This window comes from Erinaceus europaeus, chromosome 7 (genome assembly GCF_950295315.1).
Source record: "Erinaceus europaeus chromosome 7, mEriEur2.1, whole genome shotgun sequence".
In the NCBI taxonomy this organism is placed as follows: Eukaryota; Metazoa; Chordata; class Mammalia; order Eulipotyphla; family Erinaceidae; genus Erinaceus; species Erinaceus europaeus.
This window is the reverse complement of record NC_080168.1, coordinates 58,273,755-58,417,933: the sequence shown is the minus strand read 5'-3', so window position 1 is coordinate 58,417,933 and position 144,179 is coordinate 58,273,755. Positions and strand designations below refer to the sequence as shown.

Below are 144,179 nucleotides of genomic sequence, written 5' to 3'. Positions count from 1 at the left end.
TTTTTAAAATATTTATTTATTTATTTATTTATTCCCTTTTGTTGCCCTTGTTGTTTTATTGTTGTAGTTATTGTTGTTTTTGTCGTTGCTGGATAAAGAAATGACGAGAGGAGGTTAAGACAGAGGGAAGAGAGAAAAATAGATACATGCAGACCTGCTTCACTTTCTTGGATTTTTTTTTCCTTTTTCTCCCCCTACAGCTCTGCTCAGCTCTGGCTGAAAGTGTAGGGGGTTGAACCTCAGACCTTGCAGACATGAGTCTTTTTGCATAACCGTTATACTATTCCCCAACCCCCAAAAAATTTAAGATAATAATCTGAAGAAAAGAAAGTTTGAACTTCAAGTGGAGAAAACACTGGCTATCCCCGATAATCATCGAATAATTATCTAGACTGAACTGGCATCATATATTAATACTGACAATATTCACAGTCAGTCGTATTAAAAACACAGAATCAGATTTCAGCTTTACTTTTTCATATCTTGTTTGACATACAGAGTTAGATAATACATTATGAAAAGTAATAGGGTAGGTGTTTTTACTGTTGATTTGATAATAAATTTTTGTTTGTTTTGACTGCATTCTTTGCTTAGCAAGATAAAAATCATATATATTATATATGAGACATATAGATAATATATTCCTGTCATCCCTTCTGAAAACAGAAAGTAAACTAATACCTGTGTTTGTAAAACTTGTTTACAAACTACAACATATCATTGATTTCTGATGAACATGAACCAAAAGAAGTACTTTGATACATATCATAGAACAAGTCAGTGTTGAATATATGGATGTTTCATTGACACTTAGATACTTGCTTTGTTACTGGTTGAAATATTTCAGCTGGACACTACTCCAAAGGCTTTTCTCTTCTTGCAGCAGTAGGAACCAGTTGAAGAATCTGCAAATAAACAGCTTTCATAAGATTTTTTGCTGGTGTGACCCTTTCTTGTTTCCCAGGAGAAGGATGTTCTCCTAAGTCTTCTTCATGTATGTACTATTAGTTTTGCTGTGATAAAGTAAAACCTTTATTTTATTAATCTAATAGTATACAGTTTAGTGCATGTATTCCTTAAGATGATTTATAGCAATAAAAATCATGTGTATGCATTTAACACTTAGTAAAATAGCACAAACAAGATGATTTAATTGTTTTGTCAAGAAACAAAAACAGGGCTGGGTGGTAGCGCAGTGGGTTAAGCACATGGCGCAAAGTGCAAGGACAGGCTTAAGGATCCTGGTTCCAGCCCCTGGCTCCTCACCTGCGGGGGGGGGGGGGGGTCGCTTCACAAGAGGTGAAGCAGGTCTGCAGGTATGTATCTTTCTCTCCCTCTCTCTGTCTTCCCCTCCTCTCTCAATTTCTCTGTCCTATCCAACACCAACAACACCAATGGCAACAATAATAACAAGAGCAACAAAACGGGGGAAAAAATCTTCCTGTGACTGAGAAAGGTTGGTAAGGCCCTTGTAACCTAAGGGTGTGAAGAACTCCCATTGTATCTCTTCAGTGGTGCAGAATTTCAATTGTGCAAGATACAAACTATCTAGAGTCCTCAAGATAATAACTCCCTGCTGTCCGAAATGTGCATATAGTCAACAGTTTTGCAATGTGCTTTCACCACAAGTAAAAGCAAGCAAACACCACCCCTCCTACCATACATTTTTAGTAGACATGGAAAAACTCAACTATATTTCTGTGAGAAAGCTTACTGAAGAACAAACAACCTGTTCTTATCTGAATGCTGAGATGGAGTTAGAGGAATAATAATGAGAGTTGCCACTTAATTAAATGACAGCAGGTTGTTTCCATTAACAGTGTTGACTGATGGGGATTTGTCCTGATGCTCTAGTCCCAGGAGCAGAAGTCACCGTGTAAACAATACCGTGCTAATAAAAAGGGACTCTGTTCACAGGGTTGGGACACAAGGCAGATAGGAGATGAAGAAACCACATGCCCTTGCCTTGATTTGAGCCCAAAGTGCTCAACAGTGATTGGGACATTACTGAATTTTGTAATTTATTTATTTAATATAATAGGCTTGATTTATTTATTTCCCTCCATCAAAAATTTAAAAATATATCTGAAAAGCTAAACTGTTTCCTACACTTTTAACTGGTAAAGTAAGGGATGGTTAGTGTTAATTTAATCCTGTTTAATTCTTTCCAAGCTTCAAATGCTATCTCTTACCTTAGTCAGCACAATTGTTTCTAAAAAGTCCCAGGAACCAGCAGATGCATTTTGAAACAGATCTTTGAGTCATGGTGATAAGACCTGCTCTAGATGGTTACAGTGTCCCAATGCTGAGAAGCATCTACAGAATTCTTGCAGATGTGGTGGTCTTCCCCTTCCTTCATCAAACTGCCCAAAGACACATATATTTTTAATTTTTTATTATCTTTATTTATTGGATAGAGACAGCCAGAAATCGAGAGGGGAGGGAGAGAGAAAGAGCACTGCTTCACCACTTGCAAAGCCTTCTCCCTGCAGGTGGGGCCTGGGGACTTGAACCTGGGTCCTTGAGCATTGTAACATGTGGGTTCAGCCTGGTGCCCTACCAACCTGGCCCCGACAAAGACACATATTTAGGATAGTTATGTTTGTAGCCACTAGAAATAGTGAGAATACTTTGACATGGAGGAAGGATATTCTTTCTCCCTTGTTTACATTGAGCTCAGAGATTAGCAAGGAGAGACAGAAGGAAAACAGAAATGTCCAGTGGCCAGAGAAATAAACTCACTGGGTAGAGCACGTGCCTTGCTAGGTGTTCAGTCCATGCTTGCGAAAGCACTGGTCTTGTGGTGTCTCTTCCTTCTCTCTCTTTTTCTCTCTGAATGAAAAAGTGGCCCAGGAGAGGAACTGCACAGGCACAGAACCCCAGCCCTGGAAACAGAGAGGAAAAAAGTTGGTTTCTATATGTATGAGAAAAAAGAGGACAGTTGAGAGATTTATCATCCCCTACCCCCAACAAAACTATTATCATGTATTTTTACTATAGTTAATGTGATCTGGAACTCTATTGGTGGAGGAAGTTCCGACATATATTCATTTGTATGGCCATCTAGAATCCACAAGAGTGTCTCTAATAACTTTTTCAGCACCTACATAGTACTTTGTACTTGATGATGCAAATTCTAGACCTATTCCACTTTTTTTTTGTAAGAGTGTTACAAAAAGAGTGTTACTCAGAGTGATCTGAGTCTAAGTATTTTCCACAAAAAGCCTCTGTAAATAGCACAAACTGTCTTTAAGGCAATTGTGTTCTTTGTTTATGGGCTTAACACAATGACTTTATATGTGTCTGTCTATAGTGAGTAAAGAGAACTTAGTACAAATACACAATTGCCCAGTATCCACTGCCCTCATGTATGTTGGGGAGTAGGACTCAACAAATTTATAAGGTAAAACAGTTAGGTTTATTAAAAAATTGGGAATTATGTAGAGTTGTACCCCTCTTATCCTATGGTTTTGTCAATGCTTCCTTTTTACAAAAAAAAAAATTAGTGCCATTCAGGGTACTTGTTAAATGGATATTGTTCAGAGGATTCTAATAAATTAACACTGGGGACATGGCTAAGATACTATTTTGGCAACTTGAAATGTAGCACTAGCATAAATGATGTCAGAATGAAATACTTTGGTGTAAAATATTATTATCTTAGTTTCAAGACACACACAGTCTTTCTAAAAATTTTAAAAATATATTTATTTATTTGATAGAGACAGCCAGAAATTGAGAGGAAGGGGGAGACAGAGACACCTGCAGCACTGCTTCACCACTTGTGAAGCTTTCCCCCTGCAGGTGGGGACCAGGGGCTTGAACCCAGGTCCTTGTGCACTGTAACATGTGTACTCAACCAGGTGCGCCACCATCCGGCTCCCATACACAGTCTTCATAAGGGGTGAATATGATGTAATGGTTTTTACGTATAAAAGTGGGTGTCTATATAGCATATAAAAGTGGGTGTCTGGGAATCCAGCTGTAGCCCAGTGGGTTAAGCGCACTGGTGTGAAGCGCAAGGACCAGCTTAAGGATCCCGGTTAGGGCCCTGGCTCCCCACCTGCAGGGGGGTTGCTTCACAAGCAGGTCTACAGGTGTCTATCTTTCTCTCCCCTTCTCTGTCTTGTCCTCCTCTCTCCATTTCTCTCTGTCCTAACAACAACAACATCAATAACAACAACAACAACAATAATAACTACAACAACAATAAAAAACAAGGGCAACAAAAGGGGAAAAAATGTGGGTGTCTATATAGCTTATAAGCACCCAACAGTATCTACAACATATGAAGATGCATGTAGGTATGTCTTAACTGTTTGGTCTTCTCCTAAGCCTTACATCTTAAGTTGCAATTGTAGGTTTTTTTCCTGATCATAGATTTATTTATTTTTGCTGAGGCTAGTTCCCTGATTAAAATTCCATGTCTCCCCAGGTTTCCTTGAATCAGCGGTGTCCCAGAAAGCGGTTCCCTTCCTGAGACTCCAGGGAAGTCTTGGAACGCCAAGAACTTGAAGAGGGAGCCTGGCCAAATAGAGATTTCTGAGCTTTGGTAGGCTTGTGGAAGCAGATTTTTAGCACAAACACAAATCAAAGTCTGTGTGTTCTTAAAAGCAGCATTTTCATGTAAGTCCAAGGAGCTCCTTTTGTTTCTGTTTGTTTTGGCTAAAGAAATGAAAAGCTTTGGTTTTGCCACGTGGTCATTATTTCGCAAAGGAACTATAACAAATTAAACTAATATCTTTAATCTCACTAAAGAGTTACTAAAGTTATTCCATGTAACTTTTAAAATAGACAGTTTACAACTTGATATTCTCTAACTATGTTTTTTAGATCTGAATCAAACATCTTCCAGTTATTTGTGCAATGCAATTCTGGCTGGATATTCAGACTGGGTTTTTAATTTTCTTTCCCTTCCCCCTTACAAAGAATGACAATTTATGACTTTACCAGCAATTGATTTTGTTGTCTTCTTAAAAGGACAGGACTGAGAAATAATCAAGATTTGAAACATATATACCTTGGAACACTGAGAACAGCAACATGGGAGAAACTGAGAAAAGAATTGAAACCCACAGACTAAGATGTCTTTCCAAGCTGAAGGTATGGAATTTGTGTGTGTAGATAAATGTATGTGTCTGCATTTCATCTAAACTTTGTACAGTCACTTGTATCTTCATGGACTGATATAGTATTAATGTTATTTTATCAGATAGATTGATAATTTTTGCCTTCGTGAAAAGCATTTGTAACAGGATATATCTACATAGGATTAATGATTCATTCAGTCCATTTAATTGCAAATGTCTTTAAGGAACTTAAGTGGAAGTCAAGGTTTTAAAAGTTTTTCAGATGGTCCATTGAAATGCTCACCTTTCTGGAACTTCTAGATTAAAGGAGTGTGGGGTCTCTTCTAGAAAACGGCTCAATGAACAGAAAGTCTTTGTAATGACTTCACAATGACCCAGTAAAGCAAATGTTTACTTCAATCTTTATAGCTAAACAATTATTCTCAGTAAGAAAGAGGCTCATTTAGTTTGCTTCTGGTATATATAATTTTTACTATCTTAAAGAAAATTCTTTTTGCATAGTTCTGAAACTATTTTCCCTTCAAACAAAATTCTGCTTTACTTAAAACAAAGGGATTTAGATATTTGTCTTGATTCTACCTGCAAGTAGTTTCCAACTTCAAGCGCTGTCACCAGTTTTCTTCTTACAAAAGTTTGTTTTCCATATGTGTATAGAAAAACTCTATGTATATGTGAATTACAGTGGAGAATTACAGTATAGATTGAGAAAACTACTTTTTCCTGTAATGCCATTTTTCATTATGAAAAATAAGTTACATTGTTATCTCTCAATATTTGCCTGTCTTCTAAAATTGTTAAAACTAAGGGTCAAGAACCAGGATCCTTGGATTTGTAGCTGAGTTTAGTTTTTCACTTGTTATATGACTTTGGACAGCTGCTTAATTTTATCATCTATAAAGGGTAACAGAAGGAGTCTAACAAAATTCTTTTCTTTTTATATGCTCGTAAGAATCACTAGAATATCATGGAAATTCAACAAATATTAGCTGTTATAGCATTTGTGGTTAAAAAAGTGTGGTATTATTTTACAAACAAGTGGCTTCTAAATTTTGATTATTTTGGAGATTAGATATTGGTGTGAATGTTACAGTGAACTTTGCAAGTGTGGATTTATCACCTAGTAGAGAGGCAGTTGCTTAATAATCAGGTTATTTTGCTTCTCTGAGCTTAGTAATACACTAAGCAAAATGCTTTAAAAAGCATCAGAGTAAGTTCTTAACCAACTTACTTCAAACTCTGGGTCATTATTGTTATAAGATAATAGATTTAACTCTATAGAGGATATTTTTGCACCAGACATAACTTAAAGTAGGCACGGGTGGTTCCCATTCTTTGATTAGGACTAGTTTAGGAAACTATCTAGGTGTTTTAGGAAAGGGGCATATTGAAACCATGACTCATCTTGTGTCTCTGTTCTTAAAAAAATTAATTAGGGTGCTGGGTGGTAGCACACCTGGTTAAGTGCACATATTACTGTACACAAGGAGCAGGGTTCTCATCCCCACTCCCCACCTGCAGGGAGAGGAAGCTTCATAAGCAGTGAAGCAGGTCTACAGGTGTCTATCTTTCTCTTTCCCTCTCTACCTCCCTCTCCTTTCTCAACTTCTCTCTGTCCTGTCAAATAAAAATAGAAAGGAAATAATAATAATAACAAAACATTAGATTAAATATTTACCTAACTATGACTTATACTTTATATTATTTTTAAAGTAGAAACTCTGGATTATATAAATAAGCAGAGATTGTTTGCTTTCAATGATGTGCTTTATAAAGCTTTATAGTGTGCTTAGAACAAGAGTTTCTGGGAGTAGCACAGCGGGTTAAGCGCAGGTGGTACAAAGCGCAAGGACCAGTGTAAGGTTCCTGGTTTGGGCCCCCGGCTCCCCACCTGCAGGAGGTCGCTTCACAAGCAGTGAAGCAGGTCTGCAGGTGTCTATCTTTCTCTCCCCCTCTCTGTCTTCTCCTCCTCTCTCCATCTCTGTCCTATCCAACAATGATGACATCAATAACAACAACAACAATAATAACTACAACGATGAAACATCAAGGGCAACAAAAGGTAATAAATAAATAAAATAAATATTTTTTAAAAAAAGAACCAGAGTTTCTATAAATATTATTTAGTATAAATCATTTATTAGAGATGTAACTCATGGACACAGGGGAGTCTTCATTGCTACTGAACTTGAAATGAATATTTCTCAGGCCTCTTCCACAAACATTTCTGTTCAAATTTGCCCAAATGAATGGGGAGAGATAACTGTTAGCTTAGGTGTAGTAAATCTCACTATATTTAGTTTTACTTCCAGCTCTGACTGCTTCTTCAAGATACTTTTGAATACTTATAATGCTGCTAATTTAATAAACTTGTATCAGGTGTCAGTTAATAATGAGACATTTACCAAACCCCAAAACATATATGCCTGTCCCATCTGTGAATTGCTCACGGGACAGGGAGGGAGGCAAGAGCTTATAGGCAGTCAAACTCTGAAGTGTACTGTGACAAGGACTGAGATAGAGACAGGCAATCAGTAGAGTGGGTAGAAGAGTGATCGAGTGGCCAGAGCTACATGGAAACAAAAAGACAAGGAAGGCTCTGTAATACAAATGATGATAGATTTGAGTCTTAAACTCAAGAGGTGGGGGCCAGGCAGTATCACATGGGATTAAGCACACATAGTGAAAAGTGAACTGATCCTAGAACCCTGATTCCATCCCCCGGCTCCCCACCTGCAGGGAGGTTGCCACAAGAGATAAAGCAGGTCTTCAGGTGTCTTTCTCCCCCTCTCTATCTTCCCCTCCTCTCTCAGTTTCTTTCTGTCCTATCCAACAACAACAACAACAATAATAATGATGACGATGATAAACAACAAGGGCAACAAAGGGGAAAAATAGCTGCTGGGAATAGTGGATTTGTAGTGCAGGTACCGAGCCCCAGCAATAACCCCAGAGGTAGAAAAAAAAAAAGAAAAGAAATAACAACCCATATAATGACATTGGGAGAATAAAGTTTCCAGTGGAGGAAATGGGGACACAAAACTGGTGGTGAGAAAGGTGTGGAATTGTACCCCTGTTATTATGTAATTTTGTAAATCAATTATTAAATCATTAATAAAAATTTAAAAATCATATTGAAGGGCCTGAGTGGTGGAGCACCTGGTTAAGTGCATACATTACCATGCTCAAGGACAGGGGTTCAATCCTTGGCTCGCCACCTGCAGGGGGAGGCTTCATGGGCAGTGAAACTGGTTCACAGGTGTCTTTCTCTCTCCCATCCCCTCTCAATTTCTCTCTGTCCTATCAAATAAAGTAGAAAGATAAAAGGGAGGTGGGCATAGATATAATCATATGCAAAGAGACTCTCATGCCCTCTCAAAGTCCCAGGTTCAATCCTCCATACCACCATAAACCAGAGCTGAGCGGTGCACTTGTTTAAAAAGAAAAAAAAAAAAAAGAGCAAAATGGCTAGAAGGAGTGGTAGATTCATAGTGCCAGCACTGAGCCCCACCAATAAAGTTGGTGGCAAAAAAGAAAAGTAAAATTTAAAACACAATGAAGGATTGGATAGCGAGATGACTCAACAGTTGAGCACATGCTGATACTTAAAGAGTTCAGTCTTCATTACTACAGTGTAGTATAGCAAATGGTTCTAGACTATTATTTCAAACAGTTTGATGCTAGTTGGAATAAGTACCATGGGCCAAGAAGGAACTGTGAAGTTGAAAATAGGGGAGGGGGCAATAACACAGGTCACCTGGCTGGTGATTTTCCTTGCTATGTAAATGATCCAGATTTGGGCCCTCAGTACACCACATGTGAGTACTAAGGCATTATAGGAAGCCACAGTACTATGGGATCTCTCTCCCCCTACCTAATCCATACATTTTGGTTTGGAGTGGTAACAATGTTCATGCATGAGGCCTGGAAACTCAAATTCGCACGTGTGTGCACACACACGAAGGTTATGGAGGAGGAGGGTGTAGGAGAGGCAATACATTGTGGGTCAGGATCTCAAAGATGGGGTTATGAGTTCAGGAATATAGGTACATAGGTATATTAACTTTTGTATACAGGAAAAGTCACATGTTCCAAGTAAGATGACAGAGACATCAAAGGGGCAGGGACAGAGGTAAGTTTGAAGGGGACAATGCTGAGATTGTATGCTGGTCATAAAGAGTATGGAGCTGGGCTGGAGAATGAGAACATGTTACATGTTTCTTGAAGGCTCAAGGGTTACTTAAGTTGGAGACAATAAGATATTTTGTCAACAGGTGGCCAACTTGTGACTTCAAAACACAATTTTTCATGTTTTCTTTTATTCTTTTCTCCCTAGATGTTTTTGTTGGCGATAACATGTGCATATGTATCCAAAACACTGTCTGGATCTTATATGAATTCCATGCTTACTCAAATAGAGAGACAATTCAATATCCCGACATATCTTGTTGGATTTATTAATGGAAGCTTTGAGATTGGTAACCAATTATTTTCACCTTACTTCCTCTTACATTTTATTTATGTAGCTGATCTGAATTTTAGTCTTCTTATTTACTGTTTTAGGTCATTTAACTAAATAAATAATGTGTTTTCAAAATGTACTCAAATGGCAGTGCACCTAGTTGAGTGCACACATGTGAAGGGACCTGGGCTTGAGCCTCCACTTCCCATATGCAAGGGGGATACTTCATAATTGGTGAAGTAGGTACTGCAGGTGTCTCTCTGTCTTTCTCTTTCCCACCCTTTCTCAATTCCTCTCTGTCCTATCAAAGGGAGGAAAGGAAAGAAAAATTGGTTGCTAGGAGTGGTGGATTCATAGTGCTGGCACCTAGTCTCAGCGATAACCCTGGTGGCAAAAAGAAAAAAAGTACTAAAGAATCTAGCTAACTTGGCAATATGCTTAGAAACAACTAATTTAAACATTAACTCCAAGTAGAAACAGATTAAGTATTGCTACATATCTACCACTGAGTTTAAGAATGTTTCTTTTACTTGATTTTTTTCTCTTTGTTAGAGAATATAAAGCATTGCTCTTCTGCATGTGGTGTTTGGGAATCTAACCCAGGGCCTTATGCATGTAAGGCATGTGCTCTACCTGCTGAACCCTCATCTCAGTTCCATGGACTTATTATTATTATTGACCATCTAGCATAGGCAGCAGAATATTTAGAGTATTTTGTGAGTCATATGATAGGCCTTAAAGGCTCTCTTAACATATCTAGATGGCATCATGGAAAATGAATGTTTTCCAAAGAGAAAGTCCTTTTTTTCTCCTCATGTTATGTATGGAAGGGCAATTATATTTTCAAAATGCAGAGAGAAGAAGCAACTGTTTTGACATAGTCCTGATTTTATTTCAGAAACATTCTCTATGGAAGAAAATAGTCTGATTATGGACTGTGATTCTTTTTGGATGACTAGGAAGATGTAAGGACCGAGTAAAAAGGAGGGAAAGATTCTTCTTGCAAATAAAATTGCATAGAAATTTGAATGTGATGCCTTTGTAGTTTTCTCTTGCATTCAAGGTGAAGGTTACTTTTAATACAGTTAATCAGCTCTGAAAGACAAGTCAGAATTGAGGCAAAAATGAAATAGGTGATACTTCCTTTTGTCTCCTAGTGTTTATAATTTTCTGAGAGCTGTGCTATGCATGTGCTAGATGCTGGTGATGGCAATCTGAAATAAGTCCTTACATACTGCCTGTGGAGATTCAATATGGAATCAGTTCACAGTCTTGTGGAGGGCAGAAGTGCAAAATAATGAATTGTTGACTACAGTGAGCTTAGTGACTTGAGTTTTGCTAGGTCCTATAGGAACAGAAAGGAAGGGGCATAACATCACATTGGGAAGACAGACTACTGATGGGTGAATAAAAGCTTTTCAGGTGAAGCTACTGGATTGCATACATGTGAAAGTTAATCCAATAGGAGAAAACGAAGAAAGATAAGGCAGCACAATAGCTTGTTGCCAACAGTTTTTGGCCATATTCAGCCAACTACTATTGGCCAGCCAAACTGAAGGTGGAAATCATTAGGACAGGAACATAAATTTGATGAGGGAGAATCACTGGAAGATGAGCAAGGGTTACTGGCATTTCTGTGTTAATGACCTCTTTGGCAATATGATTTCATATTCTTTTATTATATATTAATAATGATTTTATTAGATAAAATTAAAACCGTAAAAGTACAATGGAAGTAAATTATAGCAAAACAGAATTACCAAAATATTAAACAACCCATCATGCCTTTTTTTTTAAACCAATATATTAAATTATACCTTTCCTAATTGTGAAATAATTATTGGCATCAAAAAATATCTACAATGATGCCAATTTCCGGAACTTATATTGATGATAAAAATCCTAATTACTGGGGGTTGAGCGGTAGTTCGGTGGGCTAAGTGCACATAGTGCAAAGTGCACGGGCCAGCTCAAGAATCCTGGTTTGAGTCCCTGGCTCCCCACCTGCAGGGAAGTTGCTTCACAAGCAGTGAAGCAGGTCTGCAGGTGTCTATCTTTCTCTCCCCCTGTCTTCCCCTCCTTTCTCCATTTCTCTCTGTCCTATCCAACAACTACAACAGCAATAACAATAACAACAAGGACAACAAAAGTGAGAAAAAAGAATGGCCTCCAGGATTTGTGGATTCGTAGTGCAAGCCTTGAGCCCCAGCAATAACCCTGGAGGCTAAATATATATATATAAATATAAATAAATTCTAATGACTGGGACCGGGCAGTAATGCACCAGGTTAAGCACACATGGTGCAAAGTGGCACAAGGATCCCGTTTCCAGCACTTGGCTCCCCACCTGCAGGGGGGTTGCTTCACAAGTGGTAAAGCAGGTCTGCGGGTATCTATCTCTCTTTCCCCATCTCTATCTCCCCCTCCTCTCTCAATTTATCTCTGTCCTATCCAATAAAATAGAAAAATAGCCACCAGAAGCAGTGGATTTGTGACGTAGGCACCAAGCCCCAATGATAACTCTGGAGGCAGGAAAAACAACAACAACAACCAATTACTAGCCATACTATTACTGTTTGTGTCTTATTTCACTGATAAAGAAAATAACAAAATGTAGTCAGAATTTGGAGAAAATACGGATGCACTATTTTTCTCAAATTCACAGAAGTCCAGATTTCCATCTTTGGAATTCCTGGGATTCTATCAGCTTCATGTTTAGAACTCCTGTTTAAAGGATCAGATTTGCTTTCCAGAAGGTCCAAGCTTATGGCTATGTAGAGGAGAGTTTTGAAGGTCACAGAGCAGACTGGAGCAGAGGATCCCAGGAGGTGGGTAGTGCAAAGGCATCGGGAAGAGCTCATTGAGTCTGAGCCAAGATCATATGGGTAGGAAAAGAACGTGAACTAGGATATACTTAGGAGTCAAATCCCAGAGAGTTTATAGTCACAGACTAGATGTGGAAGATGAGGACTGAAGGTGTCTCCAGGTTTACAGTTTGGGCAATAGAGTGCAGAGTGGTGCTGAGACAGAGATTAGGGGAAGAAGGACAAGATGGTAGTGGTGACTGTGACAAGCTTAGTCTTAGTAAGCTGTTTGTGGCAGTGCCTGCGAGACTTGGACAACAATTTCCATGTAGTTATTTGAACCTGAAGCACTGGACCATAGTTTCGGCAGGAGCTGTTGATTAGTGAGTTAATACGTACTTGTTAAAGATGGAAAAGAGATGAGATTATTTGGGGGACATGGATATCTGATACAAAGAACCAAGACTGAATCTCTGAGGTGAGTCAATGTTGAAGGGACTGGTGAAAGAGAGGAGTCCCTGAAAACGTTAAGTAAAGGAATAGATAGTTCAGAGGCAGGGGGAACAGGAAAACAATGGTGTTACAGGTGCCAAGAGAGTAATAATTTCCAAAAGAAAAACATTACTAACAGTAAGAAAATAAATATATATTTAGATAAGGTTAGGAAACTATTCCAGATGGTTTTTTTGGTCTGTTTGTTTGTTAGCACATTTTCTACTAAAAATTCAGACACTAGAGAGTAGGCCATGAACAATACTTTTTAGAGATGAAGAAGTTGAATTTGTGAATACAGGTGAATGTTTTCAGTTTAGAGACAAACTAATGGGCATATATAACCAAACTACAGTAGAGAGGTAGAAGTTTAAAACAGATCAAAGACTTGGCCCAATGGATAAGAAATTGGACTACCTAGTCTGAGATCCCAAGTTCGATACCTGGTATCACAGCATGTGTCAGAATGATGTATTGGTGTCTTACCACACCCCATCTCCGTCTACTCTTTACAAATAAATAAATAAATAAACAAATCTTAAAAAACAAAAAATAGGGGGCTGGGTGGTAGTGCACCAGGTTAAGCACACATGGTGCAAAGCACAAGAAAGGGCTCAAGGATCCCAGTTTGAGCCCCCGTATCTCCACCTGCAGGGGGTTGCCTCACAAGCAGTGAAGCAGGTCTGTAGGTATCTTTAACTCCCCTCCTCTGTCTTCCCTCCTCTCTTGATTTCTCTCTGTCCTATCCAACAACAGCAATACTAATTATAAGAAAAGCAATAACAGTAAGAAACAAAAATGAAAAAAAAAAGGCTCTAGGAGCAATAGATTTGTAGCACAGGCACTGAGCTCCAGCGACAACTCTGGAAGCAAAAAAAAAAAAAAAAATTGAGAAAGGGGACTGGGAGAGCAATCACATGGTTACTCAAATGCCTTGCCAAATATGAAGCCCTGGGTTCCAGCCCAGGTAGTATGTGGGAGCACCATGACACCAGCATTGGGGGAAACTCGCAATGGTGTAGCCGTGCTGTGATCTCTCTCTCTCTCTCCCATCCTCTCACACAGAGAGAAGGAAGGAAATAAAGGTAGGGAGGAAGGATATAAGGTAGAAAGGAAGGAAGGAAAGAAGGAAAAAGGGAGGAAGGAAGGAAGAAAGGAAGGGTGGGAGGGAGGAAAGTTGGCTTAGGAGTACTAGAACTATATACATGTCAGGGCCTAGCAAAGAAAGAGAGAGAGAAAAGTATAAAGATATATGAGAGATTTACATTATTGGAATACATTTTTTAGAAGGAAGGAATGCCAATGTCTAGGTGGTATCTTTAACCTTGGATAGTCAGCAGAGCACCACAACCTCTGAAATTAGAAAGACAGTAAAGTCACCTGGTAGGGAGCTCAGCTCGGACACTGTCACATTTAATTTGTCCCAAAAGTCTTCCCGAATTAGAACTTGTTAACTACAGAAAGTAAGTGGTGATAGGAGGTTGAGAGAAATGATGAATATCTGAATAACTCTTGAGGTGGGAAAGAAGTCACCCACAGACATCAAGTCCAGGTATTATTTTGCTTTCCTTTGCTCAGCTGTTTCACTGGCAGTTCTTCACATCTGTGACAAAAACTTATAGTCCTTTCCCATCCTTTATCATGGGATTATTTTAATGAGCAAGTAAGGCCATTTGAACAAATGAACTCACGGGACCAGGCGGTGGTGCGCCTAGTTAAGCACACACATTACTGTGCACAAGGACCCAGGTTCAAACCCCTGGTTGCCACCTGCAGGGGGAAAGCTTCACAAGTGGTGAAGCAGGGCTGCAGGTGTCTATCTCTTTCCCTCTCTTCCTCCTCATCCCCTTTCAAATTCTCTCTGTCTCTACCAATAATAAATAAAATTTAAAAAATGAAAAAATAAATTTAAAAAAGAAAAGGAAAGAATGAACTCATTATTAACATGAAGAGGGAAAACTCTTCCTCATTCCTTCTCCTTTCAAAAATCAACATGGTTTTTAAATAGGGGTCCTCTAGAGATGCCGTCTTTAACATGGATGGCTTTGCAAAGAGGGTTTTCAGAAATCTAGGGAGGTCAATGTGGGTGTCATGTCTGTACAGGTGAGGAAATTTCTACATAGGATAAGGTAGCAACTGAAATCTTCTACTTACAAGGCAATCTATAGAGAAGTAAATGGAATGAAAACCCTTCAAATGCAAACCACTTAAAAATTTACTAGGACTTAGGGGTTGGATGGTGGCATACCAGATTACGTGCACATGGTATGAAGCCCAAGGACCAGCACAAGGATCCTGGTACCAACCCCAACCCCACTGCAGTGGGGTTGCTTCACAAGCAGGTCTGCAGGTATCTATCTTTCTCTCCCCTCTCTGTCTTCCCCTTTTCTCTCTATTTCTGTCTGTCCTATCCAACAACAATAGCAATAGCAATAGCAATAACAACAACAACAAAATGGAAACAAAATGGCCACCAGAGGATTCGTAGTGCAGGCACCAAGCTCCAGCAATAACCTTAGTGGCAACTAAAAAATAAATAAAATAAAATATATCTACAAAAAAATTTTTTTAAAATTACTAGGACTTTAAGTTAGAAAGGGGGTTAAGGAGGTCCCAGATTCAACACTTGGCATTGCTAATGCTACTCTGGTCTTGGTCGCCCCCCCTTTACTAAAAAAAAATTAATAAATCTCTTGGGGAGTCGGGTGGTAGCACAGCGGGTTAGGCGCACATGGCGCGAAGAGCACGAAGCAGTTTAAGGATCCCGGTTCGAGCCCCTGGCTCCCCACCTGGAGGGGAGTCACTTCACAGGAGGTGAAGCAGGTCTGCAGGTGTCTACTTTTCTCTCCTTCTCTCTATCCTCCCCTCCTCTCTCCATTTCTCTCTGTCCTATCCAACAATGATGACAACAAGAATAACTACAACAATAAAACAAGGGCAACAAAAGGGAATAAATATTTTAAAAAGAAAATTGGTAAATCTATTAAAAGAGCAACTCTTTTACAACATAATATGTATAATATGTATCATTATAATATAACATCTATAATATGTATCATTTGTATACTGTTTGGTGAACTCATCTTAATGGTTTTACCAGGGATCAAAGTAAAAATATTAATTATTTAATTAAAAATGAATGATTTTAGGTTTTGGTTTTATGTCTGACATTATCAGTCCTTCTCTTCAAATTCTTTTTTTTAATATTTATTTTATTTATTTATTCCCTTTTGTTGCCCTTGTTGTTTTATTGTAGTTATTATTGTTGTTGTTGTTGTTGGATAGGACAGAGAGAAATGGAGAGAGGATGGGAAGACAGAGAGGAGGAGAGAAAGATAGACACCTGCAGACTTGCTTCACCACCTGTGAAGTGACTCCCCTGCAGGTGGGAAGCCGGGGTTCGAACCAGGATCCTTATGCAGGTCCTTGTGCTTTGCGCCACCTGCGCTTAACCTGCTACGCTACAGCCCGACTCCCTCTCTTCAAATTCTTTAAGGGCAATTCATCAGAATGGAGCTTCTGCAATTAGGTTTGTTTAGCTTAAGATGTGGGGATATATTTTTCATTGAGTTATTTATCTCTCAATTTCAAAAGACCTGGATAGAGAAATGGGGATTCACTATTTTCAGTTTTAGATAAAAAAAAAAAAATCTTCGGATGGCTATTCTGACCAACCCCAAGTGAAATTTGAATGAGTGGCAAATTTCTATCTATTTGGACTTGATTCTTCTCTTTTCAAGCAAATGAAATAATATTTCAATTATCTATAGAATAACTGTTGAGGAGGAAGTCATATTTATTAACAACACCAACTTTCATATCCTTCCCTAAGGAAAATAATCCTTCACAATTTCTCAGAATGCACAAGGACCTGGGTATAAACCCCAACTCCGTACCTCCAGGGTACATTACACTCACAGTGAATCAGGTCTGCAGGTTTCTTTCTCTCTCCTTATCTCCCTTTCCTCTCTCATATTTTTTCTGTCTTATCAATAAAGTCAGAAGGAAGAAAGGAAGGAAGGAAGGGAGGGAGGGAGGGAGGAAGGAAGGAAGGAAGGAAGGAAGGAAGGGAAGGAGGAAGGAAGGATGAGAGGGAGGGAGGGAGGGAGAAAGGAAGGGAAAAAATAGCTATCAAGAGTGGTGGATTCATAGTGCTGCTGGCACTGAGCCTCAGCAATAACCCTGGTGGGAAAAAAAAATTCTCAGAACTCTTTTTCAGTCCCTTGCAGTGACCTTTCTTCCTCTGTCATTTTAAAATGCTAAATCCCTTATTAAAAATTAAATCTCTGGAGAGATCTGTTCATGTATCTGCTGACAATGTTCTTCTGGGTAAGATATTAAATTTGTTCATGCATTTCATGTGTCCCTGGCACCTATACCAGCAAGTGAGATAAACATTATGCAACATATATGGGCAGTGAATGATTGAATGGGGATATTGAATCTTGTTAAGTTGTTGACATATTTGTATTTTAACTTCTAGGAAATCTTTTGTTGATTATTTTTGTGAGTTATTTTGGAACCAAGCTGCATAGACCTATAATGATTGGTGTTGGATGTGTGGTTATGGGCCTAGGGTGTTTCTTACAAGCACTACCTCATTTCCTTATGGACCGGTAAGTATTCCAACCTTTAATGACTTCTTTTAGGTTCAAATTTCAGATTCAGGAGACGAAACTGGTTAGTCCTGTTGTTATCATGACTTTCTTACATCACTTTTATTTTTCTTGGATTTAAGTAACTGCCCCATTTTTATTTGATTTGTTTTCTTTGTACCTTCTTTGTTTTCTTTATTGTCAAACTCTCTGCTGGTAGAGTGTTGTCCTCTCAGTATATGTAAACAACTCACCTACCACAAATGACACCTCCTTCTACCTTAGGGCGTTAGCACCTCATCTCTTTTTAATTCTCCCTTCTCTCTTTACTAATCTCAGAGCTGAAGGTACAGATTAAATCACAGGTTTGCTTCACCTGTGAAAATTTTTCTTTGTTTTGTTCCTTAAATCCACCTGTAAGTAGGACTGTTCAGTATTTCTTCTTCTTCTGGTTTATCTCACTTAGCAGGGCTTCCTCCAGTTCCATACATGCTGTCGTAAAACACAACATCTAGTCTTAACTTGAGGAGAATGCCACTGTGTGCATCTTCACTGTGTATATTTAAGGCATTGAAATGATTTGATTTATTTATATCGCAGAATGATTCCTACAGCAGGTTGAATGGACATCAATTATTTCTTCTTCTAGATTTAGTAAAAATAAGTTAAAAAGAAATACTCCTGTGGTATTAATTCTTAGGATTTACTTTGAAAACAACTTTCCTGTGTGTCACAGAGCAACATGAACTATTGATAATGTTATGAAATACACGCACATTTCTTATTCATCACAATTGTAACTGGAAGCTTATGCCGTTGGCTCATCTTCCTCTGATTCTTTTTAATCCCACTTTTTGCCACTGGTGACCACAAGTCTGATCTATGATATCAGTGCTGCCTGGTCAATTTTTTTTCATTCTTTTTAATTTTGATAAGGCTGAAGAGAAACAGGGGAAAGAGGGCTGTATGGGAGAAGAAAAGAGAGCACAGTGACATTTCACCATTTATGAAGTGTGTCCCAGTGCCATGGTGTTCCCATGTGATAATAAGACTCAAGTCTAGTGTCTTGACTGACTGACCTAACTCTTACCTTCTCAATGGTCATTTTTAATTGGAATAGCAGAAGATATCCAAGAAATACTGACTCCTGTATACACACTTTTGGCTAATCCTCTTGGTTTTGAGTACTTTCTTTCTTTTAATTATAATAGAGACAGGGAGAGAGGAAAGAGAAAGAAAGACTCCTGCAGCACCACTCCACTGCTCATGAAGCTTCCCCCTCTACAAATAGGGACCGGGGGCTTGAACACAAATCCTTGAGCTTGGTAACTTGTATGCTTTACTGATTGTGCTACCACCCAAACCCTGGTCCTTTTGGTTTTGAGACCATATGCACTACTATATTGTATCTTGTCTGAAACTTCCCAGTTAAATGAGTCAGGCATTGGATTGCTCCCCTGCAGGTACTTAATTCAGTTATGTTCTATTATTTAAAGTTCCTTTCTTTCTTTCTTTCTTTCTTTCTTTCTTTCTTTCTTTCTTTCTTTCTTTCTTTCTTTCTTTCTTTTTTTCCTCCAGGGTATCTCTGGGGCTTGATACCTGCACTAAAAATCCACTTCTCCTGGTGGCCATCTCCACCCCCCCCCCATTTTTCTTGTTGGTGTTGTTGCTGCTATTGTTGGATAGGACAGAGAGAAATTAAGAGAGGAGGGGAAGACAGAGAGGAGGGAGAGAAAGATAGACACCTGTAGACTTGCTTCACTACTTGTGAGGCAACCTCCCTGCAGGTGGGGAGCCTCCCTGCAGGGGCTCAACCTGGGATCCTTGTGCCAGTCCTTGTGCTTTGCGTCATGTGCACTTAACCAGGTGCCTTACTATCCAGCCCTTCCAAATTACCATTTCTAAAAGTTCAATACACTCTTCCTTCTTGTCAGATCTTTCATATTTTTTGTCCTTGTGATATTATAAATTTCCCATTTTATTTCAAAATACATTTAATGTCATTTTGCTGGTGTTTGGGAAATGACCAGACACCCAAAGAGCTGCTGCGTGTTACCAGAAGTTCCCAGGAGAACAGTTCTTATTGACCTTTTCTTCCTTATCTCATTCAAGACAGTGTTAAGCATAACAGCTCTTTGTCCAAGACATTATTTCTTTGAAATTGGCCTGTTTCATAGATCATGGGTATGGAGAGACAGAAGCCTTTATTCATACTTCATAGCCAAACCCTGTGTGTAACTGAGGAGTTGTTCTAAAGGCGGTATTTTGATCCTTTTTAAAAATGTGTTTTATTGCCTGAAAAATTGGACTACTGGCAATATCTAAGCATAACAGTGCCTCATTGAGAACTCAGAAAAACAAGTTTTCTTTGGACCTCTCTTATCTAACTGCAATATAGAAACAATCCCAGCATACTTGGTAACACATAGAGATTTGACAACACACTTTGCTTCCTTGCTGGACCATGTAATCAATTTTCTTAAAGAAGAACATGTGGCTTTTTTGGTAATTTGACTGAGAAATGTTATGCATGTACAAACTATTGTATTTACTGTCAACTGTAAAACATTAATCCCCTAATAAAGGAAAAATAGTTTAAAATAGAAAAAAATTAATTTGCTACAGAAGAAAAAATAAGGACATGCAGCTTTTATGGTAATTTGTATAAGGCCAGTGATTACAGTTTTTTGTTCTCTTGAGAAGAGAAAGTCATTGCATTGTGCTGTCACAGTATCTGAGATCTTCTTAAGACCTCTCATTATGGTGGGCTAGTATTTTCTTTTGGGGGTTAATGAACACGTGGAGGATTTATTGTTTGGATTCTCAGAAAGTGTGGGTAAGTTCTTCCAAGCAAACCTCATAAAATCTATAGTTATGTTCAGGTCTTGTGTTGCTTTGTCCCCCAAAGCCTTTATCTTCTTAATTATGCTCTGCTTAGTTTTTTGTTTCTTATCCCACAGTAATTATTTCCAGGAAAAGATCATCTAAAAACCACACAGGTTGATGTGAGATAATCCCCCCCAAAAAAGATAGACCAACCACATGTACATACTTCAAAGCTAGTTGTAAAGGGATTGTGCATTTCTAGTAAGTAACAGGTTCTGAATATATGACGATCAGGATGTAAAGATGAAGCTTGACATTGTCTTCTTTGGCTCCTAAACATACACATTTTCCTTGTGTTCATCCAGATATGAATATGAGTCTACAGTTTCAGTTTCAGGAAATTTATCCTCAAATAGTTTCTTGTGTATGGAAAATGGAAGCCAGATTTCCAGACCAACAGACCATCCATCAGGTTGTCTACTTCATTTTACTGCTTTGTAAAGTTCAGTGAATTTATAACTGAATGCTTTGTGCTGAGGGGCTCTGGATTAATTATTGGGTATGGCTGATAAAGGTAAAAGATTTTTCAGGGTTAGTGAAGGGATCACAGAGGGGAATAAAAATAGCTTATCTAGAGGATGTGCCCCTTCTTATAGTTGAATATATTTAAGATTGCCATATATATTCTCTAAAATGGCTTTGTCAGTATTAGTCAAAGAATTCACTCAATGACTATTATAGAGTTAATTCCACAAAGGAAACATCTTTGGAAAAATGGATTCACATTGGTTTGTTTTAAATAATTATGTAGACAAAAAAAAAAAAGAAAAAAGAAATGGTAGCAAAGTTCAAAAAATTTTTTGTTGCAGCACTGATCTACAGGAGAGAAAACAGGCTAGTTCTGAATTATTCTCTTTCTACTGACCTAGGAACTTTGGCTGATACTTTGTTCCCCTTCTTCCTTTTTCCACAAGAGATATGGTTTCACAGCACAACATATGAGTGCTACTTCTTCCAACTTGCCATTGTCCCAGACACCAACATGCTGGCCTCTGCTCCTTTACATGTTAAACTTCAAAGATCTGATGATATTTAATCTGAAGGTGACTCTACTGACTTACCTTATATAAGAACTTCTCTTCCTGCGGTGGGGACACTTTTATGCTGAATTCAATGGATGTTACAATGATCTCCAAGGTCGGGAATTTCACTGTCAGCACAGAATCAGTGGGAAGAAAAATAGTTCTAAAAGAATGTAAGAACAGCAGTTTTAGAAACTCTGGGCCTAAGGAGCCCCAGCCCCCCCATGGAAACAAAAGAAAACAATGATATCAACAATTAAGTATTAATTTGTTCCTAATTCTTTAAAAAAAATAAATAAACTGCATTGTAGGGTAGGGGAGAAATCCCAATGGTTATGCAAGACTCTCATGCCTGAGGACCCCAGCACCATACTAAGCCAGAGTTGAGCAGTGCTCTTATCTCTTTTTCTCTCATTAAGATGAAGTATTTAAAAATATATATTGTAGTAAAAAAAGAAACAAAAAAGCCTTTTTTCAGCCTGATTCTTTGATCACCTGGTATTTTCAGTTTTGTTTTCACTTTCTGGGAACCTACAGTGTCCTCTTGGCTTAACAACTATTTTGTCTTAGAAGCAAAGTGGCAATGAGGTAAATGTAAGTATTTAGAAATCTGCCTGTTTTCCTTTTTTTCAGTTCCCTTTATTGAAAGATATTTGGTGCTTATAGTATATGGTAATACTATAGGAAAAATATGATCTAGTTAAATGTGTTCAATTCCTATAAAGTAGCTAAAGTTATAGGGAACTAAAACGTCACAAGAGACTTATCATATTCTCGTGGGCAAAATAAATAGAGCTGGAGGTGATTATACTTAATGAAGTAAGGAAATGAAAGACAAGGACTGGATGATCTCACTCATTTGTGGAGAGAACTACAACATGCGAATTTGCATAGGGCTGAGAAGAGAGTGCTGAATTGTCTTTAAGACTGAGAGAACTAAAAAGGTTATTAGCAGTGTGATGAACCATACCCCTCTAATCTTATAATTTTGTAAACCATTGTTATTATTACTAGTAGTAGTAGTAGCAGAAGTAGCACTACTATTACTATTATGAGGGTTATTGCTAGGACTTTGTGCCAGCACTACCAATCCATATTTCCCAGTGGCCATATTTTTCCTTTTATTACTTTTTCTTTCCATTTTATTTGATAGGACAGAGAGGAATTGAAAGGGGAGGAGCATATAGTGAGAGAGAAAGACATCTGCAGACTTGCTTCACCACTCATAAATTGTCCACCTTGTAGGTGGGGAGCAGGCTTGAACTCAGGCCCTTGAGGGTAACATGTGTGTTCAACTGGGTGCACTACCACCAGGCTCTACAAATTATTATTAAATTATTAATAAAAACAAGTAAATAAATCATACATATATGTGTGTATAAATCTACAGTATAGAATGCTTATTTATTACCAGTTGTATAAGTCCAGGGAAAGATATTTATCAGTTGCTTTTCTCCACTTCTCTGCAAAGTTTAGTGTGGACATGAGATAGTAGATGATTGTTGGTAAACATATTCTATAAAAGGGGAAAAAAAGAATTGATATTTCTAGCCCTTTGTTATCATAGCACTCATGCATTATCTCTCTTCTTTTTAATGCAGACTGTGTGAAGGAAGTTAAATCATTAATGTGGATATATGTACTAGTAGGAAATATTATACGTGGAATTGGAGAAACTCCCATCATGCCTTTGGGTCTTTCCTATGTAGAAGATTTTGCCAAATCCGAAAACTCTCCTCTATATATTGGTAAGTTTGAAATGTTGCTGTATTTTCTATCAATACAGTACTTTTCTTCTGAGTACATATTACTTATTTCAACTCTGATTTCCAGAATAATAAGTCCGTGATTTGATCTGATATCTGATATTGATAATCAACTTTTTTTTGTGTGTTGAGAAATCACATTAATTAGGAATAAGTCACTATGCTAAATCTACTTTTTACTTTTTTTAGTGACCACCTGTAAGTCACCATTCTTGGCTAAGTACTTTCTTTTAGAGAGTAAGAGAGGCAAAAGGCAGAGAAAGACATGACAGTACCAAAGCTTCCTTCAGTGTCCTACTACTTACACCTGGGTGGTATACTGGTGGCTCAAACTTGAGTGCTATGCATGACGAGCAAATACCCTTTCAGATGAGCTGTCTGCCCCCTGATTTCTTCCCCTGGCTATTAAAACTATTACGAGTCTAGTGCTCCCAGAGTTCTCTGTCCTTTCTCTCTTTTAAAAAATATTTATTTATTTATTTTTATAAAATCAAATAAATACTACTACATAATTAAAATCAACAAGTCTTCATAAATATATGCATATAATTAAATAATTACCAATCATCCAGATACAAAAGAAATTCTTCCATATCTGCCTATTTGAAATAAAACATATTAGCAAGGCACAAAGTTTGAGAATTATTTATACAGAGACATTAAATCAAGAGGGAACAATAAGATTTCCTTGGGAGGTCAAATACACAGTGAGAGGTCTCTATTCACTACCTAGTGAATAGAGTAGATGTAAGAAACAGTAGGATTGGGGGCCGGGTGGTAGCGCAGCACAGCTGGTTAAGCGCACATGGCTCGATGTGCAAGGACCACATAGAATCCTGCTTCAAGCCCCCAGCTCCACACCTCCTGGGGGGGGGGGTTGCTTCGCAAGCAGTGAAGCAGGTCTACAGGTGTTTATCTTTCTCTCCTCCTCTCTGTCTTCCCCTCCTCTCTCAATTTCTCTCTGTCCTATCCAACAATAACATCAATGGCAACAATGACAACCACAACAAGGGCAATAAAAATGGGGAAAATGGCCTCCAGGAACAGTGGATTCATAGTTCAGGCACCAAGCCCCCGTGATAACCCCTGAGGGGGAAAAAGAAAAAAGAAAGAAAGAAAGAAAGAAAGAAAGAAAGAAAGAAAGAAAGAAAGAAAAGAAAACAGTAGGGTTAGAGTTAGGGAGAATATTCAGCCCTTGGAGTGGAGCATATTGGTATATGTGACACCCAAAATTGAACCCTGATAGCATGTGGGAATACCACAACACCAGGGACACTTCAGGGGTGTGGTTTCTCTTTGTTTCTGTCTGAAATAAGAAAATAATGGTGTGGGAGCACTGAAATCATGTACCTGAAGACCCTGACGCTGGAAATAAAAGAAAGGAAAAAGAAAAGAAGGGATAATTATAAGACTGTTACAAATAGAAGATTTGGGGGCCAGGTGGTGGCACACCTGGTTAAGCGCACATATTACAAATAGATGATTTAGTGGTGAAGCTTTCTGGGAAATATGCCTGATCACCACATTGCATGATACTGTTTTAGAAGTCTTCTAAGACTCTGAGTATGGGTTACATAAAACAAAACAAACAAATAAAAAACTGTGCACTCAAATGTGACTTTGTCAATATCAGTTTCCAGCTTTGCAGCTACATCAAGGTTTTGCCTTTGACTTGGTATGCAAAGAGGCCTAGACAAAGTGACTTTAAATTATGAAACATAATACTTACAGGGGGAAAAAGTTTTACTTTATATGTACAGCAAGCTTAATTTTTGTTACACAGTGAATACCTAGGACATAATATCTAAAGTTATAACAATACCATCTTCAGATCCCCCTAAGATTAGAACTCTTTGTGTGGATATGTATATGTATATGTATATTATAATGAATATTTTCCTTTATTTTTAGGGGTTATAGAAACAGGAGCTATCATTGGTCCTCTGATTGGGCTTCTGTTAGCCTCATTTTGTGCCAATGTTTATGTTGATACGGGATCTGTGAGCACAGGTAATTCAAGAAATTCTATTTATACAGTGCATAAAGTACACAGGCTCTGTAGGTATGTTTTCATAGTGAACTGTCGCCTTGTTTGGACTTCAGTTAGATTATCTTTACTTTCAAAGTTGAGATGGAGTAGTTCAAACAATTTTTCAAATATTTCAAACCAGTGTCTGAGAGAACAAGGTAAAATGTCTATTTTCTGATTCAAAATTCAGTACTCTTCACACTATATTGCTAACATATTTCTTGTTTTCAGAAAATTTAAAAACATATATTTGAATTTCTTTGTACTGATTATTCCCAAATATTAAAATAAACTTTGCTGTTATCTGATGAACACTTATTCATACATTTTTTTACATGACAGGAGAGATAAACAAGCTATTTTATTGCTATAGTATTCTAGCACTATCTGTTGGTCAAGTTACGTGCATGTCTAAATTAAATAAAAATTGTGTGCTTGGATAGGGATTGATGATTTTGATTATAATATATATCTATAGTTAACAAGGAAATAAATGACTTAAGATAATATAAATGTATATATATTTCTTTACAGATGATCTGACCATAACTCCCACTGATAGTCGCTGGGTTGGTGCATGGTGGTTTGGCTTTTTGATTTGTGCAGGAGTGAATGTGCTCACGGCCATCCCTTTTTTCTTTTTGCCCAAAACGCTTCCAAAGGAAGGACTAAAGGTTAATGATGAGATAATTAAAAATGACAAAGAAGAGAAACAAAGAGAGGTCAAGAAGGAAAAGGATGGAATCACTAAAGGCAAATATTATAAACATTTTAAGTACTATATGATGTACTTTTGATTTTGTAAAGGTGTATCTATGTTCTGGTCTAATGCTAAGCTGTACTAAAACATTTTTTATCATTAACATCAGCAACCTATAATGTTTTCTAGTCTGAGCCTATGTTACTACCTAGAAATGAATGATGTAATTTTAAAGCTGATTTATCTCAGATTAGCATTTATATATAATTTTATATCAGTTGGGACACTTGAATTTTTTACTTATTTTCTTATTTCTTTGGTCCAATGTGGTTATATAATCTATTTTATAGAGAACATAGTTATAATTAAAAAACAGAGATTCACCGGTTCGAGCCCCCGGCTCCCCACCTGGAGGGGAGTTGCTTCCCAGGCGGTGAAGCAGGTCTGCAGGTATCTCTCTTTCTCTCCCTCTCTCTGCCTTCCCCTCCTCTCTCCATTTCTCTCTGTTCTATCTAACAATGACGACAACAACAGCAGCAGCAACAACAACAATAAAAATCAACAAGGGCAACAAAGGGGAAAAATAAATAAATAAATATTTTAAAAGAATTAAAAAAACAGAGATTCATACTAGGGGTAGAAAGAGGAAAATATGGATTAATCAAAACAAGAGTGTAGTTTTGAAACAAAAAATATGAGTTTAGCTTTGAGCTTTCTGGAAGTTAAAAGAGAGACAAATAATACATGAAAAATCATGAAATTCTGCATACTTTATAGAAGAAAGAATGATGTTTTTCAAAGATATTGTTTCTTTCCTTTCTTTCTTTTTTCTTTTCTTTTTTTTTTTCTTAGCTCTAGCTTATGGTAGTATGGGGGACTGAACCTGGGACTTTGGAGCCTATGGTATAAGGGTCTCTTTGCATAACCACTATGCTATCTACCCCCACCACAAGGAAACTGTTTCTAAAGGACAAACAGTAAGAAACCATCCCTGTGATTTTTGACATAGGTACTACTAAACTACATAGTTCTTCTCCAGTAAATACTGAGGCATATTTATGTAACTTTTTTCTTTAGTGTAGTCCTCAATAAAATTTCAAAGCATAATTTATAAAAGATGTGTCTGTGAGAAACCAAAGAAAGGCAATCTAAATATCTGGTACTAAAGAACAGCTATTCTCAAACTTGACCACATATTTAAATCAAGCTACTTTAAAATTAGTTGTACCTAGAAAGTTTGTGGTGTTTCTAGAAGGTCTTTTCAGTCTGTATAAGGGATGCAGTCCAAGCCTTAGAACCTTTAAGAAGTGTTCAATTTTGAAGCATGGAGGGCTCAGTTTCCTCATGTGTAAAATGGGAGTAGCAATTGTATGCATTAATAGTTGTGAGGATAGAAATGAATTCTGCACCTATTACTACAATTACTGATAATGTTAGCATTATTATTAATGTACTAATTTAACCATTATAAATTTTAATGCCATTCTGCACAGAATTTTGATGAACAATTGACTATTCACCTAAAACACAATTGAGGGCTGGCAAAATTGGTCACCAGGATAATATCTACTTTGCCATGTGTATGATGCTTGTGTAAACCTGGCCCATGTAGCACTGAAGGAAGCTTCGGTGCTTGGCTCTTTTCAGTTCCTCTCTCTCTCTCTGAATAAGTCACCCTGATGTGGTGAAGCCTCAGTGATGAGAAAAGCACAATTGAAAATGATTTAATACTTCTTGATCCCTAGAGTCAATTCAGAATCTAGCGAGTTCTCAGAATTGGCATGGCTATATCATATTCCTTTAAAAAGGCTGATAGATGATTGCAAAACCATTTCTGAAAGTAGGAAAGATCTTTGTGAAGGACAAGTAGAAAATATTTAGAACTTCTGAGACTCATCTGCTAGGACAGTACTTAATGTCAACAAACAAGGGTGACCTGAATGTTTCTAAGGGCCAGGCAGTTAGTCTCACCAGGTAGAGTGCACATACTACCATGTGTAAAGACCTGGGTTCAAAGCCATTGGTTTCCACATGAAGGTGAGGCAGTGTCTCTCTTTCTCCTTCCCTCTCTCTCCTCCTCCCCTCTAAATTTCTTTCTGTCCTATCAAACAAAAAGAAAGAGAGAGGAAGAGAGAAAGAGAGAGAGAGAGAGAGAGAGAGAGAGAGAGAGAGAGAGAGGCTATTGGATCAGTGGATTTGTTGTAGAGACCCTAAACCCCAGCAATAATTCCACTGGGAATAAATTTTAAAAAATTTAAAGTTCCTAAGAACTTTGACCATAACACTCTCTCCTGTCAAATAGTTAATCATAAACTTGAGTTCTAGAACTAGAATCCATTTATTTGCATTAAGTTATGCTTCCCCTCTTTCAATGTCTTTATTCATTGATACTTTATTCCAGAATAGATTTTAAGCTCATTAAGCAAACTAGGATAATGCATGCATAGTATGTAAGGAAATAAGGAAAGAGTTCATGAATATTTTTTAAAAAAGTAGAAGAAGGGGCTGGGTAGTGGCTTGCTCAAATAGAGCACAGCTGCTCCATACTAGAGCACTCATGTTCAAGTCTCAGTCCCTATCTGCAGGAGGCCGGCTTCACAAGTAATGAAGCAATGCAGCAGGTGTCTCTTTCCTTTCACCTCCGTATCTCTCTCTCACCGTCTATCAAAAAAAAAAAAAATTGTCACTGGAAGGCTGTGCTGGAGTCATGCAGACATGGAGTCCTAGTGATAATCCTGGTGGTAAAGGAAGGAAGGAAGAAGGATGAAGGAAGGAAGGAAGCAAAGGAGGTGGGGCAGATGAGAAGAAACTGTATGTAACTTCAAATAGAAGCAACAATCTCAAATATTTGTAAAAGTGGGACACAAGTCTTACTCTGAGCTTTGCCAATTCATGTTTTTGAGATATTTTTTGGTTAAATCAATTACATGCTCCTTAGCATATAAATAAATTAGAGTGTGGCTGGGATCAGTATTTCTTGAATAATAATAATGATTATTATTATTATTTTGCCAACAGGGTTATTGCTGGGACTCAGTGCTGGCACTATGAATCTACCACTTCCTGCAGACCTCCTTCTTCTCCTTCTCCTCCTCCTCTTTCTTTTTCTTCTACACTTTTATTCGATAGGAGAGAAAATGAGAGGGGGAGGGGAAGACAGAGAGGGAGAAAGTTAGATACCTGCAGACCTACTTCACTGCTTCTGAAGTGCGCCCCCTGGAGGTGGGGATCAGGGTCTTGAACCTGGTCCTTGCACATGGTGTGTGCTCAACTAGACATGCCACTTTCCAGCCCCTGCTGGGGTGAATATTTTAAAAGGTTCTCAGGTACTTAATGTACATTTGGCTCTGAATAGTTCACCAAGACTGCCCTGAGTATGCAGAAATACCTGGTACATGAGAAAACTTAATATCCTATGAATTTTCACTTTCATCTTCATTTTCAATGTTAAAGAGTGATGATATCAACATTTAAAAAAATATTTATTTATTTATTCCCTTTTGTTGCCCTTGTTGCTTTATTGTTGTAGTTATTGTTGTTGTTAATGATGTTGTTGATTAGAACAGAGAAAAATGGAGATAGGAGAGGAAGACAGAGAAAGGGAGAAAAAGACACCTGCAGACCTGCTTTATTGCCTGTAAAGCGACTCCCCTGCAGGTGGAGAGCAAAGGATCCTTATGCCGGTCCTTGAGCTTTGCACCACGTGCACTTAACCCACTGCCCTACTGCCCGACTCCTGATATAAACATTTAAGTGTGAAATTCTGTATCAAATTGATTTCCATTTAGACTTTAGAGACCAGAGGAAGCCTTTTTTCATTCAGATGATCTGTAGAGAAAAGAAGTTATTAATAGAAAAGAAAGATGAGGATAAAAAAGAAAATGCTGGAAATAGAAAATATTTTGACCATAAAACAAAGCTTTTCTTTCAGACATAATAGCAACTGATGAAAACAAAACCAATCATGTTTTAATCCTTCTCTTTCTATTGCATCACTTGCTTGCAGAAGCTACCCAAAAGGAAGTTTAGCTTTCAAGGGGTAAAAAGAATTAACACAGTATATTTCAAAACAGAGCACCTTAATGTGGAGGGGAAGTTGATTTTCCTGAAAAGTTAACTGACCAGTACAAAGCAAGTTAAATTGAAAAACTGTCATTCATTCATTCATTCATTCATTCATTCATTCATTTCAGACTTTTTACCATTCATGAAAAGCCTTTTATGCAATCCGATTTACATGCTCTTCATACTGATAAGTGTGCTACAGTTCAACGCATTTGTTAATATGATCTCCTTCATGCCTAAATATTTGGAACAACAATATGGGAAATCTGCCTCAGATGCCATTTTTCTAATTGGTGAGTTTGTTTATCTTCATGTTAGTGGTCAACGTTTTTTCTTCTGTGAAATGGGGAACAGTGTGGTGATGGATCTAGGAACATACTACATTAAAACCTATTAGAGTATTTCTGACTTTGATACAGCATTGAGAGACCCAGAAAGATAGGGAAGGGAGGCCAGCAGCAAATTATGACTTTCTTCTGGCTTCTTTTTTCTTTCTCCAGTCAGAAGACACATTTAAACTATTTGTGTAAGTCTCAGAGAAATACACAAATTAAATCTAATTTTCAGATAGGCAGAGCATTAAGTAAAAAGTAGAGTCAATTCACTGGGAGTACACATTTATTCCCACATTTCACTCTGTGAAACATAAATTCTACATTCCTCTTAGTTTAGTCCCCTCGTCTCCTTGGTGGTCTGATATACTTCTGCAGGCCATTATTATAATTTCCCTGGAACCCCACTAAATCTTGGGGGTGTTACATCCAACAGCGATCTTTGCACTGTTTGGAGAAGTGAATTTCTAACACTATTTACACCCTCATTACTTAGTGTTTGCAAAACTTTCAGAAACTTGGGATCTACCTCAGACACTAAATCAGAATCCCCACTATGGGACACTGGGATGGACTTTTAAAAAGTGCTCTCAAGAATGTGATACAGTAAGCAGATGATAGCAATGTAATAATGCACCAGAGGCTGTCTTTTCCTTTCCTTTCTTCTCCTTCTTCCCTTCCTCTTCCCTTCTTCTTTTTCCTGGGGTCAGGAGAAGAAGACTTAAGAAATGGTATGGGGGTGCTGGACAGTGGTGTACCAGGTTAAGTGCACACAGTACGAAGTGTAAGGACCCATGCAAGGCTCACAGTTCGAGCCCCCAGCTCCCCACCTGCAGGGAGAGGTTGCTTCACAAGCAGTGAAGTAGGTCTGCAGGTGTCTCTCTCCACCTCCCTATCTACTCTCCTCTCTCAATTTATCTCTCAATTTATCTCTGTCCTATCCAATAAAAAATGGAAAAAATGACCTCCAGGAGCAGTGGATTCTTAGTGCCAGTCCCACCAATAACCAAACCTTAGTGCCAGCCCCTGGAGGCAACATAAAATAAAATAAAATAAAATAAAAGGTATTGGTCCATGGCAATGAGACTTGAAATGTAAACACACACATGACATCCTAAGGCTCAGCAAGTGATTTTCTAAATAGTTCCTTATCTGGATCAAACCATTAACAATTAGAGTGGAAATAAACAATTGCAAAAAATACATAAACTGTAAATAATATAAATGTAATCCTGCTCCTAAAATGGAAAGCAATAAATTACCAGTCAACTCAGATTTATCATTCCTACCTAGACCTTAAGAGACAAAGCCTATACATAAACTTTGACTTTAAGAAATTTATAATCTAAAGGACAAAAATAAGGGGGGGGGGGTTGGAGGGGAAGCTTGGACTGGTGTGGTGTATCAGTATAGGTATCAGTATACCTCACCTTCTATAAATCATAAAGCAAAAGACTGTGCGAAAGAAGGAAAAGGGACAGGATGAAGGGAGACTGGGGTCCTAGTGTGTCTCCTAGATGTAATCAAACAACAGATGAGAGGCTGTTCCTTTGTGTTAAACACTATATTGAAAACTGTTAACACTCCAGTAAAAAAAATTTTAAGTCTTAGAATATTGTAAGTCAATACAAATTGCCAACACAGAAACAAACCCAAAAGAAAAACGTGTAGAAAGTAGTTATTTCTTGGGATTAATTACAAAGTGGCTATATGACACATTAAGTTTTCTAAGAAAAAAATATATTCTGTTCTAATAAAAGCAAAAGTCACAATCTACTGTGATTAACTACATAAACAATATGGTATCTGTCTTTACAACATACTTCCTTGTGAGGCACTTAAACTATCTCTCCATGTACTATGGAATTGGGGACAAAATTAAATTAGCCCCCTCCTTTTTTTTTTTTTCCTTTTACTGTGAGTTAGACCTACATGATTTCTTTTTATTATTTATTAGGTCCTTCTATTGAGGAAATGTTGATTTATTTATTTTTTTTTTATTGCTACCAGGGCTATCACTGGTGCTTGATGCCTGTTTTATGAATCCACTGCTCCCAGTGGCCATATATTTTTCTATTTTATTTCATAGGAGAGAGGAATTAAGAATACAGGGCAAGATAAAGAGGGAGAAGCACAGATACTTGCAGATCTGTTTCACTACTCCTGAAGCATTATGCCTGTAGGTGGGTTCTGGGGGCTCAAACCTGGGTCCTTGCCTATGATAACGTGTGCACTGAATTGGGTACGCATCGACTGGCCCCCAGGAAATGGTTATTTACAGCACTGTTGTCAGAGTGGTACAGTTCCTCATTTCCCCAAGATAGGTATCAGTATACCTCACCTTCTATAAATCATCACCCTCCTCTTTTATAGATCAGCAGGTCCCTAACTCCTCCTTCACTCTTGTCCCCATCTGTTCTTGGCCTGCTTTGAGTCCCCAGAATTGCTGCTATAGGACACAGTAAACTAGTTCTTCACCCTGTATTATCCTTTGATTTGTTTCATGGATAAGATCACTCAATATTTGTTGTTCTCCTTGCTACATGGTTTCTTATGTTAAACATATTAGGTAAGAGTGATGCCATATTTGTCCCTTTGCTAAATCACTTTATAAATACTATTTCATTTGTATTTGTAGGTATTTATAACTTACCACCAATATGCATTGGATATGTGGTTGGTGGCTTGATTATGAAGAAGTTCAAGATAACTGTCAAACAAGCTGCCCATATAGGATGCTGGCTATCTTTAATTGAATATCTTCTCTACTTTTTAAGTTTTCTCATGATCTGTGAGAATTCTTCAGTTGCTGGCTTAACTACTTCTTATGAGGGGTATGCTGTTTTCTAATGAATCTTTTGTACTCTCAACAACTAACATCTTATTTTCTCCAGTGATTATCCAAGATCAGAGCATTTGCTAATATAGTTAATAACAGTAACCCATGGTGTCTCTTCATCTCTCAATGATAACTCAATTCATCCAGACTCTAGGGGTATCCACCACCAGCATATTTACTAATTGTAGTTAATAGCAGTAACCCATGGTCTTCTTCCACTTCTCTTCATCTCTCAGTCTTAACCTAATCTAACAGCCCAGACTCTAGGGCTATTAGAGGTTGGTGATATATGCTAGAGTTAGTGAGCTTATGAATGTGTATTAGTTATATCATACTAAATATTAAGGTGAGTAGCAAAAGACTACCAGTAGTTTGAGGATATGCTATTTTATGCTCCAATAAATGGGTAATATTAAGTTGACTATAAAGTCTCACTCATCTTTATATGGTTTCACAGTGAGTTTAAATATAGCATGACTTATTCCTAGTGCATGAAGCATTATCATTTATTTTATTTATATAAATATATAACCAGATGCTTCTGGATTTATATTTTGAGAGTTCAATGTGTGTCAATTAAATCGCAAAACCTTGCAAAAAATGGTAAACCAGTTAAAATGTTTCTCAGAATTTGTGTGAGCTATAGTGATTATGGGAAGAAGAATGGGGAGGCAAAAAGCTTTGGTGGTGGGTTGCATGTGAAACTGTGAGTAGTGAAATCATGCAAGTGTGGAGCCTCAGTGATAACACCTGTGGCAAAAGGAAGGACAGAAAGGAGTGGGGGGTTGGGTGGTAGCACAGTGGGTTCAGCGCAGTGGGTTGATCCCGGTTCTAGCCCCAGGCTCCCCACCTGCAGGGTGGTCATCTCACAAATAGTGAAGCAGGTCTGCAGGTGTCTATCTTTCTCCCCCCCCCACCCCCGTTTCCCCTCCTCTCTCAAATTCTCTCTGTCCTATTCAACAACAACATCAATGGCAACAGTAACAATGACAACAAGGGCAACAACAAGGGGAAAAATATGGCCTCCAGGAGTAGTGGATTCATGGTGCAGGCACCGAGCCCCAGTGATTACCCTGGAGGCAAAAAAACAAAAAAAAAGGTGGGGGAAGGGAGGGAGGAAGGGAGGAAAGAAGAGAGGGAGGCAGACTAAGTAAGCACTCTTATCAAAATGACTTTTTCAACCATGCGGATTTTGAAATGTATTGAAGTGAAATTATTGGGTTGTTGGAAAAATAGTGATCTATTTCTCTGTTTTTCTATACAAAAATGTGTCATGACTTTTCAAGCAACTCAGTAACTGTGTAAAGACATAAACTGCTAGTACTTAAATGTAATAAGATATTTAGGAACTACTCAGAATATATACATGAGTTCAATATAAAAGGTTTTGAATAACCTGGTTAAGTGTACAAATTACCATGTGCAAGGACCCAGGTTCTAGCCCCTGGCTCCCCATCTGCAGGGGGGTCACTTCATAAGCAGTGAAGCAGATCTTCAGGTGTCTTTCTCTCCACCTCTGTCTTCCCCTCCTCTCTCCATTTTTCTCTGTCCTATCTAACAACAACAATGATAAATAACAAGGGCAACAAAAAGGGAGAAAAATGGCCTCTAGGAGCAGTGGTTCGTAGTGCAGGCACTGAGCCTCAGCAATAACCTTGGAGGCAAAAAAAAAAAAAAAAAAGAACAATGGCTTCTAGGAGTGGTGGATTTGTGCTGGCACTGGGCCCCAGTGATAACCCTGATGTGGCAATTAAAAAAAAAAAAAGGTTCTGAATAGTTTTATGAGTTTTTGAAATTCACTGTAGAACATGTTTATTTAAAATGAAATAAAGTGCATTCTAAAATACTTTTAAAATGATCCAAAGAAATGTCAGAATTAAGGGACAGTCATATTCACCTATGAGGGTGGCTGCTTTGTCATGCATGTCACTGAGGTTTGAGAGCAGCACCTCACTGAGCTGGGGCACTGTTGGAGGTGGGGGAGCTTCAGTGCTGTGATGTCTTTCCCTGCTTCTTCTCTATCTGAGAAAGTTCACCCAGGGGGAGAAGCCCTGAGAACAACAACAACAACAGCAAAAAAAAGGAGGACAAGTAAGAAATATGAGATTTACATGATTATATATATACTGATTTGAGTATTGCACTCCATTAAGGTTAGGTCATCTTCACTTTTTGAGTTCTGATGCCAGAAAATGCTTTCCAGATGACAAGCACTCAAAGCATTTAATAGCTATCTGCTTATCTGAAATTAAGTCACAGAAAAAGTGGGCTCTGTAAGGTACTGAAGCAGGTATCTTCCACCAGCGCCACTGTACCCACGCCATGTACTTGTTTGAAGGATTTCACTTCTGATTTTTGGGAGGGCAGTTAGTGATTGAAATGAAAACAAAAAGAAAATGCTCTAGTAGCACTTTAATATCTATGGAATTATTTGTTTGAATTTCAGAATACAACAAGATTTGTATGTGGGAAATACGATTCTTGCTGACTGCAACAAGGATTGTAACTGTCCATCTAAAACATGGGACCCTGTGTGTGGAGACAATGGCTTATCATATATGTCAGCTTGTCTTGCTGGTTGCGAGACATCCACTGGAACAGGAATTAATATGGTAAGATATCCTGTTGGTCTTTTACACACAACTTTTGTTTTATATACCACATTTACATTGTCTAGTTTTGATCTGGACACACATTTAACAAAAGTGAAACTAAAGCCTTTCCTCAAAGCAGAATTATTTTGTTAAGAAATAATTTACTCACTTGACTCACTTTTTATTTTCTAGATTTTATTTAAAAAAACATTCACACTGTCTCAGCACTGATTTCTTTTTTATTTCTTTATTGGGAGATTAATAGTGTACAGTTGACAGTAAAATACAATAATTTGTACATGTATAACATTTCCACATAACTATACAACCCCCACCAGGTCCTCCTCTGCCATCCTGTTCCAGGACCTGAACCCTACCCCCTACCCCAGAGTCTTTTGGTGTAGTACACCAACTCTAGTCTAAATTCCAGCACTGATTTTTAAATCTCCCAGCAGTTGAAGATAGATTGTCTGATTACTATTCTGAACTAAAATATTTTGATCATAGGGAGAAAGTTAACCTCTAATCATTCCACTGTTTTATTCAATTCTCTTTGCCACTGTGCTTATGCACTTTGTGTGTTTTCTCATTCAAGTATTTTTTAAGAAGAAGGAATTAGGCACAATAGCATGACTAAAAATGCCACAATACTCATGATACTCCTTGGTGATCAAAGCAAAATGTAAATATTATTATTAAAACTAGGAAACAACAATTTCAAATGGATTGGCTTGCACTCTGTTTTTGAAATAAACTATACATTTTGAAACAAAGATTTGGTTTTCTGTAAGCATCAAAATTCAACAGAGCTTTCTTTTTAATATTTATTTATTAATTTACCTTTCTGTTGCCCTTGTTGTTTTTATCATTGTAGTTATTATTATTATTATCATCATTGTTGTTGTCGATGTCATTGTTGTCAGGACAGAGAGAAATAGAGAGAGAAGGGGAAGACAAAGAGGGGGAGAGAAAGATAGACACATGAAGTTCGGCTTCACTGCTTGTGAAGTGAGCCCCTGGCAGGTGGGGAGCTGGGGGCTCGAACCGGGATCCTTGCGTTTTGAGCCATGTGGGCTTAACCTATTGCACTAACACTCAACTCTCCAACAGGGCTTTCTGAAACAGAATTCATTATAGTGGATATTGTGGTAAGATAGTATGTTTTTTAAAAAGTCTGTCTTTAGAGTAGTTGAAGAATAGACAGTTTACTCCAGATATCTAGAAAGAAATGCCTCCTATGGTTCCACACTATAGTTCCAAAAGACATTGCAAATGAATAAAAGTAAAGGGAATAAAGTTCATTTTGATCCAACTATCACAGAAAGCAATTGATACTTGTGTTGAAGATTGTTTTTCCTTACAGAACAATGTTATTTTTTGATAGATCTTTCAAAACTGCAGCTGTATTCGAACATCAGGAAATTCATCTGCAGTTCTTGGACTGTGTGACAAAGGATATGAGTGTTCCATGATGCTCCAGTATTTTTTAATTTTGTCAGTGGTCAGCAGTTTCATTTACTCTTTATCTGCCATACCTGGATATATGGTTCTTCTCAGGTATTAGAGTTATTCTCTCTCTCTGTGTGTATAATATTTCCTTTTGGTCATTTATTCTTTTTTTCCTGGTTATTTATTCTCTATGTAAAATATTTTGTGGTCTTTGACTAAGGTCACCTTTTTCTAAGAAAGCTACTTGGAATCCATGGTATCTAAGAACTCAGTGTTTGAATATATCATTATTAATGCTTCCTTATTAAGCACTGTTGAATTTTGAAAACATTTCAAACCTATCCATATAAAAATCCACCTGTTGGGATAGATATTCCTATTTTCCATTATTTCTTAGTGGAAGTTAGTGGACCTGTAATTGCTTAATAGAAGCATAGATATATTTATATTTTAGGCTAAACCATATGATTTGGTTGTTTTTTTTTAAAACTAATCAGAAATGTCTTATTTCAAATTTTTGCTTGAAATACTACTTCAAAATATTCACAATTACATTCAATAATGCTTTTTAAAGTGTGTAATTTTGAGTAAGAAATGGCAGTAAATCAAATTATAACTGATTAAAAAATCAATTAGGACACAATAAATAGCTTACTTGGTAGGGGATGTGTCTTGCTAACCATGTGGCCCAGGCTGGGGTCCTGACATGAGCTGAGAGTGTGCCATGACACTGGGGGAAGCTCTGACGCTTTGGTGTCTGTCTGTCTGTCTGAGCAGTGACTCAAGAGTGATGAAATAGTGCTTGTGCAAGGACCTGCAAGAAAATAAAAATAATGCTATTAACATTACTTTCCAAGGAAGTTTATGACATTAAACTTTGTTAGTAAATATATATTCTGGGGCCAGGTGGTGGCACACCTGGTTAAGTGCTCATGTTACAATGCACAAGGACCAAGGCTTGAGCCCCTGGTCCCCACCTGTAGGGGGGAAGCTTTGCAAGTGGTAAGGCAGTGTTTCAGGAGTCTCTCTGTTTCTTTCCCTTTATATCACCCCCTTCCCTCTCGATTTCTGGCTGTCTCTATCTAATAAACAGGAGATAACACAATTTTAAAAAGAAAATATATATTCCAAGGAGTTCCTAAATATTTCATCCCATTTGAATATTAGCCGAGTATATTTCGACACAGTATCACTTAAATACATTTCAAATTGTGAATTTCCAAACTGTAGAAATTGTAATTTTTGATAATCTGACTACTTAGCTTGCCCTTCCTTCCTTCCTTCCTTCCTTCCTTCCTTCCTTCCTTCCTTCCTTCCTTCCTTCCTTCCTTTCTTCCTTCTTTCCCCCTCCTTCCCTCTCCCTTCCTTCCTTCAGTGCTATCACTGGGGATCTGCTCACTTGAATGATTTCACTGCTCCCAGAAGACATTGTTTTAAGAAAGAGACTGAGAGACAGAGACAGAAGGAGATAGAGAGAGAAGAGAGAAAGCTCCCCTCATGATGGTTATCCCATGACCCTGTATGGTGAATAATCTGCCCTGCTCCATCCTCCCCTATTCTCATCCAAGCTATGAAAACTGTCAGGAATTGTCAGAAGCCATAGTTTACTAATTCCTATCTATAGGGCATAGACAGGTCACTTGATCATTACATGTTCTTTTTTTTTTTTTTTTTTTTTTTACTATAAAATGGGCTATTACAAGACTATTTTGAGACACAAATGATGAATTACTCCCCCCCCCCAGTTTTTATTTGTGATTAATAGTTGGTTACAAGATTGTAAGATTGCATTATATAGTTCCACACCACACCCATCACCAGCGTTTGTATCCTCCTCCCTCTCATCTGCCAAAGATAACCACCATGGTCCTTATAAAGTCTTTGGAAGAGTTTTCTTGTTCTTGAGGTTTTTCTTTTCTTTTCTTTTTTTTTTGCTAGTTTATGTGTATTAGTTCTCTATACATGAATGAAACCATCAGGTCTTTTATCTCTTTTATGCCTTTATTTATTTTGTTAAGCATAATCACTTTCAGTTCCATCCATTTTGTCTCAAATGATGCAATATCATTTTTGATTGCAGAGTAGTATTCCATGGAGTAAAAAAATGCCATAAATTTCTTTAGTCAGTTATCTGTCAGTGGACATTTAGGCTGCTTTCACTCCTAAGCTATTGTGAATGATGTAGCTATGAGCAGAAGGGTGCACATATCCCTTCGATTTAGTGTTTTAGTGTCCCTTAGTGATCTGGCTGGATTAAAATGGAATTCCATTTTTATTTGTTTAAGGACTCTCTATATACAATTTTCCAAAAGGGCTGAACCAGTTTGCATTCCCACTAGTACTATAGCAGAGTTCTTTTTCTTTTCTTTCCCCCCAACTTTTATTTGTAATTAATAGTAGGTTACTAGAAAGTTGTGATACAGACAACTCTTTTAAGAAGCCATGGCAGTTGTAAAAATATTTATCTTTTAAATTTATTTATTTTTAGATGTATCAAGCCTGAAGAGAAGTCTCTTGGTGTGGGATTACATGCATTTTCCACAAGAGTGTTTGGTAAAAATTATTTTCTTCAACATGGTGTTAAAATATAATGAAATATTAATAGTCTCCTTTGGTACTGGTCTAGCAAATTATTTCTGCTTATAAACAGAACTTTGTAATTAGTAAAAGTACAATAAGATATCTTCTCTTTATTTGAAAAGTGTCTATCTAATCTTAAATCTACTTTTCAAGCATTAGATGATTTTAAAAAATGGTTAAATAAACAAAATTCACCATTAAAGTAATATGTCAATTGGCTCAAAACATTGCAGAAAAAAAATAAAAAGAATCATTAGTTAGAAGTATTTCTCTATTTGCAGTTCTTCTGTTGTATTTGTAACAAGGTTATTTATCCTTTATATTTAAATATTGTTACAATAAAAGTAACTTCTATTTTCTAAAAATAAAATAGAAATAAATTTAAAACACCAGACTTATGTTCTATTATACTTTGTTCTTCAAATATAGAAAATTCTAGTGTTTCTAAACAGAACAATGCATTTTTACTCTTACTTTGCTGATGGATTTTTTTCTTCTTCTCTTTTGATTGTAGCTGGAATCCCTGCACCCATATACTTTGGAGCTTTAGTGGATTCTACATGTTTACATTGGGGAACATTGAAATGTGGTGAAGTGGGGGCCTGTAGAATATATAATTCTATCAACTTCAGGTAAAGATACGATATAAGAATTGCTTACCTTGGAGGATTTGGACATTGCCATGCATGAAGCCCCATGTTTAAGTGTCAGTACTGCATGGGTGTACCATAAGGCTTAGGGAAGAAAGGTGCTGAGGTATCTCTTCCTTCCTTGTTCCTCTACTTTCTCTTTCTTTTTCCACTCCATCAAATGAAAAGAAAGGAAAAAATGGGTTCAGGTGGTTGGTTATATAGCCAAGGCTACAAGTTCATCTCTTGGTGAAGTATTTGATAAAATAAAAATTAAGATAACAAACAAATAAAAAAAATGTCACAGACAGGCCATCTGTTAAGGTACGTGCCTGGTCTGCACATTATCTGGGTTGAAGTCCCAGTAAGAAAGAGTGTGGTGGCAGATGAAACCTTATGCCATGGCATTTCTCTCTCTCTCTCTCTCTTCCTTCTCCCCCTCCCTCCCCCCCTCAATGTGTGTGTGTGTATTAAAATATAAAGAACTTGATCCAAAAGCTGTAAAATTGCACATGAGCCCCAGGCACTGCAGAAAAAGAACAAAATAAATAAAATATTCATCAAATTACAGGCATACACACACACACTTATGATTTGTGTACTTTCCTATATGTGCACTATACTTGAACAATAGGCTATGTTTAATATATTATAAAATAAACATTCAAATGATTCTTAATATCAAAATTATATAAAGTCAAAGAAAATACAAAGGAGAATCCTGGATAGTATAAAAAGCCTGTCAGGATCAGAAAATAGAAACTGTTTGGTGTATTGCACAAAAGTCAAAGACTCTGGGGTGGGTGGGAGGGAGGGTTCAGGTCCTGAAGAATAAAGGCAGAGGACCTAGCAGGGGTTGTAATGTTATGTGGAAAACTGGGAAATGTTATGCATGTACAAACTATTATATTTTACTGTAAACCATTAATCCCCCAATAAAGAAATTAAAAACAGAGAGAAGAAGAGATGAACTCCCTTAACCAGATTAAGATAATCTAAAAAACAAAATAAGAACAAAAACAACCCACAGTTGTAAATGGCATAGCTAATACTTTTTGACATCCTTTTGTTAAATATTACAACAAAACTGCTACCACTGTCAGATCTAAATGTTAGTTGGAAATCCTGGTTAGTGTTTTTTTAAAAGGAATATTAAAAAAGAAGAAAATAAGTTCGGATTTTCTCCATCGAAAAACTCCTCCAACAGATTTCAATAAACATTAGAATAAGAGCTAACAAAAACAAACAGAAACAACTCACTGGGGAAGCATGCCACTTTGCAGTGCCTGTGACCTAAGTTAGAGACTGATTTTCCTAGTGCACTGGAGGGGGCTCCATGTTATATGCTCTTTCTGTCTCTCTTTCAATCAGAAAAAGTCAGTTTAGCACAGTGAATTCCTAGAGAAGGCAATAAACAAACATTAGAGTAAGTGAGGTTAATCTACTTACAGTAAGACTAACATGCAGTACACTGCTGTCCTTATGAGAATATAAAATCAATAAAGACATATAAAATTAATTGGTATTCAACACATCATCTATGCAAGATTTAATAAAGTTCAACATTTTGTTTTTGAATAGGTATATCTACCTTGGCTTGCCAGCAGCACTAAGAGGATCGAGCTATATTCCAGCTTTTTTGGTTCTTATCATTTTGAGGAAGCACTGTCTGCCTGGTGAAAACATTCCTCTGGGAACTATATTTGAAGAGACAAAGTCCACAGGGAAGGAAAATGAGTGTAAAGATACCCTCCAAAATTCCAAAGAGTTGAATGATGAAGAACTGAAAACAAAACTATAATAACCAATCATATCATTCTTCCCAGAGTTGGAGAACATACTGCAGTTAAATTGTTTTTAAAATCAATAGAGGCACTGCAGACAACTTCCCCATGTCTTTCAAAACCTCATTTTCTCGTTTCTTTTGTTTTTGTTTTTTACTCACATTAAAAAAAATAACTGATGGTATTTCTGAGACATTGCTGGAACTTGAGATTTTCCTCAGATGGGGCATTTGTGATAACCCTTCAGACAGGGCATTAGTCAGCTTAGTTTTTATGTTAAAAACATTTTTTTCTTTTAGCTCATATAAAATAAGGGCATTCCCCCCACAGACCCTCCTCCAAATGACTTTTGTTTTTTTAAATCCTGTTTTAGAAATATTAAGTCCTATTGGATTTCTGCTTTGATAGCCGAGCTATTTTTAAGAGTGAAACTGTCATCCTTCTTGTATGAATACTAAAGATTTATCATATCCATGTGAAAGAAGCCTATAGGTTTTCTGTCTCATTTTATTTCAAAATTGTTCTTTATTCATTCCAGACATGACTCCCATAAAGCTTTCTTACACATTAATATGTCACCACTTGCTTTCCGTTTGTTCTCTAATTTATTACTTTTACCATACATTTTCTCATTTTGTTCACAGTACAGAGAAACCTTATTGGGTTATTAAAAATCGTGTAATAGACTGTTGGAATGTTCCCTCCCCCACCCCCAGCAATTCAATTCTTATGACTAAAAGCTCTTAAAATGAAGTGTCTAAGTCAGAAGAAAGGTAATAGCAGGAAACTACTAGCCTATAAAGACCATATGTAGTGTCAGATATTATCAAAAAGAACACTTTTTCAGATTTATGGGGCCTGCCACCCATGCCCTTTTTAAGAACACAAACATTAACTATTCATAAATTATCTTCAAGAATGAAGTTTGCAAAAAAAAAGTTTCTGTTACAAAATTGAGGTTATAAAATTCAAGATGCAGATTTAAAATAAAATATATACAGACTTTTGCAAGTTATGGATACAATAAAGAGTGAAAGGATTTTAGATTAACAAGAGTCTTGAGGATGTATGGGGTTTCTGGTTCAAACTAGTAAAATAAGTTGTGTTAAACTTACTCTCCCTCCTCCTGATTCTCTATCTGACAATAATGGCAGTCATAATAAAATGAATTGCAAAAAATTTCTAATGGTGAGAGAAATGTGGGAATAGATGGTAGGCAAAGTGGGTGTCAATATACCATGGTTATTTATATGTGTTAAAAAGGCAATGGGTGTGTATCTCTGGGGGAAGAAAGAGGAATGAAGCTCTAATCCAGCTGCAGTCTGGAGCCAGGGCTGTAGGTAGAAACTTCTGATCAGCAGGCTCAAGAGCACACGTTGGTAGGAGACACAATGGAAGACAGTTAATTAAAGGGATTTCCACAAATATACAGAAAAAAAGGGCAAATATGTATACATGTAAATAGTTGTAGAAATAACAGTCAACCCATATTTGTGAGCTTGGGAGAATCACTGCAGTTTCCGATGGAGGGAGTGGGGACACAGAACTTTGGTGGTGGGAACTGTGTGGAATTATAAATCAATATTAAATCACTAAAAAAAAATGATTTCTTTATTAATTTGGTTATGTGAGATGAAAGGAAAACAAATGTGTGATACAGGTTTTGTGGGGAACATTAGGACTCATGAAGTCTAAGTATTAGCTTTAACTGTATTAAAAACGACTGTGATAATGTGCTGCAACAGGAGAGAAAAGATGAAAAAAAAAACCTGCTGGAAATGGGACTTGAGCTAGGAATGATGGCAATACTGAAGTACAGTGATATGATAACATAACATTTGGAGCTACTTTCTTGGGGGCAGATGCTAGGGAGAATGACCTAGAAGCTAAATGAAAAAACAAGGACTTACTTAATTCCAGAGATCTGTGAAGAAAAGATAACAGTGACAACATAATTATTTTTTTGAGGAGAGGGGCATCTCCCTCAGAAGAAACCCAGATTTTTGATTAGGGTTTGACTCATGCATCTAATTTTTTAAATGTAAATTTAACAAACAATAGTTGGATTACACTTGCTTTATGTTTCTCAACAATGTTGAGAAATTTAAAATCCTTTAAATTTTGTTACGGCTTTATTAATATATTCTAATATATACATATCTTGGTAAGACATGCTTTTTATATCTTAGGGAGATCTCTCCTTCAGTTAAAAAGAGTGCACACCACACTCTAAAAAAAACTGGGTAAAATGATATCACAAATCTTTTACTCATTTATTTTTTTGTTAATTCACTAGCAAGAATACTTGTACCATATACATTATCAAAGAGATTCGAATAGAACTGTTCAATTAACTTGTATATATTTAATGTAGAGCAGGATATATTTTGGAGAACCGCAGGTAACAGATTGCTTTGGGGTAACAGGAGAAAACATAAGAATAAAAAACACACAGAGTAAACTCTAAAGAAAGTTTCCTGAAGTAGGGCTGCAGGTCTCTCTCTTTCTCCCCCTCCCCTCTCAATATCTCTCTATTCTATCAAGTAAAATAAGTAAAGTTTAAAAAAAAAAGAGAGAGTAAACCCTAAACACAGGTTTCTCTAGAGAAATCTGAACTCAGGATAACCACAGCATCAAGACATTTTAATTTCTACCCTATTCCTGATACAAACCATATCACATAGATCTAGCCAAATAAAATGCTCACTCACCTCCATGTATAACTAATATTTACTTTGGTGTCTGATGTCACATGCTATGCTTAGAGTCTTCAGAAAAATGTTACAAGATAGGAAAAGATAGTAAAAACAATGTGAATAGAGCAACTGCCAGAATCAAATTCTGATATGAAACATACATTAAAACTATCAAATAAGAGGAAGACCTAGTGTGGGTTGAATTGTTATGTGTAAAACTGGGAAATATTATGCATGTACAAACTATTGCATTTTGCTGTCAACTGTAAACCATTAATCACTCAGTAGAGGAACATAAAAATAAAACTTATCAAATAAAGATTCTTTTTAAAATGAATGTGATCATAGGGGAATTTTTTGCTGAGGGGTTTAGAGGGTTTAAAGGTATAAAACAGTTACTGGTAAGACTAATCATAAACACATTAGTAAAAAGACACAATATTTTTCATTTTACAGTCTTGGTTTTGATGATTTTTTTCTCTTGCTTTCTGAATATCCCCATGTCCTTCATTTCCACTTCTATCAAGTACTTGATTTTTTGTTTTCAGTAATGAGGCATTTTACTTTTATTATTTTTTAAATTTTTTATTGGGAAATTAATGTTTTACATTCGACAGTAAATACAAATAGTTTGTACATGCATAACATTTCTCCATTTTCCATATAACAACACAACCCCCACTAGGTCCTCTGTTATCCATTTTGGACATGTATTCTGCCCCCCCCCCCCGAGTCTTTTACTTTGGCACAATACGCCAACTCCAGTTCAGGTTCTACTTGTGTTTTCTCTTCTGAACTTGTTTTTCAACTTCTGCCTGAGAGTGAGATCATCCCATATTCATCCTTCTTTTTCTGATTTATTTCATTTAACATGAATTTTTCAAGGTCCATCCAAGATTGGCTGAAAACAGTGAAGTCACCATTTTTTTTATATCTGAGTAGTATTCCATTGTTTATATATACCACAACTTGCTCAGCCACTCATCTATTGTTGGACACCTGGGTTGCTTCTAGGTTTTGGCTATTACAAATTGTGCTGCTAGGAACATAGGTGTATACAGATCTTTTTGGATGAGTGTGTGGGGTTCCTTAGGATATATCCCCAGGAGAAGAATTGCAGGATCATAAGTAGGTCCATTTCTAGCCTTCTGAGAGTTCTCCAGATTGTTCTCCACAGAGGTTGGACCAATTTACATTCCCACCAGCAATGTAGGAGGGTTCCTTTGACCCCACAACCTCTCCAGCATTTGCTGCTGTTACCTTTTCTGTTGTATGACATTCTCACAGGAGTTAAGTAGTATCTCCTTATTATTTTGATTTGCATTTCTCTGACAATCAAAGACTTGGAGCATTTTTTCACATGTTTTTCAGCCTTTTGGATCTCTTCTGTGGTGAATATTCTGTCCATGTCATTTCCCCATTTTTGGATGGGGTTATTTGTTTTCTTGTTGTTGAGTTTGGCAAGCTCTTTATATATTCTGGTTATTAGCCTCTTGTCTGATATATTGCCGGATTAGCTTCACAGGCAGGAGACAGAGATGACCAGGGACTCATGGCTGAGCTGAGAATGCAGTTCAATCTTTATTCACGAGTGGGAATGCAGTCCAACAACCTAATCACAACACAATTCTGTCCTGCATCTCTCTCCTACCTCCCTCCTCAGGTGGAAGAGTCAAGAACAAAGGAAATATGTATGATAGGGGGCAGGGAAAAGGAAAAAGTATGAACCAGCGAGGACTAAACCAAATGTCCCGGAGGCGGGGGTGGGGGAAGACCAAACCAATGTCCCAGAGGCAGGGAGTTGCCCAGCCAACAGTGGACATGCAAACAGAACACATCACAAGCAACACAAGTGAACCCAATGTGATGATAAAAACAGAAGGTCTCACAAGCAGAATCCAGAAGCATACCAACAATATATGGCATGTAATGATCTTCTCCCATTCTGTGAGGGGTCTCTTGGTTTGGGTAGTGGTTTCTTTTGCTGTGCAGAAGCTTTTTAATTTGATATAGTCCCATAGGTTTATGCTTGCCTTAGTCTTTGTAACTGGATTCGTTTAATTGAAGATGTCTTTAAAATTTGTGGTTAAAAGAGTTCTGCCAATATTTCCTGTAAGTATCTGATAGTTTGTGGTCTAACATCCAAGTCCTTGATCTACTTGAAATTTACTTTTGTGTTTGGTGAAATATAGTGGTACAGTTTCATTCTTGTGCATGTTTTAACCCATTTTTTCCAACACCATTTGTTGAAGAGACACTGCTTTCCCCATTTAATAGTCTGGGAAACTTTGTCAAAGATTAGATGTCCATAGGTGTGGGGGCATTCTTCTGGGTTCTCAATTCTACTCCACTGGTCAGTGTGTCTATTCATGTTCCAGTACCAAGCAGTTTTGATGACAACGGCCCTATAATACAATTTGAGACCTGGGAGAGTGATGCCTCCAGTTCTGTTCTTTCTTCTCAAGATTGTTTTGGCAATTCTAGGTCTTTTCTGGTTCCAGATAAACATTTGTAGCATTTGTTCTATTCTCCTAAAGAAGTGGTTGGGATCTTGATGGGGATAGCATTAAATTTGCTCTGGGTAGTATATTCATTTTGATGATGTTAATTCTTACAACCCATGAACAAGGAATACCTTTTGACTTCTTTGTGTTTTTCTCAATTTCCTTGAGTAAATTTTCAGTATACAAGTCTTTCATTCCTTTGGTTAGGTTTATTCCTAGATATTTTACTGTTTTTGTTGCTATAGTAAAAGGAATTAATTACTGGATTTCAAATTCTTCTTAGTGTTTGCATAGAGGAATGCCACTGACTTTTGAGTGTTAATTTTGTAGCCTGACACTTTACTGTATTGCCTGATGATTTCCAAAAGCTTTTAGCTGGATTTCTTAGGTTTTCCTATGTATACTAATATGTCATCTTAAAATAGGGAGAGTTTGACTTCTTCTTTTCAAATCTCTATCCCTTTAATTCCTTGCTCTTGCCTGATTGCTATGAAAAGAAGTTCCAACACTATTTTGAATAGTAATGGTAATAGTGGGCAGCCCTGATTAGTACCTGATCTGAGGGGAAATACTTCCAGTTTTTCACCACTGAGTATGATGTTGGCTGCAGGTTTTCTATATATAGACTCCATTATCTTCAAGAATTTTCCATCTATTCCCATTTTTTGTAGTGTTTTGAACATAAAGGGATGTTGTATTTTGTCAAAGGCTTTCTCTGCATCTATTGATATGACCATGTGGTTTTTGGTCTTGCTTTTATTGATGTGGTGGATAATGCTTTTTGATTTACATACATTAAACCAACCTTGCATCCCTGGAGTAAACCCCACTTGGTCATGATGAACAATCTTTTTATATACTGCTATGTCCGGTTGGCTAGAATTTTGTTCAATATTTAGCATCTACATTCATCAGAGATATTGGACTACAGTTTTCTTTTTTGGTTGTTTCCCTGTTTTTGGTTTCAGAGTGATGTTGGCTTCATAGAAGCTGGAAGGGACAGTGTGCTAGTGTCTTCAATCTTCTGGAAGACTTTTAAAAGTAGAGGTATTTGTTCTTCTTTGAAGGTTTTGTAGAATTCATTTGTAAAACCATCTGGTCCAGGACTTTTATTATTGGGAAGGTTTTTGATAACTATTTCAATTTCATTAGTTGTGATGGGCCTGTTCATGTTATCTAGTTCCTCTTTACTTAATTTTGGAAGTTGGTAGGTATCTAGGAAATCATCCATTTCTTCCAGGTTCTCTAGCTTGGTGGCATAGAGTTGTTCATAGAAGCCTTGATATGTTGAATTTCTGTCCTGTCTGTTGTGATATCTTCTCTTTCATTTATGATCAGATTTATTTGAGTCTTCTCCCTTTTTTGTTTTGTGAGTCTGGCTAAAGTTTTGCCGATTTTGTTCACTCTTTCAAAGAACCAACATTCACCTTCATTGATCTTTTGTATGGTTTTCTTATTTTCAATGTTATTGATTCAATGTTATTGATTTCAATGTTATTGAGAGTGGGGTGCTGAAGTCCCCTACTATGACTGTGTTGCTGTTAATATATTGCTGTAGCTCTTTCAGTAGATGTTTTATGTATTTAGATGGCTTCTCCTTGGGTGCATAGATGTTAATAATTGTTAAGTTCTCTTGATTGACTGATCCACTGAACATGAAGTAATATCCATCCCTATCTTTTTAAATTTTATTTATTTTGAAGTCTATCATATCATATATGAGAATAGCTGTCCCTGCCCCTTTTTGAGGGCCATTGGCTTGTATGATAGTTTTCCATCCTTTCACTTTGAGTCTATGTTTGTCTTGTTGAGTTAGCTGGGTTTCCTGTAGACAGCATATTGTTGGGTTGTGTTTTCTGATCCATCTTCCTACTCTGTGCCTTTTAATAGGTGTATTCAGGCCATTGACATTTATTGTTATCAAAGATTGAAAATGTTTTAAAGCCATTCCTGTAATGTTTTAGAGTGTTTTGATAGATGGTGGTCTGTTTATAGGTCAGAACTCTTTCAGGGAAGGCTTGGTGATAGTTGATTCTTTCAACTTTTGCTGATCTGAGAAGGTTTTTATGCCTCCTAGTCTGAATGACAGTCTAGCAGGACACAGTGAAATACTTTCTCATTGAGCACTTGATAGATAATTTGATATTCTCTTCTTGCCTATAGTGTTTGTGTGGAGAAGTCTGCTGCTAATCTTAAATGTTTTCCTCTGTAGGTGACTCTTTGTTTTTGTCTTGCAGCCTTCAGGATCCTTTCTTTATCCTTATTCCTTTCCATTCTACATATGATGTGTCTTGGTGTCTTTAAGTCTGGGCGAACTGTTTGGAATCCTCTGAGCTTCTTGAACCTTTATGTCTTTTATGTTGTCTAGACTAGAGAAATTTTCAGCTATTATGTCCTGAAGAATGCTTTCTTCCCCTCACTCTCTTTCTTCCTCTAGTAAGCCAATAATGTGTATATTGTTTCTTTTGAAGTCATTTCATAGGTCTCTGTTGTTTTCAGTATCTCTTAATCTCTTTTTGAGATCTCTTTTTTAGTTGTCTCTAATTCGTCCTTGATCTTGCTAATTCTGTCTTCAGCCTCATTCATTCTATTCTCTCTCCCCTCTACTGTTTTCTGGAGTTCATCTATTTTGTTTCCGTGTTCTGATACTATTTTACCTTGTTCAACTAGTTGTGTTCTTACCTCAGCTATTTCAGCTTTCAGCTCTCTAATAACCTTGAGATAATTAGTGTTTTCTTCCAGGGTCTCATTTGTTGTTTCTGCATTTCTGATGACAATTCTTTCAAACTCTTTACTCACTCCTGTGATTATTTCCTTAACTAGTGTTTGGATGTTGACCTCATTATTTTGTGCTTCAACCTTTGGGGACCTTTTAGCTGGACTCTTGTCCTGGTTCATTTCTCCACTATTTCTTCTTGTTGGTTTACCGATTTCATATAGTATGCTATGAGGTCCCTCTCTCAGTACTTTTCAAATTACTGATCACTCTTGCCTGGACTGACTTGTGTCTAACTAAGGTACTTAAAGGGTTCACAGTTGTGGAAATTGACAGTTGTTTCAATATTATTTTAATCTCTGAGTTGGAGCTCAGTGGCTTAAAAGCCTTTTGAGCCTGAGGGATTTTAATCTTGTAAATTGGCTTCTTAGCTTAATAACTGACTCCTGATCAAGAGATAAAGCAGGATGGGGCAGAGATAATCCAGTGGTTATGCAAAGAGACTTTCACAGCCCCACCGCTAGGCCGTCGAGGTATAGATCTTCTCCTGAGTTTCCTGGTTAGTTCTCTGTCTCCTGGTGTCAGCACAGGGCCTCCCCACTACTACTTCAGATTTTGAGGGCAGTAGCAATGGAGACTCACAGTTGCAGTTGGTGAGTCTTAGGGGAGTCCTCTCCTCCGTTGTTCAGCCATCTGGTGAAACAGACTGGAGGTGGTGTCTCAACTGGTAAACTGCTGGACTGTTACCAGCCAATTAATCTCTCCCTAGGTTCCTCTCTGTCCACAAGCCACACGTGTTTACACTCACTGGTGATTTGGTGGCTTCCTGAAGTTGTTCTAGTCCTGTCTTGCTGCGGTCCCAGGTGGTGTCCTTTAGTATTTCTAGATGACCCGGGAGAGAAGAGGAGAGAAACACAGCTGCTACTGCTCCATAGCCCTGCCTCCCTAAGTCCAGGCATTTGACGTTTATTTTTTTAAGGAGAGTAAGAGACAGACAGAGAGAAACAGAGACACCTGCAGCACTGCTCCACTCTTTCTGAAGCTCCCACTCCTGTAGGTGGATGGACCGGTGTATGAATCTGTGTCCTTACACATGGTAATATGTGTGCTCTACCAGGTAAGCTATTGATCTGTCCCTTTAGTCACTTTTTTTTAATATTGAGGTAAAACTGTTTTATAACACAATATGTTTTAGAAGTAAAATGTTTCACTTTTACATGGAATGGTAACATATCATACCCATTACCAAGGGTTTAATAATCCTTCAGCACAATCCATCATTCCTTCTTTCTCTTGCTCCTGCACCTCATTCCTTCCCCTCTGAAGAGCAGTTATGCTGTCAGATTCCAAGTTTCACTTCATTTGTAGGATTTCTTTCATTACATTGCAACTGTGTTTGATATATTCTGGTATCTGTCTTCCTCCTTCTGGCTCTTTTCAAAAACCTTGACTTTATTCCACCCATGTTGTTGTGAATAAAGATTTCATCCTTTCTGATGGCTGAGGAATATTCACTGAGTACATATCTACCACATCTTTATCTGATCATCTCTCCAAGACATTTAGGTTGTTCCTAGGATACTATAAACTATGCTGCAATGAACATAGTAGACTCTTTTTGAAGTAGTGTTTTCTGACTGGAATCTCACATTATGACAAATAATATATAATTTACTCTGACTTCAATGGCAACAAAGTTTTAGTTCAAAAAGAAATGTGTAATGATGGAGTTGGGGTGAGCACAGTCTAACCATTGGGATTGGTTGGGAATAAGAAGTGTTTCTGTAGGTTGGTAACTGGGAATGTTCTATGATGTTGCCAAAAGTGCTTGTGTAGTCTTCTTCTCATCTGGCTGGTTTTTGGTTATCAGATGGCAATTAATGTATCAATGAAGGATACAAGGTACCCAGAAGGAAACTGATAATGGTCATAACCAATCTGTTATAACTGATTCTCAGTAATTTATTGAGGTCAGATTCTCAGAAATACATGTTGAGACCGAAACAAAGAAATCATCTTGGTCCCTGAGAATGAGAGACATGAGCAATTGCAACAGTGTTATTGCTACACATGCTTACAAACATATTTCTCCACCTAATTTGAGGACTTCCAAAGAACCAAGATTTTATTTCATAAATGTTATCTCTTGTGTTTAGCACATACATGACAAAAAGATACTTTTTGATATTCAAAAATTTATTTTCCATGTTAAATATTAATATATTCAAAACATCTTCTGATCCAATTATCTTAAACAGCTGTTTCCAGTTCTGCATGTTGTTTCCAGTTCATTTTTAAAACATACAAGATAATAGAATGGATATTTTAGGAGCTCATTTATTTATTTAAAAAGTGATTGACAAAGCAGCTATGTAATACACTTAAGCTTGATACTGGACCTAAGTTGATGAGTTCAATTCTTGTTTCTGGAGGTAGACTATTGATAGAGACTGATTAAAATTATCCTAAAGAAATGTAAAATTAACAATCTTAAAAACTTTATGTTCCTACCAATACAACTTAAAGACTTTTAACTAGTGAAGTAAGAGACACTAATGGAATGGTGACTGAGCTTAGATCTGAATGCTCTGAAGCAGTGAATGGAGGGGGGAAAAGAACTTCAGGAGCAAGAAACACCATGACCAAAGGTTCCATTGCATGAAAATCAATGACAGCACGAAGAGGATGTGCCTTTCAAAGAGATTCATTCTGTATGCTCAGGTTGCAGACACATGGATACAGTTTCTTATCCTCTTGTGATAATAAACACACTCACCCCCAACTTAGGCCCTTTAGCATTATTTATTTGTTTGTTTATTTAATTGCCATCAGGGTTATCCCTGGGGCTCAGCACTGATGCTAGGAATCCACTGCTCCCAACGCCCACTTTTCCCTTTGTGTACCAACCCTCCATCCCTTAGCTTTTTTCTAATATATACTTTAAATGCATGCACACATTGTTATTTTTCTTCTTTGAAAACTTCACCTATTTATATCTCACTTGAATTTTCTTTTCCTTCTAGCCCCATAGGATTTTCTCTTGTATGAATAAATGCCACTGAATTAAGAATTATTATATTTTCTGAATTCTTGGATTCTGAAGAATAACCTGTGATGTTTAAAATTCACTGTTTAAGTCATATCTGTAGAAGAAAACTTATATCATTTAAATTTTATAACATTTCTCAATCTCTACCACCATAAGCCATAGCTGGACAGTACTCTGGTAAAAATAAAAATGCAAATTAAAAAAAAAGTTAAAAGTTTTATAACATTTTTACAGTTATTTTTTTAATGCTCTCCTTTAAAATATCACCCTTGGGTAATATCTTTTTTGCTTGCATGCATTCTCTTTCAATTTGGTGTACATTTAGCATGTAATGATTGTTAAAGCAATAAAAATGTTTTTTTTGTTTAATTTTAGAAAAAATCAAATCTCAATTACATTTCTAAAAAAAATTATCAATCAGATTTGTTTAGTAGTAACAGTATTTTTTGTCAGTGTGTTTTTTTTAACCAGAGAAATGTTTAGTTCTGGCTTATGGTGGTGCTGGGTATTGAACTTGGGACCTCTCGTACCTCAGACATGAAAGCCTTTTTACAGAACCATTATGCTGGCTCCCCAGCCCTTGAATTTTGTTCTTTTTCCAAAAATCCCACTGAATGATTTTAAAAAACCTTTTCTAAGGTCTGTAGTTTGAGAATAGGTTAATATATATCACTTACAGGACAGCTCCAAATTCTAGCAAGCATTAATATTATATGTCTTTGGTGTAGTCAGGAATAGCTTCTATATAGTGACTTGATTCTTTTAATTAAAATGTGTACTATGTGAATTTTATCTTTTAAAGGTGAACTGACTATATCATAAGTGGCTGAAACAATCCCTGGGCCTATGTATGACTGATTTATTTTTTAAAAGTTTCAGTGTCACAGGTGACTCTGGTACCAATAAATAATACTTGTTTTGTTATTGTGAATATGAACTGTAATGTCCTGAGTACTGGAGTACCCCATAGAGTGCATTTTGCCATAAACAATAATTGGGCTTCAATTCCCAAATCTCCACCTGCAACAGGGGAGTTTCACGAGTGGTTGAGCAGTGCTGCAGTTCTTTCTAGTTCTATTTCTGTTTCTCTAAGAAAGAAAAAAAAATATGGCCACTGGGAATAGTGGAGTTGTTCCGCAGGCACTGAGCCCCAGCAATAACTCAATTACTCTGGGGGGGGAGTTAACAAATGAAACAAAAAATATTTATATTAAATGAAATGTAATTTATAATATTCACTATAGTAAAACTACTATCACTGGTAAAAAACAATTTCACATTTTTGTTCCCTTTTATTCTTCTTGCTCTACTTGTGGAGAATATGGAAAATGTTTCTGTATACCAAAGCCAAGTAAACATGTACAAAGCATACACAAGAGAATCAGCTGACAAATAATTAATCAAAGCTTCTATTTCTCCCAGAGAACAGACAGGTGGAATGAAAATACATCTTTTAAATGGGCTTTGCTTTCTTAAGTTATATTCAGCTTTTTCCTTAATTCATTTCCACAAGTCCCCAATCAGTAACACATTATGTTACTATGTGGTCTGATAATCATATCTTGCAAATTTCCCATTATTTTCATTTCTCACAGCATTTTAAAGGAAATGGTAATAGATGCATCAAGGGTTGCTGTCAAGCAAAACTGCAAATTATCAATTGCTAAATTCTGTGACACATGATAAAACATGCTAGATGTTATGACAGCATAAATTCCCCATCAGGTTAGATTCCAGGTTTTGGTAATATGGTCAAGTCATCTTAAATAAAGTATCAAGCTAAGCTGGCAGGTGGTGCAGTGGTGAAGTCTGGGTTCACAAGCACAGGAAGGTATCAGATATTTCTCCATGATTAGGTGTTTAATTTTTCTTCTTGTTTTTTAGCTACTGGTTTTATTAAGATAGCAAATATTTATTCTATTGCACACTAACCATACCTCTCATTTCAATTTTTTTAATGAATCACTATATCCAACCTTAACTATAAATATTTAGTGATAAATTACTAACTGATACTTTAATTCCTTTCCATTTACAATCATATTATTATAAATTCATTGGTGAGTCATTTGTCCATCCTGAGTAAAGAGTGGGAGAGTTTTAAATAAAAGGGGCTAAAGGATTCTCTAAAAAATAACACCCTACTCTCCAACATTTGTTGCTGCTTTCGTTTTTGATGTATGCCATTCTCACAGGAGTGAGGTGGTATCGCAATGTTGTCTTTATTTGCATCTCTCGGACAATCAGCGACCTGGAACAGTTTTTCATATGTTTGTTAGCCTTTTGGATCTCCTCTGAAGTGAATGTCTTGTTCATATCCTCTGCCCATTTTTGGATGGGGTCATTTGTTTTTTTGGTGCTAAGTTTGCTGAGTTCTCTGAATATTTTGGTTATTAGTCTCTTGTCTGATGTTTGGCATGTGAAGATCTTCTCCCATTCTGTGAGGGGTCTCTTTGTTTGTGTGATAGTTTCTTTGGCTGTGCAGAAGCTTTTCAATTTGATGTAGTCCCATTGATTTGTTTCTGCTTTAGTCTTCCTTGCAATTAGGTTTGTTTTATCAAAGATGTCCTTGAGGTTTAGGTGGGAAAGTGTTTCACCAATGTTTACCTCTAAGTATTTGATAGTTTCCGGTCTGACACCCAGGTCTTTGATCCATTTGGAGTTGATTTTTGTTTCTGGTTAGATAAAGTGGTCCAATTTCATTCTTCTGCATGTTACAACCCAGTTTTCCCAGCACCATTTATTGAAGAGAGCCTCTTTCTTCCATTTAATACTTTGGGCCCCTTATCAAAGATTAGATGTCCATAGGTGTGGGGGTTTAGATCTGGGCTTTCAATTCTATTCCACTGGTCTGTGTGCCTATTTTTGTCCCAGTACCAGGCTGTTTTGATGATGATGGCCTTATAATATAGTTTGAGATCTGGGAGTGTGATGCCTCCGTTTCTGTTTCTTTTCCTCAAGATGGTTTCGGCAATTCTAGGTGTTTTCGTGTTCCAGATAAATGAATGTAGTTTTTGTTCTATTTTCTTAAAGAAGTTTGGTGGAACTTTGATGGGTATCACATTAAATTTGTATATAACTCTGGGAAGAATATTCATTTTGATGATATTTATTCTTCCAATCCATAAGCATGGGATGTCTTTCCATTTCTTGGTATCAGTTTCTATTTCCTTGAAGAGTTTTCAAGTATACAAGTCTTTCACTTCTTTGGTCAGCTTTACTCCTAGGTATTTTATTGATTTTGTTGCAACAGTGAATGGGAGTGATTTCTGGATGTCTTCTTCAGTTTTAGTGTTTGCATAGAGAAATGTCACTGATTTTTGTACATTGATTTTGTAGCCTGATACCTTGCTATATTGCCTAATAACTCCCAGTAGTTTTCTACTGGATTCTTTAGGTTTTTCTTTGTATACTATCATGTCATCTGCAAATAGTGAGAGTTTGACTTCTTCCCTTCCAATCTGTATTCCTTTGATTTCTTTCTCTTGCCTGAATGCTATGGCAAGAACTTCCAATACTATGCTGAAGAGTAATGGTGATAGTGGGCATCCCTGTCTAGTCCCTGATCTGAGGAGAAATGCCTTCAACTTCTGTCCATTGAGTATGATGTTGGCTGTTGGTTTGCTATATATGGATGGTCCACTATCTTTAGGAATTTCCCATCTATTCCCATTTTTTGTAGAGTTTTGAGCATGAATGGGTGTTGGATTCTGTCAAAGGCTTTCTCTGCATCTATTGAGATAATCATTTGGTTTTTGAACCCTTCTACACTGCTGGTGGGAATGTAAATTGGTCCAGCCTCTCTGGACAGCAGTCTGGAGAACTCTTACAAGGCTAGACATAGACCTTCCATATGACCCAGTAATTCCTCTCCTGGGGATATACCCCAAGGATTCCATAATGCCCAACCAAAAAGATGTGTGTACATCTATGTTCATAGCAGCACAATTCATAATAGCTAAAACCTGTAAGGTACCCAGGTGCCCAACAGCAGATGAGTGGCTGAGAAAGCTGTGGTACATATACACAATGGAATACTATGCAGCTATTAAGAACAATGAGCCCACCTTATCTGACCCATCTTGGACAGAGCTAGAAGGAATTCTTAAGTCAGCTAAGTCAGAAAGATAAAGATGAGTATGGGTTGTCCCCACTCATCAACAGAAGTTCAGAAAGAAGAACAGAAAGGGAAACTAAAAGCTGGATCTGATTAAATCGAGAGCAGGGCACCAATGTAATAACCCTGTGGTGAAGGGGAGGGTGGCCATTGGGCTTCCTAGCACGGTGGAGGGTGGGGGGGACGGGACACAGTGTTTTGGTGGTGGGAGTGGTGTTTATGTACAATCCTATTAAAGTGTAAACATTATATAAACCACTGCTTAATTAATCTGAGAGGTGAAAACTGATGATATGTCTAGAACTTCTTAAAACACAGACTTAGTCTTTTTAATACATAGGCTGTCTTTGATATGTTCTCTCCCAAAAGCCTAAAACAGAAGCAACTGACAGCACAGCTATATAAAAGGGAGAACAGAAGCAACTGACAGCAGAGCTGTATACAAGATGCTGGGTACTATACCCCAAACCCTATCAAAGGGACTTTCCAAAGTTAACCCTATCACCAAATAATGTGATCATAACAATAACTATCCATTGTCTTCTTGAACCCTAAGACAACAGGAACCTCACATTTCCACTATAGAGCCTATATTTCCCCCAGTCCTGGAACCTTAGAGTGGGGCCCACTTTTCTGCATGCTGCTCTCAATTCAAATAAAATAATATTGCATCTGCGGATCGCAACCTAATCAATGCAATGAGTGCCACCCCAACATGCTTCACTTCAGACTGTGACCAGAGACGTCAGGTGTGGAATGACAACCCTTCAGCTTCATCACTCGGGTGAGACCTTTCCTTTCATAATATTCCCTAATTCCACTCCAGGTGTTCCACTCCCCAATAAAGTCCCCAAACCTAGATATAGTCCAGGTCCCCTGAGATAGAGCATAGGTTCACCCGTGCCCATAAACTAGGGGAAAATATATATACCTGAAAGCAGAAGTACACAGGAGCATGCAGGGAATAACCCCAACACTTCATCTACACTATTCCAGTCTTTAGGTCCATGATTGTTCAACAATTTATTTGGCTTTGTATGTTAACTCTCTTTTCAGCCACCAGGTTCCAGATGCCAGCAAGATGCTGACCAGACTTCCCTGGACAGACAACCCCATCAATGTGTACTAGAGCTCCACTTCCTCAGAGCCCCACCCTAATAGGGAAAGAGAGAGGCAGACTGGGAGTATGGATCGACCAGTCAATGCCCATGTTCAGTGGGGAAGCAATTACAGAAGCCAGACCTTCCACCCTCTGCAACCCACAAGGACCCTAGATCCATACTCCCAGAGGGATAGAGAATGGGAAGGCTATCAGGGGCGGGGGTGGGATGTGGAGATTGGGTTATGGGAATTGTGCGGAATTGTACCCCTCTTATTCTATGGTTTTGTTAATGTCTCCTTTCTTAAATAAAAAAAATAAAATAACAGGAGTCAAGCCGTGGCGCAGTGGGTTAAGCGCACGTGGCGCAAAGCGCAGGGACCGGCTTAAGGGTCCCGGTTCCAGCCCCCGGCTCCCCACCTGCAGGGGAGTCGCTTCACTGGTGGTGAAGCAGGTCTGCAGGTGTCTATCTTTCTCTCCCCTCTCTCTCTGTCTTCCCCTCCTCTCTCCATTTCTCTCTGTCCTATCCAACAACAATGCAACGTCAACAATGGCAATAATAACCGCAACAGGCTGCAACAACTAGGGCAACAAAAAGGGGGAAAAATGGCCTCCAGGAGCGGTGGATTCATGGTGCAGGCACCGAGCCCAGCAATAACCCTGGAGGAAAAAAATAAAATAAAATAAAATAAAATAAAATAAAATAAAATAAAACCCTGCTGAACTAATACAACATTGGTTGAATAAAACAAAATTTTTTTTTTGTTACTTTAAAACCGTGTTTCAGCATCTGTTTTGGCAGAAGACAGCAACTGTTCAGTCTTATGTAAGGATTCTAAGTTTGCTTCATTCATGACTTTTTCCCCAGTTTTTGGTGCCTCATTATCTTTTCCTTGATATTTTTTCATCATAGGGACAATTAATACAACAAATAAAATAAGTGCTGAAAATTTTAAGATCCCCATGAAGCCCAAGTACATATATCTGTCAAAAGAGAAATAATTTTGTATTTAAAAATTTGTGGAGTAATTGACAATGTACCTTGTACATAAAACTTAAAGGAAAATAAGATGTTTTAAATTAGACATTAAATAGTAACACAGCAATTATAATGATTCTTTTTAATGGAGCATAAGAATTTTACATTATTTTAGAGAGATTATTAAAAAATGAAAACAAGTGTGGCTAACAATTTATTCAAGTTTTCTTCATAATAATGTGTATTTGAAAATGTGATGTTTCTCAAGACAACAGATTAGGTCATGTGTTTCTTAAATTCCGCCTATGAATGAAACCATTCCGTATTTATCTTTCTCTTTCTGGCTTATTTGACTTAATCTGATTCTTTCAATCTCACATAGGTCTACTTTAGCACATGCACAACCTAAGTTTGAGCCTTGCCCCTGCTACACTGGGGAATTCTTATTGCCCTGCTGTCTCTCCATATCTCCTTCTGTCTCTATCTCTGTCTCTATCTCTACCTATTTCTATCTGAGTTAGTCCCCAGACAGTGAAACCTATATGAAGACAAAGAAACTGTCTGCCTATTTTCAAAAGTAGTTTTACCATTTTGCATTCTTACAACACTGAGTTTCTGTTGTTCCATCATTTAACACTGTTTTTTTTTTTTAGTATCTCTTTATATCTTTAGGAGGCTGGTTTTTATGTTTTGACTTAGAAATTCTTTTCTGCAATTTAACTTCTAATTTTGAAACTTAAACAAGTTTTGTGATATAAAATTAATAATATTTTGCCAATTTCTCTATTATATTTATGGGGGTTATACTTCAAAGTATTAATTCTTCCTAAATAATTTAGAAAATTCTGTACTATCTCTTTCAATACTTGTGGTTTCATATTTTATTTATATACTTAATGTAGAATTAACATTTAAAGTGTAAAAATATTATTTCAACATTTTTCTAGATTTAGTTTTTCCCCTATGAATAAAAAAAGCACGAGAACATTTTGAACTATTGATCTATAACTAGTACTTAAGCTAGTCATTCTTGGTTTTCCTTGAGAAGCCAGAGGTTCTTTAACATAGTTGTTTCTAGTATTGAAGATTGAGGAATTTTTAGAAAAATAATATATTTGAATGTAAGGATTAGATTTTTTTAAGTAGCTGTGATTTCCAAACAAACTGCTCATTCTCTTTAATTCCTAATGTGTAAATCATTAGTTTTCTGAATACTTCGTTTCTTCACATTTGTGAAAAAGGAGAAATATATTTATCTCCTATAGCTTTTATAAATAATCAAAAGATACAAGGTGGCTTGATACAACATAGTTCACTAATAGTGACTAAAATTATTATTAATTTCACTATGACGCTTCATCTTTTAAAGACTTAACATGGTCAAAAAAAGAACTGCAGAACAATTTTATGACTTACCCAAATAATATGTAATCATATATCCTGCATGTTCCTTGCTTTGCAGAACTACTCACTGACCACTTCAAACAAGTTCTGTCAATCAGAGCCCCAACTTTTTCAGATAGAAAGATACAGAGGGAGAGAGGGAAAGATATCACACAGCTTCCTCCAGTGCACTGGAAGCAAGACATGACAAAGCAAGCACACTATCAAGGTAAGTTATCTTTCTGGCCCTATTTCATCGTGCTCTAGATCACTTCATTAGGGGGATGCTGATATTCAAGATTGTTGGTGTCCTAGGTGTAGAGTTTCACATATCTCTATGGTAGGTATCAGCAGGCTCCATGCTTCACCAAATTATCCTCTTCCTCCACTATAGGACACTGCAATTGTGGTTGACTTTTGTTAAGTAAGTAAAAATACTTACTATAGACTTGAAGGCTTGCATCCTGCCAGACAAGGTGAAATATAAGTAATTCCATTGTCCCAACAGATCGGTTTCCACTGACTTTCATCACAATTACAGTCTGAGTTGCAATAAGAACGTGGTACATTTACATGAGATGCCACTAGATTTTTCCTGAAAATAATGTAACAGAGACATATCAAAAGAGAGAGAGAGAACAGGAGGAGAGGTAAAAAAGAGATAGAAGGAGGAGGAAAAATAGAAGGGAGATCAGTGAAGGGGAATGTAGGGAGAGGAGAACAGAAGAGAGGAGAAAAGGGGATGGCAAGGGAAGGAAGAGAAGAGGTCAGGTGGTGGCACACCTGGTTGAATGCACGTGTTGCAGTGCACAAGGACCCATGTTCGAGCACCGGGTCCCCACCTGCAGGGGGAAAGCTTTGTAAGTGGTGAAACAGTGTTGCAGGTGTCTGTCTCTTTCCCTGTCTTACCCTCCTCTCTTGATTTCTGACTATCTCTATCCAATAAATCAATATAATAAAATATTTTTTAAAATAGAGGAGAGGTTGATAGTGGGTTGCAGACAGGAAAGAAGAGGGGGAACTCAGACAATACTTTTAGCCCACCTGCATGTTAGCTGTCGGGCTCAGGCAACAATTAGTAAACTCATGGGCCCCTTGGGATAAACCTAAAATAGACTTCCTAGCTTCTTCCCACATGAAGACCCCAAATCTCATTTGATATATTCTTACCTCTAGGTTCCTGATTATTAAACAATTTGTTCTGCTTTATATCTAGTCATCAGATTAAAAATATCACATCTCTTATAACCTGAGAAAGTAACATTATACCTTCATGATAAAATGAGAATGACAAAGCATCTTGCTGTTTCTACCAAGTTATAGTGTAGAATTTGTTGATCTTCTGATCAGTTCTAGGAACCCCTTAACTATCTAGTTTTGAGAAACTGCTTATTTGTGCATTACAGACTTATCCTACTGATTATAATTTCACAAATCCTGAATATACTGACTGAGATGTAAGATGCTATCAGTAAAGTATGAATTTCACAAGGGAGGTTATCTACTCTATACATGCTCTTCACATAGACTTCTACCTATTCTCTTCTGATTCAATGCTACAGTTCTTTATTATAGTTCTCAGGGAACTGCCTTAATCTGTCCTGCCTATAAGTCAAAACTACTGGGGTAGGGATGGGGGTCTAGAACTAATGATTTGGTACCTTATCAATGTGGTATTTTAAAAGTTTTAGTTTGGGGAGTCAGGCGGGTTAAGCGCATGTGGCATGAAGTGCAAGGACCAGCATAAGGATCCCAGTTCAAACCCCCAGCTCCCGACCTGCATGGGAGTCAGTTCACAGGTCTACAGGTGTCTTTCTTTCCCCCTCTGTCTTCCCCTCCTGTCTCCATTTCTCTCTGTCCTAACAATGACAATAACATCAATAACAACAACAATAATAATTACAAGAACAATAAAAATAACAAGCGCAACAAAATGGAAAATAAATAAATATTAAAAAAAAAAGAACAAAGATGGGCATTCCAGGAGATGGCGGAATGAGAAGCTGCTAGTGGCTTGAGCTCTGACTACATCTACTAGAAATGGTAGGATTTTTGCCTTTAGTAGGACAGTCAATAAGGGGTCCTAGCGGTGACACCAAGGAGGTGACTATAACTCAATTTGGGTTAGAAAATAGAGTAAAAAGAAAGGAAAAAAAAATTTTTTAATTATTATTCCTGAAGTGCACCCTATCCCCCCAATAACCAGTCCCTGGGGGCCAGAGATCTGCTCCTAGCAGGCTCCCCTGCTGAGCTTCTTTCATTACCAAGATTCCTGTCCCACCAGGGGATGTCATTCATTCTAATTCTATTCCTTTCTGAAACCTTTGGCCTTTTCTCTTTCTAAGTAGCCAATTCCAGATACAGACATTCCACCAAGCAGAGTCTTACTCAGACAGGGAAATACCATCAGAGATTTTTTTGTTTGTTTGTTTGTTTTGCTTTATTTTCTCAATAATCAGCTGCCTCTGCTCAGTGGGCCTGAGGCAATCTGGAGCCATCCAAGCTGAAGACAGGACAGATTTTTTACTCTGTTCTATTTTATTATCAATACAAGATAAACGTGTATACCTTTCCCCATCTCCTACAGGTTGACCAGAATTAACTCTTAGTGTATTTTCCATTGCTAGGGGACTGGGTGTCTTATTCACTGCTAAAGTATCATATTTTACTCTCCCTACCGCCCCTACCCATCCTCTCCCTCCCCCCCACATAGCTAATTAAATAATAATAAAAATAAATAAATAAATAAATAAAAACTCTTTCCTTCCACTGCTCTTTTACTACTGTCCTTTTTCTTATCTTTTTCTTTTCTCTCTCTCTATTTTTTTCTTCTTTTTCTCATTCTTGTCATCCTTTCTTCCTTCCTCCTTCAGCTTTCTGAATTCACTGTTACATGTTTGGGAATTATTTTGGAGAATAAATCTGACTCAGAGTGGACTCTGCATGTATCTCTGCTCTACTACCCTTTCTCCTCTAGCTACCCCTAGAATATACAGTGGATAGTAGATTTGCATAACTACTCTTGTCTAGTCCTGAGGGTTTTTTTGTTCTGTTTTTTTGTTTGTTAGCTTTACTTTCTTAACAATCAGCTGCCTGTGCTCAGGAGGCTTGAGGCAATCTGGGACAGGTTTTTTACCCTGCTCTATTTTATTATTAATATTGTATAAAGGTGTATCTCTCCCCCCCCTTTAGGTTGACCAGAATTAACTCTTAGGGTATCTTTCATTGCTAGGGGATTGGATGTCTTATCCATTGCAAGAGTAACTAGTTTCACTACTCCTTCCTCCTCTACAAACTCTCCCCTTCTAGCTAATTAATAAAATAAAATATAAATAAACTAATCAATTAAAAAAACTTTACTTTCACTGCTCTTTTATTACAGCTTTTTCTTATCTTTTTTCTTTTCTCTCTCTTGTTTCTCTTTTTTATCTTGTCTTCCTTTCTTCCTTCTTCTTTGGCTTTCTGAATTCACTGATATTCATTTGTGAATTATTTTGGGGAAGAAATCTGACTCAGAGTGTACTCTCTATGTGTGTATCTCTGCTCTATCTCCTATCCCTATCTCCTCTTGCTACCCTAAAATATACAGTGGATAGTAGATTTGCATAATTGTCTATTCTTGCTATCCCTTATTTCCTTTCTCTTTCTTCTTCACTTGGACTTGGTTGCTATTTTTTCATGGACTGGAGACATTGGCTTTCTGGTAGTGATTAAACTGCTTCAATCCTTGCTTCAGTTGCTATTGTAATTTCGGAGGTTGGTGATTGCATTTGTCATAATGGTATTTAGTATAGTGTTGCTTGTACTCAAAACACAACAACTGAGGAACAACAGAACATAAAAATAAGAAACACATAAATCTAAAATGGGTAGATAAAAAAGAAATAAAACTGCTACTACAATAAATGAAGACAAGAGCCCAGAAGAAACTACAAATCAGCCAGAAGGAACTATAGATAAGAAAAGTATGCAAGCAATAATAAACTTATTAATCACAGAAATGAAAAAACATTGGAGGAAAGGAATAGCAGTATTAGGGAAAGAACAGTTGAGACCCTGAAGGAAAATACTGATTATCTTGAGGCAATTAGAGAACTGAAAGCGGAAATAGCTGAACTGAGGAAAGAAGCCGAGGGAAGGGAAGCAGACTAACAGAAGCAGAAAACAGAATTAGTCAGACAGAGGATGAGTTAGAGAAAGCTAATAAAGAGGAGAAAGCTTAAAAAGAGATTGAGAGACACTGAAAACAACAACAGAGACATATGGGATGATCTCAAAAGAAGTAACATTTGTATAATTGGCCACCCAGAGGAAGAAAGAGAGGAAGGGGAAGGAAACATACTAGAGGAAATTATAGAAGAAAACTTCTAAGACCTGAATAACAGAAAGGACATCAAGATTCAAGAGGCCCAGAGAGTCCCAAACAGAATCAACACAGACCTGAAGACACCGAGACACATCATAGTCACAATGAGAAGAAGTAAGGATAAAGAAAGGATCCTAAAGGCTGCAAGAGAAAAACAAAAAGTCACATACAGGGGAAAACCCATAAGACTATCAGCAGACTTCTCCACTCAAACTCTAAAAGCCAGAAGAGAATGGCAAGGTATCTATCAAGCTCTGAATGAAAAAGGGTTTCAACCAAGGATAATATATCCGGCTAAACTTTCATTCAAACTAGATGGAGGGATCAAAACCTTCTTAGACAAACAACAGTTAAAGGAGGCAACCATCACCAAACCTGCCCTGAAAGAGGTTCTAAAAGACCTCTTATAAACAAGAACATCACTATAATACTTGCAATATATAAGAGCAAATAAAAATTTGTTGAACAATGACACTATAATACATTAAATCCATAATATCAGTAAATGTCAATGGCTTAAATTCACCCATCAAAAGGCACAAAGTGGGAGGATGGATCAGAAAATAGAACCCAACGATATGCTGCTTGCAAGAATCACATCTGTCACAACAAGATAAACACACTTAAAGTGAAAGGATGGAAAACTATCATACAGGCTAATGGACCACACACACAAAAAAAGGCAGGAACAGCCATTCTCATCTCAGACACGATAGATTTCAAATTAAATGAAGTAATAAAAGATAGGCAAGAACATTACATAATTATTAGAGGATCAATCAGCCAAGAAGACTTAACAATTATTAACATCTATGAACCAAATGAGGGACCATCTAAATACATCAAACACCTTCTCAAAGAACTTCAAAAATACATCAATAGTTATACAATAATAGTGGGAGACTTTAATACCTCACTCTCACACTTAGACAGATCAACAAAGCAGAAAATCAACAAAGATACAAGAGAATTGAATGAAGAGATTGACAGACTAGACCTCTTGGACATTTTCAGAGTCCTTCACCCCCCAAAAATGGAATACACCTTCTTTTCAAATCCACACAACACATACTCAAGGATAGACCACATGTTAGGCCACAAAGACAGCATCAATAAATTCAAGAGCATCAAAATCATCCCAAGTATCTTCTCAGACCACAGTGGAGTAAAACTAAGATTTATCAACAAAAAGAAAAAGTCACAGAATTTGGAAACTAAACAACATACTACTTAAGAACCACTGGGCCAGAGAGTCACTCAAGCAGTAAATTCAAATGTTCCTGGAAACAAATGAAAATGAAGACACAATCTATCAAAATATTTGGGACATAGCTAAAGCAGTACTGAGAGGGAAACTTATAGCCATACAATCATATATTAAACAACAAGAAAAAGCTCAAATGAATGACCATACTGCACACCTCAGGGACTTAGAGGAAGAGGAACAAAGGAACCCTAAAGCAACCAGAAGGACAGAAATCACTAAAATTAGAGCAGAAATAAACAACATCAAAAATAAGAGAACCATACAAAAGATCGATGAAGCCAAATGTTGGTTCTTTGAAAGATTAAACAAAATTGACAAACCCCTAGCCAGACTCACCAAACAAAAAAGAGAGAAGACTCAATTTAATAGAATTGTAAACAATGGAGGAGATATCACAACTGACACCACAGAAATCCAGAAAACCTTGCGAAACTTCTATGAAGAACTATACGCCACCAAGCTAGAAAATCTGGAAGAAATGGAATCATTCCTAGAAACATATGCCCTTCCAAAACTGAACCAAGAAGAACTATAAAACCTAAATGCACCAATCACAGACCAAAAAATTGAAACTGTTATTAAGAATCTCCCCAACAACAATAGTCCTGGACCAGATGGCTTCATAAATGAATTCTACAAAACTTTCAGGAAACAGTTAGTACCCATACTTCTTAAGCTTTTCCATAAGATTGAAGAAACAGGAATGCTCCCTTCCACCTTCTATGAAGCCAAAATCACCATGATACCAAAAGCAGACAGGGACAGAACAAAAAAGGAAAACTACAGACCAATATCTCCGATGAACATAGATGCCAAAATATTAAACAAGATATTGGCCAACTGGATACAACAGCACATCAAAAAGATTGTCCATCACGACCAAGTGGGATTCATCCCAGGAATGCAAGGCTGGTTCAACATCCGTAAGTCAATCAATGTCATTCACCACATCAATAAAATCAAAGCCAAAAACCACATTATTATCTCAATAGATGAAGAGAAAGCCTTTGACAAAATCCAACACCCATTCATGTGCAAAACTCTACAAAAATGGGAATAGATGGGAAATTCCTCAAGATAGTGGAATTCATGTATAGCAAACCAACAGCCAACATCATACTCAATGGACAGGAGCTGAAAGCATTTCCCCTCAGATCGGGGACTAGACAGGGATGTCCACTGTCACTCTTCAACATAGTACTGAAAGTTCTTGCCATAGTTATCAAGCAAGAGAAAGAAATCAAAGGAATACATATTGGAAGGGAAGAAGTCAAGCTCTCAATATTTGCAGAGATATGATAGTATACATAGAAAAACCTAAAGAATTCAGCAGAAAACTACAGGAAGTTATTAGGCAATGTAGCAAGGTGTCAGGCTACAAAATCAATGTACAAAAATCAGTGGCATTTCTTTATGCAAACACTAAATCTGAAGAAGAAAACATCCAGAATTCACTCCCATTCACTGTTGCAACAAAATCAATAAAATACCTAGGAGTAAAGCTGACCAAAGAAGTGAAAGACTTGTATACTGAAAACTATGAGCCGCTACTCAAGGAAATAGAAACTGATACCAAGAAATGGAAAGACATCCCATGCTCATGGATTAGAAGAATATATATCATCAAACTGAATATTCACCCTAGAGCCATATACAAATTTAATGCAATACCCATCAAAGATCCACCAAGCTTCTTTAAGAGAATAGAAAAAACACTACAATCATTTATCTGGAACACGAAAACACCTAGAATTCCCAAAACCATCTTGAGGAAAAGAAGCGGAAACAGAGGCATCACACACCCAGATCTCAAACTATATTATAAAGCCACCATCATAAAAAGATCATGGTACTGGAACAAAAATAGGCACACAGACCAGTGGAACAGAATTGAAAGAACAGAAATAAATCCCCACACCTATGGATATCTAATCTTTGATAAGGGGTCCCAAAGCATTAAATGGAATAAAGAGGCTCTCTTCAATTAATGGTGCTGGGAAAACTGGGTTGTAACATGCAGTAGAATGAAATTGAACCACTTTATCTCGCCAGTAACAAAAATCAACTCAAATGGATCAAAGACCTGGATGTTAGAGCAGAAACAATCAAATACTTAGAGGAAAATATTGGTAAAACACTTTTCCACCTACACCTCAAGGACATCTTTGATGAAATAAACCCAATGGCAAGAAAGACTAAAGCAGAAACAAACCAGTGGAACTACATCAAATTGAAAAACTTCTGCACATCCAAAGAAACTATTAAACAAACAAAGAGAACCCTCAAAGAATGGGAGAAAATCTTCACATGCCATACATCAGACAAGAAACTAATCACCACAATATATAAAGAGCTCAGCAAACTTAGCACCAAAAAAGCAAATGACCCCATCCAAAAATGGGCAGAGGATATGAACAAAACATTCACTTCAGAGGAGATCCAAAAGACTAACAAACATATGAAAAACTGCTCTAGGTCACTGATTGTCAGAGAAATGCAAATTAAAACAACATTGAGATACCATCTCACTCCTGTAAGAATGGCATACATCAAAAAGGACAGCAGCAACAAATGCTGGAGAGGTTGTGGGGACAGAGGAACCCTTTTGCATTGCTGGTGGGAATGTAAATTGGTCCAGCCTCTGTGGAGAGCAGTCTGGAGAACTCTCACAAGGCTAGACCTGGACCTTCCATATGATCCAGTAATTCCCATCCTGGGGTTATACCCCAAGGACTCCATAACACCCAACCAAAAAGAGGTGTGTACTCCTATGTTCATAGCAGCATAATTCATAATAGCTAAAACCTGGAAGCAACCCAGGTGCCCAACAACAGATGAGTGGCTGAGAAAGCTGTGGTATATATGCATAATGGAATACTATACAGCTATGAAGAACAATGAACCCACCTTCTCTGACCTATCTTGGACAGTGCTAGAAGGAATTATGTTAAGTGAGCTAAGTCAGAAAGATAAAGATGAGTATGGGATGATCCTACTCATCAACAGAAGTTGAGAAAGAAGAACAGAAAGGGAAACTAAAAGCAGGATCTGACCAAATCTAGAGAAGGGCTCCAAAGTAAAATCCCTGTTGTGGTACGGAGGGTGGACATTCGGCCTCCTGGGAAGGCGGGGAGCAGGCATGGGTGGGTGGGACCAGGTGGTGACACACCAGGTAAAACGCACATATTACCATGCAAAAGGACAGGTTTTGAGCCCCTGCTCCCCACCAGAGAGTGCACTTTACAAGAGGTGAAGCAGGTCTGCAGCTGTCTTTGTCTCTCCCTGTCTATCTCCCCCTCCCCTTTTCAATTTCTCTTTTCCTTATCAAGTATAATAGAAAAAATCATGCCTGAGACTCTGAGATTTTTTTTTTTTTAACCAGAGCACTACTCTGCTCTGGTTTATGGTTGGTGGGGGACTGAACCTGGGACTTTGGAGCCTTAGGCATGACAGTCTCTTTGTACAACTATTAGGCTATCTATCCCCCCCCTATAGAATTAGTCCTTTCACCACTTCTTCCTCTCATTAAAATGAATAAACTATTTTTAAAAAAGAGTCTTTAGGGTTGAATAGTCAATTACATATATGTTTATTAATTCTACTTTTATTGAAGAAAATAGCAGTAAGAATGGTATTATAAAAAAATGAAGTTAAGTTTAATATAAGGAAGTATTATTTTATAAAGACAGTTGTTAAACATCAAACTTAACTGTAGATAATGATTGCACAGTGACTTTTGGAAGTTTTCTTTACACCTCATGATCCAGATAAGATTATAATAGTTAAGACCAAAAATTTTAGAATCAAATCCCCAAATTTTAGTCAGAATATTGAGGTGGTCATTTATTCTAAACATTTATTCTATATATCTCTAAGTTTTGCTTCTACTATTTTTTTTTCCTCCAGGGTTATTGGGGCTTGGTGCCTGCACCACAAATCCTCTGCTTCTGGAGGCTATTTTTTTCTCCTTTTGTTGCCCTTGTTTTTAATATCGTTACGGTTATTGTTGTTGTTATTGATGACATTGTTGTTGCATAGGACAGAGAGAATTTGAGAAAGGAGGGGAAGACAGAGAGGGAGAGAGAAAGACAAGACACCTGCAGACTTGCTCCACCACAACCCCCCTGCAGGTGGGGAGCTGGGGCTCGAACTGGGATTCTTATGCCGGTCTTTGTGCGCACTTAGCCTTCTGCGCTACTGCCCAACCCCCAAAAATGTACATTTTAAGAATATTTAAGTTGAAATTTATTTTCAGGAATTGAAAGTTTTATTAAAACTGCTGTCTGCTCTGTTTTCCTTAGGGAATTTTCTGTATTTGACAGATTATACATCATGCAGACGAAATATTAATATATATAAACCCATCGTAGGTCAATGTTAGGCCAGCAACTGATTTCTTTTCACAGATTACCAGAAAAATCTAACAGGGAAAATATGAAGGAAACTGACAAGGTGAAGAAGCAGAACTTGGCAATTCTAGTCATGGTAAATTTGAATCTTTTAATTACATATCCTCCCATAAACCTTCCACCTACCACAACTGGGACGCTTAGGGCTCCTAGAAATAAAATGGAAAAACTACTGTAGAAATATGATTAATCTGAATTGCCTTTACAGGTGACACACACATGTATAAACTAAACTCATCCAGTATTATTATTTCTTATGTAGAAGGCTGGCAGGCCATCACAGAGATGGAGAAGATATATGAGAAATAAAAATGAGAGATAATAAGGTAGTGAACCCAGTATCATGCACCTGTCATATTGGGCAAGGACCCGAGTTCAAGCCCCCCATCCCCACCTGCAGGGGGAAAAGCTTCATGAGTAGTGAAGCTGAGCTGCAGTTTGTCTCTCTTTCCACTTCTCTACCCACCCACTGCCCTCCTGATTTCTCATTGCCTCTATCCAATAAATAGGTAAATAAAATATAACAAACAATTAACAAAAGAAATAAAAATAATTATTTTTCTGAGGGCTGGGTTTTTCCTCAATACAAAAAACAATGATTTGAAAATACCTGTATGTTTGCACAAGTTTCTATAAGGTATACATTTCCCCCCTGGAAAATAATAAAACATATATCTGCCGGTGAGACTTGTGTGCTACCATCTCAATGCTGGTCTTTTGCATTGCTTCAAAACTAAACTTTAATCCTTAATTAAGTCCATATTTATCCAGCACTTTACAATTTCCTTATTCAGTTAAACACACATATACCTTGAAATGGTAAAAGTCTCACTAACAAATAAATACAGGCTGGAAAACTTACAATGAATCAAACTTAACCATCAAAGCTTAAATTTCTATCTTGCTTTGAGCAAGTGCTTCACACAATTTATTAAGTCCTTATTTAGTTAAAATGTACTCACATGCAAACTGATAAATTTAACTTAGCTTGATCAAATGTCTATTGAGTTTCTACAATGTGCTGAGTATTATACTGGGCACTAACCTTACCCTCACTGTAGAGCAACAATGGTAGGGACTGCCCCACCTCTCCAAAGGGAGGCTGGGTCAACCTATTCTGCCACTTTAGGAAGAATGGTCCTGATATGAGTGCAGCTTAGAATGTTTCCAGCTGTGACCATGAACTGTGAGCTCAGACTGATGGGGACTCAGGTTAAACAAGCTCCTGTGCTAAATATGAATATGTATATGGGCCCTACGTCATATTAATAATGGGGCTTACACTTAATGATATCTACATACTTTTCTCACATTTGGGAGCTACGCTCTGACCTGATCTAGTTTTCTAGTTTTATTGTCAACTTCAACACCTTCTTCCCAGGCAATACTTTTAGCCTAGCCGCATGTTAGCTATTAGGCTCAGGCAAAAACTACTGAAGTCATGGATCCCTAGGAATATACCTAAAATAGATTTATTAGTTTCTTCTCACACGAAGACCCTTAGTCCCATCTGCTCTATTCTTATCCTTAGGTTCCTGATTACTGAACTATTTGTCCTGCTTTACATCCTACCATTTTTCAGCCACTAAGTTGCAGATGCTACCATGCTCTCATCCAAACTTCCCTGGGCAGAAGACCTCACCAGTGTGTCCTAGAATCTCACCACCCAAAATCCCTGCCCCACTAGGGAAAATAGAAACAGGCTGAGGGTATGGATTGACCGGCCAACACTCATGTCCAGCAGAGAAGCAATTATAGAAGCCAGAACTCCCATCTTCTGCACCCCATAAGGATCTTTGGTCCATACTCCCAGATGGATAAAGAATAGGGAACTTTTTAATGGAGAGGATTTGATATGGAACTTTGGTAGTGGGAACTGTGCTCCTCTTATACCACAGTCTGATTAATCATTACTAAATCACTAATAAATAAAGAACTAAAGAATAGTTGGAAAATATACAACTTGTCACAGACTATGTATATATAAACTAGTCTGAAAATAGTGCTGACATAGTATTGTAATCAAAATATTTAACTAACCTAATCTTTAATTACCCATGTTGGGAATAAATGTTAATAATTAAAAATATATGTATTTTTATATTAGAGTAGGTGAATTATGTTAGAAAACCTCTCCTTCATGATCAAATCTCCATGTGTTTTTCAAAACAGATTTTGTAGCAAAAATCCCATTTAAAATGTGGTGTCTGTGTCTGCATTTACATATAAATTAATGATGTGTTTAAATTATCTTTTATTTTGGAGACATTAATGTCATATAAACATTTTTTTATATAGCTGAGTCCTACTTTTTAAATCAATGAATCTCAGATTAAAATCATTACAAAAGGATTTGTCTCAGGACTACTGCACTAAATTCCTAGGTCCAACGGTGCAGATACTATTCTTTTTTTTTTTTTTTTTTCCTCCAGGGTTATTGCTGGGCTCGGTGCCTGCACCATGAATCCACCGCTCCTGGAGGCCTTTAAATTTTTTTTTTTTTATTTAAGAAAGGAGACATTAACAAAACTATAGAACAAGAGGGGTACAATTCCGCACAATTCCCATAACCCCATCTCCACATTAAACCCCCTCTCCTGATAGCCTTCCCATTCTCTTTCTCTCTGGGAGTATGGATCCAGGGTCATTGTGGGTTGCAGAGGGTGGAAGGTCTGGCTTCTGTAATTGCTTCCCCACTGAACATGGGCGTTGACTGGTCGATCCATACTCCCAGTCTGCCTCTCTCTTTCCCTAGTAGGGTGGGGTTCTGAGGAAGTAGAGCTCCAATACACATTGATGGGGTTGTCTGTCCAGGGAAGTCTGGTCAGCATCTTGCTGGCATCTGGAACCTGGTGGCTGAAAGAGAGTTAACATACAAAGCCAAACAAATTGTTGAACAATCATGGACCTAAAGACTGGGATAATGCAGATGAAGTGTTGGGGGGTATTCCCAGCATGCTCTTGTGTACTTCTGCTTTCAGGTATATATTTTTCCCCTAGTTTATTGGCACAGGTGAACTTATGCTCTATCTCAGGGGACCTGGACTATATCTAGGTTTGGGGACTTTATTGGGGAATAGAACACCTGGAATGGAATTAGAGAATACTATGAAAGGAAAGGTCTCACCCGAGTGATGAAGCTGAAGGGTTGTCATTCCACACATGATGTCTCTGGTCACAGTCTGAAGTGAAGCATGTTGGGGTGGCACTCATTGCATTGATTAGGTTGTGATCTGCGGATGCAATGTTATTTGATTTGAATTGAGAGCAGCATGCAGAAAAGTGGGCCCCACTCTAAGGTTCCAGGACTGGGGGAATATAGGCTCTATAGTGGAAATGTGAGGTTCCTGTTGTCTTAGGGTTCAAGAAGACAATGGATAGTTATTGTTATGATCACATTATTTGATGATAGGGTTAACTTTGGAAAGTCCCTTTGATAGGGTTTGGGGTATAATACCCAGCATCTTGTATATAGCTGTGTTGTCGGTTGCTTCTGTTCTCCCTGGTCTAGGCTTTTGGGAGAGACAACATATCAAAGACAGCCTATGTATTAAAAAGACTAAGTCTGTGTTTTAAGAAGTTCTAAACATATCATCAGTTTTTCACCTCTCATATTAATTAGTGGTTAATATGTTTACACTTTAATAGGATTGTACATAAACACCACTCCCACCACCAAAACTCTGTGTCCCATCCCCACCCCCCACCCCCACCCCCCGCCATGCTGGGAAGCCCAATGGCCACCCTCCCCTTCACCACAGGGTTATTACATTGGTGCCCTGCTCTCGATTTAATCAGATCCAGCTTTTAGTTTCCCTTTCTGTTCTTCTTTCTGAACTTCTGTTGATGAGTGGGGACAACCCATACTCATCTTTATCTTTCTGACTTAGCTGACTTAAGAATTCCTTCTAGCTCTGTCCAAGATGGGTCAGATAAGGTGGGCTCATTGTTCTTAATAGCTGCATAGTATTCCATTGTGTATATGTACCACAGTTTTCTTAGCCACTCATCTGCTGTTGGGCACCTGGGTACCTTACAGGTTTTAGCTATTATGAATTGTGCTGCTATGAACAAAGATGTACACACATCTTTTTGGTTGGGCATTATGGAATCCTTGGGGTATATCCCCAGGAGAGAAATTACTGGGTCATATGGAAGGTCCAGGTCTAGCCTTGTGAGAGTTCTCCAGACTGCTTTCCACAGAGGTTGGACCAGTTTACATTCCCACCAGCAGTGTAGAAGGGTTCCTCTGTCCCCACAGCCTCTTCATCATTTGTTACTGCTGTCCTTTTTGATGTATGCCATTCCTATAGGAGTGAGGTGGTATCTCAATGTTGTCTTTATTTGCATCTCTCGGACAATCAGCGACCTGGAACAGTTTTTCATATGTTTGTTAGCCTTTTGGATCTCCTCTGAAGTGAATGTCTTATTCATATCCTCTGCCCATTTTTGGATGGCGTCATTTGCTTTTTTGGTGCTAAGTTTGTTGAGTTCTCTGTATATTTTAGTGATTAGTCTCTTGTCTGATGTTTGGCATGTGAAGATCTTCTCCCATTCTGTGAGGAGTCTCTTTGTTTGTGTGATAGTTTCTTTGGCTGTGCAGAAGCTTGTCAATTTGATGTAGTTCCACTGGTTTGTTTCTGCTTTAGTCTTCCTTGCAACTGGGTTTTTTTCATAAAAGATGTCCTTGAGGTTTAGGTGGGAAAGTGTTTTCACCAATGTTTTCCTCTAAGTATTTGATCGTTTCCAGTTTGACATCCAGGTCTTTGATCCATCTGGAGTTGATTTTTGTTTCTGGTGAGATAAGGTGGTTCAATTTAATTCTTCTGCATGTTATAATCCAGTTTTCCCAGCACCATTTATTGAAGAGAGCCTCTTTCTTCCATTTAATACTTTGGGCCCCTTATCAAAGATTAGATGTCCATAGGTGTGGGGGTTTAGATCTGGGATTTCAATTCTGTTCCACTGGTCTGTGTGCCTATTTTTGTTCCAGTACCAGGCTGTTTTGATGATGGTGGACTTATAATATAGTTTGAGATCTGGGAGTGTGATGCCTCCATTTCTGTTTATTATCCTCTAGATGGTTTTGGCAATTCTAGGTGTTTTCAGGTTCCAGATAAATGATTGTAGTGTTTGTTCTAGTCTCTTAAAGAAGCTTGGTGGATCTTTGATGGGTATTGCATTAAATTTGTATATGGCTCTAGGGAGAATATTCATTTTGATGATATTTATTCTTCTAATCCATGAGCATGGGATGTCTTTCCATTTCTTGGTATCAGTTTCTATTTCCTTGAAGAGTGACTCATAGTTTTCAGTACAAGTCTTTCACTTCTTTGGTCAACTTTACTCCTAGGTATTTTATTGATTTTGTTGCAACAGTGAATGGTAATGATTTCTGGATGTCTTCTTCAGTTTTAGTGTTTGCATAAAGAAATGCCACTGATTTTTGTACATTGATTTTGTAGCCTGACACCTTGCTACATTGCCTAATAACTTCCTGTAGTTTTCTGCTGAATTCTTTCGGTTTTTCTATGTATACTATCATATCATCTGCAAATAGTGAGAGCTTGACTTCTTCCCTTCCAATCTGTATTCCTTTGATTCCTTTCTCTTGCCTGATTGCTATGGCAAGAACTTCCAATACTGTGTTGAAGAGTAATGGTGATAGTGGGCAGCCCTGTCTAGTCCCTGATCAGAGGGGAAATGCTTTCAACTTCTGCCCATTGAGTATGATGTTGGCTGTTGGTTTGCTATACATGAACTCCACTATCTTGAGGAATTTCCCATCTATTCCCATTTTTTGTAGAGTTCTGAGCATGAATGGGTGTTGGATTTTGTCAAAGGCTTTCTCTTCATCTATTGAGATAATCATGGGTTTTTTGGCTTTGCTTTTATTGATGTGGTGAATGACATTGATTGACTTATGGATGTTGAACCAGCCTTGCATTCCTGGGATGAATCCCACTTGGTCGTGATGGACAATCTTTTTGATATGCTGCTGTATCCAGTTGGCCAATATCTTGTTTAATATTTTGGCATCTATGTTCATCAGAGATACTGGTCTGTAGTTTTCCTTTTTTGTTGTGTCTTTATCTACTTTTGGTATCAGAGTGATGCTGGCTTCATAGAAGGTGGAAAGGAGTGTCCCTGTTTCGATCTTATGGAAAAGCTTTAGGAGTATGGGTATTAACTGTTTCCTGAAAGTTTTGTAGAATTTGTTTGTGAAGCCATCTGGTCCTAGACTTTTGTTGTTGGGGAGATTCTTAATAACATTTTCTATTTCTTTGTCTATTATTGGTGCATTTAGGTTTTGTAGTTCTTCTTGGTTCAGTTTTGGAGAGGCATATGCTTCTAGGAATGCTTCCATTTCTTCCAGATTTTCTAGCTTGGTGGTGTATAGTTCTTCATAGAAGTCTCGCATGATTTTCTGGATTTCTGTGGTGTCAGTTGTGATATCTCCTCAATTGTTTACAATTCTATGAATTTGAGTATTCTCCCTTTTTTGTTTAGTGAGTCTGGCTAGGGGTTTGTCAATGTTGTTTAATTTTTCAAAGAACCAACATTTGGCTTCATCGTTCTTCTGTATAGTTCTATTTTCGATGTTGTTTATTTCTGCTCTAATTTTAGTGATTTCTGTCCTACTGGTTGCTTTAGGGTTCCTTTGTTCCTCTTCCTTTAAGTCCTTAAGATGTTCAGTAAGGTTGTTTATTTGGTTTTTTTTCTTGTTGTTTAATATGTGATTGTATGGCTATGAGTTTCCCTCTCAGTACTGCTTTAGCTGTGTCCCAAATATTTTGATAGGTTGTGTCTTCATTTTCATTTGTTTCCAGGAACATTTGTATTTCCTGGTTGAGTGTCTCTCTGACCCAGTGGTTCTTAAGTAGTATGTTGTTTAGTTTCCAAATTCTGTGACTTTTAATAATTTTCTGTTTGTTTTTAAATGTTAGTTTTACTCCACTGTGGTCTGAGAAGATACTTGGGATGATTTCAATGCTCTTGAATTTATTGATGCTGTCTTTGTGGCCTAAAATATGGTCTATCCTTGAGTATGTGTTGTGTGGATTTGAAAAGAATGTGTATTCCAATTTTTGGGGGTGAAGAGCTCTGAAAATATCCAAGATGTCTAGTCTGTCCATCTCTTCATTTAATTCTCTTGTATCTTTGTTGATTCTGTGTTTTGTTGATCTGTCTAAGTGTGAGAGTGGGGTGTTAAAGTCTCCCACTATTATTATATTACTATGGATGTATTTTTGAAGTTCTTTGAGAAGGTGTTTGATGTATTTATATGGTCCCTCATTGGGTGCATAGATGTTAATAATTGTTATATCTTCTTGGCTGATTGATCCTTTAATCATTATGTAACGACCTTGCCTATCTTTTATTACATTATTTAATTTAAAATCTATTGTGTCAGAGATGAGAATGGCTGTTCCTGCCTTTTTTTTTTTGTGGTCCATTAGCTTGCAGGATAGTTTTCCATCCTTCACTTTAAGTCTCTGTTTATATTCTTGGGTAAAGTGGGATTCTTGTAAGCAGCATTTGGTTGGGTTCTATTTTCTGATCCATCCTCCCACTCTGTGCCTTTTGATGGGTGAGTTTAAGCCATTGACATTTACTGATATTATGGATTTAATGTGTTGTAGTGCCATTGTTCAATAAGTTTTTTTTTGATATGTTGCAAGTATTATAGAGATGTTCTTATTTATAAGATGTCTTTTAGAACCTCTTTAAGGGTCAGTTTGGTGATAGTTTCTTCCTTTAACTGTTGTTTGTCTGAGAAGGTTTTGATGACTCCATCTAGTTTGAATGAAAGTCTAGCCGGATATATTATCCTTGGTTGAAACCCTTTTTCATTCAGGGCTCCATAGATATCTTGCCATTCTCTTCTGGCCTTTAGAGTTTGGGTAGAGAAGTCTGCTGATAGTCTTATAGGTTTTCCCCTTTATGTGACTTTTTGTTTTTCTCTTGCAGCCTTTAGGATCCTTTCTTTATCCTTACTTCTTCTCATTGTGACTATGATGTGTCTTGGTGTCTTCAGGTCAGTGTTGATTCTGTTTGGGACTCTCTGAGCCTCTTGGATCTTAATGTCCTCTCTGTTGTCTAGGTCTAGGAAGTTTCCTTCTATAATTTCCTCTAGAATGCTTGCTTCCCCTTCCTCTCTTACTTCCCCTGGCAGGCCAATTATATGAATGTTACTTCTTTTGAGATCATCCCATATATCTCTGTTGTTGATTTCAGTGTCTCTCAATCTCTTTTTGAGCTCTTTCACCTCTTTCTTAGTTTTCTCTAGCTCATCCTCTGTCTGGCTAATTCTGTTTTCTGCTTCTGCTAGTCTTCTTTGCCTTCCCTTGTCTTCTTTCTTCATTACAGCTATTTCAGCTTTCAGTTCTCTAATTGCCTCAAGGTAGTTAGTATTTTCCTTGAGGGTCTCATCTGTTGTTTCCCTAATACTGCTATTCCTTTCCTCCAAAGTTGTTTTCATTTCTTGATTAATAAATTTATTATTGCTTGCATGCTTTTCTTATCTATGGTTACTTCTGGCTGATTTGTAGTTTCTTCTAGGCTCTTGTATTCATTTATTGTATTAGCAGTTTTATTTGCTCTTGATCTACCCATTTTTAATGTTTTTTATTTTTATGTTCTGTTGTTCCTCAGTTGCTTTGTTTTATGTACAAGCCACACCATACTAAATACCTTTATGACAAATGCAATCACCACCCTCAGAAATTATAATAGTAACTAAAGCAATGACTGAAGCAGTTTAACCAATACCAGTTAGTCCCACAATGTCTCCAGTTCAAGAAAAAATAGCAAAGAAATCTAAATGAAAAAGAGAAAGGAATAAAAGGATAGCAGGAATAGACAATTATGCAAATCTACTGTCCACTGTAGATTCTAGGGGTAGCAAGAGAGGAATGGGAAGTAGAGCAGAGACACACACAAAGAGAGTCCGCTCTGAGTCAGACTTCTCCCTGAAATAGTTCACAAATAAGTATCAGTGAATTCAGAAGGCAGAGGGTGGAGGAAGGGAGAAAGGAAGACAGAGGAAAAAAAGAGAGAAAAGAAATAAGAAAAGAAGGAAACAGAGAAATAAAAAGCAGTGAAAGGATATATATATATATATATATATATTAATTGGCTTGGAGGTGGGAGAAGGGCGATAGAGGAGGTATGAAAAGTGAGACAAGTTTCTCTCACAGTGGGTGATAATTCTTGTCATCTAGTAATGTAAAGTATACTAAGAGTTAATTTTGGTCACCTGGGGGGGAGGGATATGCATGTATATATAATAGTATTTGTAAAATAGAACAGAGTAAAAGCAGTGGGTCTGCAGCTTGGACTGCTTGCTCCCAGTTAGCCTATGTACATTGAGTCTAGACAGCTGATTGAGAAAGAAAACACAATACAAAACAAATGGCAAAAAAGAAAAAAAAACTTTCAAGCAGTGTTTCCCAGGCTGGGTGAGACTTGCTTGATTAACTAATTGTCACTTGAATTGGTCTAAGTCCCTTACTCAGAGGAACAACAGAAATAGCCTAGAAATTTGGAAGCAGGGTTTAATGGCACCCGGTAGGCCAGGAATCTTGGTAAGGAAAGGAGCTCCATGGGGAGCCTGCTAGCAGCAGCTCCCTACCCCTAGGGTCTGGTTATGGGGAGAGGGGGGCTGAGAGAAATAATCAAGAAATTTTCTTTCTTTTTGCTCTAATTTTTAACCCAAATTGAATTATAATCACCTCCCTGGTCTACCTTTAGGATGCCTCCTTGCTTGTCCCGATGAAGGCCAGGATTTTAAGGCTTTCTAGCAGTTGATGTCAGAGCCCACAGGTGCTGCTACTTTCCAGTTGCCATCTTGGCTCTGCCTCATGGAGGCCATTTTTTCCCCCTTTTGTTGTCCTTGTTGTTGTAGCCTCGCTGTGGTTATTACTGTTACCATTGTTGATGTTGTTCATTGTTGGATAGGACAGAGAGAAATGGAGAGAGGAGGGGAAGACAGAGAGGGGGAGAGAAAGACAGACACCTGCAGACCTGCTTCACCGCCTGTGAAGCGACTCCCCTGCAGGTGGGGAGCCAGGGGCTCGAACCAGGATCCTTATGCCGGTCCTTGCGCTCTGCGCCATGTATGCTTAACCCACTGTGCCACCGCCGGACCCCCCGTAGATACTATTCTTAAATGTTTCATATTCATGCAACTTACCAATCCAAAATATAACTTTAAGTTTGGCAAAAATGGCAAGGTTTACAAACAATATGTAAATCACATTGACCAAATATGAAATGTACTTCACAACAAAATAGCACTACTCCACTATTTGCACTGAATCATAAATTGATCTTAAAGAGTAACAATATATCTTACCCAACAAAATGTTAGCTTCTGCTGCAGATTGAGCATACTGTTGTTCTAAGTTTTTAAGGATATAAGTAATATGACCAACAATTGCAGAAATGTGTAGCAATGTTGCAAACAGTATTAAAACATATAAGGGATGATTTTCAAGGACTGCAAAAGACCGATAAAACATAAAAATACAGAAAATATTGTAAATTAACTTACATATTAATATTTAATTTTTGTAAAGATAAATGACATAAGATTTTAACTTATATTAATATCTAACAAAGTGAGAGTAGTAGTATCAACAGTTTTGTATACATCCCCTTCTCTTTTCCATATATACTGTAGTATTTGCTTAATTAGTTCATGCTCTCCTGCTCACAAAAGAGAATCATTCTGTTTTATAGCTTACTTTGCTCACTCCTCCTTCTCCTTCTCCTTCTGCTTATCCTCATCTACCTCCTCCTCCTTCCTTTTTTGAGGTGCTATTCTTAGCAACCTACCATCCAAGCACATAATATTTCTCTTTCATCTAATAAGTATTTTTCTTTCATTTGGGCACTAGGGACTATGCTAGGTATTCAAGAAACACAAATGAATAAGACAGGCAAGGCCTCTAACTCATGAGCATTTAAAATATAATCATAAGTAGAAACTTACTTTAAAATGGCATGATCCAAAGCTCCTTGAAATAAAAGGCTAAATATAAAAAGATCTTAACAGTCAATTTAGTGATAGGACTCAGATCTTGTTTCCTGGTAGGCAGCTTTTAAATCACTAAAATTCTGTTTCAGAAAAGCTAGCAGCATTACTAGTCACCTTTCTTAAAATGTAAGAGAGACAGGGGAGAGTGATTTTGCATGTCAACTAACATTAATGTCAGTGATGGTACAATCACCTGTGTCTACAAACAGGTGCACAAGTCCACAATTTTTGACCATGGGGAGAATTATATGATCCAAATCTGGGATATCCAGATTATTCACCTGCATTGGTCTTTACGATTGGAGGGAACCAAATAGAAAGACAATTGGGTGTGTTAGAGAAGTCCAGCAAGACAGAGCCAGATTGATTAAAGGGAGATGAATGACATGGGGTTTGAAAAACCCTGCTCTAAAGTTCTCTAAATTTTTCCACTAGATATGGTCATATCGAAGCCTTCCATTCAATAGCAATTGATGGATTCTAATGTTCTGAGGTATTTTAAGACTGTCGTCCAGGTGTGGGACTGATGTACATTCCTATCAGCAGTTGGAGATGTCTTCCTTCTGTCCTTCCCCTGTCCAATCGAATGCATGGCATCCCCATAGGTGTAAGGTGTTATCTTTTTGTTGTCTTTTTTCATTTGCATTTCCCTGATAATCAGTAACTTTGAGCAATTTTTTTCATGTGTCTACTGGCCATCTAGAGCCAAAAGGGGAAAAAATGAATGCCAGATGATTTGATTTGTAGGTGGAACTTAAAAAACAAAAAGGGGAAAGCCAAAACACAAGGTCAAATGTGGATTTGCTGTGAGAATCAGAACATTAATCTGGCACATGTGGGGCCAAATATCAGATCTGGGACCTCATGCTGGAGAGTTCAATGATTTATTCACTGTACTACCTCCTGGAGAACATGTTTCTCTAAATTAGTCTATATCGAACATTATCATATGATTGACTATGTTTTAATTTAAAACTTTATAATCTGTTTTAATTTGATAAAAAAAACATAGAAACAACAGAGATGGAGCTAGAATTGTGATACCTGCTGATACTTAACATAAGATACCTTCTGAGAACCAAGGCAATCTACTATAGACCACCATGGCACTCAGGCCCAAGAATTAGAAAAGAAGTAGAGTTTTTGTAGTTAAGGCATTGTGTGTGTGTGTGTTTATGTGTGTGTGTGTGTATAATTCTACTGTTCCCAGTGGCCATTCCTCTGCTCCCCCTTTTTTTCCTTAATTGAGAGGACAGAGAGAAACTGAGAGGGGATGGGAGATACAGAGAGAGGAACACAGACACCAACAGACCTGCTTCAACACTTGAAAAGCGTCCCCCTGTAGGTGGAGAGTGGGGGCTCAAACCCAAGTCCTTCTGCATGGTAATATGTGTGCTTAACCAAGTGCACCACTGCCCAGTCCCCTATACATACATGCATTTACATAAACATCTTCATATAAAATTTATGATAAAAATGTGGTAAGTTTAATATGCCAGGTCTATAGTTGTCACAAAGAGGAAAGTATAAGATGTAGCTAGAACAGACAAGGTCTGAACTGGCCAGGAGGAGAACTCATCCTGCTACAGCACAAGATTTGCATGCTGGAGGTCCCAGGACACAGATTAAGCCCTTAGCACCACCTTATGTCTGAACTGAGTGATTCTCTGTTTGCACTCTCTCTCTCTCCCTCTCCTTCTCTCTCTCTCTCTCTCTCTCCTATCTTCTTCTTTTATTCTCTTTCTCTAACATAATAAATAAGCAAATATATTTTTTTTAATTTATTTTATTTTATTTTATTTATTCCCTTTTGTTGCCCTTGTTTTTTATTGTTGTAGTTATTATTATTGTTGTTGTCGTCATTGTTGGATAGGACAGAGAGAAATGGAGAGAGGAGGGGAAGACAGACAGGAGGAGAGAAAGACAGACACCTGCGGACCTGCTTCACCGCCTGTGAGGTGACTCCCCTGCAGGTGGGGAGCCGGGGCTCGAACCAGGATCCTTATGCCGGTCCTTGTGCTTTGTGCCACCTGTGCTTAACCCGCTGCGCTAATTTTTTTTTTTTTTTTTTACCAGAGCACTGCTCAGCTCTGGCTTGTGGTGGTGCAGGGGATTGAACCTGGGACTTTGGAGCCTCAGGCATGAGAATCACTTTACATAACCATTATGCTATCTACCCCTGCCCATTATGCTATCTACCCCTGCCCGCAAATATTTTTAAAAATAGTACCAAATCAATGAGTGACCTGACTATGTCAATAAGGTTAGATATTAGCCTATAAATAGGAGATTCATATTTTTACTGTGACCAATATTTTTCCTTATAAACTACAATACATTCATATGCAAACATATATTTATGAGTCTATATTACATGAAACCTAAGCAATATTGTCCTGGGATATTTATCCCAGGACAATATTTATCCTACTCATATTGTGTGTTTTTCTATCTTACTCTTTTTTTTCCTATCCCATTTAAAAATTGCAGGTCTTGGGGTGCTGGGCAGTAGCACATCTGGTTGAGTGCACATGTTACCATGCTACCATGTGCAAATATTGAGGTCCAAGCCCCTGCACCCCACCTGTAGGGAGGATATTTCATGATAGGTGAAGCAGGTCTGGCAGATTTCTATCTGCTCCCTCCTCTGCCCTCAATTTCTCTATCTTATCAAATAAGAACAGAAAGGAGACCTTCCACCTTCTGCAACCCACAGCGACCCTGGGTCCATGCTCCCAGAGGGATAGAGAATGGGAAAGCTATCAGGGGAGGGGATGGGATATGTAGATTGGGTGGTGGGAATTGTGTGGAGTTGTAAGCATCCTATCCTATGGTTTTGTTAACGTCTCTTTTCTTAAACAAATAAAAAATAAAAAAAGAACAGAAAGGAGGAGGAAAAAAGGAAAAAAGTGGTTACAGAAGCAGTGGATTTGTAGTGCTCAGTGACAACCGTCGTGACAATAAAAAAGTAAAATTAAATGTTCAGCTCTTTGTCTGAGGCCCCATAACCTCCAAGTTAAAACCCTAGTTTTGAGAAATTCTTTTTTAGGAAACAGAGCTTTATGTAGGAATAAACTAGGTTATGTTTAAAACAAATACTCTAGTATTGCATATGAATAGGGGTGGAGTTGAAACAGAGCTTTATGTAGGAATAAACTAGGTTATATTTAAAACAAATATTCTAGTATAGCATATGAACAGGGGTGGAGTTGAGAAGGCCTTCCTTGAGGTTTGGCAAATAATGTCCCTTAAAAATGTTATTATTTGGGAGTTGGCGGTAGCGCAGCGGGTTAAGCGCACGTGGTGCAAAGTGCAAGGACCGCATAAGGATCCTGGTTTGAGCCCCCAGCTTCCCACCTGCAGGGGGGTTGCTTCACAGGTAGTGAAGCAGGTCTGCAGGTGTCTATCTTTCTCTCCCCCTCTCTGTCTTCCCCTCCTCTCTACATTTCTCTCTGTCCTATCCAACAATGATGACATCAATAACAACAACAATAATAGCTACAATAACAATGAAAAACAACAATGGCAACAAAAGGGAAAATAAATAAATAAATATAAAAAATAAAATAAAGATATTATTATTTATTTATTATTGGATAGAGACAGAGGGAAATTTAGAGAAGAGGGGGAGGAAAGGGAATGGGAAAGAAACTGAGAGACACCTATATCCCCGCTTCACCACTCATGAAACTTCTCCCCTGTATGTGGGGGTTGGGGGATTGAATCTGGGTCCTATTCATTATAATGTGTGTGCTTAACTAGGTGTGCCACAGCTTGGCCCCTGGCAAATAATGTCCTTAGCAGACAATGACACTTAACAATCTTCAATCTTTCCACTATAATAGGAAGTTTCACTTTTAGTAGTATTAGGGAGTATAGAATCCTGGAATAAAATCTATTTTCCCAGTGTCTTTATATCTGGATATGACAACTAACAAAAGTTCTGGTTAATGTGAAGCTAGTAGAAGTGTTATGCTTCTGGAAATATTCATTAAGTCCAACTCTGGATACTGTTTCTCCTTAATGTTATTCCATTTCTATTCTAGTTGACTAGGGGTGGGAGACAAGATAAATACAGTTTGACCATTAGGTGAAGGCCGTGCAAGACAGAGTAGTATGATAAAAGCAGTCTCATACCACATGTGGGTTAGCTTAGTTTTTTTTTTTTTACATGAACTTTACTTAAGTCATTACAATTTTATGTTTTCTATCATTAGAAAACTTGTGATTGTCACAAAAACTACAAAACAGCTTTAGAGATGGTGGTGGGGAAATCCACACTTCAATGAATTAAGTAGTGAAGTCTTCAAAAATCTTACAGGTCAAGACATGAAGTGTAAAAGTTATGCTAAAAACTCAGAATGTGCTTCTTTACTCTCCATGAAATTATCTTCTTCTTCTTTTTTTTTTTTTTAAGATTCTTTAAATTTAACTTGATAGGATAAAAAAATTGAGAAGGAAGGGGGATAGAGAGAGAAAGAGGAACAGATATCTGCAAACCTGCTTCACATTTGTAAAGCATCCCCCATGCAAGTGGGGACTGGGAGCTTGAACCTGGGTCCTAGTGCATGGGAACAGGTGCACTCAACCAGGTGCACCACTGCCCAGCTTCCTAAATATCTTTTTATTGTTATTTTATTTCAAACTGAAAGCAATTGTTACTCTGTTAATAATTACATAAAAATGTGCTACATACTTATACTTCTCAAAAGGTGGCTGCTTATTTAAAGGGGCAAATGGAATTATATCATTAATTTGTCATTTACTATAGTTCAACATTTTATTTTTAATGCTGGTTAAAAAAAAACTGTTTACACTTACTAGACTGAGAAGAAATGTGGTAAAGCGGTCAGAATACTTCAAGTTCCCATTATAAAGCATCCAGTTCCTATTAGTAGTGGTCTATGTAGTCTGGACCCAAAGTAGCTCACAAAGACAACCACAAGCAAATTCCCTAGAAAGAGAGCAATATTATTTTAATATGATTTAGGCCTCCAAATGGAAATGGAATGAGCACAATACCTTGTTCCTTCTTTCAGAGGTCATGAAATTTAACTGTGGGGATGAATTTCATATTAAGGTTGTATGATATGAAGAATTGGAATAGGCTTTAGACATGAAAGAAAGTTTTTGAATTATTTGGTAATTAAGAATTATTTTAGTAAAGCTGAATTTTAGGAGAATTTAGAGTTTATTTGAATTGTATTGGAATAGAAAAAAATGAACATGATCTTGACCTGAAACATATGAATTTATGCATTCATTTGTTTACTACTAGCATTTTAAAATTCTTTAACATTTAAAAAATCATTTATAAAATAAAAATATTGACAAGATCACAGGAATAAGAGGGTTAGGATTAGGGTTTGTTGAAATGTCTGTTCATGTCCTGGCCCCATTTTCTAATGGGTTTTTTTTTTTTTTTTTTTTTTTGGTGTTATGTTTACTGAGCTCTTTCTATGTTTTGGTTATTAGTCTTTTGATGTGTGTTACGCAAAGATCTTCTCCCATGCAGTTGGGTGTCTTGGTACTACCCTTTGCTGTGAAGAAGATTTTCAGTTTGATGTAGTTCCATTGGTTTAATTTTGCTTTTGTTTTCTTTGCTGTTGGATTTGAATCTTTGAAGATTTTTTTGAAGCATAGGGCATTTAGTGCCCTGTCAATGTTGTCTGCTATTTATTTGATAGTTTCTGTCCTAATGTCTATATTCTTGATCCACTTGGAGTTGACTTTTGTGCATGGTGACCTACCCTATGACTCAGCAATTCCTTTCCTGGAGATTTACCCAGAAGAGACAGAAATACCTATTAGAAGAGGTATCTATGTATACCTATGTTCATAAAAGCACATTTTGTGATTGTCAGAACCTGGAAGCAACCCAGATGTCCAACATCAGATGAGAGGTGAAAAAAACTATAATATATATACACAATGGAATACTACTCAGCTGTTAAAAACAATGAATCTGTCTCCTTTCTATCCTCTTGGATGCAACTCGAGGGCATCATGTTGAATGGGATAAGCCAAAAAGAGAAGGACAAATACCAAAATATCTTACTTATTAGTAGGACTTAATAAGTAGGGACGGGGAGGGAGAGCACAAGGTGAAACATGGACTGAACATGATGTATTGCACCAAAGCAAAGGAGTCTGGGGGATGGGGGAGAAGAAGAAAATTTGGGGGTCCTATTGCATAATAAGATTCTATGCATATGTCAATGATTACACTGTAAAGAACCCCCTCAATAAAAGAAGTTAAAAAACACACATTTCCATCTGTTATTTAAAACAGAAACATTGAGAATTTTTTTCTATGTAAAGAAATCTCAGCCATAGGAGTTTGAACAGTGCATCTCCTCAAGTTATAGCTTGATAAGAAGCTAGTCTCTTTTCTATACATTAGGGGAACTGTCAGGTTCTTTTTGGGTCATCTCCTGGCCATTTAATTTCTGTGCTTCCAGTGCTGGTAAGTTAATGTGTAATTTTTTTTAAAAAATTATATTTATTTTCCCTTTTGTTGCCCTTGTTATTTTTATTGTTGTTGTAGTTGTTATTGTTGTTATTGATATCATCCTTGTTAGATAGGACAGAGAGAAGTGGAGAGAGGAGGGGAACGCAAAGAGGAGGAGAGAAAGATAGGCACCTGAAGACCTGCTTCACCGCCTGTGAAGTGACTCCCCTGCAGGTGGGGAGCCTGGGGCTCAATCCAGGATCCTTAGGCGGTTCTTACACTTTGCACCACGTGCGCTTAACCCGCTACGCTATGGTCCCACTCCCTAATGTGTAATTTTTATTAACATGGTTTCAGCCTTTGAATCAGGTCCTCTTCTCATTTGCATGAATAAATTTACTTTCACTATCTATGTTTCTCTCAATTGATGGTATTAACAACATTTTCATGGCCAGTTATTACACTATATTGCCAATACAGCCTGTATGAACCACACTTGTTATTTTATGGTGTAATAATAGTATCTACCATGCTAAAATATTCTTTATTTTATTTTAATGAGAGATACAGAAAGGGAGAGAGAGACAGAGAGAGGAGACCAGAGCACTGCTTAGTTATTGTTTAATGTGGTGCTGGGGATTGAACCCAAGACCTTGAGTATTTTATAATTCTTTTTAGTACTATCATAATATCAGGAACCAGAAAAATTTTTTAAAAAGAATTAATTGAGGGTGAGGGAAATAGCATAATTATTATGCAAAGTAACTCTTATGATTTAGACCCCGAAGTCCCAGGTTCAATCCCCTGCACCACCACCATAAATCAGATCAAAGTATTTATTCAAAAAAACAAAACAACTACCTATGTACATCATGTTCATAACAACATAATCTGTAACATTTTAAACCTAGAAGCAGCCCAGATAATCAATGACAGACAAGTAGTTAAGGAAGTTGTGGTCTAAATACACAATGGAAAACTACTCAGCTATAAGAAATGATGAGATATTTTTTGTGGACTTGAAGGAATCTTATTAAGTGAGAAAAGCCAGAGGGGGTTGACTGAATACTGAATGAAGTCTGAGTGATAATTTCACTTAGTTGTGGAATTAGGAACCAAGAAAGAAAGGGAAAACAGAGTGAAACTAGAACTAAATGTGTTTTGTTGCAGCAAAGTCCAGGACTTATGGGGATGGATAAGGGTGAAGGTGTTCAGAAAGATAAAAGGGCACAGGTGGTGGTGGAGGACATAAGTTATTGGTAGGAGTGGTGTGTAGACATCTACCAAGGGGAAGAAAAGAAAGTGTGCTTATGTGACAACTGTCTTTTAAATCATTAGCTCCTCAAATGCAAAAACTGAAAAAAGTAAAGATAAACAACATGAAAAAAAAGAAAGTAAAATATTGTGCTATTTTCATCTAGCCCAACTGAATAGTTTTCATATCTATAAATATGGTTACTACTAATAAAACTGAAATAAAAATGACCAATTTCAAAGTTTCCATTAATTAAGCCTGCAGTAGAAGGTGATATTTCAAATCTCCTTTCTATTTGGGTGATGGAACTTTTAATTACCACTACACATAGTGCCTTACAAATAAAACTGAGGATAAGGCTACCAGGAACATCTAAGAAAGAGCAGAAGGGGGAAAATGGTTAATAATATGACTATTAAGATTCATATATTTATATGATTAAAATAGTTTTTCTCTTTTTTACTTAACCCCTCCATTTTTATCATAAAACACATACCCCCCATTCTCCTGTTTCAACTGGTAGTTCATGGTCCTTTCAGAGCTATCACCACTAGAATGATAAAGCATCATTTTATAACTTAGTTAAATAGAAAGTTATCTTAGTGAATGCCATTGACTAATTTCTAAGGAGCTAGAAGCCTAATAAGGTTATGATGGTAAAGTATTTTTGATTCTGAATAGCACAAATTGTGTGTGTGGGAGGTCCTATACATCCTCTAAGGTAGCATTTCTAGGGATAGAGCTGTAAAAGAGAAGTTTTTCATTAATAAGACCTCATCAATTTTTGGAAAGTGAAATAAAAATGGATACAACAAAACAATATATTTAATGTTAAAAAACAGTTTTGAACCCAATAGACATTTTCATGTTTTTCAGTTTAAGAAACTTTGCACTTTGCTGATTCATCTTGTCTTCTTTTTTTTTTTTTTGGTAAGGTTTTTTATTATCTTTATTTATTTATTGGATAGAGGCAGTCAGACATTGAGAAGGAAGGGGAAGATATAGAGGAAGACAGACAGAAAGACACCTGCAGCTCTGCTTCACCACTTTCAAAGCTTTCTTCCCTGCAGGTGGTGACTGGGGGCTCAACCCCGGGTCCTTGTGCATTGTAACATGTGTGCTCCTGTTCAATCAGGTGCACCACCACCTAGCCCCTTCATTTGTCTTCTAATCCATGTCTATCCACATAGTTTTTTATATAAAGGTGTTTCCTTTATATAAAATCCTATCCTGCTATGAGCTATGTGATTGGGTCTCTTCCAAGTTCATGATGCCTTGCTTCACTTCAGACTGTGTCCAGAGATGTCAGGCATGGAATGTCAACCTTTCAGCCTAATTACTCAAGTGAGATCTTCCCTTTCTCATAGGACTCCTTAATTCCATTTCGGGTGGTCCACTTCCTAACAATGCCTCAAGACCTAGATATAGACCAGGTCCCATGAGATAGGGCAGATGTACACATGTATCCATAAGTTAGGGCAAAATATATACCTTAAAGCAAAAGTGCCCAATAGTCTGCAGTGCATCTATAAATGAAGCAAGCAAGTAGAAAGACCTAAAAAGACACCTTAAAGTACCTAATGAAATAGTTTCAACTTAGTCTTACTCAGATACCCTCCTCACCTACTTCCTATTACACTTCCTTCAGTCACTCTAAAGCTAACCTTATCAAAGTAAGGACTACAAAAGCTGAACAAGGGCAATAGACGGGCATACTTTAATGATGACTCTTTAGTCACTATCAGGCCACCCTATCAGCTGGGGCCCTAGTTGGGGAGTCCTGGGATTCACACACAAACACGATGAGTCTAGACCTTGAATAGATTTCTCTCTCCATTATTACTCATTATCCATCAAGAACAACATAATGAACCCCTTTGGGGTCCCCTATAACCTTGCCCTCAATATAGACCAAAAATGGTAGAGACTGTTCCATCCTCTGAAGGGTGGGTTGGATAACATACTCTATCTACCACCTAAAGAAGATGGGTCCTGAAATTCAGGCAATTCGGAATGTTCCTACTGAGGACCACAGAATGCAAGTTTGGACCTACAGGGATGTAGACGTTACATAGGCTCCTATGCTGAATATGGGCCCCAGATCAAATTGATGGAGTGTACAGACAACAACATTTATATACTTTTCCCATACTTGGGAGCTACTCTCTTCCATGATTCAGCTTCCTATCCCTTTTTCCAGCCATGACATCATCTCCCCAGACAATAACTTGGTTCCACCTGCATATCAGAGGTCAGACTCAGGAAAAAACTAATAAAGTCATGGGCCCTTTGGAATATATCTCAAATAGACCTATTAGCTATTTCCAAAATGCAGACCCAAAATCTTCATCTGCAATATTCCAGCCTTTAGGTTCTTGATTAATCAGCAATTTGTATGGCTTTATATGGTAACTCTTTTACAGCCACCAGGTTCAGATGCTACCATGATGCCAACTGGACTTCTCTGGAGAGACAGCACCACCTATATGTCCTGGAGCTCTGCTTCCTCAGAGCCCTGCCCCACTAGGGAAAGAGAGAGACAAGCTGGGAATATAGATTGACCATATTCAGCGGGGAAGCAATTACAGAAGCCAGACCTTCCACCTTCTGCACTCCATAGTGACCCTGGCTCCATACTCCCATGGGGTTAAAGAATAGGAAATCTGGGAGTGGGGTGGTAGCACAGCGGGTTAAGCGCTTGTGGCACAAAGCACAAGGACCAGCACAAGGATCCCGGTTCTAGCCCCTGCTCCCCACCTGCAAGGGAGTCGCTGCAAGGTCTGCAGGTGTCTCTCATTCTCTCCCCCTCCCTGTTGTCCCCTTCTCTCTCCATTTCTCTCTTTCCTATCCAACAACAATAACATCATCATCAACAACAACAATAGCTACAACAATAAAACAACAAGGGCAACAAAAGGGAAAATAAATAAATAAATTAATTAATTAATTTAAAAAAGAATAGGAAAGCTATCAGGGGAGGGGACAGGATACGGAGCTCTGGTGGTAGGAATTGTATCCCTCTTATCCTATGGTCTTGTCAGTGTTTCAATTATATAAATAAAACAAATTTTAAAAAATCGGATGCCTGATGTGATAATATTTAGAGATGGAACCTTTTGGAGATACTCAGGGTAGGAAGAGAGCACCCAAAAGATAATTTCAGTATCTCTATTAAGATTTAATGTGGCCAGGCAGTGTTATCTGCACATATTAGAGTGCACAAGGACCTGGGTTCAAGTCCCTGGTCCCCACTTGTAGAGAGAAAGCTTCACAAGCAGTGAAGCAGGTCTGCAGGTGTGTCTCTCTGCCTTTCTCCCTACCTATCTCCCTCTTCCCCTTAATTTCTCTTTGTCATATCAAATAAAATCAAGTTTAAAAAGTCTGTATCCTTGTTTCTAAGACTTGTGAAAACTATGGTAGTTATCTCTGGGAGGTGGGAGGGTGGGGATACAGAAACTTAGTGATAAGTAGGGCACCAAAGTAAAAACTCAGTGGTAAAAACTCAGTAGACATGCAGCTTCCTGGGCCAGTGGAGGGTGGGAGTGGGTGGGAGGGATGGGTCACAGTCTTTTGGTGGTGGGAATGGTGTTTATGTACACTCTTAGCAAAATGTAGACATATAAATCAGTAGTTAATTAATATGAGAGGGGGAAAATCAATTGTATGTCTCAAAGTTTTTCAAAACACAAACTGAATCTTTTTAATATATAGGCTGTGTATTTGATATGCGGACTCTCTCAAAAGCCTAGACCAAGTAGATCAGAAGCATCCAATAGCACAGCTATATACAAGATACTGGATACTGTACAGCAAACCATAACAAAAGGACTTTTCAAAGTTAACCCAATTACCAAATAATGTGATGAAAACATTAACTATCCATTGTTTTTTTGAACCCTAAGACAGCAGGAACCTCACATCTCCACTTTAGAGCCCCTACTTCCCCCAGTCCTGGAACCCTCGGATAGGGCCCACTTTCCCGTATGCCTCTCCCAATCCATATCAAATAATATTGCATCTGCTGATCACAACCTAACCAACGAAACGATTGCCACCTCAACATGCTTCACCTCAGTCTGTGTCCAGAGACTTCACGTATGGAATGACAACCCTTCAGCTTCATTACTTGGGTGAGACCTTTCCTTTTATAGTACACTTTAATTTCATCTCAGGTGGTTCACTTTCTAACAAAGTCCCATAACCTAGATATACACCAGTTTCTGTGAGAGAGAGCTTATGTTCACACGTATCCATAAACTACTGCAAAATATACCTGAAAGCAGAAGTACACTAGAGTTTGCAGTGAGTACCTCCCTAACACTTCCTCTCCACTATTCCAAGCTTTGGGTCCATGACTGCTCAACAATTTGTTTGGCCTCGTATGTTAACTCTCTTTTCAATCACCAGGTTCCAGATGCCACCATGATGCTGGCCAGGCTTCCCTGGATTGAAGACCCCACCAATGTGTCCTGGAGCTCAGCTTCCCCAGAGACACACCGTACTAGGGAAAGAGAGAGGCAGACTGGCGGTATGGACTGACCAGTCAACGCCCATGTTCAGCGGGGAAGCAATTACAGAAGCCAGACCTTCTACCTTCTGCAACCCTCAATGACCCTGGGTCCATGCTCCCAGAGGGCTAGAGAATGGGAAAGCTATCAGGGGAGGGGGTGGGTTATGGAGATTGGGTGGTGGGAATTGTGTAGAGTTGTGCCCCTCCTACCTTATGGTTTTGTTAATTAATCCTTTCTTAAATAAAAAAAAAAAGAAGAAAAAAAGAAACAGTGATGGGTATGGTGTGGAACTATATATTATAACGTTATAATCATATAGCATACTATTATTATCAAATAAAAATGATAATAAAAAGTAGTTTGCATCCCTCTTATTCTCCCAAGTGGAGACACAGAAAATGAATATCTGAGATCCTATAAGAGACCAGAAACCCACCATCCTGTTGATTTTATCTCAAATTTCCAGCCATCAGAACTGTGAAACATGCCTAGCCTATGGTATTCAATTATAGAAGTCCATGGATCGCATGAAAATATTTCTCATTATCTCCTCAATCTTAGTTGTCATCATATCTAGTCCAAATCACTTCACTGGATTCTTATAGCTGCTTCTGTTCTCACCTGAAAGTGTCTTATCAACCTAACATCCAGAAAATCCATTTCACAATGAAAGTGAGACCATGTGTCTACATCCTCTCTTCCTATCTCATTCACAGTAAAAATCTGGGTGTTTCTACAAAGTCCAAATATATATTCTCTCCTCTGAGCCCCTCAGATTCCCTTTTCATGCCCTACTTTTGCCTTCTATGACTCCATCCCTTGTTAGTTTCTCTGGCATTTCACTAACCTTGCTGAACTCTGAGACTTCCAAGTTTACTGTATTTTCCCATGTCTTTCTTCCTGCAGAAAATTCTCTAGAGTTGTATTCCTATTATTCTATCATATTCTCAAGACTCAATGTGACTTAAAGTAAGGTTTTCCTTGGCCACCTATTTATAGTACTTACTGGGAACACATTTTACTTAGTGTATGCCATTCATACTTGACAAGCACTTTGATTAGGGTAAGGTTCTTGTCTTTTTGTTCACAGTCATGGTCCCACTGCTTAAAATGGTATCTATAACAAAGATGATAAAAATATTTGTTTATTGTCCTCTATTCAGAAACTACTATGTGTCCCACAGGTATCTGTGCTTGGGGAAAAGAGAGAAAATGTTCAATATAGCACTGCCATACTTGGAAGGTATATGCTTTCCTTCCTCAATGGGAAGTTCCAGTGATTCTGAAAGAAATGGAGAAGTTTCATAATAACACAAGGTATTGGAAATAATATAGAAAGTCCTAGAAATAACCCTAGTGAATGAATATATATAATATTCATAAATGAAACACAAAAAAGTGGAAGACTATCAAAATCAGTTTCACTAAGATGATGACAAAAAAATAAAATTCATTGGGGAAGGAAATTAAATTTGTCCAAAGAGTTTCTTCATGGAGTGTCTGCTCTCACATCTTACTGTAGCATTATCAGCAATCTATACATCACAGAAGAGAAATGGAAATATTTTCAGGTTCTAATTTTTTGAAAATATTTGGTATATCTGATGAAGAAATGTGGGTGGGAGTGATGACAGCAAGATGACAGAACGGTAGATGATCTCCTCACCCCCTGATAAATAGATTAAACAATAAAACCAGAACTGTACAAAAATGCCTCTTTGAGAAACCAAGATACCTCTAAAGATATTTGGCCCCGTAGGCAGCAAGAAGGAAACCACAAATGAAAGTTCAGTAGGAAAAATGCATGGCAAATTACACTCTGCCAATCTTTGCCCATGGAACATGGCTAAAGCAGGCAGGATAAAACCCAAACTTTTATCTTCTGTTTGGAAAGACAAAGCAGGATATCTCAGAATCAGTGTTCTGTCTTTTAGGAAGAAGCTGCCTGCTGTATAAGGAACCATTCTGATGGGGTGGAGCATCTCAATACAGAAACAATAAACCATGCATCAGGAACTGCAGTGCCACAGATAAACACTAGGGGGAACACTAGTACTGTTATTTACTACACTAGCAAGCCTGCAGTATTTCAGATAGACGGCAGGGGGGAGGTCTGAAGTAGAAACCAACACAACTTTTCATCCATCCCAGGAAGGACTTCGCTGGCATGGACTCCAGAATTTCTTGTCTGGTAGATAAGTGAACGTGAGCTCAATATAAAAATGTTTATAAAATCCGTGGAGGCTGATTTTTCAAATGGTAAAACCCCAACAACTAAAAGTAACAAGATATGGAAAGAAACTTGGAGCCTTGACATATTAAAAAAAAAAAAGTTCTATCTTCAGAAATTTAGCCTTAAAAATATAGATACATAAATTATCATAAAAGAATTCAAAATTATCATTTTAAGGATGCTAAAATGTCAATAAAGGGGAGGAGCTGGGCGGCAGCGCAGCAGGCTAAGTGCATGCTAAGTGCACATGGCGCAAAGCTCAAGGGCTAGCGTAAGGATCCCAGTTCCAGCCACCTGCAGGGGAGTCACTTCATAAGCAGTGAAGCAGGCCCGCAGGTATCTATCTTTCTCTCTTCCTCTCTGTCTTCCCTTCCTCTCTCAATTTCTGTCTGTCCTATCCAACAACAACAGCTACAACAAGGGCAACGAAACTGGAAAAATGGCCTCCAGGAGCAGTGGATTCATAGTGCAGGAACTGAACCCCACCATTAACCCTGGAGGCAAAAAGAAAAAAAAGCCAGCAAAAGGAAGGATAGATAAAATGAATATACTAGTAAGACATACGAACTATGGAGAACCAAACTGAAATTTCACATGAACTCAATAGAAGTTAGACCTGAGAGAAAAAGAACCAATGAACTCAATGATCCAGTCACAAGAGTGTAAAGAATGAATGCAAATGGAGAGTCCAAAAGGATAGCATCAAGTCTAATATCAAAGGCATTATGAGAATACTAGAAAGAAGGAAACAAGGAAAAGAAAGGGAGAAAGAAATTATATGTAATTATATGAAGAAATGTTGGTCCACAGGCCATGTAGTGGTGCATCTGGTTGAGCACGCGTTACAATGTGCAAGGACCCAGGTTTGAGCCTCGGTCCCCACCTGCAGAGGGAAAGCTTCACAAGTGGTAAAGCAGTGCTGCAGGTGTCTCTCTCTGTCTCTGTCTGTCCCTTCCCTCTCAATTTCTGGCTGTCTCTACCCAATAAATAAATAAATAAATAGATAAAGACAATTTAAAATTTAAAAAATATTGGTCCAAAACTTCATGAGAAAAGAAATGCACATACTTTAAGAAGTTCAAAGTACTTGATCTAGAAGAAATGTAATTCTACCTAAACTAAAACCAACTCAATTCAAATTATCCAAAGTCACCAAGAAAAAAATAATAAAACAGGAAAACCAGTCCATCACACATGAAACAAAAGATCCAATACCCTATAGATTAACATGTAATTTCTTTTTTTTTTTTTTTTTTGCCTCCAAAGTTATTTCTGGGGCTTGGTGCCTGCACCATAAATCCACTGCTCCTGGAGGCTTTTTTCCCCCTTATTTTATCATTGTTGTGGTAATTATTGTTGTTATTGATGTCATTGTTGTTGGGTCGATAGAGAGAAATGGAAAGAGGAGGGGGAGAGAAAGATAGACATCTGCAGACCTGCTTCACTTCCTTTGAAGCGACTCTCCTGCAGGTGGGAAGCCGGGGGCTCAAACCGGGATCCTTAACACTGGTACCTGCGCTTAGCACCACATGTGCTTAACCCACTGCACTACCACTTGACCCCCAACATGTGATTTCTCAGGACAACCTTTTAGCTAGAAAGTAGTGGGATGACATATTCTAAATACTAAGCGAAAAGGACTTGCACTCCTCTATGCAAACACTAAGTTAGAAGAAGTTGAAACCAGAAATCAATTCCTTTTACTATAGCAACAAAAACAGTAAAATATCTAGGAACAGACCTAACCAAAGAAGTGAAAGACTTATATACTGAAAATTATGAGTCACTACTCAATGAAATTGAAAAAGACACAAAGAAGTCGAAAGATATTCCATGCTTACAGGTTGGAAGAATTAACATCATCAAAATGAATATACTACCCAGAGCTATATACAAATTTAATGCTATCCCATCAAGATCCCAACCACATTTTTTAGGAGAATAGAACAAATGCTACAAATGTTTATCTGGAACCAGAAAAGACCTAGAATTGCCAAAACAATCTTGAGAAGAAAGAACAGAACTGGAGGCATCACTCTCCCAGGTCTCAAATTGTATTATAGGGCCGTTGTCATCAAAACTGCTTGGTACTGGAACATGAATAGACACACTGACCAGTGGAATAGAATTGAAAGCCCAGAAGTAAGCCCCTACAGCTATGGACATCTAATCTTTGACAAAGGTTCCCAGACTATTAAATAGGGAAAGCAGAGTCTCTTCAACAAATGGTGTTGGAAAAATGGGTTGAAACATACAGAAGAATGAAACTGAATCACTGTATTTCACCAAATACAAAAGTAAATTCCAAGTAGATCAAGGACTTGGATGTTATACCAGAAACAATCAGATACTTAGAGGAAAATATTGGCAGAACTCTTTTAACCACAAATTTTAAAGACATCTTCAATGAAATGAATCCAATTACAAAGAAGACTAAGGAAAGCATAAACCTATGGGACTACATCAAATTAGAAAGCTTCTGCACAGCCAAAGAAACCACTACCCAAACCAAGAGACCCCTCACAGAATGGGAGAAGATATTTATGTGCCATACATCAGACAAGAGACTAATAACCAGAATATACAAAGAGCTTGCCAAAGTCAACAACAAGAAAACAAATAACCCCATCCAAAAAGGGGGGAGGACATGGACAGAATATTCACCACAGAAGATATCCAAAAAGCTGAAAAACACATGAAAAAATGCTCCAAGTCTTTGTCAGAGAAATGCAAATAAAGATAACAATGAGATACCACTTCACTCCTGTGAGAATGTCATATATCAGAAAAGGTAACAGCAGCAAATGCTGGAGAGATTGTGGGGTCAAAGGAACCCTCCTGCACTGCTGGTGGGAATGTAAATTGATCCAATCTCTGTGGAGAACAGTCTGGAGAACTCTCAGAAGGCTAGAAATGGACCTACCCTATGATCCTGCAATTCCTCTCCTGGGGATATATCTTAAGGAACCCAACACACCCATCCAAAAATATCTGTGTAACATATGTTCTTAGCAGCACAATTTGTAATAGCCAAAACCTGGAAGCAACCGAAGTGTCCAACAGCAGATGAGTGGCTGAGCAAGTTGTGGTATATATACACAATGGAATACTACTGAGCTATTAAAAATGGTGACTTCACTGTTTTCAGCGGATCCTGGAAGGACCTTGAAAAATTCAAGTTAAGTGAAATAAGTCAGAAACAGAAGGATGAGTATGGGATGATCTCACTCTCAGGCAGAAGTTGAAAAACAGTATCAGAAGAGAAAACACAAGTAGAACCTGAACTAGAATTGGCCTATTGCACCAAAGTAAAAGACTCTGGCATGGGTGGGGGGGGGAGGAAGAATACAGGTCCAAGAAGGATGACAGAGGACCTAGTGGGGGTTGTATTGTTATATGGAAAACTGAGAAATGTTATGCATGTATAAACTACTGTATTTACTGTCGAATGTAAAACATTAATTCCCCAATAAAGAAATTAAAAAAATATTTTAAAAGTATTTTCTTTTGCATATTAATTTTTAGTATTCTAAAATTCTGCTAGAAATATGTTAGAATGGATATATATGTTTTGTTTTTTTCTCCAAATTGCTGAGGCTTGGTGCCTGCACTATGAATCCTCTACTACTCCTGATGGCCATTTTTTCCTCACCCCTTTTTTTATTCAATAGGACAGAGAGAAATTGAGGAAAAGGGGAAGATAGAGAGATAGAGCTAGAGACCAGAAGATCTGCTACACCTCTTGTGAAGCATCCCCTCTGCAGGTAGTGGAGTAAGGATTCAAACCTTGGTCCTTGTGCAGGTCCTTGCACATGGTACTATGTGCATTTAGTCAGGTATGTCACCATGCAGTTCCTTAGTTCTGTTTTTTTTTTTTTTGCCTCCATGGTTATCACTGGGGCTTAGTGCCTGCACTGTGAATCCTCTGCTCCTGGAGGCTATTTTTTCCCTTTTTGTTGCCCTTGTTGTTTATCATTGTTGTTATTATTGTTGTTGTTGTTGCTGTCATTGTTGTTGGATAGGACAGAGAGAAATCAATTGAAGAGGGGAAGACAGAGAGGGGGAAAAAAAGACAAACACCTACAGACCTGCTTCATTACTTGTGAGGCAACCCCCCTGCAGGTGGGGAGCTAAGGGGTTCTAAATGGGATCCTTATGCGGGTCCTTGCACTTCAAGCCATGTATGCTTATTCTGCTGCACTACCCCCCCCTTTTTTTAGCGTTTCCAGATAGAAGCTCAGTGGTATTTCTTTCTTTCTTCTTTTAATATTTGTATTTATTTATTAATGAGAGGGATAGGAGGAGAAAGAGCCAGACATCATTGTGGTACATGTACTGATGGTTTCAGACTCAGGACTTCATGTCTGAGAGTTCAATGCTTTTATCCACTGTGGCACCTCTTCTTACCTCTGTCTCCTTTTTTTCTAGATATTTATTTATTTAAAAATTAATCTGCTGGGAAAATCAGAATACAACAGCTACAAAGTCCCAGCAATATCCCTGGCAGGAAGAGAGAGAAAGAGATGGAGGGGAGGAGAAATGGAGAGAGGCAGGAAGGGAGGGAGGGAGGAAAGAAAGAAAATAAAGATGAGTATAGTCAAACTAGCCCATTATAAACTCTACCTTGGGTCAACAAGATAGCTTACTTAGAGTTCGTGCCTTAATTTGCCATGTGCAAAACCCAGATTCAAGCTTAGCCCACAACTCACTGGGAGAAGAAGCTTCAAGATGTGGTGTTTCCCTCTAGGCCCCTACCCTGCTTGTGCACACAACACTTTCTCCCTAGTGCTTGCTCAAAATGTTAGTCTGTAACAGTCAAGTTTTTGAAATGGTCAAAATAATAAAATTAACAAATAAATGAAATATTTGATCTAATAAATTTAAAGGAAAATGTATACTCCAGCATTAACAGTTAAGTTATATTATTCAAAATTGTCAAGGAAAAGAAGCAATCTAAATGCCCACCAATAGGTAACTGGATAAAGAACTTATGCGGGGGGGTGCCAGGTGGTAGCATACCAGGCTAAGCACACATAGTACAAAGTACAAGGGCTTCAAGGATTCCGGTTCGAGCACCCAGCTCCCCACTTGGGGGGGGGGTGTCACTTCACAAGTGGTGAAGTAGGTCTGCAGGTGTCTTTCTATCTCCTCCTCCTCTCTCAATTTCTATGTCCTATCCAATAAAATGGCAAGAATAGCCTCCAGAAGTAGTGGGTTTGTAGTGCTGGCACCAAGTCCCTGAGATAACCCTGGAGGCAGAAAAAATGAAGTTATGGGGTATATCTTCAATGATTTACTGCTTTACAATTACAAAATGATGATACTATATTTTTCAGGACAAAATGAGAAGAACTGATAGTGCTTAGTAATGCAAATAAGGAAGTGAAAGACAACTACTAGATAGTTTCATTCACATGTGGAATATAGATTATTAAAACACATGAACATGAGGGAGGGGGGGATTGAAGGACTAGTCACATGGTCTCTAAGATTTATGGGGACTATAGAAGTTACCACTGGGGGTGAGTTGGGGTAGGGCTTGGAACTTTGGTGATGGGTAGAGAATTGTAGAGTTTTAAGTATTCCCCTGTAATTTTATAAGCTGCTATTAAATCAGAAACAAAACTACATCAACATTTAAAAAGTAATTATCTCAAGACAATAAATAGAACTTAATAAAAATCACAAGAAACAGTAAAGTTAAAATCTTTTAGAAGAATATTAGACATCTGCTATGAGTAATTGGTTTTAGATTTTTAGCATTTTCATTTAATTTTTTTAATTGGTGATTTGATAATTATTAACAAGATTGTGGGGTAAGAGGGTTATAATTCCATACAATTTCCACCATCAGAGTTCTGTATCCCATTCCCCTCCATTGGAAGGTTCCCTATTCTTTATCCCTCTGGAAGTACAGATCAAAGATTTTTAGGGAGTGCAGAAGGTAGGAGGTCTGGCTTCTATAATTGCTTCTCCACTGAACATGGGCACTGGCAGATGGATCCATACCCTCAGCCTGTTTCTACCTTTCCCTAGTTGGGCAGGGCTCTGGAGAGGTGAGGTTCCAGGACACATTGGTGAGGTTTTCTGCCCAGGGAAATCACGTTGTCATTCTGCAACTTGGTGGCTGAAAAGCAAGATATAAAGCAGAAGAAATCAGGAACCTAAAGGTAAGAGTATAACAGATGACATTTGGGATCTTCATGTTTGAAGGAGCTTGGAAAACTGAGAGATTAAAAAAAAAGATACAAAAGTTTACAATCACCAAGATTATTTAAAACTATCACAGGCTGAAAGAAGCAACTGGCAATAAGACTCTATTTACCTGCAGCTGTGGCAGGTCAGTCTTCTGTTTATAATGGCAAGAGATGAGTTGTCAGAAGACAATTGCAAGTTTCCACTTTATCCCATTTACAATCGAACTTACTTAATTTTTTTAAGTTTAATTCATTTGCTCATTAGCTAAGCAACAATAAGAATCTACTAAACAACTGGGATCTCATTTCTTACTTTTACCCTTTTTATACTGCAGCCGGGATGATTTTTAAATATTTATCACCATTTCCACTTCTGATATAGCTATGCAAGTTCACACTGAACTGATCCCCCAGCATGCTACGACTAACAGTTACAGGAGGAAACAAACAAAACACAGCTGAAGGGCATGAGATACTAAATAAAAGCAGTCTGGTTGTATAGTAGATTTGATAGTGGAAGAAATGCCAGGGCTAGTTTCTAACTTAGTATAAATCTGACTATATTTAAATCTGTTTTAATGAGAAACAGCTAGAGAGAGAGAACAGAGCACTAGTCAGCTCAAACTTATGGTGATGTTGGGGATTTAACCTGAGACCTTAGTGCTGCAAACATGAAGACCTTTTGCATAACCATTAAACTGCCTCCTTAGCCTTAGTTTCTCATTAAAGGCACTGAGGTGAAGCCACAACTAGTCACTGCAAGACAGTAACATGGGAGGCATTGAGGTGAAGCCACAACTAGTCACTGCAAGACAGTGACATGGGATTTGGGTTGGTGGCAGGAGTGCTGTGCAGGCACCTACCACACAGACTGTACCTGTGTACCAACACTGTCCTGTACTTCAGTATTTCCTCAACAAAATGACTTTAAAATAAAACAGAACACTGATATTCTTTGAGAGAAGCCATATTCATTTGTCCTCTTTAGAAATAAAAAGATTTCATGTTGACCTATAGCCACCTAAAAGTTGCAGAAGAACTTGTAAAGGACAGATTCAAAGAATGGAATTCCAAATTCTATACATAAATTATCTAAATCTTTGATCACTGAATCATGCATGGAAAGGACAACTCAAGGCAGTCAAGACTGAAATCTGAACTATTACCTAAGAAAAAGTCCTAGTGATAACCCTGGTAACAAAAGGAAAAAAAAAGAAAGAAAGAAAAGAGAGAGAGAGGGAGAGAGGGAGAGAGGGAAAGAGAGAGGGGAAGAGAGAGAGAGGAGAAAGAAAAATACAATTTTCTTATTTGGGGGGGCAGGTAGTGGTGTACCCAATGACTGCACACATTACCACTAGCAAGGATCCAGGTTCAAACCTCAGTCCGCACCAGCAGGGGGAAGTTTCATGAGTGGTGAAGCAGTGCTGCAGCTCTCTCTCTCTCTCTCTTCCCATTCTCTCTGTTTCCTTATCTGCTATCAAATAAAAAAGAAGGGGGGAAAGTATAAAGCAGGGACTGCTTGAAGTGATGGATCCATTGTGCAGGCCCAAGAGATACCACTGATGACAAAAACAAAACAAAAGTGTATTTTATTATTAAATATAAGAGGCAGTAACTATTCTTGATGGATATGTTTGGATATTTTATATATGCCAGCATGCCCATATGTACTTTATACAGTTGATTCACCTATTCCCCATCTCACTGCCATGTTTCTAAAATAGCATTTTTTCAATGTATCTTAAGCATTTTAACAAATTATTTGAAATATTTTTCTAAGTTGCTTTTCATGATAACACAATGTAGTTTCCAGAGTTATTAATCAACTTTTCTAAGTAGTTAACATTTTAATGAAGAAGACATTTTCTGCATTAACCCAAATCAAATAGTGTTAAAAAGTATATATTCACCAAAAATTTGTTCTGCTTTGTATTTTAATCCTTTTTCAGCCACCAGGCTCCAGATGATACCATGATACCAACCTGACTTCCCTGGGCAGACGACCCCATCAGTGTGTCCTGGAGCCCTGCCTTCCCAGGTCCCTGTCCCACTAGGGAAAAAGAGAGACAGGCTGGGAGTATGGATCAACCTGCCAATGACCATGTTCAGCTGAGAAGAAATTATAGAAGCCAGACCTTCCACCTTCTTCACCCCACAACTATCAAGGGAGGGGATGGGATACAGAGTTTTGGAGGTGGGAATTGTGTGGAAATGTACCCCTTTTATCCTATAGTCTTGTTAATATTTTCATTTTATAAATAAAAAATTTTAAAAAGAAAGCAAAAAAAGTAAATATTCAAGGAACCCTCAGAAGGCTAGAAATAGAACTTCCTTATGACCCAGGAATTCCTCTCCTAGGGATATGTCCTATAGAGTCAAACACACCCATTGAAAAAGATATGTGCACGCCTATGTTCACAGACTACAATTTGTAATAGCCAAAACCTGGATGTAACACAGGTGCCCAACAACAGCTGAGTGGTTGAGAAACTTGTGATACACACACACACACACACACACACACACACACACACACACACAGTGGAGTACTACTCAGCTATGAAGAATAATGAATCCACCTTCTTCAACCCACCTTGGATGGAGCGTGAAGGAATTATGTTAAGGGAGATAAACCAGAAAGAGAAAAATGAGTATAAAATTATCCCACTCATAAACAGAAGTTGAGAAAGAAGAAAGGGAAACACAAAATAGAATTTGACAGAGTTTGAAGTACTGCACCAAGGTAAAATACTTTGAGTGGGGGGAGGGTAGATTTTAGCTTCACTATAGGGTTATGGGAGTAACGACACAGACCTCTGGTGGCAGTAATGGTGTTAATATATACTCCTATTAACTTATAATCTTATAAATTATTATAGAATCAATATGAGAGAGGAAAATAGATTAAATGTCTCGAACTTTTTAAAGACTTAAATTTTGAGTATATATTCCTTCAATCTAAGCACTTAGGTTTCAAATGAGTAAACTGAATTTTAACACTAGGCTTAAATTGTTAATGCATTTCTAATGATAACTTTTCTTTGAAATATTAAATCTATAATCTTAGACCAGGGAGACCAGAAGCAACTGGTCTTGTCAGTATAAAAGATATAGTTATTCGTAAATTGCATGAAATCACATAAATCATGGTAAGGTCTTGTATGGTACAGTAAATCCTAACCATGGGATTTTCAAAGGAAGCCAAGGTCCCAAATGACTTAATTATATTAATAATTATCGATTGCTTTCTTAAACTCTAAGACAGGAAGGAACCTTCCTCATTCTCAGTAAAATCCCTATTTCTCCCAGTCCTGGAACCTCTGGAACTTGGCTCATTTTACTTTACGCCTCTCTCAATCCATACCATTTGATATTGTATCTACTTCTTCTTCTTCTAGCATTTGCCATTGCATCTACTGATCTCAACCAAATCAGTGCAACAAGTGCCACTTTGACATGTTTCACTTTGGATTGTGTCCAGAGATGCCAGGCATGGGATGTTAATCCTCAAGCTCCAATATCCTGGTGAGACCTTTCCTAGCTCATAGGACTCCTTAGTTCCATTTTGGGTGGTACACCTCCTAACAAATAAAGTTACAGAACCTAGATATAGACCAGGGCTCATGTGCACATGTATCCACAGGACTACATAAAGGACTACAAAAGCTGGATAAGGGCAAGAGACCAGCACACTTTAATGATGGCGCTTTTGGTCACTACCTACATTTTACATTCTGTCATTTTTCTCCAATCTATGTCTCATCCTTATCTCCCCCAGACCTTTCTTTCATCACACCTTTCTTTCGTCACACATCCCACCTGATGTTCTGTTATCTTCTTGGCAAAAGTAGAAAAACACCTATGAACTTGTGCATGCTTTCCAATGAAACTCACTGTATTTTGCAATCATAGAGCCTGGACTTTGCTGTATTTTTCCCTCTTCACTTACTAACCTAAAACAGGTTTATCTTTAGTATCTTCATCCAGAAAAGAATACTATTTAATTTACTTGAGAGGGCTACTACAGCATCACAGGGAATTAATGTTTATGAGCTCATGAAGACACTGGTATTTGTCAAGGCACTGCACATACACAGATGTTGTAAAGCCATCAATTTTCTGAGTTTTTTTAAAATCATTTTATAATTTAAGCCTGGCAGTTAACATTTTGCTATATCCATACTTCACTCATACTAACTAGCTTTAACACAGGAGAAAATGAGAAGAAAGTGATTTCTAGATCCTCTGTAAGACAGGTGAGTTAGAAGTGCATATATGGGCATCTGGCAGTGGCCAGCAGGTAGAGCCAGTATTACCGTGCACTAGGGCTAGAATTCAAGACTCTGGTCCTCCACCCTCAGTGGGGGACACTTCACAAGCAGTGAAATAGTGCTGCAGGTCTCTCCTTCTCTCTCTCTTCCACCTCTTCCACTCTATTTCTGTCTCTTTCAAAAAAGAAAATAGGGGGTAGGGCGGTGGCACAGTGGGTTAAGCGCATGTGGCGCAAAGCGCAGGGACTGGCTTAAGGATCCCCGTTGGAGCCCCCGGCTCCCCACCTGCAGGGGAGTCACTTCACAGGCGGTGAAGTAGGTCTGCAGGTGTCTGTCTTTCTCTCCCCCTCTCTGTCTTCCCCTCCTCTCTCCATTTCTCTCTGTCCTATCCAACAACGAACAACATCAACAATGGTAATAATAATAACCACAACAAGGCTACAACAACAAGGGCAACAAAAGGGGGAAAAATGGCCTCCAGGAGCGGTGGATTCATGGTGCAGGCACTGAGTCCAGCAATAACCCTGGAGGAAAAATAAATAAAATAAATAAAAAGAAGAAAAGAAAAGAGTGTGGGGTGGGAAATAGGTTCAGAAAGTGGTGGATTTGTTCTGCAGGCAGTGAGCCCCAGCAATAATCTTGCTGTAAAAATAAAATAAATTTAAAAAAACTATTTATAAAATGGAAATATTGACAAAACTATAGAGTAAGAGGGGTACATTTCCACACAATGCCCACTCCCAGAGCTCCATATCCAATCCCCTTCCTTGATAGCTTTCCTATTATTTATCCTTCTGGGAGTATGGACATAGGATCATTATAAAATAAAATAAAATAAAACAAATTTTTAATAAAAATTATCTGATAGATAAATTAAGCAGAATTTGTTTCAATGCTGTAACCATAATTAAGCATTAACTTACATTTAAAAAAATTTCCTTATCTTTGAGAATCTACATGTATCTACTTTGGTTTTACTTTGTGTAATTTAAAAAAATACATCTATAAAATAACAAATAGAAAATATCGACAAAACCATAGGATAAGAGGGGTAAAATCCCACACATTTTCCACCACTAGAGTTCCATATCCTATCCCCTCCACTGAGAAAATACATTGAGACAGCCATTTTAAAATCATTCAACAGGTGAGAGACAGAGAGACAGAGACACACCTGTAGCACTGATCTAGAACTCATGAAGCTTTCTCCAGTAGGTGGAGGCTTGGGACTTGAACCTATGTGCTTCTGCATGGTAATGCATGTATTTTACTGGGTGAATGACCATCTAGTTTCCTGATTATAAAATTTAAAATGTTTTGAAATAGTGACTTTTTCCTTCTTAATTTCCTTAATACAAGCAATCAAATGTAATATAACCACTTAATTATAATTGAATTTTAAAATGGCAGGCTTCAACATTACATTTTAATGATTTACTATCAGGGTCCTTTAAGGGGAGCGGGCTAGAAATTCAGACATCTGCCCTGAATTTTTGATTCATGCTGAGCCTATGCTCAACTTCACCTTTGTACCTCAGCAGTTCATGTCCTCGTCTCACCCCACCTCAACTTGTAATGCAGGGTATGGTAATGTTTGCTCAGACCTCAGTGTAAGTTTTCCAGGCAGAAATTCAGGGCAACTCAGTTCTGCCCAGCAGAGCAGTTAAGGAAAGGAGGTTAGTTAATGATTGCCATTTTGGTCAATATCATATCTCCTCATCATCTGGGGCCCAAGTCAGGGAATCCTTGGATTCCCACACAAATATGATGGACCTAGACCTCTAAATGGATCCCTCTCTGCACCACCACTGGTCACTTCCATTAGGAACGTCATCATAAGCCCTCTTGTGGGCCTTCCCAGGACCTTGCCTTCACCATAAATCAGTGATGGTAGGGATTGCCTCAGTCTCCTAAGGGAGGCTGGGGTATCCTGTCCTGCCACTTGAGGAAGACAGGTCCTGAAATGAGTGCAGCCTGCAATGTTCCTAGCTATGACCATGAGGTATAGGCCCAGATCAATAGGGGCTTAGAGGTTACACAGGATCTTGTGTGAAATATATATATGCCTTGGGTCGGGTGGATGGAAGTAAATAGTTTAATTCACAGAATTTTTTCAAGAATGGGAGCTATTCTCTGCCCTAATCCAACTTTCTAGCCCTTTCTCTACTCTGACACAATTTCTTCTTTTCATTCTTTCTTTTTTTTTCTTTTCAATTTTTTCTTTTTATCCAACTTCATGTTAGCTATCAAATTCAAGCAAAAACTACCATAGACATGGGCCCCCAGAAACATGCCTAAAATGGACTTCCTATCTTTCTTGCACCTAAGATCCCTAGTCTTATCTACTCTGTTCCTACTTTTTGGTTCATTTTCATTAACCATTTTGTCTCACTTTACATCGTGCCACTTTTCAGACATCAAGTTGTAGATGCTATCATGATTCCATCCTGACTTCTCTGGGCAGACGGCTTCACCAATGTGCCCCAGAACCCCACCTATCCAGAGCCCTACCCCACTAGGGAAAGACAGAAATAGGCTGTGGATATGGATCAACTTGGGGATATGGATTGACCCATGCCCAGTGGAGAAACAATTACAGAAGCCGGAACTTCTGTGTTCTACACCTACCAAAACAATTTTGATCCATACTCCCAGTTGGGAAGAAATGATAGGAGGGACAGGATAAGAAGGCTCTGAACTCTAGTTGCATCAGGACCTGGAGAGAGAAGAGGAAAAAGGAAGGGACATACAGATGTAGTAATGGTATCATGAGTGGCTTGGAGGGGAAGAGAGGACTAGACTTGGAAGAAAAAGTGGGCAATTATGTACAAATCCAGACAGATAGTTGCAGAGATGATAGTTAAAAGACATGGGGTTCCCAGAAGATGGCGGACTGAGAAGCTGCTAGTGGCTTGAGCTCTGACCACATCTCCTGGAAACGGTAGGATTCTCTGCCTTTAGTAGGCCAGTCAATAAGGGGTCCTAGCAGTGACACCAAGGAGGTGTCACTAATTTGGGTTAAGAATTAGAGTAGGAAAAAAGGGGAAAAATTTTTTTCCTTTTAATTTTTAAGCATGCCTCCTCCCCTTTGCCGCCCCCCCCCCCCCAACCAGACCATGGGGACCAGCTCCTAGCAGGCTCCCCTGCTAAGAGACTCTTTCTTTACCAAATTCCTGTCCCAATAGGGAGTATCATTCATTCTAAGTCTATACCCTTCTGAAACCTCTGGCCTTTTTTCTTTCTAAGTAGCCAACCCCCCCCCACCTCACCCTGCATAGCTAATTAAATAATTAACAATAAATAAATTTTAAAAAATTTCCTTTCACTGCTCTTTTATGACTGTTCCTTTTCTTATCTTTTTCTTTTTTTTCTCTCTCTCTTTCTTTTTCTCATTCTTGTCATCCTTTCTTCCTTAATCCTACAGCTTCCAAAGCCACAGCCCCCAGCCCCCACACCACCAAATAGTGTGATTTTTTGAATTCACTGATACACATTTGGGAATTATTTTTGGGAAGAATTCTGACTCAGTGTGGACTCTCACTGCGAGTGTCTCTGCTCAACTTACCTTCCTCCTTTAGTCACCCCTAGAATATACAGTGGATAGTAGATTTGCATAACTGTCTATTTCAGCTAACCTTGTCTAGTCCTGAGGTTTTTTTTTTTTTTTTTCTCATTCTTAACAATCAGCTGCCTCTGATCACAAGGTTTGAGGTAATCTGGGACAGGGTTTTTATTTTATTATATTTTATTTTTACCCTGCTCTATTTTACTATTAATATTATATAAAGGCATATATCTTCGCTCCCTTTAGGTTGATCAGATTTAACTCTTAGCATATATTTCAGTGCTAGGGTAGTGGGCATCTTACCTATTGTGGGAGGAACTTGTCTCCTTAATCCTACCTCCTCTAGAGACTCTCACCTCCCTCCCCCTCCTAGCTAATCAAAAAAATTAAATTAATTTAAATTAAATTAAAAACAAAGTAATAAAAATACCTTTCCTTTCACTGCTCTTTAATTACAGCTCTTTTTCTTATCTTTTCCCTTTATTCTCCCTTGTCCCTTCTTTTTTTTTTTTTATCTTGTCATACACTTCTTCCTTCCTTCTTCTTTGCCTTTCAGAATTTGTGAATTATTTTGGGAAAGAAATCTGACTCAGAGTGGACTCTCTATGTGTGTATCTCTGCTCTAGTTCGCTTTCCCCTCTTGTAACCCCTAGAATATACAGTGGATAGTAGATTTGCATAACTATTTATTCTTGCTATCCCTTCTTTCTTTTCTCTTTATTCTTCACTGGGATTTGGTTACTATTTTTTCACGGACTGGAGAAATTGTTTGGCTAACTGTTAACGATTAAACTGCTTCAATAGTTGCTTCAGTTGCTACTATAATTCCTGAGGTTGGTGAGTGCAATGGTCATAAAGGTATTTAGTACAGTGTTGCTTGTACTCAAGACACAACAACTGAGGAACAACAGAGCATATAAAAAAAAGAAACACATAAATCAAAAAATTGGGTAGATCAAAAAAAATAAAACTGCTACTCCAATGAATGAAGACAAGAGCCCAGAAGAAACTACAAATCAGCCAGAAGTAACCATAGATAAGAAAAGTATGCAAGCAATAATAAACGTATTAATCACAGAAATGAAAACAACACTGAGGAAAGGAATGGCAGTATTACGGAAACAACAGTTGAGACCCCAAAGGAAAATACTGATTATCTTGAGGCAATTAGAGAACTGAAAGCTGAAATAGCTGTAATGAAGAAAGAAGCTGAGGCAAGGGAAAGCAGACTAACAGAAGCAGAAAACAGAATTAGTCAGACAGAGGATGAGTTAGAGAAAACTAAGAAAGAGGTGAAAGAGCTTAAAAAGAGATTGAGAGACACTGAAAACAACAACAGAGACATATGGGATGATCTCAAAAGAAGTAACATTCGTATAATTGGCCTGCCAGAGGAAGAAAGAGAGGAAGGGGAAGCAAACATTCTAGAGGAAATAATACAAGAAAACTTCCCAGATCTGAATAACAGAAAGGATATAAAGATTCAAGAGGCCCAGAGAGTACCAAACAGAATCAACCCAGACCTGAAGAAACTAAGACACATCATAGTCACAATGAGAAGGAGTAAGGATAAAGAAAGGATCCTAAAGGCTGCAAGAGAGAAACAGAAAGTCACATAAAAGGGAAAACCCATAAGATTATCTGCGGACTTCTCCACTCAAACTCTAAAAGCCAGAAGAGAATGGCAAGATATCTATCGAGCCCTGAAAGAAAAAGGGTTTCAACCAAGGATAATATATCCTGCTAGACTTTCATTCAAACTAGATGGAGGGATCAAAATCTTCTTAGACAAACAACAGTTAAAGGAAGCAACCATCACCAAACCTGCCCTGAAAGACGTACTAAAACACCTCTTATAAACAAGAACATCACTATAATACTTGCAATATATCACAGCAAACAAAAAAAATTTTTTTTGAACAATGGCACTACAATACATTAAATCCATAATATCGATAAACGTCAATGGCTTAAACTCACCCATTAAAAGGCACAGGGTGGGGGGATGTATCAGAAAACATAACCCAACCATATGCTGCTTGCAAAAATCCCATCTGTCACAATAAGATAAACACAGACTTAAAGTGAAAGGATGGAAAACTATCATACAGGCTAACGGACCACAAAAAAGGGCAGGAACAGCCATACTCATCTCAGACACGATAGATTTTAAATTAAATAAAGTAATAAAAGACAGGCAAGGACATTACATTACATAATGATTAGAGAATCAATCAGCCAAGAAGACTTAACAATTATTAACATCTATGCACCCAATGAGGGACCATCTAAATACATTAAGCACCTACTGAAAGAATTTCAAAAATATATCAATAGTAATACAATAATAGTGGGAGACTTCAATACCCCACTCTCACACTTAGACAGATCAACAAAGCAGAGAACCAATAAAGATACAAGAAAATTGAATGAAGAGATTGACAGACTAGACCTCTTGGATATTTTCAGAGTCCTTCACCCCCCCAAAATGGAATACACCTTCTTTTCAAATCCACATAACACATACTCAAGGATAGACCACATGTTAGGCCACAAAGACAGCATCAATAAATTCAAGAGCATTGAAATCATCCCAAGTATCTTCACAGACCACAGTGGAGTAAAACTAACATTTAACAAAAAGCAGAAAATTATTAAAAGACACAGAATTTGGAAACTAAACAACATGCTCCTTAAGAACCACTGGGTCAGAGACTCACTCAAGCAGGAAATTCAAATGTTCCTGGAAACAAAGGAAAATGAAGACACATCCTATCAAAATATTTGGGACACAGCTAAAGCAGTACTGAGAGGGAAACTCATAGCCATACAATCACATATTAAACACCAAGAAGAAGCTCAAATGAACGACCTTATTGCACACCTCAAGGACTTAGAGGAAGAGGAACAAAGGAACCCTAAAGCATCCAGAAGGACAGAAATCACTAAAGTTCGAGCAGAAATAAACAACATCGAAAATAAAAGAACCATACAAAAGATCAATGAAACCAAATGTTGGTTCTATAAAAGATTAAACAAAATTGACAAACTCCTAGCCTGACTCACCAAACAAAAAAGGGAGAAGACTCAAATTAATAGAATTGTAAACGATGCAGGAGATATCACAACTGACACCACAGAAATCCAGAAAGCCACGCGAAACTTCTATAAAGAACTATACGTCACCAAGCTAGAGAATCTGGAAAAAATGGAATGATTCCTAGAATCATATGCCCTTCCAAAACTGAACCAAGAAGAACTACAAAATCTAAATGCACCAATCACAGACAAAGAAATTGAAACTGTTATTAAGAATCTCGCCAACAACAAAAGTCCTGGACCAGATGGCTTCACAAATGAATTCTACAAAACTTTCAGGAAACAGTTAGTACCCATACTTCTTAAGCTTTTCCATAAGATTGCAGAAACAGGAATACTCCCTTCTATGAAGCCAACATCACCCTGGTAACAAAAGCTGATAGGGACAGAACAAAAAAGAAAAACTACAGACCAATATCGCTGATGAACATAGATGCCAAAATATTAAACAAGATCTTGGCCCACTGGATACAGCAACATATCAAAAAGATTGTTCATCACGACCAAGTGGGATTCATCCCAGGAATGCATGGGTGGTTCAACATCCGTAAGTCAATCAATGTCATTCATCACATCAATAAAAGCAAAGCCAAAAACGACATGATTATCTCAATAGATGCAGAGAAAGCCTTTGACAGAATCCAACACCCATTCATGCTCAAAACTCTACAAAAAATGGGAATAGATGGGAAATTCCTCAAGATAGTGGAGTCTATATATAGCAAACCAACAGCCAACATCATACTCAATGGACAGAAGCTGAAAGCATTCCCCCTCAGATCGGGATCTAGACAGGGTTGTCCACCATCACCATTACTCTTCAACATAGTATTGGAAGTTCTTGCCATAGCAATCAGGCAAGAGAAAGAAATCAAAGGAATACAGATTGGAAGGGAAGAAGTCAAGCTCTCACTATTTGCAGATGATATGAAAGTATACATAGAAAAACCTGAAGAATCCAGCAGAAAACTACTGGAAGTTATTAGGCAATATAGCAAGGTATCAGGCTACAAAATCAATGTACAAAAATCAGTGGCATTTCTTTATGCAAACACTACATCTGAAGAAGACATCCAGAAATCACTCCCATTTACTGTTTCAGCAAAATCAATCAAATACCTAGGAATACAGTTGACCAAAGAAGTGAAAGACTTGTATGCTGAAAACTATGAGTCGCTACTCAAGGAAACAGAAACTGATACCAAGAAATGGAAAGATATCCCATGCTCATGGATTGGAAGAATAAATATCATCAAAATGAATATTCTCCCCAGAGCCATACACAAATTTAATGCAATTCCCATCAAAGTTACACCAAGCTTCTTTAAGAGAATAGATCAAACACTACAATCATTTATCTGGAACCTGAAAACACCTAGAATTGCCAAAACCATCTTGAGGAAAAGAAACACAAATGGAGGGATCACAATCCCAGACCTTAAACTATATTATAAAGCCATTATCATCAAAACAGCATGGTACTGGAACAAAAATAGGCACACAGACCAGTGGAACAGAATTGAAAGTCCAGAAATAAATCCCCACATCTATGGACATCTAATCTTTGATAAGGGGGCCCAAAGGACTAAATGGAAAAAGGAGGCTCTCTTCAATAAATGGTGCTGGGAAAACTGGGTTGAAACATGCAGAAGAATGAAATTGAACCACTTTATCTCACCAGAAACAAAAATCAACTCCAAATGGATCAAAGACCTACATGTCAGACCAGGAACAATCAAATACTTAGAGGAAAACATTGGTAAAACAGTTTCCCACCTAAGCCTCAAGGACATCTTTGATGAATCAAACCCAATTGCAAGGAATACTAAACCATAAACAAACCAATGGGACTACATAAAATTGAAAAGCTTCTCCACATCCAAAGAAACTATTAAACAAACAAAGAGACCCCTCACAGAATGGAAGAAGATCTTCACATGCCATACATCGGACAAGAAACTAATCACCAAAATATATAAAGAGCTCAGCAAACTTAGCACCAAAAAAGCAAATGACCCCATCCAAAAATGGGCAGAGGATATGAACAAAACATTCACTACAGAGGAGATCCAAAAGGCTAACAAACATATGAAAAACTGCTCTAGGTCACTGATTATTAGAGAAATGTAAATTAAGACAACACTAAGATACCACCTCAATCTTGTAAGAATGGCATACATCAAAAAGGACAGCAGCAACAAATGCTGGAGAGGTTGTGGGGACAGAGGAACCCTTTTACATTGCTGGTGGGAATGTAAATTGGTACAGCCTCTTTGGAGAGCCGTCTGGAAAACTCTCAGAAGGCTAGACATGGACCTTCCATATGATCCAGTAATTCCTATCCTGGGGTTATACCCCAAGGACTCCATAACACGCAACCAAAAAGAGGTGTGTACTCCTACTTTCTTAGTAGCACAATTCATAATAGCTAAAACCTGGAAGCAACCCAGGTGCCCAACAACAGATGAGTGGCTGAGAAAGCTGTGGTATATATACACAATGGAATACTATGCAGCTATCAAGAACAATGAACCCACCTTCTCTGACCCATCTTGGACAGAGCTAGAAGGAATTATGTTAAGTGAGCTAAGTCAGAAAGATAAAGATGAGTATGGGATGATCCCACTCATCAACCGAAGTTGAGTAAGAAGATCTGAAAGGGAAACTAAAAGCAGGACCTGATCAAATTGTAAGCAGGGCACCAATGTAAAAACCCTGTGGTGAGGGGTAGACATGCAGCTTCCTGGGCCAGTGGGGGGTGGGAGTGGGTGGGAGGGATGGGTCACAGTCTTTTGGTGGGAATGGTGTTTATGTACATTCCTAGCAAAACGTAGACATATCAATCACTAGTTAATTAATTTGTGAGGGGGAAAATAAATTGTATGTCTCAAAGTTTTTCAAAACACAAACTGAATCTTTTTAATATATAGGCTGTGTATTTGATATGCAGACTCTCTCGACAGCCTAGACCAAGTAGATCAGAAGCATGCAATAGCACAGCTATATACAAGATACTGGGTACTGTATAGCAAGTCATAACAAAAGGACTTTTCAAAGTTAACCCAATTACCAAATAATGTGATGATAACAGTAACTATCGATTGTCTTTTTGAACCCTAAGACAGCAGGAACCTCACATTTCCACTATAGAGCCCCTACTTCCCCCAGTCCTGGAACCCTTGGATAGGGCCCACTTTCCCGTATGCCTCTCCCAATCCATATCAAATAATATTGCATCCGCCGATCACAACCTAACCAACGCAACGATTTCCACCTCAACATGCTTCACTTCAGACTGTGTCCAGAGACTTCACATGTGGAATGACAACCCTTCAGCTTCATTACTTGGGTGAGACCTTTCCTTTCATAGTATACTCTAATTTCATCTCAGGTGGTTCACTTTCTAACAAAGTCCCAGAACCTAGATATACACCAGTTTCTGTGAGACAGAGCATATCTTCACACGTATCTATAAACTACTGCAAAATATACCTGAAAGCAGAAGTACACTAGAGTTTTCAGTGAGTACCCCCCTAATACTTCCTCTCCACTATTCCAAGCTTTGGGTCCATGATTGCTCAACAATTTGTTTGGCTTTGTATGTTAACTCTCTTTTCAATCACCAGGTTCCAGATGGCTTCCCTGGATTGAAGACCCCACCAATATGTCCTGGAGCTCCGCTTCCCCAGAGACCCACCCTACTAGGGAAAGAGAGAGGCAGACTGGGTGTATGGACCGACCAGTCAACGCCCATATTCAGCGGGGAAGCAATTACAGAAGCCAGACCTTCTACCTTCTGCAACCCACAATGACCCTGGGTCCATGCTCCCAGAAGGATGGAGAATGGGAAAGCTATCAGGGGAGGTGGTGGGATATGGAGATTGTGTGGTGGGAATTGCGTGGAGTTGTACCCTCCTACTCTATGGTTTTGTTAATTAATCCTTTCTTAAAAAAAAAAAAAAGACATGGGTTTGCAACCTTAAGGGAACTGTAGCTGCAATGGGCAGATTGGGGATTCAGAACTCTGGTGTTATGCATGGTATGGCATTACACCCCTGTTGACGTGTCATTTTTTAAATCAATATTAAATCACTAATGACTTTTTTAAAAATAACTAAAAATTTAAAAAGAAGGGGAGGAAGCAAAAGATTTGATGCTAATTATTCTTGGGCATTTTCTTTCATGGTTAGTCCCCTCAGTAATGTGAAGGTGCTTGGCTATAATGTCACAAAACAGCATGAAGCATGAAGCACGGGCATGAAGCACGTCTGCAGATGTCTATCTTTCTCTCCCTCTCTCTGTCTTCTCCTCCTCTCTCCACTTCCCTCTGTCCTATCCAACAACAAAAACAGCAATAATAACAATAACAACAACAACAAGGGTAACAAAATGGAAAAAAATGGCCTACAAGAGCAGTGGATTGGTAGTGCAGGCACTGAGTCCCAGTAATAACCCTGTAGGGGGAAAAAAGTCTGTCTGCTTCACATCTTTGTGAAACTATCAAAAGTTAAGGACAAAGGAAAAAAATACAAGCTTCCAGGGAAAAAAACCCTGTGACTTATAAAGACAAAACTAGGGCCAGGTGGTGGCACACCTGGTTAAGTCCCTGGTCCTCACCTACAGTGGAAAAGCTTCATGAGTGGTGAAACAGGGCTACAGGTGTCTCTATCCCTCTGCATCCTCTCTGTCTCTATCCATTAATAAATTAAAAAAAAAATAAGACAAAACTGTGGTGGTTATCTTTGGGAGGAGGGAAGAGGGGAGAGCTACTGTGGAATGGGGGCGTGCATATAACCAGTAGTGGATGCAGTGTTGAATAATATAATTTAACTACCAACTGCCACCTCATGATCATGTAAATTATTTTATTATTAAATCACTAATAAAAATAAAACTTAAAAATTAGGTATTTAAAATATGCAGCTATAAGATATTCATAAGAAACACTGATTCAAGAACAAAGAAACAAGAAAATTCTGATTATAGTGAAAAATAAGTAAGAGGGAACAGGTGATCCACACGTGGTTGAGCGCATATGTTACAATGCACAAGCACCCAGGTTCAAACCCCCAATCCCCACCTGCAGGGGGAAAGTGTCACAAGTGGTGAAGAAGGGCTGCAGGTGCATCTCTTTCTCTCTCCCTCTCTATAACCCCCTTTCCCTTTCTATTTATGGCTGTCTCTATTCAATAAATATAGATAATTAAAAAAAAGGAAGTTCAGTTACTAAATAAAAGTTCCATAGTGATAATAATCATGATCGAAATGGAATTAAATAAACATTACTAGGGACAGAGATTTCTGTGTATTGATGTAAGTATCTACTCAAAGATCAAATAGCTGAATGTATTTGAGAGTTGCAGAATAGATCCACGTGAGAGAGTTCATCAGCAAAATGATGAGGCAGAAAGAACTGGACTTTCCCTGGGCCCTACAAATTCCTCAATTCAGAAACAGCTCACAAATAAATTTCCCATTTTGAGAAATACAGAAACTAACTGGAAGGCTCTTGCACCCAGTGAGCTGTGAAACTAGACTTAGCAGACGATGTAGGGAAATGTAGGATTCCCCTCTCACCTGGCACAGCACCATCAGAAGAAAGTATCGTAGAAGTATCACACAAGTGAGGCCCCTGGCTCTTGGTTTCTTCCAGGGTAGAGGATTTGCCTTACTTATCCAGCACCACAAATTTTCTATGGGAATTCCTAGGAGACTGGATTTTGTTTAGTTAGTTTAGGAACTTTAACAGGCCCTTCTTGGTTTAGGTAACTGGGAAGGAGTGGAGTTGGAGGAATACATTGGTACATGCAATCTTACTGCCCTCCCCACCCCAAGGATTAAAGAAACAGATGCACAAAGACCCAGGCACCAGTTCCTGGTCCCCGCCTGCAGGGAGAAAGCATCATGATTGATGGATCAGTGTTGCATGTATCTCTCCTTCTCTCTGTCTCTTCTGGCTATGTTTCTCAACCTCTATCAAAGAAAAAGGAAGAAACACAAAGACTACTGGAAGAGGTGTAGTCCAGGTGCAGACAGTGAAGCCCAGATGTGTGGTAAGTCTTAGATCTCACTTGCTCTCTTGGAGAGGGAATGAACTGTGCACAACAGCATTCAAACTTCTCCAGGCTTATTCTCAGAACTGATAACTGATTGCTAGTTTAGGAACTTGTAGGATCTCAACATAGTCTAGCTACTCTTTGGAAAAATGAAGATGACAGCTTTTGAGTTGACAAGTAAAACATACCCTCCCCTGTTTCAAACAGAGCAAGCAGGTAAAAAAGCCCAGCACTCAGTTTTCCTTTGGTGAGAATAAATTTGGCAAACATCTCCAGAATTTCTGATAAAGCTTTCTGGTGGGAGGAAATCCTTTTTTTTTTTTTTAACTTTATAGGAGGAGAGAGAGAAAGAGCCTGACATCACACCGGTATATGTGCTGCTGGAGGTTGAACTCGAGACCTCACACTTGAGAGTTCAGTGCTTTCTCCATTGCGCCACCTCCCAGATTACAGGAAATCCTTTTCTATCCACAATCATTTTAAACACAAATGAACTACACCAACCGAAAGGTGTAAAGTTGCTGAATGCACTTACAAAAAGCCAGAGGGTTGGGAGATAGGTGGGCAGATAGAATGACGGGTAATTTCCCACAATACACGGGGGCACCATGGACAGTACCATGAGGACACATGGATATTTAGCAGAGTTTCTTTTGTAAGGATAAAATTTCACTTGATGAGGTTAGTCAGCGGTATTGCACAGACAGGAGGCCCAGCTTCATTCCAGATGACAAATTTAAAGCAAATAAACAAAACTCAATTGTGTGCTAGCTATCAGAAACTCACTTTGAATTTGAAGACAGAAAGAGGTTAAAAATGAAGAAAGAATATATCCTATATAACTAGTAACCAAAGAGGTCAAGAAGGACTGGGGAGCCAGTAGAGCAATAGTGCCCAAGACCTCGATGTAAAAGGGGTTGAGTTCAATTCATGGAAATACACTGATGCTCTGGTTCTCTCTCATAAGTAAATCTCAAAAACACAGAAGCAAATATAAGAGAGGAGGGGAGGTTATACAGACAAATAGACTTTTAAGTTGAAAATGTCTCAAGACCTCTCCAAAAGGAGATTATGTAATAAAAAAACATTTATAGGTGAGGGGGAGAGCAAATGAGGGCAGTGGAATCATGCAGGCATGAAGTCAACATGAAGTGCTGCTGGAAAAAGAAGGGGAGGGTAAGGGGGGTACGTACAGGAGAGAAGGAACAGGGGAAGGGAGCGGGGGTGGGGGAATGTGGAGTAGGGTGGGTGAGAGAATGGACCATATATGAAAAGCCAGTTAACACACTTGAAAATAAAATACTAAAGATCAGAAACAAGCAAGTATACCAACTCTTCCTTCTACTCAACAATGTAGCACTAAAGCCTATATCATGAGTTGTTTCTATATACTAAAACAAAATTCTCAAATGATATAAAAACAATCTGGAGACCCACCTCCCCAGAACTCTGCCCCACTAGGGAAAGAGACACACAGGCTAGGAGTAAAGATTGACCTGCCAATGCCCATGTCCAGCAGAGAAGCAATTACAGAAGCCAGATCTTTCACCTTCTGCAACCCCATAGTGATCCTGGGTCCATACTCCCAGAGGGTTAAAGAATAGGAAAGCTATCAGGGGAGGGGATAGGATACAGAGTTCTGGTGTTGGAAATTGTGTGGAGTTGTACCCCTCTTATCATATGGTCTTGTCAATATTTCCATTTTATCAATAAAAATGAAAAAACAATAATTTAAATGAAAAAATCTTAATATTTGATTACATTAATTATTGAAGAGAACACACAATCAACTTTCTCTAATGCACATCAGTGTCATGTAAATTAATATTGCTGCTTGATCAGCAACTTGTCACTATTTTATAAAATTTAACATCATATTCTAGCAATTTTACTCATAGATAGTATCAAGGAAATGCAAGGTGTGCCAGGAGACACGAATGAAAATATTCATACTGACATTACTTATGGTACACTATCCCTGGAAAAAAAATCTCTGAATGCTTATAGACAGTACAGAAATCAATTATGGTATGCTTATACAGTGGAATTCTATGTAGGAATTATGTGCATACTCTACATTAGGAAATGATTTAGATGAATATTAACAATGCAATGATGAAGTAACACATTTTATGAATATCAAAAGTTTTGAAGAGTAAGGCCTGGAAAACACTGACGGCCATTATTCTGACTACTTACCAATACATTAGGTTAAGAGGACAGGTGGTGGCACATCTGCTTAAGCACTCATATTACAGTGTGCAAGGATGCAGATTCAAGCCCCTGATCCCAAAGAAGAACTACAAAACCTAAATGCACCAATCATAGACAAAGAAATCGAAACTGTTATTAAGAATCTCCCCAACAACAAAAGTCCGGGACCAGATGGCTTCACAAAAGAATTCTACAAAACCTTCAGGAAACAGTTAATAGCCACACTCCTAAAGCTTTTCTATAAGATCGAAGAAACAGGGACACTCCCTTCCGCTTTCTATGAAGCCAACATCACTATGAGACCCAAAGCAGATAGAGACACAACAAAAAAGGAAAACTACAGACCAATATCTCTGATGAACACAGATGCCAAAATATTAAACAAGATCTTGGCCAACCGGATACAACAACACATCAAAAAGATTGTTCATCACGACCAAGTGGGATTCATCCCAGGAATGCAAGGCTGGTTCAACATCCGTAAGTCACTCAATGTCATTCACCACATCAACAAAAGCAAAGCCAAAAACCACATGATTATCTCAATAGATGCAGAGAAAGCCTTTGACAAAATCCAACACCCATTCATGCTCAAAACTCTACAAAAAATGGGAATAGATGGGAAATTCCTCAAGATAGTGGAGTCTATATATAGCAAACCAACAGCCAACATCATACTCAATGGACAGAAGCTGAAAGCATTCCCCCTCAGATCAGGGACTAGACAGGACTGTCCACTGTCACCATTACTTTTCAACATAGTATTGGAAGTTCTTGCCATAGCAATCAGGCAAGAGAAAGAAATCAAAGGAATACAGATTGGAAGGGAAGAAGTCAAGCTCTCACTATTTGCAGATGACATGATAGTATACCTAGAAAAACCTAAAGAATCCAGAAGAAAACTACTGGAAGTTATTAGGCAATATAGCAAGATATCAGGCTACAAAATCAATGTACAAAAATCAGTGGCATTTCTCTATACAAACACTAAAACTGAAGAAAAAGACATCTGGAAATCACTCCCATTCACTGTTGCAACAAAATCAATAAAATACCTAGAAGTAAAGCTGACCAAAGAAGTGAAAGACTTGTATACTGAAAACTATGAGTCACTCTTCAAGGAAACAGAAACTGACACAAAGAAATGGAAAGATATCCCATGCTCATGGATTGGAAGAATAAATATCATCAAAATGAATATTCTCCATATACAAATTTAATGCAATACCCATCAAAGTTACACCAAGCTTCTTTAAGAGAATAGAACAAACACTACAATCATTTATCTGGAACCTGAAAACACCTAGAATTGCCAAAACCATCTTGAGGAAAATAAACAGAAATGGAGGCATCACACTCCCAGATCTCAAACTATATTATAAGGCCATCATCATCAAAACAGCATGGTACTGGAACAAAAATAGGCAACAGACCAGTGGAACAGAATTGAAAGCCCAGATCTAAACCCCCACACCTATGGACATTTAATCTTTGATAATGGGGCCTAAAGGATTAAATGGAAGAAGGAGGCTCTCTTCAATAAATGGTGCTGGGGAAACTGGGTTGTAACATGCAGAAGAATGAAATTGAACCACCTTATCTCATCAGAAGCAAAAATCAACTCCAAGTGGAGCAAAGACCTGGATGTCAGACCAGAAACTGTGAAATACTTAGAGGAAAACATTGGTGAAACACTTTCCCACCTACACCTCAAGGACATCTTTTATGAAACAAACCCAATTGCAACGAAGACTAAAGCAGAAACAAATCGATGGGACTACATCAAATTGAAAAGCTTATGCACAGCCAAAGAAACTATCACACAAACAAAGAGATCCCTCATAGAATGGGAGAAGATCTTCACATGCCAAACATCAGACAAGAGACTAATCACTAAAATATACAGATAACTCAGCAAACTTAGCACCAAAAAGGCAAACGACCCCATCCAAAAATGGGCAGAGGATATGAACAAGACATTCACTTCCGAGGAGATCCAAAAGGCTAACAAACATATGAAAAACTGTTCCAGGTCGCTGATTGTCAAAGAGATACAAATAAAGACAACATTGAGATACCACCTCACTCCTATAGGAATGGCATACATCAAAAAGGACAGCAGCAACAAATGTTGGAGAGGCTGTGGGGAAAGAGGAACCCTTCTATAATGATGGTGGGAATGTAAATTGGTCCAGCCTCTCTAGACAGCAGTCTGGAGAACCCTTATAAGGCTAGACATAGACCTTCCATATAACCCAGTAATTCCTCTCCTGGGGATATACCCCAAGGATTCCATAATGCCCAACCAAAAAGATGTGTGTACATCTATGTTCATAGCAGTACAATTCATAATAGCTAAAACCTGTAAGGAACCCAGGTGCCCAACAGCAGATGAGTGGCTGAGAAAGCTGTGGTACATATACACAATGGAATACTATGCAGCTATTAAGAACAATGAGCCCACCTTATCTGACCCATCTTGGACAGAATTAGAAGGAATTATGTTAAGTCAGCTAAGATAGAAAGATAAAGATGAGTATGGGATGTCCCCACTCATCAACAGAAGTTCAGAAAGAAGAACAGAAAGGGAAACTAAAAGCAGGATCTTATTAAATCGAGAGCAGGGCACCGATGTAAAAACCGTCTGGTGAAGGGGAGGGTGGCCATTGGGCTTCCCTGCATGGTGGAGAATGGGGGGGCGGGGTGGGTGGTGGGGATGGGACACAGTGTTTTGGTAGTGGGAGTGGTGTTTATGTACAATCCTATTAAAGTGTAAACATTATATAGACCACTATTTAATTAATATGAGAGGCGAAAAACTTATGATACGTCTAGAACTTCTTAAAACACAGACACCCCAGCATGCTTCACTTCAGACTGTAACCAGAGACTTCAGGTGTGGAATGACAACCCTTCAGCTTCATCACTTGGGTGAGACCTTTCCTTTCATAGTATTCTCTAATTCCATTCCAGGTGGTCCACTCCCCAATATAGTCCCCAAACCTAGATATGGTCCAGGTCCCCTGAGATAGAGCATAGGTTCACCCGTGCCCATAAACTAGGGGAAAAATATATACCTGAAAGCAGAAGTACACAGGAGCATGCAGGGAATACTCCCAACACTTCATCTGCACTATTCCAGTCTTTAGGTCCATGATTGTTCAACAATTTGGCTTTGTATGTTAACTCTCTTTTCAGCCACCAGGTTCCGGATGCCAGCAAGATGCTGACCAGACTTCCCTGGACAGACGACCCCATCAATGTGTACTGGAGTTCCACTTCCTCAGAGCCTCACCCTACTAGGGAAAGAGAGAGAGACTGGGAGTATGGATCGACCAGTCAATGCCCATGTTCAGCGGGGAAGCAATTACAGAAGCCGGACCTTCCACCCTCTGCAACCCACAACGACCCTGGATCCATACTCCCAGAGAGATAGAGAATGGAAAGCTATCAGGGTAGGGGGTGGAATGTGGAGATTGGGTTATGGGAATTGTGTGGAATTGTACCCCTCTTATTCTATGGTTTTGTTAATGTCTCCTTTCTTAAAGAAAAGAAAAGAAAAGAAAAGAAAAGAAAAAGAAAATGACCTAGAGGGGCTAAGATTGTTATTTGGAAAACTGAGAAATGTTACATGTGTACAAACTACTGCATTTTACTGTTTACTGTAAACTATTAATACCCCCAATAAAGGTAAAAAATTAGGGTTACAAGATTAATAAATTACCGGGGTGTACCTACCACCAAAGATCTACTCCACAATTTCACCACCAGTGATGACTGCTATAGTTCTTTCAAAGTCTGAGAGACCATTTTGTATTTTTTTTTTTGTCCAAGATTGTGTACTTCAATTATCTATAGTCCACACATATAAGCAAGACCAGCTGGTAGTCATCTTTCACCTCTACTTACTTCTCTAATCACCTCTATTATTATCCATTTTGTCTTAGGGGATACAGTATCATCATTTTGATTAGTTTTTGCCAAATTTTAAACAGTATATTTACAAATCTAAAACAGTAACTGGACAAATTTATTACTATAATATTAAAAGAGAAACTAAAATAACTTTTTGACTAGTAGCACCATTTTTATGCTAACTATATGTAGTAACTATTTTTGTTCATTAGGCCTAGAATTTTAATTCTGTTGTTAAGGTTTTCACCTGAGAGGACGCAAGGCAATTTGATTGAAGTCACCTCTTTGTAATACAGATAATATTACTGATCAGGTAAATATTTAGCCCCACAATAGCATGTTTTTCCTTTAATTTTGGAGTTCACAGTAAAAATTAAAACCATGTGGGGGGGAATTAAAACCATATACATTATCAAGTTACCTGATCTTAGACTGATTTTATTTTCTAGTTCTTTGTCATGAAAGACTTTGATATTATAATTTAATATCAAGATATGAAATGCAAGACATAGCAATAAAACAATTGAGTTAGTAATTAAATATCACTTATCTTGCTTTTTTTAAAATTTTTTATTTAAGAAAGGATTAGTGAACAAAAGCATAAGGTAGGAGGGGTACATCTCCACACAATTCCCACCACCCAATCTCCATAACCCAACCCCTCCCATGGTAGCTTTCCCATTCTCTATCCCTCTGGGAGCATGGACCCAGGGTCATTGAGGGTTGCAGAAGGTAGAAGGTCTGGCTTCTGTAATTGCTTCCCCGCTGAACATGGGCGTTGACTGGTTGGTCCATACCCCCAGTCTGCCTCTCTCTTTCCCTAGTAGGGTGTGTCTCTGGGGAAGCTGAGCTCCAGGACACATTGGTGGGGTCTTCAATCCCGGGAAGCCTAGCCAGCATCCTGGTGGCATCTGGAACCTGGTGATTGAAAAGAGAGTTAACATATGAAGCCAAACAATTTGTTGAGCAATCATGGATCCCAAGCTTGGAATAGTGGAGAGGAAGTGTTAGGGAGGTACTCACTGCAAACTCTAGCGTAATCCTGCTTTCAGGTATATATTTTGCAGTAGTTTATGGATACGTGTGCACATAAGCTCTCTCTCACAGAAACTGGTGTATATCTAGGTTATGGGACTTTGTTAGAAAGTGAACTACCTGAGATGAAATTAGAGTGTACTATAAAAGGAAAGGTCTCACCCGAGTAATGAAGCTGAAGGGTTGTCAATCCACACGTGAAGTCTCTGGATACAGTCTGAGGTGAAGCATGTTGAGATGGCAATCGTTGCTTTGGTTAGGTTGTGATCGGCGGATGCAATATTATTTGGTTTGGATTGGGAGATGCATACAGGAAAGTGGGCCCTATCCAAGGGTGCCAGGACTGGGGGAAGTAGGGGCTCTATAGTGAAGATGTGAGGTTCCTGCTGTCTTAGGGTTCAAAAAGACAATCAATAGTTAATATTATTATCACATTATTTGTAAATTGGGTTAACTTTGAAAAGTCCCTTTGTTATGGTTTGCTGTACAGTACCCAGTATCTTGTATATAGCTGTGCTATTGGAAGCTTCTAATCTACTTGGTCTAGGCTTTTGAGAGAGTCCGCATATCAAATACGTAGCCTATATATTTAACAGATTCAGTTTGTGTTTTGAGAAACTTTGAGACATACAATTGATTTCCCCCTCTCATATTAATTAACTACTGATTTATATGTCTACATTTTTCTAGGAGTGTACATAAACACCATTCCCACCACCAAAGGACTGTGACCCATCCCTCCCGCCCACTCCCACCCCCCACTGGCCCAGGAAGCTACATGTCTACCCCTAACCACTGTGTTTTTACTTTGGTGCCCTACTTACAATTTGATCCGGTCCTGCTTTTAAATTCCCTTTCAGATCTTCTAAGTCAGCTTCTGTTGATGAGTGGGATCATCCCATACTCATCTTTATCTTTCTGACTTAGTTCACTTAACATAATTCCTTCTAGCTCTGTCCAAGATGGGTCAGAGAAGGTGTGTTCATTGTTCTTGATAGCTGCATAGTATTCCATTGTGTATATATACCACAGCTTTCTCAGCCACTCATCTGTTGTTGGGCACCTGGGTTGCTTCCAGGTTTTAGCTATTATGAATTGTGCTGCTATGAACATAGGAGTACACACCTCTTTTTGGTTGGGTGTTATGGAGTCCTTGGGGTATAACCCCAGGAGAGGAATTATTGGGTCATATGGAAGGTCCATGTCTAGCCTTCTGAGAGTTTTCCAGACTGCTCTCCACAGAGGCTGTACCAATTTACTTTCCCACCAGCAATGTAAAAGGGTTCCTCTGTCCCCACATCCTCTCCAGCATTTGTTGCTGCTGTCCTTTTTGATGTATGCCATTCTTACAGGAGTGAGGTGGTATCTTAGTGTTGTCTTAATTTGCATTTCTCTGACAATCAGTGACCTAGAGCAGTTTTTCATATGTTTGTTAGCCTTTTGGATCTCCTCTGTGGTGAATGTTTTGTTCATTTCCTCTGCCCATTTTTGGATGGGGTCATTTGCTTTTTTGCGGCTAAGTTTGCTTAGCTCTTTATATATTTTGGTGATTAGTTTCTTGTCTGATGTCTGGCATGTGAAGATCTCTCCCATTCTGTGAGGGGTCTCTCTGTTTGTTTAATAGTTTCTTTGGATGTGCAGAAGCTTTTCAATTTGATGTAGTCCCATTGGTTTGTTTCTGCTTTGGTCTTCCTTGCAATTGGGTTTGATTCATCAAAGATGTCCTTGAGGTGTATGTGGGAAAGTGTTTTACCAATGTTTTCCTCTAAGTATTTGATTGTTTCTGGTCTCACATCTAGGTCTTTGATCCATTTGGAGTTGATTTTTGTTTCTGGTGAGATAAAGTGGTTCAAGTTCATTCTTCTGCATGTTTCAACCCAGTTTTCCCAGCACCATTTATTGAAGAGAGCCTCCTTTTTCCGTTTAATCCTTTGGGCCCCCTTATCAAAGATTAGATGCCCATAGGTGTTGGGATTTACTTCTGGGCTTTCAATTCTGTTCCACTGGTCTGTGTGCCTATTTTTGTTCCAGTACCATGCTGTTTTGATGATGATGGCTTTATAATATAGTTTAAGGTCTGGGAGTGTGATGCCTCCATTTCTGTTTCTTTTCCTTAAGATGATTTTGGCAATTCTAGGTGTTTTCAGGTTCCAGATAAATGATTATAGTGTTTGTTCTATTCTCTTAAAGAAGCCTGGTGGAACTTTGATGGGTATTGCATTAAATTTGTATATGGCTCCTGGGAGAATATTCATTTTGATGATATTTATTCTTCCAATCCATGAGCATGGGATATCTTTCCATTTCTTGGTATCAGTTTCTATCTCCTTGAGTAGCGACTCATAGTTTTCAGTATACAAGTCTTTCACTTCTTTGGTCAACTTTATTCCTAGGTATTTGATTGATTTTGCTGAAACAGTAAATGGGAGTGATTTCTGGATGTCTTCTTCTTCAGATTTAGTGTTTGCATAAAGAAATGCCACTGATTTTTGTACATTGATTTTGTAGCCTGATACCGTGCTATATTGCCTAACAACTTCCAGTAATTTTCTACTGGATTCTTTAGGTCTTTCTATGTATACTATCATATCATCTGCAAATAGTGAGAGCTTGACTTCTTCCCTTCCAATCTGTATCCCTTTGATTTCTTTCTCTTGCTTGATTGCTATGGCAAGAACTTCCAATACTATGTTGAAGAGTAATGATGACAGTGGACAGCCCTGTCTAGTCCCCGATCTGAGGGGGAATGCTTTCAGCTTCTGTCCATTGAGTATGATGTTGGCTGTAGGTTTGCTATATATAGACTCCACTATCTTGAGGAATTTCTCATCTATTCCCATTTTTTGTAGAGTTTTGAGCATGAATGGGTGTTGGATTTTGTCAAAGGCTTTCTCTGCATCTATTGAGATAATCAAGTGGTTTTTGGCTTTGCTTTTATTGCTGTGATGAATGACATTGATTGATTTATGGATGTTGAACCAGCCTTGCATTCCTGGGATGAATCCCACTTGGTCATGATGAACAATCTTTTTGATGTGTTGCTGTATCCGGTTGGCCAAGATCTTGTTTAATATTTTGGCATCTATGTTCATCAGAGATATTGGTCTGTAGTTTTCCTTTTTTGTTCTGTCCCTATCAGATTTTGGTATCAGGGTGATGTTGGCTTCATAAAAGGTGGAAGGGAGTATTCCTGTTTCTTCAATCTTATGGAATAGCTTAAGAAGTATGGGTATTAACTGTTTCCTGAAAGTTTTGTAGAATTCGTTTGTGAAGCCATCTGGTCCAGGACTTTTGTTGTTGGGGAGATTCTTAATATTGTTTCAATTTCTTTGTCTGTGATTGGTGCATTTAGATTTTGTAGTTCTTTTTGGTTCAGTTTTGGAAGTGCATAGGTTTCTAGGAATTGTTCCATTTCTTCCAGATTCTCTAGCTTGGTGGCATATAGTTCTTTATAGAAGTTTCGCAGAATTCTCTGGATTTCTGTGGTGTCAGTTGTGATATCTCCTGTATCATTTACAATTCTATTAATTTGAGTCTTCTCTCTTTTTTGTTTGGTGAGTCTGGCTAGGGGTTTGTCAATTTTGTTTAATCTTTCAAAGAACCAACATTTGGCTTCATTGATCTTTTGTATGGTTCTTTTATTTTCGATGTTGTTTATTTCTGCTCTAACTTTAGTGATTTCTGTCCTTCTGGTTGCTTTAGGGTTCCTTTGTTCCTCTTCCTCTAAGTCCTTGAGGTGTGTAGTAAGGTCGTTCATTTGGGCTTCTTCTTGGTGTTTAATATGTGATTGTATGGCTATAAGTTTCCCTCTCAGTACTGCTTTCGCTGTGTCCCAAATATTTTGATAGGTTGTGTCTTCATTTTCATTAGTTTCCAGGAACATTTGAATTTCCTGTTTGAGTGAGTCTCCGACCCAGTGGTTCTTAAGGAGCATGTTGTTTAGTTTCCAAATTCTATGTCTTTTAATAATTTTCTGTTTGTTGTTAAAAGTTAGTTTTACTCCACTGTGGTCTGAGAAGATATTTGGGATGATTTCAATGCTCTTGAATTTATTGATGCTGTCTTTGTGGCCTAACATGTTCTCTATCCTTGAGTATGTGTTATGTGGATTTGAAAAGAAGGTGTATTCCAGTTTTTTGGGGTGGAGGAGTCTGAAAATGTCCAAGAGGTCTAGTCTGTTGATCTCTTCATTCAATTCTCTTATATCTTTATTGGTTCTCTGCTTTGTTGATCTGTCTAAGTGTGAGAGTGGGGTATTGAAGTCTCCCACTATTATTGTATTACTATTGATGTATTTTTGAAATTCTTTCAGTAGATGCTTAATGTATTTAGATGGTCCCTTGTTGGGTGCATAGATGTTAATAATTGTTAAGTCTTCTTGGCTGATTGATCCTCTAATCATTATGTAATGTCCTTGCCTATCTTTTATTACTTTATTTAATTTAAAATCTATCGTGTCTGAGATGAGAATGGCTGTTCCTGCCCTTTTTTGTGGACCGTTAGCCTGTATGATAGTTTTCCATCCTTTCACTTTAAGTCTGTGTTTATCTTGTTGTGACAGATGGGATTCTTGCAAGCAGCATATGGTTGGGTTATGTTTTCTGATCCATCCCCCCACCCTGTGCCTTTTGATGGGTGAGTTTAAGCCATTCACATTTATTGATATTATGGATTTAATGTATTGTAGTGCCATTGTTCTAAAAAACAATTTGTTTACTCTGATATATTGCAAGTATTATAGTGATGTTCTTGTTTATAAGAGGTCTTTTAGTACCTCTTTCAGGGCCGGCTTGGTGATAGTTGCCTCCTTTAACTGTTGTTTGTCTAAGAAGGTTTTGATCCCTCCATCTAGCTTGAATGAAAGTCTAGCAGGATATATTATCCTTGGTTGAAACCCTTTTTCATTCAGGGCTCGATAGATATCTTGCCACTGCCTTCTGGCTTTTAGAGTTTGAGTTTGAAATCTGCAGATAGTCTTATGGGTTTTCCCCTGTATGTGACTTTTTGTTTCTCTCTTGCAGCCTTTAGGATCCTTTCTTTATACTTACTTCTTCTCATTGTGACTATGATGTGTCTTGGTGTCTTCAGGTCTGGGTTGATTCTGTTTGGTACTCTCTGGGCCTCTTGAACCTTGATATCCTTTCTGTTATTCAGATCTGGGAAGTTTTCTTGTATTATTTCGTCTAGAATGTTTTCTTCCCCTTTCCTCTCTTTCTTCCTCTGGCAGGCCAATTATACGAATGTTACTTCTTTTGAGATCATCCCATATGTCTCTGTTGTTGTTTTCAGTGTCTCTCAATCTCTTTTTAAGCTCTTTCACCTCTTTCTTAGTTTTCTCTAACTCATCCTCTGTCTGACTAATTCTGTTTTCTGCTTCTGTTAGTCTGCTTTCCCTTGCCTCAGCTTCTTTCTTCATTACAGCTATTTCAGCTTTCAGTTCTCTAATTGTCTCAAGATAATCAGTATTTTCCTTTGGGGTCTCAACTGTTGTTTCCCTAATACTACCATTCCTTTCCTCCAATGTTGTTTTCATTTCTGTGATTAATAAGTTTATTATTGCTTGCATACTTTTCTTATCTATGGTTACTTCTGACTGATTTGTGGTTTCTTCTGGGCTCTTGTCTTCATTCATTGGGGTAGCAGTTTTATTTGTTTTTAATCTACCCATTTTTTTTTTTGTGTTTCTCTCTCTTTTTTTATGCTCTGTTGTTCCTCAGTTGTTGTGTTTTGAGCACAAGTAACACTGTACTAAATACCTTTATGACAACTGCACTCACCAACCTCCGGAATAACAGTAGCAACTGAAGTAAGTATTGAAGGAGTTTAATCATTACCAGTTAGCCAAACAATTTCTCCAGTCCGTGAAAAAATAGTAACCAAATCCCAGTGAAGAAAGAGAAAAGAAAGAGAGGATAGCAAGTATAGACAGTTATGCAAATCTACTATCCAGTGTATATTCTAGGGGTAACAAGAGTGTAAAGGGAACTAGAGCAGAGATACACACATAGAGAGTCCACTCTGGGTCAGATTTCTTCCCCAAAGTAATTCACAAATTCAGAAAGGCAAAGAAGAAAGAAGTGTATGACAAGATTAAAAAAAAAAGAGAGATAGAGAGAGATAAGAGAGAGAAAAGGGAGACGATAAGAAGAAGAGTTGTAATTAAAGAGCAGTGCGAGGAACTTCCCAAATGTGTATCAGTGAATTTAAAAAAAAACAAAAAAAAACACCCTGTTTGGTGGTATGGGGTATCCTGCTAGTAGCTGGTCCCAGGCACTGCTTGGGGGGGGGGGGGGCGGCGGGAAGGATGTATGCTTGAAAATTAAAACGAAGTAAAAAGAATTTCTTTCCCCTACTCTAATTCTTAACCCAAATTAAGTTATAGACACCTCCTTGTTGTCACCGCTATGGCCCCTTATTGGCTAGCCTGCTAAAGGCAGAAAATCCTATTGTTTACAAGAGATGTGTCCAGAGCTCAGCGGCTAGCCGCTTCTCAATCCGCCATCTTCCGGGAAACCCCCCCCTCCAGACTTTTTTAAAGGATTTCTCAAAAATGAAAACTAGCTCCAAGTCCTTTGATCCAATGAGAGCTATACTCAAGAAGTCTTTGGATCCGCCCTCAGGGTCGCGGTGGACCCTGGAGACTCCCAAGAGGAAGCTCCCGAGCTAAAGTGCTCTCTCTGGGTCCTCTGCCTGCCGAGCTCTGCAACCGGCGGAGGAGCCGCCTTCCCGGGATGGCGGAGGACAATGCCCGGCGCACTTGCCTTGCCCGGCGCCACCTGGGAATTCTGGAGCCCCGCTAGTCCGTGTCACCTTTACTCTAATTCTTAACCCAAATTAAATTGTAATCACGTCTTTGGTGTCCCCCCTTATTGACTGGCCTGCTAAAGGCAGAAAATCCTACCGTTGCTGACGATGCGATCAGAGCACTCGCTGTTAGCGACTTCACAGGCCGCCATCTTCCCTATCATACTTTTCTCTTGCTTTTTATTCTTTTGTCACTCTGCTAGTCTTGGCCCTTACTGATTGTCACACTAACTATGGCAATAACTTCCTTATAAAAATATGTTCTTTTTGTTTACTGCCTGAGATATCTGATCACAGACAAGATGTGGCATGTGTTATCCCTGCACAAAACCATTCCTCATAATCCGTGTTTAAATAATAAATCTCCTACTCCTTAATATAATATACAAAGAAAGCTGGGTCTAGACTAGGATCCAAATTCACTTTATCTTTTTAACTTTTGTACTTTATGAATCAGAAAACTAGTTAAATTAAAATCTCTAAGTCACCTATGCATGTGTAATACTTAACTCATTGCATTCCTTTAAGTTCAGCTATTTTCTTCAATTTGGTCAAAATTCAAACTCCAGGTCTATGCCACAGTATTTGAAAGTACATGTTGACGGACTGCCTGATTATATTATTAAGACATAGTTGGTTATGTTCAGGGTTGTATGGTTATACTTGTTAGTGAATAAAGCTAATTTTTTTCATTTATTTGGGAGAGAAAAAGAGTTAATACCAGAGCATCTCTCTAGCATATTGCTATGTCAAGGATCTTACACACAGTTCAGATTTTGTACCATCTAAGAAAAGTTTATTTTATTAGTTTTTTTTAATTTGTATAGAATCACTGGTAAGAAGATAGTTGGGTGGAGGGTAAGGCATGGAGATGCCCATCTTAAAGGAGATTTGAACTGTATACTTGTGGCAACAGTCATGTAAACTAACACTGCCTCAATAAAATGATTAAATAAAAACACTTTCACTAAGGTAAAAAAAAGAATCATACCCCTATTATCTTATAATCTTATAAATCACTATTAAATCACTAACAAGAATTAAGTGAATGAATCGTGTAATATGACAAGGAGGGTATTGAGGTTTCAAATGGAATTAAAAATATTTAATATCAGAAGATATTAAAATAGATTGTCCTGTATTACTCATACTAATTCAGTATAATTACATTTGTCCTTCAAATGTGTGAGACCAGAAGAGTCACTGTTAATATTTTATGATATGCAAAATATGTGACTGACCATAACTAGCTTTAAATATGGAAGAAAGTTATGAAACAAGAAATTCTGGCAGCATCCAGAAATTAGATATAGCAAGAAAATGGATTGTCACCAAGGATCCCCTGAAAGAAGCATATCTCTGCCAACTTTTTAGTTTACTGAGACTCATTTCAGATTTCTCAACTCCAGAACTATAGAGTTATTACAATACATAATGAATTGCTGTTGTTAAGACACACATACATACACAAACATGCAACTATACATGTCAGGTGGTAATATATGCTATGAAAAAATAATTTTGGTTAAGATTTAGTTATGCTTGCAGATGCTACCATGATGCAATCCTGAATTCCCTGAGCATATGACCTCACCAATGTGTCCTGGAATCATCTCTTCAGATACCTAACCCACTAGGGAAAGATAAGAATCATGCTGGGGGTATGGATTGGCTTGCCAACTTTCAAGTCCAGAAGAGAAGCAATTACAGAAGCTAGACCTTCTACCATCTGCACCCTATAAGGAATTGTGAATTATATTCTCAGATAGGGATAAAGAATAGGGAAGCTTCGAATTGAGGGAATAGGACACAGAATTCTAATGTTGGGAACTGTGTGGAACTGTACCCCTATTATCTTACAATCTTGTTAAATCATTATTAAGTCACTAATGAAAAAATTTAAAAAAGATTTAATTATGATAAAAAATGCTATTTTATCTAATCAATTTTGGGGTGATGTATTAAAAAAGATTATATTAATGAGAGAGAAAGAGAACCAGAACATCATTCTTATACATGTAATGCTGGGGATCAAACCTAGGACCTCATACTTGTTAAGCTGGTACTCTACTTGCTACCTTATCACCCAGGCCACAAGGTATCACATTGCATTACATTGTTATGCCATCAGGTTTATCACTTGGGGTCAGTTCCTGCACAAATCCACTGTTATCAGTGCCTTTTTTTTTTAAAATAGAAGTTGAATGACAAAGAACATAAAGGAGACAGAGAAGGAGGGCTACTTGTAACACTGCTCCTCTACTTGTGAAGTTTCCCCATTGCAGGTGGTGACCAAGGGCTGGGTTGATCCTGGGTTTCTGTGTATGGTAATGTGTACTCTACCATTTGTGGTACTACCTGCCCCACCCCCAAGCCATCCAGGGTAATGTTTTAAACAAAGGCTTGAATGAAATGAATGTATAAGATGTGTAAGAACAGGAAGCATCAATTACAAAACTTGTATATGTCAGATGTAAATTTGTTATTTTTGAAAACTAGAAAAATCTTAGGTAACTAGAATAACACAGAGGAAACCTGTAGGATAAAAACAGTGCTGGTAATTACGAGATTTTTTTTTCCTAATTATATATGGTGAGGGGGTGGAAATGAAGGCAGAAAGGGACAACTTTTACCTGTGCCCTATTACTTATGTTTCTGATGAAGATGCATTACTCTTATGCTGTCTTAATTTTTTCATTACGACACAGAAATACAAGACATTTAAAGTATAGAAATGGCAGGTGTAAAGATGAGCAATGCACTAGTTGGTGAAATACAAAGCTTGAAGGGCAGGAAAGCATAAAATTATGTTGTTGTTATTGAGATGTGTCCACTATATACACTTTCACATATTTCTACTTGCTAAGTCTATATATGTATGCCAGCAGCATCATAATTATTTATGTGTATATGCATATACACGCTCAGGAAGATATGGTTGCTTGATGCTCCCTGAAGCTACTAAAATTAAGCCATAGTCACTTTAGAAATAGTAAACAGAATTGAGAGCACAGATAAGAATTTGGGTTATATGCGTTCAGACTTTGGCTTGACCTGTTGCTTGTTTTGGGACCTAGAGGAAGATACTTGCCCTCTCCATATCTACAAAAAAGAGAGAAGATAACATTTCATTGACAGATTTGTGGTATCTAATAAATTAATTTATAAAAGTAAAACATGAGGACACCCTCGTACATAATAAGAGTTCAATGAATGTTAACCACTATTGCTATTATTAACCACTATTATGACTCTAGTCATTCTTGGAATGCAACAAACATACTTTATATAATGCTAAACTCGAAGATCTTTTACAAATAAGGTATAAGGGACCACTCTAGTAATCATAGTTGCTTCAACTGATTGTTGTAGTGCTGGTATGCAGGTGTGCTGCAATTACTAATCACACCATTTTGTCTACACAGGAAAAGGCAATGCAACTACATTATCACTACATTCCCCTTGTGACGGTTACTATACATAAATATTTCACCAGAACAAATTTTGCCAATAATCCCTGAAAACAGATTTCTTATTCCCTGGACAAATGCTCAAACAGTATATTTCCTATCTAGGAAGCTCCCTAGTCTTTATCACTTAGTGACTCAGTTTTATGACAGCAATGCTTACTTCTACCAAATTGTATATGGAAAAACTAAATGAACTTCTTAAATCATCAACTAAGCCTGTGGGCTAGGTCGTTTGGCTGTCATTTCAGATATTTTTCTACTATATTATTTAAGTTGTTAGATGTTTATAAAGTTCTAGAAAAACTAACATTTAAATATGTTAAGAGTGAGTTTAAGACTGATTAATCTTCTCTGCTTGCATTTTTGAATATATATTTACATGTTAATCAAAACAAAGCAAATTCTTTAAATAACATTGAATAATATAACAAATGCAGTATCTCCAGATGCATCAAAAACTGTATATTCTCTTTATAAAATCTGAAAGAATATGATTGCATGCATACACACACACACACACACACACACACACACGAACTAATAATCTAATCGTATAACAGACAGAGAACCACTTCTAACATTTGTATCTATTGTTTACATTTTCTGGGCACATAGATATGCATATTATTCTTTATGTGTTATACACTTTCATGGTCATATTACAATCTACTGTTTACTTAATATCCTGGAAATTTCTCTGAGTTAAATTATATATATCACAATTTCAACACTGACATAAACGTTTCATAATTTATGTATGTACTTATTTAATATAACATTCTGCTTCAAATCAGATCTCAACTGAAATGTAAATGAAGATATTAGTACTATGGTTTATATTTTGACATAAATTCATTCTTAAATCTGAAGAAGGTTTAGTAGTTATAGGATTTTTTTTACTACTTTGTTAGTAGTTATAGGATTGATAGTTTATGAATGTTGAAAATGTAGAAATAGGGAGCCGGGCGGGAGTGTAGTGGGTTAAGCACAAATGGTGCTAAGCACACGAACCAGTGTAAGATCCCATTTGGAAAGAGAGTTAACATACGAAGCCAAACAATTTGTTGAGCAATCATGGATCCCAAGCTTGGAATAGTGGAGAGGAAGTGTTAGGGAGGTACTCACTGCAAACTCTAGTGTAATCCTGCTTTCAGGTATATTTTGCAGTAGTTTATGGATACGTGTGAACATAAGCTCTCTCTCACAGAAACTGGTGTATATCTAGGTTTTGGGACTTTGTTAGAAAGTGAACTACCTGAGATGAAATTAGAGTGTACTATAAAAGGAAAGGTCTCACCCGAATAATGAAGCTGAAGGGTTGTCATTCCACATGTGAAGTCTCTGGACACAGTCTGAGGTGAAGCACGTTGATGTGGCAATCGTTGCATTGGTTAGGTTGTGATCGGCGGATGCAATATTATTTGGTTTGGATTGGGAGATGCATACGGGAAAGTGGGCCCTATCCAGGGGTTCCAGGACTGGGGGAAGTAGGGGCTTTATAGTAGAGATGTGAGGTTCCTGCTGTCTTAGGGTTCAAAAAGACAATCGATAGTTAATGTTATCATCACATTATTTGTTAATTGGGTTAACTTTGAAAAGTCCTTTTGTTATGGTTTGCTGTACAGTATCCAGTATCTTGTATATAGCTGTGCTATTGGATGCTTCTAATCTGCTTGGTCTAGGCTTTTGAGAGAGTCGGCATATCAAATACACAGCCTATATATTAAAAAGATTCAGTTTGTGTTTTGAGAAACTTTGAGACATACAATTGATATTCCCCCTCTCATATTAATTAACTACTGATTTATATGTCTACATTTTGCTAGAAGTGTACATAAACACCATTCCCACCACCAAAGGACTATGACCCATCCCTCCCGCCCACTCCCACCCCCCACTGGCCCAGGAAGCTGCATGTCTACCCCTCACCACTGGGTTTTTACTTTGGTGCCCTACTTACAATTTGATCCGGTCCTGCTTTTAAATTCCCTTTCAGATCTTCTTACTCAACTTCTGTTGATGAGTGGGGTCATCCCATACTCATCTTTATCTTTCTGACTTAGTTCACTTAACATAATTCCTTCTAGCTCTGTCCAAGATGGGTCAGAGAAGGTGGGTTCATTGTTCTTGATAGCTGCATAGTATTCCATTGTGTATATATACCACAGCTTTCTCAGCCACTCATCTGTTGTTGGGCACCTGGGTTGCTTCCAGGTTTTAGCTATTATGAATTGTGCTGCTATGAACATAGGAGTACACACCTCTTTTTGGTTGGGTGTTATGGAGTCCTTGGGGTATAACCCCAGGAGAGGAATTACTGGATCATATGGAAGGTCCATGTCTAGCCTTCTGAGAGTTTTCCAGACTGTTCTCCACAGAAGCTGTACCAATTTACATTCCCACCAGCAATGTAAAAGGGTTCCTCTGTCCCCACATCCTCTCCAGCATTTGTTGCTGCTGTCCTTTTGTCTTCGTATGTTAACTCTCTTTTCAATCACCAGGTTCCAGATGCCACCAGGATGCTGGCTAGGCTTCCCTGGATTGAAGACCCCCACCAATGTGTCCTGGAGCTCAGCTTCCCCAGACACACACCTTACTAGGGAAAGATAGAGGCAGACTGGGAGTATGGACCGACCAGTCAACGCCCATGTTCAGCGGGGAAGCAATTACAGAAGCCAGACCTTCTACCTTCTGCAACCCTCAACGACCCTGGGTCCATGCTCCCAGAGGGCTAGAGAATGGGAAAGCTATCATGGGAGGGTGTGGGCCATGGAGATTGGGTGGTAGGAATTGTGTGGAGTCGTACCCCTCCTACCTTATGTTTTTGTTCATTAATCCTTTCTTAAATAAAAAATTTAAAAAAAAAAGATCCCATTTGGAGCCCCAGGCTCCCCACCTGCAGGGGGGTTGCCTCACAAGTAGTGAAGCGGATCTGTAGGTGTCTATCTTTCTCTCCCCCTCTCTGTCTTCCCCATCTCTTTAGATTTCTCTCTGTCCTGTCCAACAACAACAACAGCAATATCAACAACAATGATAAACAACATGGGCAACAAAAGGGAAAAAATAGCCTCCAGGAGCAGCGGATTCGTAGTGCTTGCACTGCACCCCAGCAATAACCCTGGAGACAAAAAAAAAAGTAGAAATAATTGTTCATGGTCTAGAAGAATTAGCCACCCTTCCAAATGCATTATAATAGTTAGGCAGACAATACTGCATCCTCAAATCATTGTTAATGCTTACAAAGCAATATTTATTGTTTGCTACCATTGTCATTTCCAGGGCTCAGTACCTGAACAATGACTCCACTGCTTTCAGCAGTCTTTTTTTAAAATTTTCTTTCTTTTCCTGATAAAGACAGAAAGAAACAGACAAGGAGAAGAGAAAGCATCTCTTGCAAGACTGCTGTATCACTTTTTTTTAAATTGATTTAATTATGATCGACAAGTCCGTTGGATAAGAGGGGTACAATTCAACATAGTTCCCACCACCAGACTTCCACATCCCATCCTTTCCATTGTAAGCTTTCCTATTCTTTTTCCTTCCGGGAGTATGGACCTAGGATTGTCCACCTTCTGCTAGATCACTTCTTAAGCTTCTCTCCTGCAGGTGGAAACTGGTGGCTTAACCTCAGGTCAACTGACTTATTTACATAAAAATTCTCCCTCTGTTCTCGTTTGGAAACAAAACTCTGTTCTACCTTGAGTCCATTGCAGCTTCTGAGTTTCCTCTTCTCTGGAGTTTCTGCCTCTGCCATCTTATTCAAATGCTGATTTTGATCCATCATTGAATTATAGAGACTATGTGAATGTGTTGAACTTTCCTTGATGTTTGAAGAGAAATAATCACCTATTCAGGGAAACAAACGGTGTAATTTATTTCCCTCTGACAACAGAAACTCAGCTTTAAGAAAAACTACAAGGTTGGGAGTCATCGCAGGTGGCGCAAAGTGCAAGGACCCGTGCAAGGACCAGTGTAAGAATCCTGGTTCGAGCCCCTGGTTTGAACTCCTGGCTCCCCACCTGCAGGGGAATTGCTTCACAGGCGGTGAAGCAGGTCTGCAGGTGTCTGTCTTTCTCTCCCCCTCTGTCTTCCCCTACTCTCTTTATTTCTTTCTGTCCTATCCAACAACAAAGACAGCGATAACAACAACAATAAGTACTACAATAAAACAAGGGTAACAAAAGATTATAAATAAATAAATATTTTTTGAAAAGAAAAACTACAAGGTCAACATCAATTAATCATAAAATCCATTAGTATTTTTAAAGGACTACTTACTAGAATTGGGGAGAGGACACACATACACACACAAGCGTACACACACACACACACAGAGACACACACACACACACACATTTCAGTTTCACTCTGTCTCTATCAAATAATGAATAAATAGAATGAAAAAATAATATTAAAAAAGAAATGTGTTGAAGACACAAAAGCCACAGTACATAACATACATCATGCCCCTCAGAGCTCTTTTCTTTTTTCCTGAAATTGGTGGAAATTTCTTACACAGAAGAAATGTTAAAAATAGAGCATCTCAAAAGGTCTGACCTGAAGTGGGAGTCCTATACCAACAGCAAGAAGTTCATCCTTAACCTGAAACAAACAACTAGTTTATTTTTTTCTTTAAATAGCTGACTTCTTTGTAACAGTGCAATGATGATTACAAGATCACTGTTCTAGACCAATAGATGAAAATTAACTAGTTAATCTAAAAAGCTACTTCTGCATTTTAAAAAGAGTATAAAAATCTTTCATAATTCAGTAATTATCTTCAGTTGAAAGTTCTGGAAAATACTTTGCTAAGAATGTATAATTAAGCATTAATTTAGTTGTACTTTATCTTTAAAAATTTAAATTTATTTTATTACTGATTTAGCAATGCTTTTAAACCTTAAGATTATAGGGGTATAGTTCACACTGCACCTATTACCACAGTTCTGTGCCTTCATCCTCTCCACTCTCTCCACATCCTCTACAAGGATAACCATCATAGTTTTCACAAAATATTAGTGACAGTTTGACATTTTAAAAAACAAGTCCATGTGTTTCAGTTCATTACACTGCATATATAAATGGAATCACATAGTCATTGTCTTTCAAAGAAATGTAGGCTATTTGTTAACAGATATAAACTATAGCAATAAGAGTACTTGAAGACAAACATTAAACATTGAATTAAAGTTGAACACATACCAGTGGCACCTTTTGCTAAAGAATTTTAACAGGCTTAATGTCAGGACAGCACACTATATACCTCTTCCTTGTGTTTCGAATCTTTTAAAAAACTTTTATTTATTTATTTATTGAATAGAGACAGCCAGATACTGAGAGGAAGGGGGAGATAGTGCATGAGAGAGACAGAGGGACACCTGCAGCCCTGCTTCACTACTCGCAAAGCTTTCCCTCTGAAGGTGGGGACTGGGTGCTTGAACGTTGATCCTTAAGCAACGTAATATGTTTGGTCAACCAGGTGTGCCACCACCTGGCCCCAGTTTGAATCTTTCGAAGAGGGAGAAAGGAGACTGTCTCAAGACAGGTTTCATTAATCTGGGCAAGCCCTCTTCCCATGAAGTTATAGTCTGGATTCCATGAATCTTGTAGGTGAAGACCGGCCACAGTGGGACCCTGGAGTCCAAAGTGACTGGCTGTTTAATCCTGTGCAAAAGAATAGGCCACTCACTTGGTGAAGTCACAGCAGAGTGCAGGTAGAGTATGAGGGGACTGTCTGGCTGCACAATGCTATTGAAGGGGGTATTCAGCTTTCTACAGCCCTAGAAACTGATGGTATCTTATTCCAACGTTCCCCACTTAATTGCTGCCATGAAGAGGCAACTGTGAGTGCGGACCATCTATGAGAACAAAATGATTGAGTATAATCCCAAGAGAAGATCAGAAATATTCTGGGGAGAGCTGTGAGACTGGCAGCTACATTAAGACATTTAGACATTGTGTGTGCACTTTGGCTTGTTGTCGGGAGTTGGTGGTCAGATACTGGAACTGTGCAGGAGTCATGAGTGAAAAGGACCACATGGTGACAATGCATGATGTGCTCTCAATGCCCAGTGGTTATAAAACAACCACAGGGATGAGAGTTACTTGTGGTGGATCATTTTCCCATTAGAAGAGTTGTTGACATGGAACAAGTGGCTGGTTATGAAAGACAGTATAGTGAATGCCTTCTGCTTATGATGCCAAGATCATGCTTCCAGGTGTCCTCCAGTAAGAGGGTGGCAGTGAAGTCTATCAGGAGAACATGGTGATGACCACCAAGAGGAAGCAGTCTGCATGGCTGCTGCCTTAATGATCACAGTGGACATCTCCGTGTGACCCATGGCATCATGGCCAAGATCAATCAAGTGATTGTAGAAAGAGAAATTTACCCTTGGAAGTAGGATTTAGGCCCCAAGGTGAGTCAGAAGAAGCTGATGATCCAGCAGGGCCTTCTAGAAAGCAAGGCAAGCCCATAGAAGCACACCCACCACCTGGATGCATGCATATGTGCACTACAGCACCTCTGAAAAGAAAGATCAGACAGCTGAAGCAGCTCAGGCCCTGCAAAGGGCTACTGGGCATGTGAAGTCCTCAGGGCTGAAGCGAGATAGTGAAAGTGACAATGTCTCCTAACAAGTGTCCACACCGCTGGTCAAGAAAGGGAAGAAGAAAGACAAGAAGGCCAAGGTGGCTCAAAAGAGTGCTGATGAGCATGGGGAGGTAGACAGTGACATATTTTGTCAGCAAGACAGATGATGTGATTGTCATTCCAGGAATGCTTTTATTCTTGCTTATATTTTGAGAAGATATAAATGATCTTTTGTGTTTATGTTTTAATGCCCATGTCCAGTGGAGAAGCAATTACAGAAGCCAGACCTTCCACCTACTGTACCCCATAAAGATCCTGGGTCCATGATCCCAGAAGGATAAAGAGTAGGAAAGCCCCCAATGGAGGGTATGGGATTCAGAACTCTGGTGGTGGGAATTGTGTGGAATTATCCAATGGAAATGTCGATCTTAATGAAATCAATAAAAAAAGAAAAAAAAACTACTAGATATCCAAGTATTTTAAGATAAGACACAGCAGGGGGTCACTTCACAGGCAGTGAAGTAGATCTGCAGGTGTCTTTCTCTCCCTGTCTTTCTGTCCTCTCTCGATTTCTCTCTGTCCTATCCAACAACAATGACAGCAATAACAACAACAACAACAACAACAATAAACAACAAGGGCAACAAAAGGAAAAAATAGCCTCTGGGAGTACTGATTTGTAGTGCAGGCACTGAGCCCCAGCAATAACCCTGGAGGCAAAAAATGAAAAGATAGTTTGCTGCACTGCTTGTGAAGCAGACTTCCTCCAAGTG

The 144,179-nt window shown here is 38.1% G+C and overlaps 1 protein-coding gene and 2 pseudogenes across 1 annotated transcript; 2 read left to right on the top strand and 1 right to left on the bottom strand.

Annotated features, from left to right (window-relative positions):
• Window positions 1-4,590: 4,590 nt before the first annotated feature.
• SLCO1A2 (solute carrier organic anion transporter family member 1A2) lies at window positions 4,591-44,590 on the top strand. Its single transcript, XM_060194478.1, has 15 exons — window positions 4,591-4,626; window positions 4,986-5,103; window positions 9,424-9,565; window positions 17,329-17,461; window positions 20,632-20,738; window positions 22,950-23,096; window positions 25,026-25,124; window positions 25,678-25,896; window positions 30,037-30,201; window positions 32,879-33,074; window positions 35,526-35,691; window positions 37,058-37,230; window positions 39,611-39,675; window positions 40,217-40,334; window positions 41,913-44,590. The coding sequence occupies exons 2-15, from the start codon at window positions 5,044-5,046 to the stop codon at window positions 42,130-42,132; spliced, it is 2,010 nt and encodes a 669-aa protein (XP_060050461.1). The 5' UTR covers window positions 4,591-4,626; window positions 4,986-5,043; the 3' UTR covers window positions 42,133-44,590.
• A 16,509-nt stretch (window positions 44,591-61,099) lies between these two features.
• Window positions 61,100-140,660, bottom strand: LOC132539344 (solute carrier organic anion transporter family member 1B3-like; annotated as a pseudogene).
• A 620-nt stretch (window positions 140,661-141,280) lies between these two features.
• LOC103127532 (H/ACA ribonucleoprotein complex subunit DKC1-like) lies at window positions 141,281-143,596 on the top strand (annotated as a pseudogene).
• The last annotated feature ends 583 nt before the right edge of the window (window positions 143,597-144,179 follow it).

Excerpts from the sequence above, each read along its gene's own strand:
- SLCO1A2 (XM_060194478.1), top strand. The coding sequence starts at position 5,044 with ATGGGAGAAACTGAGAAAAGAATTGAAACCCACAGACTAAGATGTCTT. Across the intron at positions 17,462-20,631 it reads CCTCATTTCCTTATGGACCG|ATATGAATATGAGTCTACAG; the intron begins GTAAGTATTCCA and ends GTGTTCATCCAG. Across the intron at positions 35,692-37,057 it reads CTGGAACAGGAATTAATATG|ATCTTTCAAAACTGCAGCTG; the intron begins GTAAGATATCCT and ends ATTTTTTGATAG.